Source organism: Myripristis murdjan, chromosome 12 (genome assembly GCF_902150065.1).
Source record: "Myripristis murdjan chromosome 12, fMyrMur1.1, whole genome shotgun sequence".
NCBI classification, from domain to species: domain Eukaryota; kingdom Metazoa; phylum Chordata; class Actinopteri; order Holocentriformes; family Holocentridae; genus Myripristis; species Myripristis murdjan.
In genome coordinates, this window is record NC_043991.1 from 24,058,414 (window position 1) to 24,201,620 (window position 143,207).

General features: G+C 43.5%; 2 protein-coding genes across 4 annotated transcripts; both read left to right on the top strand.

Moving 5' to 3' along the window:
- The first annotated feature begins 3,599 nt into the window (after positions 1–3,599).
- Positions 3,600–61,081, top strand: dym (dymeclin). Its single transcript, XM_030065462.1, has 17 exons — positions 3,600–3,815; positions 5,113–5,341; positions 8,035–8,087; positions 8,678–8,771; positions 10,495–10,631; positions 11,735–11,807; positions 15,514–15,639; positions 18,444–18,586; positions 26,489–26,674; positions 26,809–26,987; positions 28,797–28,922; positions 29,039–29,152; positions 29,569–29,663; positions 32,973–33,072; positions 48,941–49,123; positions 52,389–52,502; positions 59,395–61,081. Exons 2-17 carry the CDS (start codon positions 5,202–5,204, stop codon positions 59,542–59,544), a joined length of 2,013 nt encoding a protein of 670 aa, XP_029921322.1. The 5' UTR covers positions 3,600–3,815; positions 5,113–5,201; the 3' UTR covers positions 59,545–61,081.
- A 5,554-nt stretch (positions 61,082–66,635) lies between these two features.
- Positions 66,636–87,344, top strand: smad7 (SMAD family member 7). 3 transcript variants are annotated; one of them, XM_030065128.1, is made up of 4 exons: positions 66,636–68,172; positions 69,135–69,188; positions 73,672–73,743; positions 86,391–87,344. In XM_030065128.1, the coding sequence occupies exons 1-4, from the start codon at positions 67,707–67,709 to the stop codon at positions 86,927–86,929; spliced, it is 1,131 nt and encodes a 376-aa protein (XP_029920988.1). In that variant the 5' UTR covers positions 66,636–67,706; the 3' UTR covers positions 86,930–87,344. The 3 variants fall into 3 exon arrangements, with proteins under 3 accessions (XP_029920988.1, XP_029920989.1, XP_029920990.1); XM_030065129.1 differs by lacking the exons at positions 66,636–68,172; positions 69,135–69,188; positions 73,672–73,743 and adding an exon at positions 78,549–78,898 and having other exon boundaries at positions 86,391–87,342; XM_030065130.1 differs by lacking the exons at positions 66,636–68,172; positions 69,135–69,188; positions 73,672–73,743 and adding an exon at positions 78,549–78,886 and having other exon boundaries at positions 86,391–87,342.
- Positions 87,345–143,207: the final 55,863 nt, after the last annotated feature.

A 143,207-nucleotide genomic window follows, 5' to 3' on the forward strand; every position in this document is an offset into this window, starting at 1 on the left:
TCTGGTCAAAAATCTAGGGATGATTTTTTTTTTTTTTTTTTTTTTTTTTTAGCCCAATCTGTCTCTGAATTAATTTTGTGTTTAAATATTTTGGCAGTACAGAAAGCTAGGCAGTTGTCTTACTGAGCAGGTCTTTGGGAATATACGTCCTGTTCTCCAGTGTTTTTGGAACAAATAAAACCAAAAGGGAAAGTGGAGTCGGATGGTGAAGAAACAGCAGCAGCTGAAAACTCAGGAATTAGAGAAGTTATCCAAAAGGTGCAGTCTGCTTTTCTCAAGACCTTGAGACATCCTGCCTGCACCTTGTCCTGCATGTCTGCACACACACAAGAACAGGCAGCTATCCCAACTATGCTGAAATGGATTGAGCTGTCCCTTACTGCTAAAAAGAGGGCATGTGACAACACCCAAACAAGCAGGGACACATGGCAGGAAATTGAGCAAAAGACACCTTGTTTAGAAAAGGCCCTGAAAAAAGCAAATGCTGAAAAGGAGCAACATTCTGCTTGACATTAAGCTGAGATCTCACAATCTAAGTATGCCCCAGATCTTACAAGCTGTCCTTAAAGCTAAGGAAGAAGAGCTCTCCAGAAAGGAAATACTCTGGAGTAACGAGGGGAAAAAATCTATGACAATCAAGGACACGGCAACGAGGATGGAGAAGGATGTGAGAGTTGCACGAGAAATGGGAGGATGAGAGAAAGGTTTGGGTTGCAGAAAAAGAGGCTCTGGTTTCAAAGCTGTCCTCTGCTCAGAAGGAGAGGAGTGATATTGAGGAGACAATGAAAAATTGGTGCTCCTCTCAATGAAAGACACAGCGGAAGCAGAGTGCCAGACGATGAAAGAGGCTGTGGAGGAGAAAGAAAAGGAGATTTCCTCCCTCATGGACTGCCTGGGCGTGCAGAGGGAGGAGATTGAGAAGAGTCTGGCCAAGAGGGAGCAGCGTGAAAATGCATGGAGAGCCAGACAGAACATCCTGCTTTCCAAAATAACTCTGCTGGAGGAGAGTTGTCAAAAAAAGACAACATTGCTGGACGAGGAGAGGGCACCAAAAGAGTCCTCAGTGGTGGGAGGAGTGCAAAAAAAGAGCTGGTTCGAAGGAGAAAAATACCATCAAGAGCAAGAAAGAGGACGTGGCTCTTGAGGGAACAGGAGTGGGAACAGGAGAGGACCGTGCTGGAGGAGGAGCCCCAACCTCCTTTCTGCACTCTTCCTTGACCATTACCTTCCTCCCTAACCAACATCCACCCCCACTGTCCACCACACACATACTCACCTGCTCACACACACCTCTCTTTGCCTACCTCCTTGCTCTATCTCTACTATGTTCTTGTTCATGACTGATCTTGGCCCCAGCTCCATCTTGACTTCATGGCTCTGGCTCAACACCTTGTAATACTTCACATCGGCCCTGGCTCATTCTCCACTCCAGATTACATCTCAGCTCCAGTTCTCGTCTTGTTGTGTCTCTTAAAGCAGCCCTGACTCTGGACTATCTACCAAGCTGCCAACATGGACCAAGATGCCACAGTCCAAGATACTTTACCAAGGTACCATTATGGGGGAGGCAGACCCTGACTGTGCTGAAACGGACCGAGCTGTTCCTGACAGGGCCAAACTGGACCGAGCTGATGCCAAGAAGGAGGCACTGACTCCAGACTCCATTCTGTCTGTTGATGTCACTTTGTTTCTGCTTCGTCTCCATCAGCCTTCATATGAAATGGCTCAGCATCCACAATTTGTGAACAGCACAGTGACTTGACTCTGGCCTCCAGGCCACACCAGATATGACTCAATATTACAATATTAGACAATGCCTGCAAGTAAATGTCCCAAATGTCTCTATTCAGGGCAATAGCAGCAAAAATAAAAACCTCAAGTGGGCTGTCTCCATCCAGAGCGCTGGGCTGACTATATCCTACATGAAGGAAACTGTAGACTTCCCAGTCACTTTGCACAGTGCCCTGAAAACACCACTGAGCCAAACACATGCCAAAGTCATACTGTATATAGTTTGTAAATAGTTTTTAAATAGTTCAAATAAATAATAAAAATAAGAAATTCCATATAACTTGAGCACTGATGTAATTCTAACAACACAAAATAATGAAATGTAGAGATTTTGCATACTATGTAATTCTGGTTTCTGTTTTGCACTTTTCATTACTTTTCCTTCAGGCTGCTAGTTTGCATTCCTTCATGAGTGTGCAATTTGTAATTTGTATTTAATAGTGTACTGAAAGAGACTATATTCCATCTGAGGTGTAAAGTCATGTTTTTATGTTTTATGTGGCTTTTCATGGATAATTCTGGAGTAGATGTATCAAATTAAATCTTGACTTACTGTTTCAGGAATTAAATAAGGGACACATTAAAATTATATGAATGGAACTTTCTAAGAGCATTTTATAGCATTCTAATATTAGTTTAAAAAAATTCTTAATCCATGCACCGATCCCCCCTTTTTTCAGGGACTAGACAAGAATATTTCAAGGTGTTTCTTAGTGGATATTTAATTTTAAGGTGGTATTGTTGAGGATGTGGGAAAAGGTTGCCTATACATCTTGAATATGTATTACAAATATTTAAGATTAACGTTATGTTGAACACTTAAAATATCTTGCAACCAGAGTTTAATATTAACTCCTGAACCACCTGACAGAGCCTTGAAATTTATTTAAAAGTTATTTTTAACCATAATTAATGGGGAAAAAATCTCAGAGAACAGGAAGCATTGTTCTGAATTATTTCTGTTATTCATTGAGATATTTGTCTTTACATTATCATCCACTGTAGAGATAAATGAGTAAAAGTAACAGAAACTGTGTTGCACTTTATCATCCACTTGACTCATGTCATAATATTATTTTTTCCCCCAACAGATGGCGACACAGAGCTTCATTTAAAACCTGACAGTTTTGATTCTGTTATTTTGATTTTGTGGCATGCATGGTATGTGAATCTGAGTGATCCCAAGATGATTATTTTTAGGGGAAACTGATCCGAAATCAGCAACACCCCGCTGATCTTCAACTACACTGGCGTTTATTAAAAATCTGTGTAATTGAAAGGTTTTATTAATGCTGAGCCTTGACGACAATTTAGTCCTGCCATGATGAGATCTGTCCACGGTGCTGAAATTATTTTTCCTCAAGGGAGGACCCACAGGGTGCCAAAGGTGGCAGATGACGCCGTTAAAACAAACAAACAAACAAAAACCATACCACCGCAGTTTTTGGTCATCTAAAACAGTGTTGTTGCTTGTCGGACATTTACAACATCAACTCTCTGACGTCCGAGTTCAAGTGAACGCAGCATGATATGATAGATAGATAGATAGATAGATAGATAGATAGATAGATAGATAGATAGATAGATAGATAGATAGACACGCATTGACATAATGTGAGTCAAATAAGGGGCCATCTCAAGCAGAATTGTCAAGGAAAAGTTGGCAGTTAATAGAAATATACATCTTAGATCAAACATTTTGAAATTTCTCCTAAAACTGACGTCTCCTCACGTTGGATGGGATCTACACGCCACATTTCTATCTGTGACGTCATGGACGCAACACCTCTGCGTCGTCACTACGCAAGGGGTGGCGACGTGGAAAATATGGTGGACAGGAGCAGCTAGAGTAAGCTTGTAGTAAAGTTTACTGACTGAAATTGCTTACAGTTTCCAGTATTGTAGGCCACAAATTATAATTGGTTTGCAGGTTAATGTAAATCGCTGTTAAGTGTAAAAGACCTGGCAATAGTGGTAGTAGGAGCTAGGACTGCCACGGAAAAGGCGAGAAGCATTTATGACAGGTAAGCCCTAACGGTCAGCTGACTGCAAACAAACAGCTAATGTTTGCTGCCCACTGGACAGCATATTAGCTGCCAGTGAGCTGCCAAAGGCCCACTGACGTGCACATGAATTACGAGAAGTTTCATACGTTTAAAATGATGCTAAATGCTGGCAATGTTGTGAACACAGACAAAGTTCCTGGGGCTCAGACTATTTCCCGTGCTTGCTACATGAGGAGCTAACGTTATCCAACTAACTCAGTGCTGCAGTGATGCCAGGCACATTATAATTAGACATAACAAGGTCTAAGATACCCCTCATTGCAACTCAGACTATAATTTGTTTTTGCAAATGAATCCTCATTCTTGAACGGTAGCAGGGACATTAGCACTCTCAGCTAACATGTGGAGGGGCTAAAAGTTGTATGCTAAAGGAGTGTCACGTTACGTAAAAGCACGTCCTGGTTCCCAGTTTGTCATCCTGTAGTAACACATAAACGGTGTCAGTCAATAGGACCCTGTGACTAAGCGTTCAAAGAAATGCATAGGAGTCAGAGAGGGAGGGAAGGGAAAATATTTGATGTTCGCTACCTTGAAACTCCAGCTGGAGCACAGGCCCTCATGATAACTTTTATTATGCATTGAAGTGCCATTTGAGGCTGTGACTCTTAACCCAGAAATGATGTTTAATTTGAACTGTATTGATGTTTACCTCAGGTCTGTGACAGTTTGCAAAGACCTTAAAGGCGATGCTGCCTCCTGCTAAAGATACATGTTACTGATACAGGCAGATGTGAGGCAGTCAATATATCTAATTGTCTTTTTTTTTGTCCTGATCTGTAGTGACTGCATGTCATGGTAAAAAAGGGATTATTTGCCCTCCACATAATCAAATCCGATTTGCTTCCAATGAAGAGTTCTTACACAGAGAGCAAGTTAAACATTGTTCCTATGACAGTAAAGCAGGTGTTGGCGTGTGATTGTAAAAATTATTTTTAGTGGTGTGCCAAATTGCAAAGTTATATGAACTGAGAGCATCTCTGTAAAACTTAGTCTCACACCAGTAAATAACTCTTTACTGATGCTATCTCTGCCGTAGCTTTTTGTCTTGTGCTCATATTTGAGTTCGAGCATCAGTGAGGATGGAGAAGGATCACTGTCAAATGCCAATGCTCCGAGCCTCATAAATTGCATGAAGTTATATTTGAAGTTTTATTTAATGACATCAACATAATGTGACTGTTGTCTTGTTTAATGGAGCCCACTTTAATGTGCCTTGGGCCATCTGTAATTCAGTGTCGTTTTGCTGGCTTTTCAGGTTTTGGTGCATGCCTGGTTAAAAAAGCTGTGAGGAGTGGTCAGTCTGGCTGAGTGGAACCTGTTAAGCGCCCAGGGGAGTCTGTAGAGATGGGAGCTAACACCAGCCAGGTCAGTGAGCTATCGGATAACCCCAGCTTAAAGGCCCTGGTGGGGACAGAGGCCATATCGGAGAATGACCCTTTCTGGAACCAGCTCATCTCCTTCACCTTCATCAGCCCCACCAGCAGGTAAACAAACACATCACCATGCAAGTCTCTCATTAGGATGAAGCATGAGGCTGTGAATGTCAGAGTCCAAGTACAAGTTTTCTGTCACATATACAGCAGGTCTTGATACTGCCACTGTGAGCTGCTCTGCGTTGAGAGGAAACCTTTGTGTGTCCCATTAAAAACAACAGAAGTAGTCACAGAGGAAGAAAATGCAGAAAAAAATCACAGTATTAGGATTTACCAAAATATACAGCACAAGTCTGAAGCTGTGGAGGACTTTGGTATTAAAGCTCTGGGCCAAGCAAGCCACGTATCATTTGAAAGTCCCTTAAAGGAATAGTTCACATAAACATGTATCCCCCCCATGTCTGTTGGAAAGAACCGAAACCATTTCATTAAAGGGCCAAAAAGGGCAAAAAAACTACCATATAATTATTCCAAACAGCATAATCTGAGTGTTTGAAAACCAAATGATTGCACGATGGTTGAAAAAAACTGTTCACTTTATTACCCCCTCGACTTATTTTTACAGCATACCAATTTGTCACCACAGTAGCAAGCTGATGTTGCCTTTACACACTGCCAGAAATAATCATGTATTCAAGTACTTTTTAGTCAGAAATAACAAAATCGACTCTAAAGCAAAAATACCTTTTTTGTATAAAATTCTTAAAAAGCAGATCATATAGAGCTACTTTGTGCTGCAACAAAAGAGAGAAGAAACTATTGGCATCAGTTTTGAAACTGAAATTGAATCGAAATTTTATTATTTTTATTTGCTAAAAGTTGTCAGGGCATGGCATGTAAAAAACAATTCAACAAAGAGTGAGAATGTCACATGTCGCCATCTTGAAGTAAAATGTGACTTTCCCACTTCTATAGGTTCACTAGGTTCTTCAAGTGCATTCCTTCTGTAATTACAACATTCCCAAAATCATTTGAAGGCAGAATCTGCTTGTACTATAGTGACATTTGGTACAGTGCAGCAAAAGTGCAGAAAGTCTAAGAGATAATGAGCTAAATATTGGACCAAACCACAATCATTTGGCTTCATGATACTTGAATTATGCTCTTTAGAGTAATTCTAGCATTTTCTGCCCTCTTTGGATCTCTGAAGAAATCATCTCCATTCACTCATGTTGTTTTTGAGATGGCAGCTATAAAGCAGCGCTACCAGAGTTGCTGTGTTTTATTTTGACATACCATACTTAACCGCTGTTAGGGTAAGTAGGTAAGACATTTGATGTCCTTGTTAAACAGAAATGAATTGTTGAAATGTCAGATTTATCAATGACATCTGCAACAGCTCATGTCTTGTTTGCACATTTGGTATGTGAACTCTCATATAGTGATAGAGAAACAAAGTAGTTCTACCAGTTAGCAAGCAAGTGGGCTGATAAGTTCCCAACAAGCATGTGTTGTTGTGCATCCTTCAAAACATTTTTTTTTTTTCAGCTTTGGGTCGACACTCAATGTGGTGCTGTTTTCTGGGTCAGGTATATTTCAACTGGCATGAGGTTTAGAAGTCTTTACGAGGCCCAGCATCCAACATTTAATGATGTTTGCAGAGCTCACCTGACTGAGTAACAAGGCTTTATTGTCCTGCGTGGCTGAGGATGGGTAGACTAGTTCACATAAGCTCCATTGTAAGGATGACACATTCCCTCATGTTGCTGGACTGTGACTGATGTTACATGTTAGCTTAATATGGAGTGAAATTGTTAATCATTTATATAGTAAGCGTACTCTCTACCACAATATTGCTTTATTTGGTTTCCTGAAATAGTCAAGCTCAAAGTTGCCATCTTCCCCCAATTTTTAAGAACATGGCACTCCAGGACATTGCTTGACAACATTAACACGTATCTGGCTTTTATTTAAGAGTTTGTGTGGAGTTTCAGGCTGCAGTCAGAAATTGTTTTGCAATAGGAGAAGCACAACATTCTAACTGCAAGGACAAGTGCAAGGACAAAACTTTATTCATTACTAAACCACTATAAATGATTCACTCCAAAAAAAAGATGAAGAGAAAGAAAAAAAAGTCTTCCTTTAACCTGAACTACCCCAAACTCTATATCTTCTGTGCTCTTGTCCTATTCAACTCTTTGATTAAACCATAGAACTGATGAAATATTAATAGACAAAATTACCATTTCATTACATTTTTATTTCGATAGCCTAAGTAGCCTACATGTTATATTGTGCAGTCTACCTGGCACAAAACATTGACATGCTTAATAAAATCTAATTCTCTTTCAGGAAAAAAAAAAAAATAATAATTTGTAGGATGTCATAGTCTTTTTACATGTGTTATATGTCTTGTTACATATTCTGTTTTGTTGTGTATGGATCCCAGGAAGACTAGCTGCTACCTTAGTGCCAGCTAATGGCGATCCAATTAAACACTTAAGTGTCAGATGCATGTTTTATATGCTTGCTGAGTTTTTTTTTTTCTCTTTTTTCATTATCTTTAATTATTCATTTTTGCAAAGCACCATACATTTCTTTACATTCACGCACACAGGCATCATTTTATCCAGCGCTCCCTGAAGATCTGTGACAGTTAATGTTATTGCACGCTCTGAATACATTTGTTTTGTAAATATAGTGCAATGTTCCAGCGTGACAGCAGAGGACAGTGGATACAAGGAAATTCCTAACAATTTTCTCTTGTGTGTGTCTCTCACTTCCTCCTTCCCTCTGCCCTCCAGTGGAGACTCGAAGTTGCTGGAAGAAGCTGTCATCCCCCTGGCCAAGATCCTCAGTATGTTGCCTAGACTATAAATCTGAGTCATGTGTATTCTGTTCTGACGAATAGCTTGGTCAAGGTGCTTTAAAAACCCATGAAATCTGTTTTAAGTTCTGTGGTTTTCCTTTTAATGTATTTGTTATATTTTCTATATAGAATTTTTACATTCAAAATAAGTGAATCATAATGTTAGTACAAGTGACACCTATAACATATTAGTGACAGAATTTGCTTAAAATACCAAATGTTTTTCAATTTCTATAAAATGTATCCACGTTTCTCAACTCCATTTTATTACATCTTCATCTCTGAATTTCATATTTAAAGTAAGTGATTTAAAGTAAAATATCTGTAAAATGGAAAACACACAACTCTCCAAATAGAGTTAAAAATAGCACTTGGTGTTATATGATATTCGAAACAACCATACGCTTTTGATATTCACGTAATATAAGCTGCATTCAGTTTAACTTGTAAATCAAATTTGTTACAGCTTATTGGCATACCAAGCTACCAGCTACTTTAATATGGTAGCAAAGTTAGAAGTCTGTGTGGTTTGTGTAATGCTCTTGATCAGTCCTCTCCTTTTTTTTTCTTTCCTTCAGTTGAAAACAATCCCAGAACAGGGAACTTTGGCGCTCTTGTGAGAGTTTTCCTGGGAAGAACCAAAGAGCTGAAAATCTCTACAGAATGCCAGGAGTGAGTATGACAAATGACTTCCCCCAATAATAATAGACCTGATGCACGTCAATGCTGATTGCTGTGTGTGGGTTTGGGTGTGTCACATGCACCCTCACACACACCCCTGTGTGTGTGTGTGCTAGACATTGTTTGATCCCAGGCAGTTGGGGGATCCCTTTTTTTTTTAAGGAGACAAATGGTTGAGTTGTTGCAGTTTCCCATGGGAAGGCTGCTGAGGTATAATAATCAACACTGTGGCAATATTCCACACTTACTGCCAAGTCCCATCTCTGCTGCAGCTGACCCAGCCCACGTCGCCAAATGATTTGGATCGGATCGCTCTATTCTGAAATACACATCATTAGAGGGTTAGAGTTTTCTTTCCCCATTCACTCCCATCGGCTTTTCTCATATTTCACATCAGGGCCTGTTCTATACACGCATACAAATACACAGTGTAGCATAATTGGCATGTGCTGATTTGCAGTGTGTGGGCCTGATTAGACCCTGCTGTGCTGGTGTTAGTGGTTTAGAAACATTGTGGTTTAGATTAGATGTTTCCAACCATTTGTCATTCTCCTCTCTCTCTTGCCTTTCTCTTCCTCTTCCCCTGTTCTCTCCGTTGAACCTGGCCCATGTGAACTGTGTAGCGTCATTACACTGTGGTGAAGTCAACTGTATTCCCACCAGTATCTCCGTTGTTGAAGGAAAAGTTGCATAATAGTTGTGAGAAAGCTGCTGCTGAAGAGAATATTTGTGAGTGTGTTTGCTTACATGTAAACATGAGCGTTATTAACGCTTTAGCAGGGGAAAATTGTCAGGTTTAGGGACACGGTCCAAAATCAACTTTTTGGCTCATCTGCCAATGGCAGGCAAACTGAGAAAATTTACTGGCCATGAAACAGCATCATGTATTATCTGACTAAAAATAATTACCTCAAGTGATGGTCCTTAAAATTCTTTGCCAAGTTTGATGTGTTAGCTTTACATTTATTGGCACCACTCTGTAGCATTTTTTTGTATATTGGCCTGTTGACATTCTAAGCCCATCCGTGTTTATTAGCCTCACATGAAAAACAATGCATTTGGTACTTGTTGGGTGATAATTTTGGATCCTTTGAAGGGACACCTGGTTGTTGCTTACTAATGATTGGGATGTGTTGTGTATTTACTACATGTTCCCTAAATCATGTGCTTGGGAGTAGCACGTGTATAAGGCTGTGTGTTCATTCCATTTTACTTACCACTACCTATGTTGTGTAAAGCCCAAGAGCACTGCACAAGGGAAATAAAGTGTGCGCCATATGCCAGGCAGTACGGCAGACGTCGTGCAAGCCTCAGCCAGCTGTAGGCTGATGTGCTGTCCATTTAGATGAAGAAGTCGGGTAGTGCGGTGATTTTCTAACTGTATTTGGTCAGTCACTGCATGAATTTGTCTTCCCTTTGCAGTGTCAGACATCCTAAGCAGACCTGCCATCGGGAGGGTGACAACTGAATATTATTTATTAAACAGGGCCCAGGCAGGTCCATTAACTAGTGGTACATTAACTTGTTGAATGTTTTAGCCAAACTCTGTTTCCTGGGAAATTTATATAGCATATATGATACATGTGGAACCAAGATAGTCTAATTTTTAAGTTTGTAATTTTTCATAATTTCTATGCACCTCAGCTATTATACTCAATAGAAAGCCCCGTTGTGGCAGTTCAGTCACAGTCTCTGTTGTGTTTCCCGTCTGCAGTCAGCTGTTCATCTGGCAGGCCCACAACGCTCTGTTCATGATCCGCTGCCTGCTCAAGGTGTTCATCAGGGAGATGAGCGAGGAGGAGCTGCACCTACAGTTCTCCTACCAGGAGAGGGCACCAGGCACCTGTGGAGGTGAGCTGCATCAAAGATTGATAAGGAATCCAAGGGGTCTGTCACACATTCAGATTCATAAATTACTAGGGAAAAGGGTTGGTTTCAAAGGACTCAAGAAATCCTTTTGACTGAACCACAAGTAACATGACCATAGCAATCCCTACTGTCCAAGGATGAGAGTAAACCTAGGGCATTGTAGTGACCAGTTATTTATTAATTTCACATTTTGTCATGCAGAAACAATAGACCACACAGGAGTGCATTTGTAAGAAACACACAGGAGTAAACAAAATCCATTCTTGTGCAACAAGATCCATTTTGTTCTCGTGCTACAAAATAAAACAAAATGTGCTTGTATCATGGGAAAGTGTGTATGAAAGTAAATTTTGTGTTAGTCATTTATTTATTTATCTGGATCAGCTATCTCTGTGAAACTCATTTAATATAGGGCCAGCTCTGTGTTCCCTCATAAGTAAGCCCACATATGCCCTAATCTGCATATGTGTGCACTTATGAAGTACTATATAGATATAAAAAAAAAGGCTTTTTTTAATGCCTATAGAGAAGGATGTTGAAAACAACGGCAAAAGAGGAAGTAATGAATAATGATTTTTGTATCCCCCCCTGTCTTTTTTTTCCCCCACTGCCAGTACTATTTCTCAGTTGTATTTCTGCTATTGTCTTCAGCTCCCTCCTCAACCTCCCAGATACTCTGTCTCTGACACACACACATGCTTGGACAGACTAACATACACACTTACTTGTAGCTCCCTACAGGCCTTCAGGGCTGGCTTGGGTATTGGTAGGATGAAAACTGCCTTGGCTGATTTCTTAACCCTGGAAGGGGATATGGAGCTAATTAGAGGTTGCTGGAAGTGAAGAAAAGAAAGGCCGATTCCAGCTGGCTATCTTTACTCTCTGCTGTCCTCTTTCTGTACACTCTGTAGCAAGCAGGAATGGGTGGGAAGGATAGAGAGAAAGATTGATGGAGTAGGAGATGGAAGGAACAGAGAGATACTGGCGTATATATTTTATTATAATACCGGAATGTTCTTTTCTCTTTGAGTAATACACCCTTTGCTCCCCCATCCACCTAACTCCCAACTGTCTACTCTGTCTAGATACAGGGAATGAGGATCTCCTTGAGGAGTTGATGTCCAACCTTGTGCACCTGATTGTTGAAGTGCCCTTACTGTAAGTATCTCCAGTGTGTGTGTGTGTGTGTGAGAGAGAGACAATGAGTGAAACACCCCCTGTGTCTTACACACAGTGGCTGAAAAGGTCAGACATGTACTGAGACACATACACACATGGTGTAAAAAGACACTTGGCACACGAGTTATTTGTTCACAGTGCATCAGCTGGCAACACGCGGTGATTTTTAAATGTCACAATGCTAATTTTTCAACATCACTTGTGTTCCTCATTGAGCTAATCAGCATAATAATCACATTTAAATGTCAAGTAGTTATGATTTCTCTCCCCCAGTTGTTTCTCAGTCAAGTCCATTGCTTAGTTTGGGTGTCTTGTTGTTTTTCCTTCTTTTTTTCTGTTCAGAAATACTTTGTTAGTTGTTCAGAATGTTAGTTGTTCAGTATCTGAGCAGATAGTGAAAGGCCTTTTATAGTTACTTTGTTGTATGTGGCTGTCTTTGGCTCTCCTGCTCTCTTTTTTTGCACTATTGTGCTTGCTCATTCACCCCTCAGTAAGTGTCAAGAAATGTTTAAGTCCCCATGAAATGACCTCACATGACTTCTACTTGCTGTAAATCAGGGTGTCTAAGTCACATTGTCCTGCACTAGTGGATGTAAATTAAAATCTCAACCAATGAAACCTTCACAAATCTTTTAACATTCTCTGTCATCCACCTATTCCTTCAAATAAAATTGTGTTTCTCTCCCAAGCTGATATCGTATCGGGTTAGGGGTTTGGTCTGTCCTATTGCTTTGCCCTTGTGAACAATCCTTCCCTGCACTATGTCCGGCCCAAACATCCTGTTTCAACAGGAAATGCATCAGATCAAGAAAGTAGGAGTCCATGTCATTGAGAGCATTACTAGAATCTCCTTGTGTTTCACTCCCAGAGTCCTCAGACACATGCACGCTGGTGCTTGGGGCAAAGAGACAGAGAAAAAGGAGCATACTGATTCAAAAATGGTGTCAGCCACCTTTACTCTGAGAGTGCAAGGTAGTAAAGCAAGAGGTGACTTACTACAGTTACTCCAGTTACTGTAATTGAGTAGATGTTGTATACTGTATAATGTTTTTTTTAATTTAAAAAAATTTTAATTTCATTTTTTATTTTTTTATTTCTTTAACACTCTAGTTAAATATTGTGTCCAACAACATTTAAAAATCACACCCATCACAGAGTAACACTGTTATTATTTTGAATGCAGATGCCCTGCTGGGCCTGCTGGTCACGCTCAGAGAGAAGGTCATGGGGTCATCAAAATTGCCAGGTTTCATCCTTTAAGCAACACGAGTGTTGTCGCCAAATTTCATGGTGATCCACCATATAAATGTAAGGATATGGTGCTGTGGACCTAACTGCTGACCGACTGACAGACCAACACAAATATGGGCTGCTGCCCCCCAGCAGCGCAAAACAACATGAGCAGATTCTCCACAAAATCACAGAAACAGGACCAGTGTGAATTTGGCCAGTTGTTGAGCCATTTTGCAGTTAAAGGTCTGTAAGCAAAAAAGAGAAGAGAAATCGAGTTGTTTTTCGTTTGTGCAGTTTACTTTAATTTCTGATTTTTCCAGTTAAAAGATCTAGTTTGAACTTGGTGCTCTTGCTTGTTAAGAATTTCTTGGAAAAAAATCAACAGTGCTCTTTTTACTTCTGACTGAAATTTACTCTGATTACAATTTATATCAGCTAGCTTTTCACTTTTGCTTTGAGCAGGATGCACTGTAGTGCACATTGCTTCAGACTGTCTATCTCTCGGTGCTCATTCAGCTCTGAGAGCCAAGAGAAGAAATGAAGAGGGAGAGAATCCTCTTTGCAGCTCTGTTTTTCACTCCAGCTTCCTACCAAGGTCAAACTATGTTCATGGACACAGGACTGACTGGAAATATTTCCTTGACATACCATCTGCCAACATACTGTCTTTTTGTCTGTATCCCTTTCACTTTTGCTTTCTCTATTGGCTGTCATATTTGATGCTTTCCTCTGGTACTTCTCTCTGTTTATCAGTCTATTTCTTTACTTTCCCTCTGTCTCGCTCTTGCTCACCCAGTCTCTTCTGTTGTCTCTGGACATCAAACCCCGGCTCTTGTGTAAATGTGTTCAGCATTCCAACATTATTCATTGTTCAAAGCTTCAAGACTCTCCCTGTTCTCCCTCCCTCCACCACTTTGTGGCTGTCGACCCATTTCCTCCCTACGTGCTCCTGGTTTGACGCAACAGAGCTTTAGGGAAGTCTCACCATTCTTTTGGTATGCTTCCCAAAAAAATCTTTACAAATTGACATACTTGATGTGAAACCCTTGATGAAAACATTTAAGGAAACACTTTATGGCTTGATTTCACTGGAAAAATAAGGATATATCAAAATCTGCCCTCTCTTCCATTGCTTTTTTTGGGAGGTACCTGACTCTTATTGGTAATCAGATCACAGTTATTCCCTTTTTTTATCATTCTGCATATACAGTTTTCTTAAGAAGAGAAAAACAGCTAAATATTTATTTATTTATTTTTTTTTGCCATTGGCCAATATAAACAGACAAACCTGTGCTTTCAGCTCAACATAAATTATTGAATTAGTACTACTCAAGATTTAGTACCGTCCTGAAGCCTGCGTCATAGTGACAAAAAGTATTGGTTTATCCCTACATTTAAGTTGCAAATATTCAACAAGAATCAAGGCAAAGCCATATAGTGTTTGTGTAATTTTGAGGTATTGTTGTTTTACAACTATATATTTTTATTTTGTATTTTAACCTGTATCCTCAAAGCTAGGTGTGTGGTTTAATGACCTGTTCTTGACTGGTGGCCCAATCACATATATTGTATTGTTGTAAAATTGGCACAAATTTGTGTTTATTTTCTCCAGTGTTCCCAATTACCTCTAGATCTAGATCTGTGACTGAGGGATTTGCTTGTTTGACAGAAATCCTTAAAGGATGAGAAACCACTGAAGCAAGGAGGCAATGAGTTGGTGTGTGTGTGTGTATAATCCAGAGTTTGTTCTCAGGTGAAGATTTTAAGACTTGAATTTGGCAAGGAATTTTCACCGCCTCTGTGTGCAGATGTGCCTTTGTCATTGTTTAGCTGTTGTTGTTTTTTTGACATTCTTTTGTGTGCACATCAGTTTTTGTGAGTAGCCGTGTGCCAGGCTGTCTTGTTGATTCTGCCTCACCAGTGCACACACCAGTGCTAACTCTGGAGATAGCATACCGTGTGTATGAAAGCGAAAGGCAAGCGCATTTATCGCATGTCACATCGCAGGTCACCCAGGTGAAACTTGAGCGTGTGTCTGTTTGTGTGACAGGAAATAGGCAACAGCTTGGTTTCTTTCCAGTGGGGAGGGAGGTGGGACACACTGCTACACTAGTGTCACTGAAACCAGAAACTACTATGTCTTGCCGTGTCGGAGCCACGGTGCCTTCTCTGCCTGTTTACACTGCAGCTGTTGGCCTGTTTTTATTTGTGACATCTACCAAATTTAGAATAATCTGCATCGCACAGTAGTACAAAAATATTATTATTTGATCGCACTATTATTTGATTATTTACTGATTATTGTGAATCATTGTGTGAACATCATCTGATTATTCCTAGATTTATGTATCAAAACCTATATGAAGTTGTATTATTAGGGATTATATATTATGATTATTAAATATTAATCATGTTAAACCTGTTTATTCCTTGTGTCTGTCTGCCCCTGTAGTGACATCACCTACAGTATCCTGTTTGAGGCAGTGACCACTCTGTTGGTGCTGTTCTCCTATCAGCTATTCCATAAAGACATCCTCCGGGACGGATTAATCTACCAGCACATCATGAAGGGACGATGGTGAGAACACACACACACATTCTCCCACATATACATACATGCACACATAGACACGCGCACACACACGCACACGTTTGGGATAAACTTCTCCATAATAGCACATCAGAAAAGGGTTAGCAAGAATGTGTGCACAAAAAAAAACATTGTCCCGTTAACTCACACATGCCCTGCCAGCTGAGTCCTTTGCAATTTGTTGGCAGCCTTTCTGAAATCAAGCTCAGATCTTTTTGCATCCTGTCCAATGCAATCTGACTCCATCTGATCCAGGCTACCGTCCCTCCACCCAGACTCAGATAGAGTTTGCAAGAATCCTCTCTCTGCCGGCAGACATCCTCGTCATGTTCCAAAGAATGTTTTCACATTGCAAGATAAATAAATCCAGTCCAGAACAACCCCAGCCAAGGCCACTCAGTCTCCACTGTGTCCTTGTAATCTTTAATAACCTTGACTTCTTAAAAAAACAATATGGGGAACTGAGCCTATTGCTCATAAAGTTAATAATAGTAAACCTTATTTGTATTGCAGTTTTCATAAGCAGTGTTCCAGACAATGCTCATTCAAAGCTGTGAATTAAACAATACGCAAAATATCTAATTGAATGCTAATAAATATAAACAATAATCATGACCCTTTGGATGACTCAAAGACCCAATGTTTCTTATACAAGATACTTTGGCAAACTTTTTGCACATTGAGATAGTTGCTTTGTCACCAAACTTATTTTGGGGTCAAAGACAACTTCAGCTTTACTAATTGTGCATTTTAACATGGCGGTTGGAGGATGAAGTTCAGCGTTTCAGATGAATCATCACTAACCCAAAGAAAGACATACAAATATTTTACATCTGCGTGAGAGGTTAAAGGGCTTTCTTAAGTGGTTTTGGCTTTTACATGACAAATTACATGTACGTGACCAGGAAAGAGATACCTGGTAGATATCATAGATAATATGATCACACCTCTCTCTCCTGCCTCCACAGGAACACCTGTATTATGCCTTTGACACGAGAAAGCAGGAAAACGACACACACACACATGCACTCACATATTAAAATGCTCTGCTATCTCCCCTGCATCTTAATCCTATAACAGCATCAGAGAATGTGTTTGCCATTCACTCTGCCACAACACAGATATTAGATGGGATTAACAGAGTGTCACAGTAGAGATGAGGGAAAGATACTGTGCATAACACTAGCTGTGCTGATCGTCACATTAGTTTTTGCTCAGAAATGATCACGCTCTCTCTCTCTCTCTCTTTGTTTTTTTTCTTTACCACAATTGCCTAACTCTGAGCAATGATTACTTCTTTTTCCTCGGATTGCCTGTTGATGAAGTTTGAGTTTCTGTAGGTGGTGCACTTCTCTGTCTCTGTTTAGCCATGGTGGTGGTTGCTGCTCATGCTAACTAACCAGTTCTTCTGTTTATTCCAAACAATCTGCTGTTGATGCTGCTAGCCTACCTCATACCGGGTGTTGAAATAACAGCAAATGTAAATGTTTTCATGAACTGTGTGTTGGATGAGTTATTATTTTTGTGTTGTCAGTCACATGATGAAGATTTCTTATAGATTAAGATTATTTAAGGTTATTTAAAGGTTTGGATTGGATACGTTAAATATGAACCTAAGCAATTAAAGGACTATACCAATGGTTTTAAATAATTCTCCCATTTACAATTTACCCATATTTTACATAAGAATCATGCGGGGGTGTTAAAGACTTCACAACACAACATCAAAATCCCTCGATTCTCAAATTTGAATTTTTGGTTGAAACACCCAACTTATATGTTCTGCTTCTACACCTGGCAAAGTTGTCACGGTTCATAGACCACAGAACTGATACTTTGTTGTGTAAAGCATATGTTTCCCCAGGGCCTGTTTTCTGGTGGAGAGACCATCTCACTCCATCCACATTCAAGCAATTTTAGTTATTAAAACACAGCAGTGCTGCTGCTTTTAGGAAAACTACTTTATTACAGTGATGGAATACTGGTGTGAAGAAAATTGGAAGTCTCGGAAAGTAAATTTTCATATCACAGTGGAATGAATGGAAACTAACGCCCGGATGGAATGCAGGAACAGTGATATTGGAGCTCTAAAATACGCCTGTCGGCTGTGGGAAAAGATTAGCAGAAAAATGAAGCATACACATTTTGTAGATATTACACTAAACATGCAAAATCACTGGTGTAGGTGTAAGTTATGGTCTGCCGCTTTATGGTGTATAGAAGTTTGTGAAGTTTTGAGTGAATGGTATTACTGCACATTAACACTCGTATTTTGTCAGGAATAAGATGTAGAGGAATTTGAAGTCATTTGCTGTATATGTTCATAAGTATATGTGCTGTTGTCTTGCAAGTCCCCATGCCAGCAGGGCCATGAAAGTCTTTATGTTGGAGCAGTAGGTAGAAATGTGCATGCCAGTGTTTTCTGTGTCTTCACGTAGCACTGGTCCGACAGAGTCCGACTGCAAGCCTGCAGCTACTCTTCACAAACCCACCTTCTCTGTGTTTATGTTCTAGCGACACAAACATTCAACTATAAACCATTGTTATTTTTCATCCAATTAGTTTGCCATTTCAGCATGGCTTCAATTGCACACCGTAATTGTAAGAATCAGGGCTACCTCTGAGCTAAAGTTTTTAGTTGTTGTGATGCTTTAAAAGTGTCATCAGGCGAAAAGACGACCAACAGATCCAAAATGCAAGTGTTAAATTCTGTATAATGATTAGCTATAACACATTAGAAGCTGTGTTTTCAAATCTCTCTCTCTCTCTCTCTCACTTTGTCTTTCTGTCAGTCTGTCATTGACCAGTCGCCTGGTGAAGACCCTGCTCTACAACTTCATCAGACAGGAAAAATGTCCACCTCCTGCTACACACATCTTTGAACCACAGGCTGAGGGAGGTGGCCTGCTTTATGGCCTGGCATCAGGAGTGGCAAGTACGAATACACACACACATGCACACAGACACACACTCACACACACAGCAACTGTTGAATCATCTGTCTGTAATATTTCTGTCTCATTACAAATTAGATTGTCTCGCAGATTACCTTTTTTCTGATCTAGAGGATATTGTTGTTTCATTCAAAGGAGTAATAACAATGTGACGGGAAGTGAAACCAGAGGATACCTTCTTTTTATTAGTATCTAAGAATTACTCATATGTTTAATGACATGAGTCATTACATTCATTGAAGGACTGGCTCAGAGGATGTACAAGAGAGTCTTTCCCTCTGACTCGCTTCCGTGAGAAGGGAAAAAAGCCAAATCCAAACAACCGGAGAAGCAGATTCAGTCTATCCCTGTAAATAGCTCAAGTAGATAAATAAGAAACTACCATTGGCCTCCAAATACAGAAAAAGACAAGGTGGTAAAGACGTCACCACCAAATTATCAGACCTCATATCTAACTCAATACTGATGTCAGTATCTTCTCTAATTCTGAATGACCTTTCTGTGCTCCAAATTCCTAAATTTTATAAATGGATAGTGTTGGCAGGTCTAACGGCTGCAAAAAAAAGTAATTGCAGGTGCGCCACACAGTCTAATGGTGAAACAGTCACATTTCTGGACGTTGTTTATCTCAAGCTTTCTGCGGCTCAAATCATCAGTGGCTATCAGCAGCTGTAATAAAAAATATTTTGTAATGAATTATCCACCTGTAGTCTGGTCTCGAATGGAAGGGTGGAAATATGCACATTGCATGTTTCAGTTTCAATAATAACATTGATCAAACAAGAAAAAGACAAGGTGACAAAACTCCTTTGTTTAATTTAGTCTTTCTGTCGCCTGGTAAAAATGTGGCCTAAGTGCACAATATGTCTGTGTCACGTATGCCAAAACTGAGCAGGAATTGCAGATGTTTTCAGTGAAACACCAGTGACTCTATCAGCAATGAAGATGAAATATCAAAACATTTGTCTCTAGTGGTGAAAATGTGCTCGATGGAAGACAATAATTATGTTAGCATCTTGATGAGTAATATCGAAACATTTGTCTCACTGATAACTTACACAAGAGATTTAATGAAAGTCACCAGCAGATATTTTGTGTCTTTTTCATGGCTTTGGGTCGAGTGCCAGTTCCAGCTTTTCTCTCTCGTTGGAGCCAAACAGTAAGAAATGTAATTAGTCAGAGAGATGAAAGTGAGAGCCGCGCTGACAACCATGCCAGCGCAGATCAAAATGATGACTCGGAACATGAACATAGAGAGGGTGTGCGTGTATGTGTGTGTGTGTCTTAGTGTGGGTATGTGCTGTTTGTGTGTGAGTGCGTGCTGCATGTTTGCTTGAGTGTGAGAATGGGAATGCTCCCATGGGTTTTCCCCGCAGATAAATGGCCTTTGTCGCTTGTTGGTGGCAGATTACTATCAGTGAGCCATCAGCATTCACCCAGCCTGTCTGTCTGTGGCCAGTGATCAGGGCTATGAGTAATGGTACCCTGTCCTGTTCTGTAATCCCCTAGAGCCTGTCTGTCTGCAGCCACCTCCCTTATACACACACATACGCACACACAGACAAAGACACACGCACTCAGAGCTCAAACACGACGCTCGTTTTCTTTCTCTGTCTCCCTCGCATACACACGCATTCACAAGGGATTGACCAGGCGCACACACTTCACTTGAATGAGTGTGCATGCATGAGTATTGTTCAGCAGTGGCAGGGCTTGCTGGTCGACCGTCTCAAGCAGAGTTTACCGCGACAATCATTGGTCTCTCGTCGCTTGGAACAAGTGTTCGTAGTTAAGTCCATAAATCCACATGTGGTGCTATCGACTAGGCTGGACACTCGTAGGACTTACTGCACATTCCTTCACTCTTATTGAGATGTCACTGGTTCTCACGTTAGTAGCTTGTGTAATCTGTATGACATGCCAACTGTAACTCATCTTGTCCACGCACACGCACACACACAAACACAGATGGCTGGATTTTCCCCAGAACGAACACAAGCCAGATGACAAAAGCAGAGCAGCGCTCGGTTTCCGTCGCCATTTTAATGTCTTGGGGATAGGATGTCTGTCCCTCTCTCTTTTGCACACACTGCCGTCTGAGTCTGAGTGAGCGTCTGCAGGGGGGATTATCACCCCGGCTGGCAACTCTGAGCCTATTGGCATGATCTCTTCTCTCCTCTCCTCTCCCCCCCTCTCGTCTCCTCTTGTCTCCTCTCTTCTCCTCTCCTCTCCTCTCCCTTGTCATCCTTGTTTTGATAGCAAAGGTGTGTGTATGTGTGGCTGTCACCCAACAATGACAAAGACAGTGATGCCCATTTTCTGCCTAAGAGAGAGAAAAAACCAAACTAGTTACCAAATTAAGGTAGATGTCTCTCTCTGTCCTCTTCTCTCTTTCTCTTGCTCTGTCTGTGTTCCTCCCTCACACACATACAGACACACAATATTAGCAGAGTTGTCCGTCTCCCTACAAGGGAGACACACATAAAGATAATCCCTTTACAGTGCTTATATCGCACATTGCTGGCATAGTAGGACTTATATGGACTGTAGTTCTCTTACAGGCGAGAAGCAGAGACCCACTGTCCACACTTAAGAATTAGCTGGCCATGGCACCACACAAACTCAATACGCACATTCATGTATGCTGGCTCCTAATGAGTGTAGCACAGTTACCAGAAAATGGCATGAGAAGAACATATTTGCTGGTTTTCACAGTGGGAAGAACAACTGGGACTTGGCTGTTAAGGTCAGGGTAGAATTTGGATTACATTTTGCGTTCCAGTTCTTGTTATGATTGTAATGGTGAGATTATAACCGAGAGTCTGTGGAATGTTCTCACAAGTGTAGAAGTACCAACGGCAGTGTGTATGTTAGTAGGGATGCTTGAGCTTTGAGCACACATTTCGATTTGTTTGAGATTATCAGAAGAGTTTGTTTATTTAATGTCTGTGCTGCGTGTTTCCCCTTGTGAATATTTGGATAATTACCACAACAGGCTCGTGCTCTGTGTGTGTGTGTGTGTGTGTGTGTGTGTGTGTGTGTGTGTGTGTGTGGTTTTGGATCTGCACATATGCATGCTTAGCCAAGACAACAGTTTGAAGCTGTTATATTTCATTTGCAGCTCTGGTAACAAGGGAGCAGCATATGTCTGTCACCATTCACATCTGCCTGCAGCCCAAATTCTCTGCCTGGCTCGAGGTGTTCGCTCACAACTTTGCCGTTAAACTTTGAGGAGAAATCCCTCCCTACCTCAGCTTCCTCTGCAAGCACTGAAACTGATGAATGTGATTCGGCAGTCCTCGGTTCACTGAGCCATACATGTCTCGTGATCCATCAACTAATTATTTTTTTGTTTGTTTGTTTGTCACCACAGTTCTTGCATTATTTATTATTTAATTTTTTTTTTTTTTTTGAAAGATGACTGTTCATAATGAAGAACATTCAATGCACTGCTTTTCTTTAGTAATTACTTCAGGCCTTGTAACTGACTGAATTGTTGGTGTATGTTTAAATTAAAAAGAACAAACTTTGAATTCTCAGTCTGTTCAGGTTTTTTTTTTCAAGACTGTGATACAAATTGGAACATGGACTAAAATCTAGGTTCTAATTTAACTATGAACATGGCTGTTAGACCCCTGCTCTACATGCTGCTCTTCCTGCCAGTTAAAATGTTTTGATGCTTAGGTGAATGCTATGAAGTGGCACAGGTAAAAAGTATCTGAAACATCTGAAATTCTTCCGTGTGTTATCCTATTCCAAGTAATGTTATCCCACTCTGGAGGGAGAGGTGAATCATTGTTTTACCTTGGTAAGCTCGGCCAACTCTTCTTGGGTATTAAACTAAGTATTTTATTCAGCATTATTTTCTGTCTGGGATTGCTGATTTATTGCCAAAACATTGCTGTTTGTCTTTTTAGAAGGTAATCGTTGTCATATGCATTTCTAATAAGTTTTTTTTTAAGGAATTTTCTTAATTCCAATTTCCTACTTCATGCTTCCTTTCTGCAATCAAGTAATCATCATCTTCAGTGTATCTACTACTCATTCAGACATCATGCAACCTCAGATCAGATAGTTTTAGCCTGTGGCTGTACCCATAATGTGAATGGTATATTTCATGGAGTGATCCCCTGTGGTATTGAGTTATTGTTTTGCATTCACAGTATGTGGTGTTGAAGCACGGTGCAGCTGCAGACACGACCCTCTGAGGTTATCACTGTCTAACCCAGCGCAGGCTGCTGAATGACTCATTATCTGATGATGCGCACAGACACGAATGTGTGTATGGACTCAACCAAATGAAAGCCACGAGAACAGTTTGCAAGGTGCTCATGTTCACACTGTACTGTATGTTTTCCCAGGAGGCCTTTGTGCTATGTGTATTCCATATATGCATTAATTGAGCTAATCTGTTTGGATATGGAGATTGACATTTCGTCAGCTATTGTTCTCTGCAGTAGTTTGTGTGTCTGTCACGATGGTGATCATTATGTAAGACTACATCAGAGCCTTCTGTCCTAGTTCCCACGCAGGATATTATGCTATAGTCCTGGCTTTGCTTATCATGAAAGGCTCATCCTTTGTTCCAGAGACTTTCATTATGACAGTGATTATTCTTGGACTCATTTTCCAAATGTTTCTAATAAACAGGAATATATTACAAAATTAGATAGATAATATGTAGATAAAATGTAAATATTGAAAGAGAGTATTTACAGATCACAGAGAAATGGAAGATGACTCTTAACATTTTAGGAATGTGAGCTTATTTGCAATGGATTACTTGACTTTCTGGGTGTAGATGTGTAACGTGTCTTGTAGTACAAAGGCGTTACTGCCCCCCCCTCCTCAGTTTGAGGCCCAGACTCTTATTTCAGGGTGCTGGCCTCTGTGTCCGCGCATGACCTCTCCTTTTCTCTTCCTCCCTTTCCCCTTCCCCTTCCTCCTCCTGTTCTCCTCCTCTTTTTCCACTGGGCGGCTGGCCAGGCCCTGAGCAGCCTAAGTAGTATAGCATTATTGGGTTTATGTGGTGGGCAGGCAGACAGGCACAGGGAACCAAGCCAGACACATAGCACCCACTAAAGTAAAGTAGCGCCGCGTATGTGTGTGTGCGCGTGCATGTGTGTGCGTGCAGGAAACGTGGCTGCCAGACTGGGCTCTCTCACACTGTTGGTCTAGCCGCTTTGGTGCCAGTGATAAGATGAGCAGGGCTCAGTCACAACAGGCCTCTTTCTCCCTGTCTCTCTCTCTGTCTCACCCTGTCTCTCTCTCTGTCTCTCTCTCAACTCTTTTCAAATGTCAAGGGTGAACCTGGAACTTTCCTTAACCTGGGACTTACCAGTACCTGGGAAGTTCAGGCTCTGCCTTTTGTTTCCTTTGCCACTGCATGGAGAACCAACTGTGGAGGGTAGGAGGTGCTCCAAGGTTAATGTTTTTGTAGTCTTACTTTGGTTTCCCCATTAATTGGTTGTGCCCTGGATGCCCAGTTCTCCCAAATGCAGTGAATTTTTTAAATACTTTTTTTCATTTCTAACCACTGATCTATAATATTTATAATAAAATCTGAGTTGAAATCCTGCTGAATACTGTAAAACTAATACTATAAAATTAAAAGCTGAATCAACATCAAAACAGACATGAAGCATCAGGATATTTAACTAACCTGTTTTAACCCCAGCTTGTTGAAAGATCAGCCGCTTTCTACAGCATTTTTCTCCCGCAAGCAGCTGGCTGCTCTCCCCTGTACTGCCTGCGGGAGAAAAGCAGTCTCCTCCGGCCGCTGCTTCTGCAGTAGCCACTGTGAGGAGACTGTTTTTCCAGACCAGTGGCGGCACTCCGACGTTACCGGTATGTTGTTTTTTAATATGTGCACATGATGCATTCAGGATGGTTACTTTATTCTCCCCAAAGACTTGTACCTGTTAGTGCAACTTGCAGTAAGCACTGTTTTGCTGTTTCTGTTTTTCGCTGGCTGCTTTGTGCTCTAGTCCTCAAGTGTTGTCAGGTCACTGTTTGGACCAATCAAGACGATAACCCTGCTAGCTCCTCGTCTTCAATGTTCCTGGTACTCGGTATCGCCTCCTGAGCAGGGACTAAATCAGGGTCCAGGAACTTAACCTGAAACCTTGTCGTTGCCAATGAAGATACTTTCAGAACCTGTGAAATAGCCTACATGGCACAGTGTGCCTCGGTAAATTTTTGCAGTTGACAAGAGTCATCTCTGCTTGAGCAGCAGAAGGGAAGAGCAGTATCGTGTACGAAATAAAGACAGAGTCATAGAGAAACTCACAAGTGCTCTTGGGTTTTTCTTGTCATTGTGGATGCACTTTGTTTTTTATTGTTTGGCTCAGACTTAAACAGTTTCTCTCCCTTCCTTACTGGACTCACTGGCACACACATGCACATACACTCACATAGAGAATTGCACTAGTTCTATACGAGTTATCAGTGATTGTAGGCAAACCAACACATAAACGATTGACAGTGGCCATCACTGCAGTGTAGAAGTCACACATTTTTGTTCTTACACTTACTTAACCAAACACAGCACAGGCACGACATTTTGGGATATAACCTCCCATTTTTCCTTAGTAGGAGGTTATTTAGATACAGTAGATATGGGCGCATTGGACTGTGTGCATGAAGTACGTGTCCCCATGTCTGGGAGTAATGTCATGTAGAAATTCTGATTTAGAAAAAGTAAACTTTACAGAATTGCGTGCATGTGTGTGTGTGTGTGTGTGTGTGTGTGTGTGTGTGTGTCATACTTGGATGGATTACAATTACCGGACCACCATACTCTTGGAGGCTGAAATGCGTTACGTTTCTGCTGTACTTAGAGAATTGCCCTACTATTTCATCTTTTGCCACTAGATGGCAGCAAAATCTACTTGACCTCTGCTTTAGCTCAGTAGTCTAGCTTGATCAGTGTTGAACTGCAGAGCCCTTAGAGCTTCTTTCTACTGGTTCCTGCCATCTGAGTGGCAAGAGATGTGGGAGCTCCAGACGTGTTCATGTACACTGGTGTTTATGCGTCTTGCACTTGTGACGACTGCACTCCTGAAAGCTTCAGAACTTTAATGGTGTGCAGAAAAATTCAGCACTTCACATCACCTAGAAAGAAAAATTAACATAACTGGAAATGGCTAGTAATTCTGGTTCCTCTTTGCACAGTCGGCACTGTAACAGTATCCACATTTTTTTTTTTTTAAATTTGAAGTATTGTGCAACCTCACACGGGAGTTTGTGTTCAGTTGTTTTTGTAGCAGGCGATTTTTACTGTGTACAGTCTGTTGCATCCATTTCTGTGTGAGGCATAGATCAATTTTAATAAAATCAATTCATTACTTTCTAAAGAGGTTGTCATCAGCACCATGCGTTCTCTTTGTATCCTATATCCTATACAGATTTCCTGACATATTTTGTACTGTATTAGAGCAGTGCAGTTCACAGGTCAGTCTTGACTCTGTCCGCTCTCATTGTGTAAGAGAAGAGAGAAGAGACAATATTATCGTATGTATTACAGCTAAACAAGATTAAGATTAAATCAATGCATTGGGAGACATTTACATAAACTGAAATTTGAAAAATTACACTCAATGAAATCACTGAAGCTGAATGAACCTTTGACTTTACTATGAATGCAATGAATATTAACCAATCTTCTGTCTAAAACTCACAACGTTGTAAGAACACTCTGCCATGACTTAATGCCCTCTTACTCAACAGAAGTCACATTTCAAAATAAAATGACATAATACTTGATAACCATGGTGTTGCGTTTGTCTGTCTGTGTTCATGTATGCATGTTTATGTGCGTATACATGTGTGCCTGTGTTTACATGTATGTTTGTCCATGTGTTTGTGTGTGTGTGTGTCTCCAGGTGGTCTGTGGACTGTCTTCACGTTAGGTGGAGCTGGCAGCAAGACAGGACTAGACCAGGAACAGAACCCCTTACCTTTGTCTAATCAGAGCCTTTTGCTACTGCTAGTCCTGGCCAATCTGACAGACGGGCCCGACTGGCCTAACCCCTACCGCCAGGCTGTTACATGTTTCAGAAACACACAAGGTAAGGTCATGCATGATACTGTATATTCTGCATTCTGCCCACAAGACAATTTGTAATAAGTATGTACTGTGCCATGATGTAATCAAATACAAATATGCTAATAATCATGATAATACTTGTTTCTACCCATGAAGACACGTCGTCGCTGCCCGTGGAGCAGCCCCACACTTTCCAGATCAACTTCAACAGTCTTTACACAGCTCTGTGTGAACAGCAGCGCTCTGACCAGGCCACACTGTTGTTGTACACCTTGCTTCACCAGAACACCAACATGAGGACGTACGTGCTCTCCAGGACTGACATGGATAATTTGGTGGGTTGGATATTATGTAAGACCATACACATGTATACACATGTTGCCTGGCACGTTGCCTGAGTCAGTGCCCTGCTTCACTAAATTTTTCCTGTTTGCATCTGATATTTTCTGTTTCTTGCGTGTTTGTTTGTTGATTTTGTTGGTTCATGCTAAAAGAGAGAGCAATGTTCAAGCCGAATTTGACTGTGATTGGGTTGCCTATTAGCATTCAGAAAATTTGGCTTTTGCACAGTATCTGGTCCTTTGTTATTCGTGTTTGTGTGCCAAAGAAATCGTCTCTGCAAGGACCAGGTGGGGTAATGCCAGTTGTTCCCAACATCAGAGTGGCACTAGCGAGGCATTTGGTGAATGATAATTGCCCCTTCGTATGTGCCAGAATGGTACCACATGAAATAAAGATGATGCTTTCATAAGGGTGGTGCATGACCACACAAATGAGATTGCTTGTCAGTATAACACAAAAAATATAACATCTCTTTGTATAACCATCCATTTAAACTTATTAGAGTCTATTATACTCAGTAGTGAGCACCATTGCTAGAGGACACAGATGTGATTTCAGATTTGAGTGTGTGGATGCAGCCAAACTACTGTATATCAGTGTAGCTTTTGTATCAGATTTGAAAAAGAAACCTGCGTCTAAAAGAGATGCAACAGAAAAGCGCTGCAAACACTGTGATTGATTATTGATTGCCTCAGTAGCTGTTCCAGAACACAGTCTTAACTGTCAAAGTGAGTCTGTTATCAGTGGGTATTCCTACTTCAGTATCACCATCAGCGATGCTAGATTTAGGCTTTCATGTTGTCACCCGGTTAATGGATCTACTTGAATTTCTGCTGCACCACCACAAAACCATGTAAAAAGCTAATACAACACATTGAGCTCCATGGCTTGCCTCGGTAGCTATCATGGTGTTCAGTGCTGGCCATGCTCCTGTTTTCACCGAAACAACATGATTCTGCGAAGTAGTCTTTGAATCATTGTTGCCATCTAATGATCACCATTACCTTTTTTTCCCTGTGTGCACCAGAATGTAACATTAAGGTTCTCAAAACAAACTCTCTTAACTGACCTCAGCCTGCAGTGTTGTAACATCTAGCTTCCCCCTTTTTTACCTGGCCTTCCATGAGAGGGTTACAAGGTGAGGCAACTATGAAAGTAAGCCTATCTTGATTCACGTACACATGCAGTGGTGTGACTACCAGATTAGGTTTTTCACCAAAGCCCATTGGCAAGACACCGAAAGTATGCTTTCCCTGAGTAAAAACTTTTTAAACCATAATTTATTCACACTGTTACCGATGCCTTTCCCACAAATTGAAGAGTCCAGTCAAAATGCCAAAACATCCACACTTTCTGATCACACCACTCCAAAAAGAGGACCCACCCGACTTGCAAAGTAACTAATGTAAAGCAGGCATTGCTAACAAGCGAAACTGGGGAATGCCAAGTGTAAATGTTGGCACATTGAGGGCTGAGGCCAAGCTTGGGTAGAGTACTCTGGTCCCCATTATTAAATAGCCTCCAGTGACTGTCTTGCTCCTCAAGGAAACGCAATGCCTAATAGTCTATTAGGCAGTCTGATATTCTCTAATAAACCTAAATATTCTGTACATTTGCATCATCAAGTGTCTAGTGTATCACTAGCCAGTGATATGTACAGACAAATACACACAGTAGTGGATCCACTCAGATGTAAGGGTTTCTTTATACGTGTTGTAACAAGGACTATTTAAATTTTATTTCTTAATCAACATGCACACAAATGCTCAGTCTTCGCTCCTCCCCACCTCCTGACCCCCTAGGTGATGCCCATCCTCGAGATCCTTTACCATGTAGAGGAGAGAAATTCTCACCATGTCTACATGGCCCTTATCATTCTTCTCATACTCACAGAGGATGATGCCTTCAATCGCTCCATCCATGAGGTGGTGAGTAGACGCACACACTTAACACACACACATTTAACATCTCCACTCTTGCCACAGCAACCCTCCATTACCTGTAATTGCTGGGATAACAGTAGGTCGCTCTTCTCCCTCTCTAGGTATTGAAGAACATCTCGTGGTACACAGAGAGATCGTTGACAGAGATCTCACTTGGCAGTCTGCTCATCCTGGTGGTCATCCGCACCATCCAATTCAACATGACCCGAACACGGGTGAGATGCACACATACACACTTCAAGCTCACACACACTGACACCCTTAGTCTACTTGTAAAGCCAACCAGCTGTGCATACCAAAATTCATCAAAAATACATGCCTTTATATGCTCAAGTGCACTTGTTGTGTTGGAATTGTGAAATTGGAGATGAAATTGAATAGTTTCTAATCAGGAAAAATAATATTGAAATAATAAAAATAGAATTGCAGTATAATAATATAATTATTGTGTGTGTGTGTGTGTGTGTGTGTGTGTGTGTGTGTGTGTGTGTGGTGTGTGTGTGTGTGTGTGTGTGTGTGTGTGTGTGTGTGTGTGTGTGTGTGTGTGTGTGTGTGTGTGTGTGTGTGTGTGTGTGTGTGTGTGTGTGTGTGTGTGTGCACGTGCGTGTGTGTCTGTACATTTCCTCTGCAGGATAAGTACCTCCACACAAACTGTCTGGCTGCACTTGCCAACATGTCAGCCCAGTTCCGCTGTCTTCACCAGTACGCTGCCCAGCGCATCATCAGGTGGGAACATAGATGTACAAATGGATAAATGTCTAGAGTGACACAGTAGGGCTACACAGTTAGGGCAAAAATTAAACTGAATAAATAAGACTGAATTAATAAATAAAAATAAGACCACTTCAGCCATGTTAAACCCTGTAATGCAGCACCACCTCTTAGTGTACACTGAATAAGAGTTTGTGCTCTGTATTGGGACTGGCTTCAGGGCTAGGAGTGACCTCAGTTGGACCGCAGTTAGGTGGGTGAGTGAGGAGGACTCTGAGAGGCAGGTCCTGGTATGCTGGGAAACAAAGAACATTGTGTCATGGGGTAGTAATAAAAATGAAATAACGTAAGATATCAGTTACCAAACATATTGCATAATTAATCCAGCAACTAATAAAGCCATCAAATAGCTTATGAACTTAAATGTGTTGACATTTTCAGGAAAGCATGACTTGAACAATTGAGCAAACACTGCATTAAGTAACTTAACATAATTAAATCATGTCAAACAATGCAGGCCTCTCAGGCTCATTGGATGTTTTGGCGACTGAATAGTTTTGTTCCTTGGGTGTGGACATTGCAGTGCATCTCTCTACCAGTTAAAATTGCCTCTATGGAGACATTTATTGTCGCGGAACAGTTCTAAATATTGCACTCCACTGATAAGTTATTTCATTTCCTCATGTTGTTAGTTTCACACACACAGAGGTTTCTTCACAGGTAAAGATAGAAGGACAATGATCATGTACTGCACTATGGCAACTTCTGCATTTTGGGTTTTATGCACATAAACTATAAAAGAAGGAAGTAGCAGCCTGAAAATGAGAAACAGCTTGCTGGTTTGTATCCCAAGAGCAGCTGTGAATATTTAAGTATGTTAAATGAATGAGTAATTCCCTTAAACTGGCCATTTCCCATAGGATTTTTAAAAAGTTGTCGTGGCCGTGTTCACACAACTTTAGTTTGTGGGCCATGTGAACACGATCAGTGTACCTCTGTAGAGACCAATATTATGTCCTGTGTGGAAGGTTTTAGCATGAGGACACAGATAACACTGGGAGGATGTCGTCCACACACACACACACACACACACAAACACGCACGTACGCTCACAAAGTACTGTGGATGCAGTACTTCCTGCTTAAATAAAGGTTAATAAATAAATAAACTCAAAAATAAACTAATAACATAGTAAAGAAAGGGTTCCTATCCTGTTGATGAACTTTCTTGCACAAGGATTGTCTTATCTCTGTCCCTCTCTCTCCTTCTGTTTCTCTGGTGTTTTGAGTCCAAGGGGAACGCCGTTTGTGAATGCGTACGTGTCCATCCTGTAGTGAAGTAACTGACTCCATGCCTGATGATGATGATGATTATGATGGTGATTATTATGGACTGGACTTGGCTAAACCGTCTGGCTTGATAAAGGGAATTTCCTGTCAGGAATTTCCAAATGTCAGCCAGTCAGTGCTGAGCCCTGCTCCTTAAAGGCCTCTTAAAGAGGATCACGGCTGCAGCCATTTATTTACTGGCAGCACGAGGTCAAAATGTCTCCACCCGACTGCTTTCCTTCCTATTTTCTATTCATCCTCAGAGTGGGAATCATTTTCAGTTTAGGAGTGTCTTACTTCAGATTAGCCTATTCCAAAGTCTGCTCACAGGGGGTAGCCACAGTAGGAGTAGTATTTTACTATCAATAGTGGCAGAAGTAGAATGGTATGGTCTTTTTGCAGTTTGTTTGGTGCTTGTAATAACTACGACATTTTTCATAATGTTTGACTTCAGTATTTTTATTTATTTAATCTTTTTTTTTTTATAAACACACACAGGACTGTAGTTTGCGGAAGACTGAAGAAATTCAATAGGGCTTCCAAAGAATTATTAACAATTAATAAACAACAATAACAATAAAAAAAAGGTTATTACCTTGATGTGGTCTGTAGTCTTCAATAAGAAGGTTTTTAGGCCTTTACAAATTCTAAGATGAACTTAAAACTCAGAATGAAACTGATTAAATGAATTTTCTGTAAAAAAAAAAATTCTTTCTGGTACAGCCTTTGTAAATTATGGATTGACAGTGAATCCCCATATGGGTCCAGGCCTGTACATTTTGGATCCACAAACCACAAGGAACGCAGTACACTTCCAGGGTTCTAGTTTTTAGGGCATGAATAACTTCATTTTGTATGAGCACCTCTTTGGGCACGGAGTGGACATAATAACCAATGATATTTTAATGATAATTAAATGAAAAGGGCATTGCAGAGGTGCATCAGTTCCAAGTTTTCCAGTCCTCATACAGCACAACTACCAAGTACTTTATCAGCTGATGTGATAACTGACCCAAGTACCAGGTAACATACATTCATGTTGCCTAGAAAATGGGCAGAATGTTCTTTTTCAGACATGGGAACATTTGAGTCATACCAAGGCAGTGTTGTAATGAATCGGGGGGGGGGGCAGCGGACTGAAGGTGCTGCTCTAACTGTCTTCTCATCGTATCAATGCCAGACACCTTAGCTTGGCACAAATGGCATTTCAATGAGATTAAAAAAAAAACACAATACTGCAAACATTGTCCTTTCCGCTGGAGAAGTGTTTTATGGCTCCAAAGTGCAGCTTGTTTATGGATGGGCATCAGGACATCTTCATCTGCCAAGCAGAGTTTGAGTACTGCAGAGGTGCAGCAGCACTGATTCTGATACCACAGATACTACTCTGATACTCCTACTGAACTGAACCTCTGGACCTTAGTGCTTAATCAACACATTGGTGTTATATGACATGTTCCAGTGTTTTGATTACCAGTTGTTTAATAGAGGATTAATAACAAGGTGTTTGATATGATTGGACTGTCTTTTGCTATCAGCTTTCACTCTGAGTTCATGTTAGAAGAAGAAATGAGGGATTATTAGCTGTACATTATTATAGGAGGGGTGTGTGTGTGTGTGTGTGTGTGTGTGTGTGTGTGTGTGTGTGTGTGTGTGTGTGTGTGTGTGTGTGTGTGTTTTCACCCCCCCTGTTATATCCAAGGTCACCTGAGCAGACCTTCTGACACTTGATGTATGTCTGGGTTCTCAAGCCATCACATGCAGCCCTATTGCACTAACCTTACCCACACACACACACACACACACACAAACACACCAAGGGTAAACTCGTGGGACCTGGGTTTAAGGCACGAAGGTCAGGCTGCCACCTGCTAAGTGAACAAAAACTCACACACAACCTATTGATCAACATGATGGCTGTGTATTTGTGTTGTCTGGTCTTTGCAGAAACCCATCGCTCATCACCTTTTCCCCTCTCTGTGTCTCTCTCCTGCAGTTTATTTGCTCTGCTATCGAAGAAGCACAACAAGGTATTGGAACAGGCAACACAGTCGCTGAGAGGCAGGCAGGGAGACAGCACAGCCCTGCCAGACTATGTGAGTAACACACACACACGTGCACACACACACACACACACTGTGTCTGTATTATTTGTATATGAAAAGGTGGCAGTTAGAGGCATGGACATATGTGAGTGTGTGGGTGAATTTCTAATAGACACACACATAAGCTGATTTGGTGTAAAAGAAAATGCAGATAAGTACACTCGGGTCCACCTGCAGAAAAAATTTGCAGTGTGGGTATTTTTTTGATGACTGCTGCCAGGCACGTGCAGGCACATTGTTTTCATTTCATTTTCATTTTTAGTTGTGTTTATTCATTTATTTATTTGTTTTGCACTGTCCACAGTGTGACTTGGGGGTGGAGCTTGAACAGTTAATGAATTGTGGCATTATCTGAATGAATCAAGCATGTTAGGGTGTTTATTTATCACCGGACTTGACAAATGAAGAAGCTGTTTTCACTGCGGCTGACATTTTAGTCTTTGTGTTTGACCCTGGTTCAGGCACCTCTGCCTTCAGGTTTATCTGTCTCGGTCTCAGTCTGGCTGTCTCATTAGGTTTGCATTGTTGTGTATTTTTCTGCATGTGTGCGCGTGCCCATATGTATGTGCATGTGGGTGGATGATGAGGAGGGAGGGGCGGGTCACACAGTAGACGGTCCCCACGGATGGCCTTAGGTGTTATTTGGCTGTTTGTGTGTGTGTGTATATTTGAATGCTCTTTCAACCGTTGAGCAAATGTCTGATGAGGTCCCTTACAGACATGTGAGCACACACACAGACAAACGGCAAGCAATCCTTATCCTTCTTTGTTTTGACGCTCCCTTCCTTCAGGGCCCATTTTAATGCACTTTAATGCATTTTACTTACACACACACATACACACAAACAAGCACACAGTCATACTCTTACATGCCTGAAATTACAAAAGAAAAACATGAAAGAGAACTATTTCTTTGCTTATTCTTACGCCATGATCGCGTCCCTTCTCTTAAAGACATTTAACAGTATGCATTTAGTGGGAATAGTAGCAAAAATACTAGTAATGATAAGAGAATTAGACATAAAATAAAATCAAAGTGCAGAACCAGCTACAGAACAGCACACCTGCAGCTTGGTAAGTATTCAGTGTCTTGCTTAAAGGACCATATCAGTAAATTTTGAATGTTCAGCATAATCTTTTCCCAAAGCAAAAAGTCATATTTTAGAACTCCAGTTCTCTTTTCCTACCTTTTATCCAGCCATTAGTCCACTGTGATATGAAAATGACCTTTCAAAGACTTCAAACTGTCTACACACCGGTATTCCATGACCGTATTAAAGTCTACATTAGTTTTCCTAAAAGCAGCAGCACTGTTGTGTTTTGATGACTGAAATTGTCCACAGGGAACATCTGCTTTACATAAGGAATTATCAGTTCTGTGGTTTATGAATGCAGACAGCATTGTTAGCCACAGACACAGAGCATTACAGAAAGTGGGTGTTTGAACCAAAAATTCAAGTGTGGAAATTCAAGGATTTTTATTATGTACTCTGAATTCTTCCTCTGTATGATCTGCAAAATGGTTTGTTGCAATGTAAAATGTGGGTGCATTGTAGTAAATGGGCCAAACTTTCAAAATCATTGGTATGGTCCTTTGAAGCCCTTTGAAGAGTCATTTCAAAGTCACCATTACAATAAGCAGCGATACACCAGTGAACACAGTCCTGACAATATTCTCTCCATAAGTGCCGGTCAGTGAAACCATTTATCCCACACTGTTGTGGTAGACCACAATGCCAAGAATTGTAAGTGACTGTGTGTGGGAGCTTTGTAGCCTCTGCAATATTTACCACTGTCAGCACGGCCTGTGAAACGTGCTACACCTACAGGTTTTGTCCTGCAAAACAGTGTAGGGAGCAGACACAGTTGTATTATGTTCCAAGAAAGTTTTCAGACGGGTCACAAGTTTTACTTTGGTCTGCAAAATGCAGCTTACTGTGTAGCCTAAACAGCAGAAAACTAGCAAATGTCACCTTTCCTGAAATCAAATCATCATGGTGTTTTGGGTCTTTGCGAGAGGAAAGGTGTTGAAACAGCAACCACCTTGGAAGTCTGTGGGTGCAAGATGGACACAAAGTGGATATTTGCAGATCAGGCAGAAGTCATTCAACAAGATCACTCCATGGGAATTATATGTTGTTTTTTCCCCTAGTAGAGTGTCTGGAACTTGATCTTGGTCAAAGACTGTTCAGGTCAAAATTCTGATGATATTTCTGTTATTCTTCAGTTTAGACTATACTAGTTCAGCTTGACATTGGTTCCCATGTCTACAATCCACAGCCACAAGTCAACTTTCTGTTGTATTTAGGCTTCTCATTGGAAGGGAACTTAATGTATGCACTGTGACCATGTAGACACTCCTTTAGAGGCATGAACTCACACAGTTATTATGAGTGCGCACACACTCATACACACACATTAATTATGTCTTGGAAGTTAGAGTCAGGGTTATACATCCACACAGAGGGTAAACATTCTGTTTTTCCCATGCCTTGGCTGTCTGGTCACTGCCAAGTGTTCGATATGGCATGTTGTGTTTTGCCACTCAGAGGGAAGGACACTTTCTAGTCTGGCCTTGTGTTTGACTGTGTTATTTATGTGACTTTGTGATTTAAAGGAGTATTCCAATGTTTGAGCAAAATATCCCTTAACCCAGACTGAGACAAGATGTTTGATATGTTTTCACCTCTGTAGGTCCAGTGGTTCAGTTCCTATGGGTAGCATTTTGTGTTAGCTTAGCACAAAGACTTGAAGTCTATGGGAGTCATTAGCCTAGCTCTGTCAAAGTGAAAAAAATAAACCTTACAGCAACTTTGAAGCTGTCTTATTTACACAATGTATCGTGTATCTCAAATTCAGGTCTTGATTTTTTTTTTTAAATAAAAAAAAGAGCCATTGTAGGAGAAGTTGGTGAAACTGTAACCACTGAACACATGTATCCCTCCACCTATCGCAGTGATCCGCGCATGGCTAAAGGTAGAGGAAGATCCAGAATAGATTAACTTGCAAACTGTCTAACTGGCTAATTTTTCCTCACTACTTGGCCATTTTTACACCCCTGGCCTTTCACACTTTTATGTCTTCTATGCCTCCTGCTTCCTTGTTTTTTTTTTTGTTTGTTTGTTTGTTTTTTTAAACTCTTATTCCTTTATCAAATTGTAAATCAAATAATGTAAATTATCTCTATGAAGTCTAGAAACTTCAAAAATCTGCCCAAAATGTTTTATTGTTTGGGAAACTGTGATATGCGGTGTTAGATAGCTCTCTGCTGCCAATATAAAGGCTACTGTGTAGCTCCTTTCCTCTTGAATCTGTTGTTTCTTGCTCTTGCCATCTCTGGCCCTCTTCTCTGGTTGCAGTAGTAGTGGATGTGGCAGTGTAATTGAAAACAGCTTCCCATGGCATTGTTCACAAGCCCTTGGCTTAACTTGGGAAGTGAGAGAGGTAAGAGGAAAACAGGCAGAGATAGGGGAGAGCAAAATGTGAGGCTGTATAGAGAAGAGGAATGGGACATAGAGTGATGGTGGGTGTTTGTGTGAGTGGCATCTGGAAACAATGTAATTTAGCAGAGTCTGGCTCTGGAGAGAGAAAGAGACAGAGAGAGACAGAGAGAGACAGACAGAGAGAGAGAGAGAGAGAGGGAGAGCTAATGTTTGTTTAATGTGGGATTGTCCTGGACATGTAATTACTCTCGTTAAGATGAAGAAAAAGAGAGACATTAAAAAGGAGTCATCAAATGCGCTCAGCTGTGGGCTAAAAATCATTGCTTTCTCCTTATGTGTCAGTGTGTCTCTCTCTGTCTGTCTATATGTCTCTCGGTCTCTCTCTCTCTCTCTCAGTCTGTCTCTCTCAGTTTGTGTCTCTGTCTGTCTTTCTCTGTTTCTTTCTCCATCTGTCTCTCCCTCTTTCCCTCTCTCTGTATGACATATAAACACACAGCTTTCCCTTCCCCCTCAACTCTGGATTAGCATGTGTGTGTGTGTGTGTGTGTGTTTGTGCTGCTGCGTCTGGTTAGTGTCAGGGAAGGAGTGAAGGGTTAGGACCTCCGGACCCCCCAGGGGACAGCCAGAGGCTCCCGGCCCAGGCGGGGCAGATCTCTGGGGGCCTCACAGGTCTGTGCGCCTGGTGGTCTGTCTGCTTTTTTTTTTTGTTACATTTTGTTGCGGCATATGAGAGATGTGCGGAGACATACAGTAGATGCCCAACAACTGTGTGCACTGTGTGTATGTTTCTGCTCACACTAACACACACAAACACACAAATATAAAGAAGACGTGTGTGTTGTGTCGTGTCATGTCGTGTGCTGTCTCTGTTTATCCTCCCAGGCAATGGTAGTGGTAGTGTTACTTCTCTGCCTCTTAGTCTGTTTACTGTTGCACATTTCTGAGAAGAGACTACAAACATACTCATGCACACACACACACACACACACACACACACACAGAGCCAGAAGCATGTTGGACCACCCCGTCTATGTGTTTATGCATGCTGGTTGAGTCACAATCTGTGATCTCTGTTTAATCACCAGACTGAATATATACATTAGCTTTGTAGCAGCATTCCCTGTATTTAGGGGCAAACCAAAGTGCATCAGTGTACCAAAAGAAATCATAATGCCTTATGTTTATCATCAGTCCATCCAGAAATTTGCCACTTTAATAGGCTACAAGAATGTTTTGTAAAATAAGATTTTCTGTTAATGCTACGTTTTTAACTAATTCCTCTATATTTATTTTATGAAACCTACCACATAGCTAAAGATCCTTTCTGTATAAGTCTGGTGAACAAAATATATATTCATGAAAATAGTACATGAAAAAAATATTGCTTTATTTTTAACCTAAGCAACGTGTTTGTGCTGAACAAGAAGTCATCGGCCCATCAGCAATGCATGAGTTCCTCGGTCCATGTGGTCGGGACAAACCACTGGAAGGAAATATTCTCGGCTCACAGGAAGTGATGCATGGAAACTGGGAAATGCATATTTTATGACCATCTTTAAAAGAAAAACACAAGGTGTCAGGTTACCTTAAAGGAAGTTACCTCAGTTACTTCAGTTACCTCTCACTACCAAAATAATGAAAATAGTATTTTGTGGTTAGTTATTAGTTTTTACAGTTGATTAATCTCTAAAGAATATGTTAACAACCGGGTAATTTTACCATTCTTTCTACCCATCTGATACCCTGCAGATTTTTCAGCAGTTTGGTTATGATTTACAGTGTCAGTTCATGAATGAAATGTACTTCATGAAAAAGGTCCGGTCAGCTGTACACCTGACAGTTTTGTTTTTCCATTTTGATGATCAAGAGCTGAAAAATCTTACCTCAGATTACATCATTCAATTTTGGCTGCTAAATTAGCATTCTTGTATATGAAAATCCCTATGGGCTTTGTTTTTTAGTCTTTTATTATTATTATTATTATTATTTTGGCTTTTTTCAACAGACAAAAAAAAAAAAAAAAAAAAAACATAAGTTGAGGATGCTAAGGACATTCAGAGTGTAATGAGGAACAGTCAACAGTAACTGGCCAATGTGCAGTTTCATGGCAATTTTCCTCCACTCTCACTTCAAATGAGCCTGTTCAGGGTTTGCTTGGTAGCATTGAAAGATTGCCACTAATGCAAATTTTAGTTTATTGGACTGTTTTCATTAGGGGCGTTCCGCAATTAAAGCATATACAGACCGCCAGCACTCATCATTCCAGTACTTGTGTCCCTATAGTCTGATTCCACCTACCATTGAGAATCAAATAATAATTTGATTCTAAGATAATTTTCAAATAATTTTCAAAATCAATCTTATTTACTTTGAGTCATCACCTCCCATACAAATTATTTATGTGTTTATTTAATTTTATTATACCTGTATTTTACCAGTAAGTCCCACTGACAATAAAAAATCTCTTTTACAAGAGAGACCTGGCCAAGGTACAAAATCACAACAAATTAAAATACAACAGAATACAGCATGGTATACAAACATTCACAATAAAACAGAAAGACAGCCGTTAAGAGAACGCACTGAAAACCTGAATCCAACTTCACTGACAAACTGAATGGGGATTTAAAAAAAAAATACCAAAGCAAAAATTATGGTCACTTGTCACCTTGGGCCAAATTCACTTCTCACTTATTCCTGGCACGTTATTGGACACATGCCCTTGTAAGCGGGATAAGCTGATGCCCCCCAGTTTTCATCACCTCTGCCAGATGATCCAAACTAAAGGTTCAAACACCCAGGCCTCAGTGCCTCTATGTAAAGTTAACTTTGTGAGCAAAATGGTTTGAAAAGGAGGTTGAACCTGGCAAATTAGTAACCTCTTATAGTAATGCCCCTCTTCATGTGGCTCATTATTCCAGGCTCTCAGTCTCTCTGTATGCCAGTCTGCCTGTATGCCACTCATTAACGTGGTGTCCTGCTGGGGGCAGAGAGCTGCATGGAGAGAAGATGATGACACATGGTCTGACTTACTTGCTGACCCCTCCTGTTGAGTGTCTGAACCTCTAAAGCAGTTGTACTGTTATTTTATTCATTTTTTGTTGTTGTTGTGTTTTTTCCCTTAACTGGGTGACCCTCTGGCTGACTCGCTACTGCCTGACAGACTTGTCTCGCTCTCTCTTTATATATCTGCTCTGTCCCCCTCTCTCCCTCTCTCTCTCTCCCCCCTCAGGCAGTAGGAGGGCTGCCCCTGCAGGCAGCAGGTGCTCTGGGGTCCTAATGGTTGTCTGCATCCAGACAGTAATTAGGGCAGCCCTGCTGTGTCCTGGTCTTTCCCTGATCAGCATGGCAAAACAGAGCACAGCTCACAGCGGATCAATTAACGCTGCCCACCTATCTGCCTAGGGCACTCTTGCAGCTGTTAGCGTCATCTTCATCATCAGCAGCATCATCATCATCACTGGCGTCATCGCTGACATCAGCGCCATTCATCCGCAACCCCCTGCTGTCAGCGAGTGCTTTCTGCTCCAGTAGGAAGTGTGCTCATTTAAAATGATCCTTACAAAGTGTCTGTTTCCCCTCCTGCACAGAGACGGTGGTGCAGCGGTTGTCCCGGGACAGTCTTTGCCAGACAGACAAGCAAACCGCATGTTGCTGTTGTTTGGGGGGCAAGCACTGTCTTTTGCCTAATTCTGTGTGTGTGTGTGTGTGTGTGTGTAAGCATGCGTGGTTGCGCGTGTGCGTGAGGCCATGGGGTAATAACGGGCTGACCTGGGCACAGCGCTCCACAAAGTGGTGTGATTATGAAATGGCCATGGTACCATAATGCAGGTCAGACAATGACCTATTTAAAACCTCCCCAAAGACCGAGCAGGCTGCTGCTACTGAGCTGGCCTGACCCTCTCTGTCTGTACTTATGCCTTTTTCGCTGCCTCTTCTCTTCTCTGCCTGGCACTCTGCCCCTCTGTTTTTTTCTTTGCCTTTTTTTCTCATTCTCTCCCTTTTGGTCTCTTTCTTAGCCTTCCCTTCATCCATGTTTATGTGTTATTTTACTAGATTATTCAATCTACCTCCCAGTTTCTCTCTTTCTCTTTTTCTTTCTCTTTGCTGTCTCTCTCTCTCTCTCTCTCCCTTGTTTTTGCCTATAATTTTTTCACTTTGAAATGGCATTATGTGTTGAAAGTGCAAAAACATATCTTGGATATAATATGAGTATTGGCATGTGTTGAAAGTTTTGGATCCTCATACCCTCAAAGAGGTTTCAAGCTTTCTGTTTAAATGTTTTATGGCTTCTCTCCCTCTCTCTCCCTCTCTCTCTCTCTGTCTCTCCCTGTCTTTCTGTCAGGCTCTGCCTCTCTCCATGCCCTTGTCTCTGTCTGTATGCCTTCTTAATGCGTCTGGTTTGCTGCCCTGCAACAGCCTACAGCAAACAGCAGGGCTAGCCAGGGAGTCACTAAGCTATTGGTTTAATGATGCCAGCTTCCGCTTGACAGAGATTTATTTGTCTCTGTCCATACACTGTCCACACAAACAAACACGCATACTTGCATGATAATATATATAAACATACAGGCAGTGCAAACATGCATGCATGATTGAACAGCTCCAGAAGGACACACAGTAGCAGTGCAGTGGCAGATGTGTAGTCTTGGCCACTGTCCTTTCCAGATGTAGGGAGACGCTGTATGTGCAAGTCTGTAATTTGCTTTGTCTCTCATTTTCTCCCAGACGGATACCAAAGGGTGTACGTACTCACACATATGACACACCTGCGTCTGCCGTGGTGAGGCATCAGCAGCAAACAGACAGATGAAAAAAGTTTGGGCTTCTGAGTGTACACACAGTCTGTCTGACTTATGGCGCACACACACAAAAACACGCACAAACACACACACACACACTTCCAAGGTTTATCTAAATGGTGAAACAAGTCAAAATGAGGCAGTATCATTGAGACTAATGATATCTTTCTGCTCTGTGGTATGTGTTTGTCTGGGTGAGGAGAAGAAATAGAGGAGTGGCGTGAATGGCTGTGATTAAATGACAGCGCAGGAAGAAGCTAGAAAATAACACATGAGTGTAGGAGAAGGACCAGACAAGGAACAGAGAGAGAGTGGGAGGAGGATAAAGGAGCAGAGGAGAAGAGAAGAGAAAGGCAGTAATCACACACACTTAACATGCCTATACACACACACACACACACATAACAGTGAGGCATTTTTTGGAGGATATATTTTTAGGGAAAACCAGTGTAGGATAACAGAGAGAGTTGGGCGTGGAAGAGAAGGAGGAGCCAACATATATAAATCCTGTCTGAGTTTCAAGCGGACAGTTAACTGTGGACCTCCGACTTAATCGCATCCACTTGACAAACATACACACAGGGCCAGGCAGACGTCTAGCTAGCCTATTTTCATGTGACCTGAATTCCCTGGTGTGGCATTTTTTCTGCTGGGCTAATCTCATTAAGCTGGAACAGAGCTGGAGAACACACAACGTCTCCCGAACTCCTACTCTGTCTCCCCCTCTCTCTCTCTCTCTCTCTCTCTCTCTCACACACACACACACTCACTCACACACACACTCTCTTTCTCTTCCTTTGTCTCCTTTTCATCACATTCACCCTCTCCATCCAGCTGGTTTTTTTCTTGCTCTGTACACTCTCTCCTCGTCTCCCGTTTTATTTCTATCTTCCTTCCTCTGCCTCCTCTCCCTCCTACTCAGTTGTCTCCTCTTTCTGTCGCTGCTCTCTGTCTAATTATGCCCTGCCAGAGCAGAGCAGGTCTAGCTAGGCAGTGGAGTCAAGCCCAGAGAGCCACCTCCACTCCCAGACACACCATCAATCCTCATTATAGCCTGTTCTCCTGCCTTCCACTTGCCTCTTCACGTCTGCCTGTTGAGGCTCCACTCCACCACACACCTTCATCCACCAGCCTGTAATTCAGCGCTGCTTATGGCAATCAATACATTATTGCATCCATGTGGCAAGTTGGTTTCTTCAATTTTTTCTTGCTTTCTCATGCAAATGCATGAGTAATGGTCACGACACCCCTGTTATGTATTTTGTAAGGATCCTCACCACTGCACATGTGTATATGTGGTGAAACTCCCTATAATCAGCAGTTATTCACAAGATTGGGACTTTTTTGAAGCAGAACACAGAATTTTGAATAAAAGCTTTGAATAAAAGATTATTCGCCCAATTTTTTGAACTACTATGCTTTGTAGTCTATTTTGTATTATTATTATTTCTTTATCTTTGGTAACTTGTAGGTAGAGGGATTGCATAAATGTCCTACATTTCACATTTATTTTCTCAATCTTGAAACTGCAGAGGACAAGAAACACGCTTTTATTGTCTTTAGATCTGACTGATCTGTGCATCTGCCTGTCAGAAACTGCTTGCGCAGTGCTTTATTCTAATTCATTTCACAGGAACTACCCTCAGCCAGAAAAACTCCTCCTCAGCTGAGAGGCTTCCTTCCCACTTCCTTGTTACAGTGTATATATTTTCACCTAACATCATAGACAAGCCTGTTCTTCCACTGTTTGCCCAAACAGGATTTTCTGAATGTGTGCATTCATTCAGCAGCATTAAACTGCATTTTTATATCAGCAATGTTGCATTCTCCAATGTTTTTGTTTTTGTTTAATCAGGTAAGACTTAGCCAAAACAAACACGTGCATCACCATATATTACATTGTTACACATAGTTTCACATTTCAGAAATTAGATTTTGATATAGTTTGGAATTGAATAAAATGTAGTGTGGCAACACATCAATTTGATAGTGGAGCAGCATAATGGAGTACCATGTTTTACCACTGACTAGCGTAATGTTCCCCCTGAATGACCACAGAACAGCAGCTCTAAGTGTAGAGGAAAAACAATAAAACACTGCACTAGACTCGTTTAGATGTTAAGGAGGAGCCGTGTTTCACTTGGGAATCCAAAGTTGTATCCAGAATTTCACACAGTAGTTTTCCTTCCTATTTTAGTTCAAAGTGGTAGAGGTTAATTAGAAAACATTGAGTTATGAAATGAAAATGAAATTGATTTTCAAATGTGTGCATTTTTTTCCTAACAAAAAATGGCTTGTAATTTGGTTGAATTTCTTGTATTTGTGGTAGCTAAATTGTAGGTAGTTTATTTTTTCAATCACAGAGACAATTTTTCATTGCTGGCAGGGTCAGCACTGAAGCACTGAAAATGTCTGGGGAATTTTTTAGTCTCTCTACTCCACGTGTGTGCGTGTGTGCCTGTGTGCGTGTGTCTCTTTGTTTTACAATACTGTGCTCACAGTGCCAGACGGTTTATTTCATTAGTACTCCATCGCCTTAAGCTAAGCTGCTTTGGATGTCTTGACTCCTGCATTCTTTTAGTCTGCATCTCTTTGTCTCGGTGCTTCGACCAGTGTCTGACCAGTGTCTGTCTTCTAGCCCTGCCAGTAGTTTTCCTACTTAACTATACAGTTCTTTTTCTAATTCCTTTGGCTATGAATTGGAGGAAATATTGAGAACGTGGGATAAGGTGCACTGAAGCAGGGCTTGAATGCCAAAGGTCATATTGCTGGACCGTTGGTGGTTTTTAAGGCCTTTGTTTTGGATGAGCTGTGGTTTTATTCACAATTCAGTATTTTTGGATTGGCTTGAAAACTAACAGTATTATCTGTTGGGAAGCTTATATATATAACAATAGAACTTGTCACTTCTCTCAGAGCTCTAACCATAGTACTCACACTAGGGGGACTCACACTATCTCTGTTGGACCATATGTTGGATTCATGCCGCTGGTTGTTTTATCTCTTTGAAGATCCTTTTCCCTGTGTCTCTGTGCAGCTCCTTTTATATCCCGCCATCCTATAGTATGCAGGACATTGTCTGTGTAGAGTTCTTCTGAACAAAAATACTCAAGAGCAATACAAACCTCATACCTGCATCACATGCTTCCCCAACAGACAAGATCTGAGTAGATTTCTTAGCACCTTGCTACTTAAATTTGTCCATCAATCAGAAGAAACTGATTTTTTTAAAACTCCTATAGCTCCCTAGTGCATTAAAATAGGGAGTTCATAATAATCACCCATGTGCTATATGAAGACGAGTATACTGACATCAAAACATTTTCTAAGTAATGCATTCCTAAGTTTAATGAATGATTTTATTACAGTAACTGGTTATGTTTAATATACCATGGTGATTTTGCAGCATCATTATGCAGCTCAAGTGCCTCTCGTTTAAATTGCAGCACTCAGGCTGGCAGCCGTAATGAAACAGGATTAGGATGCTTTTTGATTTCTTGCATGTTGGCTGATGAAAGACTTGTTTGGGGGCTCCAACAGAAACAGCTTGTCAGTGTATCAGCATCACTTTATTGTAAAGTTTCTCTCTTTCTTGATGTGTGTGTGTTTTTTTTTTTTTTGTTTGTTTTTTTTGTGTGAGCTCTTGAGTGTGTTTCATGTGAAATAATAGTGTTGGTGGAGGAAGAGGCCGAAATCCTTTGAAACTGTATTTAAAGCAGGTAATCCTGAAATTCTACATTTGAAATCAACATAAATGAAATTCAGAAAGGCACCTGCGGCGATATCCACACTAAGCGAGTTTAAAAATGCCCTTTTGGTGCGCCATTTACACTAAATTCAGTTTTCAAAAAGCTTGCCATCCACACTGAGACATCCCACACCACTAAAAGTCCCCCGCTGAGCGTGTACAAGCCTGTGCATGCTTGATGCTTGACTACAACCTAGCTCACGTGACAGTTTGTGGGTGGGAAACGTCAGCCTAGTGTGGCCAGAAAGACAAAACGGAGAAAGTAAAATTCAAATTTACCCGAACATGGCCTGAGTAATGGGTTGAAAAGTTGAGAGAGAAAGCAGCAGTCAGCATCAGAGCATGTGCCATTGTATCACCAAGATCTCGTTTCTGGAACCTCTATAAAGCTCCTAGAATAATGATCAGTGTATGATTCTCCAAATAATTTGATAGCTGTAATTTGATAATTTTGATAGTATAATGGCTGTAGAAAAATGAGACGGTTGTGGTGAAAATTTATCTAGTCTTTGTATTACTTTCCATGTGTTTAGTTTGTATGTCCCAGGTGCGGTTTGGCACAACTATGCTGGACTCAGTTAGTGTACAAAGAAAGAGACTCACTTTGAATCGCTCTACTTGTTTGTATCCAAACAAATACAAAGACAAGCCAAGACACTGTCTAGTTCCGCAGTGCCTGTCTTGTTTCTGTGGGTTAAGTTGCTACAGTTCTGAAGTAATCAGGATAAACACATTGTTAACCCGATGTACTGTCAACAAGAATAGATCTACTGTCCTGCACAGCTACACTCTGGCAGGTTAGCCGTCTCTCAGTGGTACAGTAGCCTATAGGACTGTGGTTTTATGGCTAGGCTAAAGCCTCGGTGTATTCCTCAGCCAATATTTGATTTGTTTTAGAATATCTGTTGTAATGAATTTTTCATTAGATTTAGCTCAGCTCCCATTTTGCCTAATGCTCTAGATAATTGTGTGCACACCTTTATTTTAGTTCATTTATTAAATAGTGCTTGTAAACAAAAAACATGTTTGAAGTAATTTTAAACAGAAGTTTACAAGGATACAAGGAAGTTTATTGGTCATTATACAACTGGTTGTATAATGAAATTAGAATGTGGTTCCCTCTTGATTGATTAATTGATTGTATAAAAAATAAAATTATTAAGCCTGGAGGAGTGCAGATGGTGCATTTAGTAGTCTCACAGCCTGAGGGAAGAAGCTGCTCTGTAGTCTGTTGGTACGGCAGCGGATACTTCTGTATCTTTTGCCTGATGGCAGCAGGGTGAACAGGCTGTGGCTGGGGTGGGTGTGGTCTTTTAGGATCCTTTTGGCTCTGCGCAGGCACCTCACCTCCCCGATATCACTGATGCTTGGTAGATGGGTGCCAATGATGTTTTGGGCAGTTTTAGTCACTCGTTGCAGAGTCTTCCTGTCCTGGGCCGTGCACATCCCATGCCAGTTTGTGATGTTTCCAGTCAGGATGCTTTCAATCGCTCCTTTGTAGAAGCTGACAAGAACTTGGCGTGGGAATTTTGCTTTCTTAAGTTTCCTTAAGAAATACAGCCGTTTCTGAGCTTTTTTAACCAGGGCAGAGATATGTGAAGTCCATGACAGGTTCTCTGTTATGTTGATTCCCAGGAACTTGAAACTGCTCACTTGCTCCACCTCAGCTTCATTGATGTAGACAGGGTTGTGTGTCTTTGCCTCCTTTTTTCTAAAATCAACTATCAGCTCTTTGGTTTTAAATTGTCTTTTAAATGATCATAGAGGGAAAATAGGCATGTCTATTCATGGGATGACATGTTAATAAAATATGTTTCCAATTTGGATGCGGTAATTAATTTGTTAACTGCTCAGAAAGTAAAACAAAAGAAACTGACCGGTAGTTACAGATATCATATTACCCTGGTCTTTGTTTGCCCCCCCGCATGTGTGGATTACAAAGTTTTCTAACTCTAACAAAGAATTTAACTGTGACCCACACTGAATCAGCGATTACCTCACTCCCTATCAAGCTAGTCAAACTCAAGTTTGTTTTATGGGTGCAAGCCAGCCTGTTATTCCATGTATTTAAAAGAAAATAGAGGGCCACATAAGGAAGTTGTCGCTTACTTGCCTCTTCCCTTTGTTCAGATCACTTCCTGTCCAGACTCCAGAACATTTTTATTTAGTACAACTTACAATCTGCATTCAGCTCGCCAGCCTTTCCTCTCTTTGTTTCCTCCTCTGATTAAGGCGCCTTTTAGCTTCTCATGGCAGACAATCATATTCTTGTCTATTGCTCCACTATTGCCTCATTGCTCATATATGCATTCACTTATGCAAATTGTGTATGCATACACACAGACAAATGCACACACACACACACATACATGCTTTGACCTGGTATCATAAAATTTGAATTTTTGCTCTTTTTTTTCTTTCTCAGGTTTATATCTGTTTATGCTCTGTGCTATTTTGCGTCTTGTATTTTGTGCCGTCTTTGTTTTGTTAAAACGACTTCCTAGATAAATCTAACTTGACTCAACATGTCAGCCCTTCTTCCTCCCATCTCGTTCTTACCATACAGTCACCTGCCACTAAAAACGTCTCTTTCGACCCCAGAAGGAAACATAGTGTGACAAGACCTGTCCTGTGTCTCACAAGGGCACCTCCCTGTCCCTCACCCAGATCTTGTCTGTCAGTTTACGTGCTAGAATAAACTTACACCCTTCACACACCAGCCAAACAGGTAGCACCCATTATTTTGCTCTGATCTACAGACTGCAATGGGACAATTCACACCAGGCCGTTGCAGGATTAGTGTTCCGTCTAGACGCCAGTCACACCAGACCAGCAGGTTCCTGAGTAAAGAGAGTGAATTTTGTTCAACACTGTATTTGCCACACCACTCTACAATATCAGCATTTCTTTCTCATCACTCTCAGGCCATGACTTGCATTTTGTCAACCTTTGTTATCGGATGCACCAGATCAGACCTCAGCTGTGTCCCCCTATGTATGTCCAGATTTTACAGTCCAACACGACCTGCCTCGTCAGATGGTGACTGGATAGATTCCTGTTGTGGATTTATTCCACTTTATGTGTTGATAAATTGTCCCATATGTTTCCGCACCTCGCTAAGATCAAAACTCAATGTAAGCCAGGCCAACTTGGCATGCGGTGTGGCTGATGGTATCCAAATGCAAGAAAGATCGCATCACGGAGCGTACAGACTTGACAGTTAATGCGTCCTGGTATGATCAGAGGACAAAAGTCGCATTGAAAAGACAACTGTAACCATGGGCTCGGATGACCGATGTCTCTGTTTTGCTCGCATCAACTGTTGTCGCTGATGCTGTGTACATTTTGTATTATGTGTGCTGTGTCGTTCTTGTGCCAAATCCATAAGCCAAGGAGGTGTGCTCTTGAACATGATTCGGGTGAAAACCGTTCACATCAAAGGCGATCAAAGGCCGATCAAAGTGCAAGCAGGTATTCGTGCCCAACTGAGACCAGGTCAGCAAGGCCGGTTGAGATCAAACGACTAGAGCGTTGCACAGGGCTGGTCTAACCGGGTTGTAAGCGGTGTGAAAGCGACCATAGAGGGCTGCGGAGAGGCAGTCTGGCACTAGGTGGTTGCATTTTAGTATCCTTTTTGATCATTTCTTTATTTCCTCAGTGCTTCCCTCTTTCCCTCCTTCAGTTCTTTCTTAATTCATTCATTCTTTGAATTCCCTCCTCTTTTCTGTCACTCTCTTCTCCTGTCCTTTTGTCTACCTATCAATCTCTCCATCCATCAATCTATCTGGAAGACAACAGTAAAAATGCATCAGTATAGGTGAAACCAGTATAGTCAGAAACCAATTAACCTTTCTGTTTCCCCGCAGGCCCAAGACCTGAATGTAATAGAGGAGGTGATCCGCATGATGCTAGAAATCATCAACTCCTGCCTGTGCAACTCCCTGCACCACAACCCCAACCTAGTGTATGCCCTGCTCTACAAGAGGGAGCTCTTTGAGCAGTTCAGGACGCACCCTTCCTTCCAGGACATCATGCAGAACCTGGACACGGTAAGTACATTCACTTACAGACACACAACACACACTCACACTTGAGGTGGAACAGAAAGCCAACACCGCTACTGTAAGGTGAATGCCAGGCCATTGTTTAAATTTTTCATGTACATTGTGCATGCAAGTATGCCCGCGTGTCTTTAGCAGTTGAGTAAATACGTCAGAAAGCTTAAAGAGAGGAAGTGAGCAGATCTTTTTGTTTGCATGCTACCAAAGCCTTATTGTCATTTCCAAGAAGGCTGAGATTAATCTCTGTGAGGCCAGAAGCACATTACATGACCACATGTTGTAGGACAGCCTACATCTGACGAACTACCAAGCCACTGCAGTCCCATCTTCCATCAAGACAGTGTGCACACTTCAGGATGAAACAACGCCGTGAGTTTGCACATCAAAAGACAAGTGACGAGGGACAGCACAGCCTCGAGTGAGCCTGACTTCAGACAGAGTTGACAAGACGCTGAAGTCTTGTTGGTCTGGCCTCGTAGGACTAGAGCCCGTAAGAGAGAAATCCAAATGGCTCATTAGTGTAGATGTTTGCCCATTGGTGACCAATAACACAACACATTTATACATCAACTGGCCGCAGTTTTTGCTGGCACGTGTAGACGACAAGAGGCTGGCGACGACTAGAGTTTGGGGTGCGTACACAGTTAGGTCCACTGGAATTACAAAACAAGTTGGAGGTGAGGCAGTTTCCATAGTAAAATGTGCAGTCATAACCCCTGTATATCTGCCGGTCCATTAAACAGAGTGATGATGTATCCTGCTGCAATCTGATTGGTCAGCATAATAAAGTAGCCTGTTGTGCCCTCTCACACTACAAGAGCAACAGCAAAAATTTCAGGCATGTTTGAAAATGCTCTGGACGTCCCAGACAGTCTCAGACCGTATCTTGAGAACATGATGTGACGCGCTGACCTTCTCACACTATGCCAGCAAAGATGTGCTGTTTTTACTCGGAACTTGACAATTTGTCTGGGACCATCTGGGATGCCGAAATTGGTTGTGACAACGTACAGTATGCGCCTGGTATAAGCCTAGCTCAGGGTAACATCCTAATGTTTCCAGCATACAATATACAATATATGTGCTTTTTCTTTTAAACATAATTAGGTGTTGTTGCATTGAGTCACATAAATTTGTATTTCACTTCTTGATTGTCAACCAAACATCACAGATCAAAGATTGTGCGAAGCTTCAATGCAAAGACCTGGGAGCACTTTCCCTCATGGTGTTGGTAAATTTCTAGTACTCGCTCCAAAAATACTGCATGACTTTTAACATTGCTGAAGAACAGATCAAAGTCATAACGAGAAATTTGCACTGAGTGCTGTTCTCCCTCTCTCAATGGGGAACCCCCTCAAAAAGGCAGGGAGCACAGAGATCCCAGATCTGGTACATATGTGTGCTGCATCATTAACATTATGTGCAATCGCACGGTACAACATGCTGAGTTCTGTTGGCAAAAGCAGTATTGATGAATTAATCAGTCCCTCAGTGTCAGGAGGCCTTGTGTCAAATATTAATTGAGTGTATGGTTGTCTTCGGAGGAGGAGGGGGGAGGGAGGGACAGCGAGGGAGCAAGCTGTCATTCATAGCTGTAGTCATATAAAAGGAACAGAGGAGAAAAGGAAAATAGCTGACTTCAGTGGAGCCCGTCTTCCTTTTTAGTGTGTGTGTGCGCACGTGTGTGTGGGGGGAGGGGGGAGCACATGCCTGCATACATGGCCATAGGCTTGAGTGTTATTCATAAGTACAAAGGAAGTATGCTAGGTAGCTAGAATGCGTGAGTTAAACCAGGCGATTCTCTGAAGCCATCCCTGTGCTGGCAAATCTGTGCGTGTGTGTGTGTGTGTGTGTGTGTGTGTGTGTGTGTGTGTGTGTGCGCGCGTGTATGAGCAGGAGATTCAGGATGAAGGGCTGCTTTTTTTGCCTCTCTAAATTAACCCCATATGGGAGGCCTTCAGAGTTAATGAAGAGATCAGTAGATAGACATACACACGGTTCATTCGGGCTCTAGCGTATTTGAATTCTCCAAAGCAGCTACAGCCTGTGAGCATAGAAAACATTGCCTGTGGATGTAGCTTCAGTGTTGGTTCGACAAAAAAGAGCATTAAAAAGAATCAGTAATACCTTGAGTTTTAATGATCAAATATCAAACATTTCTCCAGGGAAGAGCCTTGCACACCAGGGGGGGAAGCAAAATACAGCTTCCTTGATCTCTTGTTTGGACTTAAACCTGGAAGACATCAGCTAATTTGAGCCCTAGTTTGGTGCTCCTCTTAAGTGGGATAAAAACATACTGAAAACTGTAATACGAAATATTGAACATATGTGTTTACTGAGCTTACAGGCATACTAGCATTTTGAATTTGTGCAGCTTTCCTCCGCTCAATTCAAAGCAGAGTTCATACCTTCAACTTTCTACAGTTCTTAACAAAAATTGCCAGTCAGTTTAGGTGGACCACATGTTTGCATACCAGTGTCACCATAGCCATATGCCCCTATATATATATATATATATTGTATGATGTCATCTTGTTCTAATTTACTCCTCCGCATTACACCCGGTGTCATCATATGTGGCTGGGCTGCTGCAATCGTAATGTGACAGCTCCAAACTCCAGGATTAGAAGAGTCAAGGAACCTCTTGACAGAGCTGGCATTTGAAATTCAACTTCAGTGAGATCAAGATGACACGAGATATTGTATGTTTAGGAACAGGAAAGGATTTAATCGTGAACGTATTTTAAAAAGGATGTTGTAAAAAAAAGCAATCTCTAAATCGACTACAAATGCACTCAGAGGGATGCTATAGCTGTGCCCCATGCGGTTTTGGTGGCTATATATCGCAAACTTTGATGTCCCACCTTGTTCTTTGACTGGTCTCAGGGACAAAATCATTTGATCCTGTCCTGATTCTCAACCAAACAGTTTGATCGAAATCAGATAAAAACTGACCAAGTTATCACTGTGACATGCAAACAGAGGTGATTACAGTGCCCCCACCCACTCTACATAACGTAGGTATAGTAATAATAAGTTGGAAAATTATTAATTAACTAAAAATGATGATGCTGGTCAATTCCATCATGAATCTATTTTCAGATTTACAAAATGCTTTACCCTGTAGAAAACGTCTTTTAACCACAATGCATTTTCAGTGTAATGAAACTTGATGTTTGTGTTTTTGCTCATCTTGTGTGTGTGTGGGCCCTGTAACGTGACTGTTGGCTGTTTCCTCTCGTGCGATCCTCAGGTGATCGGCTTCTTCAGCCAGCGTCTGGAGCAGGCGGGAAGTGACCTGTCAGTCGAGAGAGTCCAGGAAGTCATCATGAAAGGAGCTCAGGCCCTGCCCAAAGACAGACTCAAGGTCAGTCACACACATGCTGGATGGATAGAACTGGAGAATATGTAGGAGAAGAAGAAGAAGAAGCAGAAGCGAAGCCAGCGGAAGAAATGGAAGTGGTGTGATATACAGTGTGTTACAATATGGCACAATATGCTGTTAGAGGCTGGGCCGTGAGGTATGGCAGACAGAGAGGTTGGGGAGGTGAAGAAAAGAGAATTGGGCAGTGGAGAGAGGGGGAGATACGGAGGAAAGGACAGTAGAGATGTGGGATAGGGCCATGGACGGGGGGCGAGAGAACGATGGGAAAAGCCATTGGGACACAAGACAAAAGGCCAAACCCCAATTCTCATTAGCGTTAATGCCCATCTTCATTCCATCTCTACTGGCCTGCTACATGTGAACATGGAATGACATTTCAAGGAGATGGGATGGGGGGCTGGGGGACACTTTGTCATGGGCACACAAGATCAGGAGGAGGGGGTGAGGAGGTAGCGGGGAGATATAAATCTGCCACTGTGCCTCGTTACCCAGCACTCCTGGCGGGTTAGCTGGCTCTCCACCTCCCCCCGCCCGTCCCAGTGCTCCCACCATTAATCAATGAGGAAATATGTATCCGGCGGTCTCTCCATACCTCTTCTCACCCGCGCAGAAGCTCTTAATTGCATGTTTTATCATGTGTTTCATGTTCTATACTTGGCGGCTGGCTGCAAGGCATTTGTCTCGCTAGCCATTGTGGAAGAGGGATGGTGCGCGGCCGCGACTCCATGTGCTCACTCTCTCCCTTCTCGCTCGCTCGCTCTCTGTCAGCACCTCGGCGCGGTAATGTAGCGATCCACTGTGCGGCATTACACACGGAGCCGCGCCGGTAACCCTGCGGTGTCCTTCAGTGAGAGTGTGATACCTGTAGCGCGCATTCCTGCACACAGCCAGCGTGTCTGTGGGTGTGTGTGCTTTGTGTGTGTGTGATGACAGTTAGTCATCCCGTCCGTCTGTGTCTTGCCGGTGGGTGACCGTTTGGATTTGTGTGTCAGCGTCCCCGCGTGTAGATGTTCAACTGCGTGTGCCGATGACTGTGCGGCCGTGCGCGTCCGCCTTTGTGTCTGTGTGAGAGTGTTTGCACGTGTCACCCGGCCACACATTTACTCTCTGCCATCTGAGCGCTCTGCTGCTCCGCGAGGCGAGGACGATTTGTGAGCAGTGTCTATTCAGGGAGCAGTTCACCGGCGGACGGCTCCATTGATAAGCTCAACAGCAGCAGTTCATCCTGCTATTCAGCTCTTAGCTTCAAATCTATAAGTTGGGTTAATGTTGTATGCAATTATCAATAAGTCAGTAATTACTCTGTGGGAAGACTTAGAAGGAGTAGTGCTCTCTTGATTAGTGTGTGTGTGTGTGTGTGTTTGTCTTGGGGCAGTTGATGTGAGTAATGTGGAAAAGGATAATATGAATCAGTAAGAGTAGGATTTCTTCATTCTGTCTTTGACATATCAACTGCATACTGTAAAACATGAGAGACAAAAGTTAAATCTCCTCAGTCCCGTCTTGGATTATGAATTGAAATCTCTCTCTCGGCTGCATTGAAATCGGTTTTAACTCCAACTGAAGCAACAGAGCCATCTCCATTGAGTCGAGGGAAACTTCCAAAGTGGCCGGTGTGGTGTAGACACAGGACGACAAAGGGCCCAACAGACTCAGAAGCATTTACACAAAGAAACAGACATGCAAATGAATCCCCCACAGATAAAAGGAGTTAACAGAAGGTGGTAAACGCCCCAGGGACAACTGTGTTCAATAGCTCGTCATTCAGCCCTCTCTCTCTCTCTCTCTCTCTCTCTCTCTCTCTCTCTCTCTCTCTCTCTCTCTCTCTCTCTCTCTCTCTCTCTCTCTCTCTCTCATTCTTTGTGTGTGTGTTGGTCCAGGGTGTGTGAGGCTGAGTGGCTCTCATGGGCAGCGCCTGTGGAATGTGCTGTTTAGCTGGGCCAGCTGAAATCACCCTCATTGAGCGGTGATAGGCCAGAGACTGCCTGGCTCCTTGGGACGGGACAGGACTTGGGAGGTGGGCGGGGGGAGGCGGGGCGGGCGTCACAGGGAGTCTAGCCAGTTGTTCCTCTGTACCTGGGCTTCCATAGATCCGGCGGGGAGCCAGTATTACTTTCTCCCACGCGGACAAAACACAGCATATGCTCGTGCTCACTCGTGGCTAACAATAGGCTCACACTGTGCACTGTTTGTTTGGCTGTGTGTGTGTGTGTGTGTGTGTGTGTGTGTGTGTGTGAAGAATTTCATTTCATTCAAAACTGACTTTACACCCATTGTCGTGTTTTCACAAAGCAATAGCTGGCATGAAAATATATCTCACTTAAGACTCTTGTATGTGGTGACATTTTCAATCATCTAATTATCTGTACTTAAGAGTGGCCATGAGTTGATGTTTTATCAGGAATAACTGCATAGCTTTTTGGAGTCTAAGCCTTCAGTGCTTGTGTGTGTGTGTGTGTGTGTGTGTGTGTGTTTTAAAAGAGTATGCTCTAATTTGCTCCCTCGCCGCATTCTTCTGTGTCTGCCTGGGGTCTGACAGCACAGCGGAGTGGAACACAGAGTTCTGAGAGAGGATATGAAGCCAGCTGGTCAGTCTGTGTTTAGGGGCGCGGGCCTGACCAGCCAGGACCCATAACTAACTGATATGAGACCGGGCCAACTGGGCCTAGATGGCTGCCAGACTGAACAAAACAGTGCAGGGGTGGGGGGAGAAGGTGCGGGATAAGCAGGGGTGTGTTGTGTTTGAGAGAGGAAGCCCCGGTGTAGACAGACAGAGAGATAATAGTGAGATTGGTGGGGGTGGGGGGGGGGGGGGTATTCAGACCATGCAGCCCCTGAGGAAGGGTATAGGGATAACTTGGAGCCTGGCTGCGAGCCAGTCCTGAGATGTTCTGATTTTTTCCCAGAAAGCTCTGGGGCCTGGAACAGGAGGCCTTTAAGGCGTCTAGTCATATCTACAGACCAGCTAAATCCCTGGGTGCACAGTGCAAAGTAGAAGGAGGAGAAAAATGCTGCCCATTGTGGGTTTTTTTTTTTTTTTTTTCTCTCATTTTATACTGAGCATTCAGTGAAGCTGTTTACATGTGCGCAGATGAATTTCCTGGCGGTCTGGATTCATAATTGCTACTCAAAGGTACTTGTCTGAGGCCTCTATTTTTGATAAAAGATGTTCATTTAAGTGTCATGCACGGCTTGGAAAGGTGACCTTGGCACTTACAAATAAGCTCTCTGTTTACTGCTAATGCTACACCGCACCAAGAGGCTTCATTATTGTTTGCTGACACCTTTCTTTGCACCAGTGATCCTACTTATGGCCATTTTATGCTTTCTGATGGCACTTAACTATGAGAAAATATATAAATCAGACTAATAAGCCAATAGACCAACTGGTGTCTTGAGGAAGTGGTTTTTTTTTTCAGTCTAGAGTTATTTTAAGCTGCTGAAACAGTTAATGCTTTGTCCATCTTGCTTCTAAGGAAATCCCAACACTGAGTGACTCATTGTCGCTGAATCACCTGGCGGGGGTGTTGTCACAGCCCCACATACCCCTCTATTGTTATTCATAATTCTTCTATTTGGTTTCACCTTCACTTCTAAATGTTGTTAGTTTTCAGTCACTTTTTGTCTCACTTGTCTGTCATCTAATGAAGACCATCATGGCTAAAACATCACATGTCATAAATACAGTTTTTGCACAGAGCAACGGCTGCGCCCCGGTCTTTTCTTCTTTTCAGTATTTTTTTGTGCAACACCTCAACTTTAGGTGTTTGAGTACAACTTAGTGTGTCCTTCCTATTTCTCACTTTTCTCCTCAGAGCTGAGCAGCTTGCCAAAGCTTGCAGGTGACAGTGGTGATGCTCATTACCAGGGCATATGCACATATACGCACAGTTGAGAACATATGTCTAAATTAACATCAGAGTGCTTGACCTTTGCAGTTGTGATATATATATATATATATATATATATATATATATATATATATATATATATATATATATATATATATATATTTTTTTTTTTTTTTTTTTTTATCTATTCAGGTAAGTGAGAAATATGCACTATTTATCTGAAGAAGTTTCCTTTTCTCTTGGACGACTATTAATGCTGAATGCTGCAATTCATAAATAATTCACAAGCATTTCATACAGAAAATAATGCAGATAAGGAAAAATACGGACAAAAATTGTAAGCTCCAATTTATTAGGGGTATTTTTCCCCTTCTCACTGCAAATTACAGGGCCGTTTTGTGAGTCTGACCTTCAGGCTTTACTTTAAAATCATTTTCAATGTTCTTTCCAGTTCTTTGTGGGACAGTTTTAATATTCAGTTGCAGTCCAGTGGGTCTCTACAGACCTGATCAACTAAAATTTGTCCCTGTTTTATGTCTCACCACCACAGCGCATGTAGTATGGGACATTATATAATTAGAGTGCCGTCTGCATGTGAATCCGTGTGTGTTTTCTTCTTTTTTTTTTTTTTAACACAATATGCACATAGATTTTGCAGTGTAATGATCATGCAGGGTTATTAATTTTATCCCCAATCAGCAATGTTATTATTAGCCATAAAAGGTGTGGAAAAAGGGTTAAATTTTCAAAAAAAAAAAAAAAACACTTCCAGAAACTGTGAACACAGTTTGACTCTGTGACACAGCATGGCACAATACTGGAAAAGGGGGCGTATCAGTGTCATGTGAGCATCGTATGAGTTGGTAAGCTTGTATACTAGACTTTGACAGATTGTGGCTTTAACACACACACACACACACACACACACACACACATACATACACACACAAATACCCGCCAGATAATACAGCCAGTGCATTGTGTCTAGCCAGCACAATAGTGGTGGTGTGTGTGGTAGCCTGGCATATGGCCTATGACCCCGCAGCCCCTCTGTCTGTGTCATTATGATACTGATAGTGTGGCTGTGGTGAATAGAGCCAGCCAGGACTCAATAGACCTGACTATGACCACCACATAAAGGCCCCCAGCGTCTGTCTTTCACCGCAGACTGATTAGCGTGTGTGCGAGCATAGACGTGCGTTGTTGACAGGGGAATATAATGAGATACCGTTGTATTATTGATGCTCCTCTTTCTCCAGCTACCTGCTGTTAGGTGGGCTGGGAGAGGCCTGGTTTGGTCACGGTGGGCTTCTTTGTACTGGAATTACAGGCTGGTCTTAACTTGGTGTAATAACTGCAGAAAAGTATTCATGTGAATTGCACCAATCACCATTTTCGTTACATGTGTTGGGGCTAACAAAATTCAAATTCAGTTCCCAGGAGGATTTTGCGCACTGGTTTTCCAAGTCGTGTCTTTCTTTCTTCTTCTCTGTCTTTATATGTTCTGCGGATCAGTCTCTTATCAACACAAGAGCCCTGCACTATAGCAATAATAACCTCTCCAGGTCTTCTGCAGTGGCTGTTGTGTCCAGTAACAAGACATGCCGCCAGTGTTAAAGAGATTCCTGAAATCACAGACAAGCTGTAGCTTTCACAGAGTGCTCCGTAGGTCATCGAGTCTAGTGGCTATTACCCAGTAATCAGTTTCAATCATTTTTTTTTAGTGCACCGAGGTCTGGAAAGTCAACAGCTTTCTATAACTGAACTATTTTCTCATTAATCTCTGGGTTGCTACTCCACAAGCCCCGAGTGACAAACTGCCTTCTGACTGCATTATCCATTGGATAGTAGCTCTCGCTATCCAGTCTCCTGCTGGGGTCAGGAGGTGACATTAACACATTAGCTAGCCCTGTAAGGGGTCAGGGGTCAGGCCACATAGTGATACCTGTCACCTGGCCCATTGTAAGCAATTTTACGCCAGACAGCTGGAATTACATCTGCCAGCTAGCTACTGTACGTGCCGAGGACTGAGTACAAAGTAGCCTGAGGGAGCTAACCAAAACACTTTAGCAGCACTTATAGCCCCTGTGCTCCTGAGCCTCCTGTTGCACCTGCGGTCACAGTAGCGCTGAGCGGTATATCAATATGTCAGTACTGTGATATGAGACAAGACATCGTAATATAATATAGCATAAGTGTTGTCTTTTCCTGGTTTATAGGCTGTGTTACAGCAAAGAGATGCAATTTCAAGAACTTAATAGTCTGCCGTAGCTGTGCTGTTAGTTGCCTCTACCTGTTTGGTCGTCACATCCACATTGCTAATGATTGCTTATAATAAACCTCTTGTGTCTAAATATCTTATGAATGCACCAATAATCAATCCCAGTTTTGTCCCAGTTTTGATATATATTGAGGTGTCTTTCAATATTTTGGGACCATCCTCTTTTCCCCAAAACTAATATCCACTCACTGCTGGACGGCACTTGATGTTTCATATTCATTGTTGGTATCCACACTGAAAAACTTGGTGTCTGTTTATCCCTCGTTTAAGGCTATTGCTTGGTTTGCAAACTACCAGAACCTCAACCATTAGTTAAGTAATCGATTAACTGCCAAATATTAAATTAATTTCCAACAATTCTGATAATCACATAATTGTTTCGAGTCATTTTTAAAACCAAAATTACTAAATTCTCTGATTCTGGCCTCTTAAATGTGATTATTTTCTGGTTTCTTTAGTCCTCTGTGACAGTAAACTAAATATCTTTGGGTTGTGGATTGTTGGTTGGGACAAAACAAGACATTTGAGGACATCATCTTGGGCTGTGGGAACTTGTAATCAACATTTTTCACCATTTTCTGACATTTTATGGGCCAAACAACTGATCTGTTAATTGTGAAATTAATCAGCAGATTAATCGATAATGAAAATAGTTGTTACCTAAAACTTTCTTGTTCATTCCCTAAACCCGTGTGCCCTAATGGTTGTCCTCGTTTCTGTCTGTGTGTTTATGTGTGAGTAGAAGTTTCCGGAGCTCAAGTTTAAGTACGTGGAGGAGGACCAGCCGGAGGACTTCTTCATCCCCTACGTCTGGTCCCTGGTGTTCAACTCTGGAGTCGGTCTCCACTGGAGCCCACAGGGCATCGAGCTCTTCAGCATGGACTCTGGCTGAAACACCACCGCTACTGACCGGGTGTCTTCTTCCATTCAGTGTAAAGATTGACTGAGTGTGTGTGTGTGTGTGTGTGTGCGCGCGCGTGTGTGCGCATTACCCTTTATATGTGCACGCTGCTTTGGAAGTGCCTCAACCTTGTACAGAATGCTTTTCTGTTTTTCTTTTTCTTTTTTGAGGGAATCCAGCACAACCGACGATCTTTCCCCCTCTTCCTCATATCATAGTAATTCTTGCATGCTTCTACACTGTGAAGCTTCGGCCATACCAGTTGGCTGTTCTCACCGCAGCAGCTGGTCATTTACACAGTAAGCCCTGTGGTGAATACCTGTTTTCAGATCAGGTGTGCTTCATCTGCCCGCGCAGAGCAACTTTACTTGACGGTCTCCACGGCACCTGCTTGTATAAGTTATATCAACACCTGTCAGACCTGTTATTTTGTGGAGCTCAAGACACTGGCGTTGAATAATCCCACATCATCATCATTATTATTATTGTTATTATTTTTTTTTCTCTCAGACAAAAAGGTCAATTAAAACGAATGCCACCTGAGTGTTACCTGGGATCTGTTGACTTTGCTGTGGTGAACGTTCTTTTACTGTTGCACTGAATGCTGAGATGGTACTATATCTTATTATTGTTCAGTACATTTCTTGAAAGAGATGGCATACATTTTATTACAGTCCTCCCTAAAGTTTTAAGTGTGGTTACCTCACAAAGCAACTTTGTGTTTATTTTGTTTTGTTTTGTTTTTTAACATATATTGCTCTCTGGGTTTGATTTGTGTTTTGTGAAACAAAGTCCAAAAAAAAAAAAAAGAGAGAGACTTTCAGTAACGATAAGATGAGGTCAAGAGGGGCATTTCTCCCCTGTCCGCCTCAGCTCCATCAGTTGATAATCCTCATTCCCTTTGTTGCAGCCACAGTTTGTTTTCCCAGGTAGTAAAGATATTCGGGGCCGAGAAGCCCACCGGTGTCGGCTGCCACCTCCAGCAACTCACTCGGAGTTACGGTTCAATTAATGCTCAATTTCAATCCTCGGCTAATATTAGCACATGATCCTCAACCCTCATCAGTTTGATTCATACGTCTTCATGTTCCTTCCGGCCCATTTAGTTGCCTTTATCCTGTGTCTTTGTCATTTCCATTTTTTTTCTGATGGTAACCAAAGGCAAGTACTTTAACTAGGGCAAGTCATTAAACCCCCATGTCCTATTGTGCGTAATCATCGTTGGCTCTTTAATTTGTCACTTTATTTGCATGTTTAACTGGAGACTCTGTATTGAATTCTGAATTATTTATTTTCATGTATGTTATTTTTTTATATTCATCCCACCACCACCACTTCACCCTCCTCAAAAAAGAAAAAAAACTTTACTGATGATCATAGTGCAATGACTATTAATACACAAAGAAATATGGTGTTACTCGACTTTGAATCTTCCTCAGCTGGGACGCTGGCTTTATATTATTACATACCATACAACAACGGCTGACATTTTTTGAATATAGAAAATAAAACTATTAAATAAAAGCAACCTAAGTGTCACATGTTCATTGAGCTGTGTAAAGCTGATTGACAAAGAACTCATTCGGGGAATTATGGACTTATAAGGGACGTGTCTTTTAACTTTTCTCATTATCCTTTACAAGGTTTTAGGTATTTTTTTGCATTTGGGCATAGATTTTACACGCAGGATGTATTTATGCATGCTCTCAGCACCTCCACTCTCTCCTTCCTGTTGTATCAGAGCCGAGGCGCAGGCCTTCCTCTCCTCTCCCAGTAACACGACCCCTCCTCTATAGGGAGGTCGTGACGTGATGCTCCGTGGACAGCTTATGGCTGCATATTTTATTTATTTAGGTTATTGGGAGCTGTTAAGATATCGACTACATGGCTTGCTAAACTGAACTCTCACTGCAGGCCGAGACAATTGCGGGGTGTCACTTTACTCAGGTAACTAGTACAGTGATGATGTATATACAGCTGGGCCTTGTTCTTCCTCTCCATGTTGGTTTCGTTTGATATATTATTTTATGGTGAATCACATGACCATGGTTGCTTATCTCAGACAGGATGCTTTCTCTTTACCTCTGTACAGGAACACCAAACAACAACAATAATAATGATAATAATTATGATTTAAAAAGCCTAAAATTCAGGTGTTATTTTATTTGCATTACAGAACATAATAAACTTCGGCACTGAGTTTGTCTCTCATGTCTTATTGTTGCCTGTTATGGTAATAGCTGGAGATGGAGCCGAAATTGAGGCATGAAACCACTTAGGGGGAAAAGTTTATGACACAATGGCACCCACTGTATTGGTGGAGCTCCCATTTCCCAAGAGAATTTCATGCCTCGCGTCTCTGTTTTATTGATTTTCATGCCTGAAATTCTCTTATTCTCAAGGACAATGTAATTGATGCAATTTGACGTAAAGAATGGCCCATTTTCAGTCGAGGGTCATTCGTAGGTTACAGTAAGATCGCATGCATGAAGAAAGTCTATCCATTGGATCAGGCTGATTCTCTCACTCTCTCTCTCTTTCTCTTTCTCACACACACACACACACACACACTCTCCCTTTCTCCCTCTTTCTCTCGCTTTTCTCCTCCCAGATCTATTATAGCAGTGCCAGATGGTTGAGGGGAGGTTTTCACAAAGTGACATGGCCCTCCTTGTTCCTGTATGGTGCAGGGTCACCTTACCAGGGGCTCCCATTTCAGGTGACAGCAGGAAGATGGATGGACCAAGGGATTCTGGGAAGGGTAGTTTATTTATTCTAAAGGCTGCTTCTTTTCCCTCAAGGTATAGGTGGGATTGCACTGGAGGCTACCGGTGTGCGGATCCATAGGTGGCCGCAACGGCAACGGCGCATCTCTTAAGTTGTGTAGAAAGTAGGGCACCAGAGACCAGTTTGCTGAAGTGGCTCTGTGCTACCTACTGGTTGCCCCTAGTGACACAGAAACTCATTAATATGACAGATTACCGTGGTAACAAGGGAAGGTCGTTAGGCTCCACTGTTTTAGGATTAGGTCACAGCAAGGGGGGGAGCAAAGCCAGTTCACGGCATACAAAGAGAGCACTGAGGGTTAGACGCAAATATTACCAATTTAAATAAAACTTACAGGCTCATAATACATGCAGTGGGTAATTTTGCCTTCTATTAGTCCTTACATCAAAGGCCTGCACAATAAACGTATGAATGAACCAAACAGCTTCAATAAAGCCAGTAGGGGAACAACAGGATTTCATTGGGAAGGTGCACAGTGCAATTATGTGCTGAGCGCAAAGGGAAAACGTCCTAAAACCGAAATCACAAAGGCAAATAAACGTGAGACAGGCATGCGGTGTGCATACTGTGAGCGTCTCCGACCCGTCACCGACCTTCTGCCGGTCAGAGGTCACAGGAAATGACCTAATTCTGGTCACCTCACCTCGGGGATTAGGCCTACTTTAAAAGTCACTTTCCTCCACCGGTGACTTTTCCCAGATACACGTTTCACGCTCGTCCCTCTGACTTTGGCGCAAATCTGCCTTGTGTTAGTTTGGCACTGAAAACCCAACAATAAACGCAACATTTTACTTAACTTTGTTTTGCAGACGTGGCTTTTCTTAAAATTTGCTGCTCAAGACTTCACAAATTAAAAACCGTTAAAGACGAGAGGCAGAGAAATTGCACACAATGTAACCCCATTTCAACCATAAGGTGAAAATTTTCCGCACCTTATTGCACATTTGTCATGTGTGCTTAATAAAAATCTTTAAATTAGTTTTCTAAAAAGAACTTTAAAACTTCACAAGTCAGAAACAGTGATCCTATGTACTTTTCTGCTTTTCGACAAGGATGATATGACCCTTATTCTTTATATGGCTCCATTATTCTCATTATCAAAGGCATACATTTAATTTTCAGTTTAATGAATGTTGTTTATGCTGCATATATTCTGCTTATTTATGCTTTAAAACATTTCTGCCATTGTGATTGTTTGGATTAATCATTTGAGTTTGAGGGGTAAAACTGTCCCGTTAGCAGCTTTAGGTGGTTTTATAATTTTGGTGGATCTAGACTGTCTACAACACCGATGTACAGTGTCATCATCAAGCAGCACGATGTGGAGCTCTGTGAACTCATGCTGCTCTAAGCTGAGCTTTTTGAACCTCAATGAGCTTCAGTTCACAGCAGACACTCCGTCTCCGGCTCAGTGGTGTCTGATGAGCGCTTCCTCGTTTTCACCTCAGGGAGAAATTGTTGATTTTACACAGCTCTTGACTCAAATGTTCAACTTACTTCACGACTTACAAATTCACTTTAAACGGAAAGAGACGCATGTGGGGAACCGGGCAAAGTGACTTGGAAACTAATCCCATTGGTGAGGCCACCAGGATTATATAATGACCTTTGACCTCCCACAGTTCACTGGAATGTCACTTGGCTTAAAGTCTACAGGGCAGGTCGACTGAGAGCTAATAATTTTATTAATCTCTCTCTCTCTCTCTCTCTCACACACACACACACACACAATTGTTAGCACAGACATTGACAGATGATTGATTTTTCAAGACAAACTGAACTGAACATCCAGCTTCTGCATTCTCACTTTTTTAAATTTTATTATTAGTTTTTTTTTCTTTAATTATACAGTGGCATTTCAAACATTGGGGCTTTGGTCTTCTCTGACACCATATCAGATGTGAAAGAGAGGGTAGAAGTCTCTTCTATCTTTTTAATTAAAGTTGTGTTATATTTATCGCCGTTATCTTAGCACCGAGGCGCTCCCTGTATGCCATCCTCATCCCGTTTGGAGCAGACTGGTTCAGACAGAATAAGCCTCTTTAATTGCATATGCATGACCCCTTGTCTAAAAGCAGTTACTCTGTCAATAAATTATAGGAAAGCCCAGAACTGCTATCTAGAATGTTAATCATCTCTCTTCCTCTTGTAATTGTTTTTACCCTGTTGCATGTTTTCTGGAATCAGCTGTGTGGGCTAGATTATAGGCTACAGGGTAGGCCCGGGCTAATAATGCTATCTTCTTTAATTAATGTGGAGGTGGGGATTTGAAATAAGTAAAGGGAAAAGTGCTGTGGCTCGATCTTTGTGATGCAAAATGTTAAAATACTTGAGCAAAACCCCTGCCGGCCCTGCATCTCTCCTCTTCATCTTTGCAGGCTAGAATGCAGACAAAAGTCTTGCAGTCAGACTGAAATGGAAAACGGCGAGATAAAATAGCCTACTTCCTGGAGTCTGGAGAATAGACACTTAGTTGCACACAATAGGAAGGGCAGGGAGAGGGGAGGGGGTCTAGGGTCTGCAGTCACTTCCACAATTCTTCTGACAGACCTTTTCCCCTGACTGATTACTTCCAGACCACCTTAAAAAGCGGCGCAGCCCGCTGCCCAAGTTGGGGTTTTTGCTTTGCGCTCTTGTGCGGCGCCAGTGGGGGATTGTGGGACAATGTGGGGCTGAGCTGCTACCTCCCTCACTCACTCACACACACACACACACACACACACGCGCACCCTCCCCCATACCCCACCCCTCACACATCCCTCACATCATCATTATCAGCCATCCATCCCTCTGCCCTGCAGCGACACTGGCTCGCTGGCAGCCACATTAACATACTGCTGCCTGCACCTCCTCCCCTGGCCTACTGTCTGTCTAGAGAGCACAATTAGGCTGCGGAGGAGCCACACGCACACACACACACACACAGCAGGCTGGGACCCTGTGTGTCTGAGGTCTGTAAGGTCTGCAGCGACAGATGTCGTCCTGCTCTGTTGTGTGGATTGAGAGAGGATGTGGATACAATTACATTATTTATACAATTAAGTATATATATATATATATATATATATATTATGCTGTTCCAATTCCCATTGTATTTCCAATCCTATTGCGAAGACTGTTAGACGTGAGAGCAGTGAGAGCAGTATTGCCCAAACAGGCGGACCAGGGCCAGATTTGAATGAAACTAACAAATAAATTTAACCTGCGTGTGCCTCAATCTCTCCTGTAAATGGATCACATCAACTCGGCGCCAGTGAACAGGGATTACTTCATCAAGAAAGTAAATGCTAACAACATGGGCAAATTCTAGGCTGCCACTGATTTATTGCCAGGCACAAATGGAAATTAATCCTCCACTGGCGCATCATTCCACTGGATACAGAAGTGTGTAAACTGTGTAATGATAGGCCACTTACACACTTAAACACACAAACACACAAACACACACACTGAACCAGTTCAGCTATTTCCAATGTGAAGCTAAATGTCCAGAGGGCGGCAGCAGTGCGCTCCCATCGTATTGGCTCAGACTGTCAGATATGCAATACAACCAGCCAAAAATAGACAGGTTGATCAATATAGCAATGACACAAAAAGTTTTATTTTGCAGGAGGGAAAAAAGCAGCTTGACTGTTTAACTGTCCACGCACTGCTGATTACCACATCACATTCGTTCCTTTATTTAGCAGCTTTATGTCTACCATCATAAGCCAGCATGAGCACAGGCCTCCTTTAATATGAATACTAAAACACTAGAGAGAGAGAGAGTGACTCGCTCTCCAATAAACAATTTTGTACAGGAGGGAAAGAGACGCTTAAATGATGAGGATTATTCTTGTTATTATCATTATGATGCAATTCTATGTATATTATTTTGTTTTACCATTCATTCAGTATTCGTAGTAATAAAGCATATTGAATTTATTTTGAAATGAATAAATTTGAGAGTTTCTCTTGTGTGCAAATGCTAGTTTCCCAACCATGCCGCCCTGTGCTCAACTTTAAACTGTCAACTTTTTTTCGGAAAATGTTAACTCTCCTGCCCCGCAGACGTTTTTCTCGTGTGTGTGTGTGTGTGTGTGTGTGTGTGTGTAAGAGAGAGAGAGAGAGAGAGAGAGAGACAGAGTATGTGTGTGTATGTGTGTGCTCGTGTGTGTGTGAGAGAGTATGTGTGTGTGAGCGTGTCAGTGCGTGCGTGCGTGCGTGCGTGTGTGTGTGTCCACGCGCGCGCTGTGGGCTCTACTTGATCTGTTGTTTGCGCAACACAATCACATTTCTTTTAAGCGACAGGGTGTCTAGACACACACGTGACCGGGCGCGTCAATGCGCACTGGAGACTGGAGACGGAGCAAGGGCACCCAAACCATCCGCCTCATTTGCAGAGCCTTTACCCCCTCAAGATCACTGCTCGGTTCGCTTTCTTCCTCACCCGGACACGGAAACTTCGCGTGAGATACGAGGTTGGATTATTTTATCCGAGGGATTGGCTACTAAAATAGGTTACAAGGCTCGCCGCGCGGACGTAACCCGAGGGTCTCTCTCTGCGCTTTCAAACGCAACTCAACTCGGGTTAGATATTCAGTCTGGATCAGACCTGGATTTGCTCCCTGGCTTTTTGGACGAGGCTCATTCCTTCCAGCATTTCCCCGAAGACCACATCCTCTGCAGACGAGTGTCATATTTAGATGATAAGGGATAAAAAATAATAATTAAAAAAAAAACACAAGCCTTGTCAGAGCCTTACTCCGTACCGTCGGATCAAGGATTTGTGGATTAATGCTCTTCAAGACACCGGGGCGAGCTTCGGTTTTCATGGAATAATAGTGATAGCGTTTAGCCTTAATTAGGCCCGTATCAAATTTCCATATAGCACCCAGACGCGTAGATGAAGAGACGTTCTGACCATGCTTATACAGTTGAAATCAGCACGAAGTGTATTTTAGTTCAGAGTAAGCTTAAACAGTTGCCTGCATGTCGCCAAGTGAATAATTGTAACGTATTTGGGCTACATGCTGCTGTGGTGTAGCGATTTTCAAGCGTCCCCGGTGCTGTCCCGCCGTTATAAATGTTTATAAGCTGCTAGGCGGGCTGTTCGAGTCTTAAATACCTTAAGGTGATGGTTACTTATCCCCTAAGGAAAAGGTGGACTGCCACATGAACCCTGACTGCTTTTCAGAGATCTAGTTTATAGGGCTAGGCAACGGAGACTGGCGTATGCTACAGATTGCCTCTGCTTATCCGGCTCCCAGTTTTTCCACCGTATTATCTCAGGCTGCTTGTCATTGCCTGGACACGGATCCCGGAATCTTCATGATTTGCGGACACCATGCTCGTTTTTTAGCCGGGGAACCCTCTTTTCGTCCCGCATGTTTAGGACCAAACGATCGGGGCTCGTCCGGCGACTCTGGAGGAGCCGTGCGCCCGCCGAGGGCGACGGGGACGCGGATAGAGGGACGCATGGCTCCGGGGGCTGCTGCATGGGCAAAACGACAAAGGTCTCCAAGTCCAACGCCGGGTCGGAGGCTGAATTGAAGGCGTTGACCCACTCGATACTGAAAAAGATCAAAGAGAAACAATTAGAGGTGCTCTTGCAGGCGGTGGAGTCCAAGGGGGGTGCCCGAAGCCCCTGCTTGCTCCTGCCTAGCAAAGTGGACGCCAAAGTGGGTCAACAGTCTTACTCCCTCCCCTTGCTGCTCTACAAAGTGTTCAGGTGGCCGGACCTCAGGCATTCCTCGGAGCTGAAGAGGCTGTCTTGCTGTGAATCTTATGGGAAAATCAACCCAGAGCTCGTTTGCTGCAATCCGCACCACATGAGCAGGCTTTGTGAACTCGGTGAGCTGGGACTATCTATCATAACAGTGATGATGATCATAATAATAACAGCTTAAAAACATCTCTGAGATTGTAAGGGGAACATTTTATGACACACTGTTAAATCTAGCGGTCAAACCATGTGCCATTGTGTGTTTTTTTTTCTTTTCTTTCAAATAATTACCAGAGCCTTATAGTTCTAATTAGCCTAATTGAAATGACATCACCTCTCCTGGCACTGTGATCTTGAGTTTCCATAAGGTCAAACTTGGCCGAAGTGGCAAAGTGTGTCAAGTAGCAATCTTCATCTTTGGGGCGGCGTGATAATGTTGTCAAGTTGTGTTGTGTTTCGCCTATCAGGCTGCATCGGGAAAGTGACAACCCAGCCGTTTCTAAATAGCATCGACAGTGCCTGCTTATGCTTATTTGCCTGTATTAGTTAGTTTTCTAGCCATGCTGATCCCTGTCGGTATTTGTTGTAATCACATTCCAAGTTTGCTGGCTTGTATTAGCTCGGGCATCTGACCCCCCCTCCCTCCGCATGCAAAAGTTGCTCAGTCCACCTAAATACGGGATGTTTTGAACTTCATCATCAGGCATTACTTTTTTTTTTTTTTTTTTTTTTTTATCATTACACAATTAATTTCCAAAGTTCAACGACTCGGGTAGACCCTTTTAGTCTTTCCACGGTGAAGTTTCCAGGCTGTGTGTGCGTGGTGTCCCGGGCCAAAAGAGGCCCGTATCTCAGTTTGTCCTAGACGCTGATAGTGGCCCTCCTGGCGCCAGGCGGCCCCCTGTTTATCTGCCTGCCAAATGAAAGGCAATAGCCGCCCGGCCGCCACACTGCCTCTCCAGCCTGAGCTGACACAAGCCCTCTCCCTAAAGAATGACAACTCTTATCATAAAGTTGAGATCTCTCCCCGTTTTTTTTTTTCCTCTCTCTCATACTCTGCCTCTTTTTCCTCTCTTTCCTCCTCACGCAGAGTCTCCTCCTCCTCCATATTCGCGTTATCCCGTGGACTTTCTTAAACCACCAGGTAAGTTGGATTTTTTTTTGTTGTTGTTGCATTCGCCCCCTGGCAAGTCTGCAAGTTGCATATTGTTGAAGTGTCTCTGTGCAAAGCTGCCTCACACAGCGGTTATATTTAAATTTGCCTGAGCTGAGCTGAGCTAGACTGCAAAACCACATCTCTTGCAAAAAAAAAAAAAAAAAAAAAAATCATGCAAATGCTTAGAGAGATTTATATGCAGGATTTCTTTTTTGCATCTGCAGTCTTGTGTTGTCTTTCCTCTCAGATATATGACATTACATACACATATAGTCTTACGCATACATGACACTAGCTCCATTACGCATTTGTGTGTGTCTGTGTCTGCCTGTGTGTCTGTGTGTGTGTGTGTGTTGGGAGGGTGTGTGTGGAGGAAACGGCTCCATGTTATGTTGTGATTTATGATAGCAGTGGAGTGGCACGCCTGGCTGGCTGGGCAGTTATAGCATGGCTGGCAGCCAGGCCAAAGCAGCACAAAGTTGAGATACCAGCTAGCTATAGACTGACTGGCAATCACCATGGGCACAGTGTCTCTCTCTCTCTCTCTCTCTCTCTCTCTGTGTGTGTGTGTGTGTGTGTGTGTGGACGGTGGTGCCTGCTTGTTTGTGTGTCAGTCTGTTCATCTATCTATTGTGAATCGCACAACAGAGCAAACAGACAGACAGCGGCGTCTCTGGAGCCAGCAAGCTTTTATCAACCGAATTGATCAACAGATTAAGGCTGAGGGCTTGGGCAGTTTCATCATCCACGTCTCTGTTTGTGTTTGTGTGTGTGTGTGTGTGTGTGTGTGCGTGCACGCGCTAGAGAGTGCAGTAGAGCATATAAACAACTCAGCTTCTCCCAGTGATCTTTCAGCCAGTTATCCCAGTGTGAAGTAATCATGATTTTTCTCGTAACTCAGACTTTAGTAATACCTGGTGGTTTTCTCCTGCACCTCTGCGAGCCTCCGCCGTGCTGTTTTGACTGTCTACTTCCCCGGTGCTGCAGAGTGCCACCGCATATTATATCATGGCCCAAGTCAGTTTTGAAGGTTGTTAGATTCTGAGATAACCAAGATAGCGTGAGGGCATCACAGAGGCAGGGGAAGAGGAGAGAGAGAGAGAGAGAGAGAGGAGGGGGGTCTTGTTGGGGAAGGCAGCCTCCTGCAGCGCTCCATTGACTGCTCGCTGGAGTTTCTCTTGCAACATATAAAGGGATGCTGCTCCCGATTGACAAAGATATGAATGGATGGATCCAAGTGCATCTCCCCTCTGCCTCGCTCGCCCATCTCTCTTCAGTCGGTGCAGGAAAGGCTCGTAGAGAAACAATGACCCGTCGCCCAGCCAGTCAGCGAGGAGAAGGAGAAAGTGGCTTTCACCGAGTGCAAACAATAGGAAGTCATTGCAGCTGCAGCTGTGGTTCTTCGAAGGTCTCCCTCTCTCTCTCACGCGCTCACTCCCTCTGCCTGTCATTGTTGCGTTCAATTCAAGTCCTGATCCCTTGATTGTATTATATTCAGCGGAAATGTGTTGCCAGAGCATCGAATGATCTAAAAAAAAAGTCCACAGGTGAATAACAGGGAGTGAATACCTCTTTCACTTGTTTGAGAGCTTCAGGATACTTGGTTCTCAGGTTGTTGCATGTGCAGCTCCCACACTCAGACCTTAACCTGTGGAGAGATAGATACTGGTTTGGCTCTGTTTGTGTAGAGCCGCTTGTTAATGTGTGAAAAGAATTTCACGTGGGGGGGGGGGGGGGGGGTGTTTAAATGACAAAGCAAAGCAAACAGCTGCATAAAGAGCACAGGTTGCACGCAGAAAAGGGAAATGATCTCAAGGCTCATAAAATCAACCAAATTGGGCGGATGGAAGTTGTCCACTCTGATCATATTTTTCTTTTTTTTTTTTTTTCTAAAGAGGTAAAGCACATTTGCCTCTCCTTCACCTGTCATGCGGTGACCATGCTCGCTTTCCTCAGCTGCAGCTGTGGCTCTTCAGAGGAGACTTTCTCTTTCTCTCTCTCTCTCTCTCTTTTGGGGAAAGACAGTGAAAGAGTACATATATTAATAGGACAGTGGAGCAGGCTGAATGACATACACACACACACACACACAGGCGCACACATACTGGCAGGACAGATGAGCTTATCATGCAGACAGGCAGGGGTCTTTCCCCAGTGCCTGGGGGAGCTGTCAATCACAGGCTCCTTCCCATTACTGGAGGCCATTATAATTTTCTGTAATATTCTCATGACATTATGTTTACTGTGTATTAGGCTTTGTTCAGTCCTGTAATGTAATGTTCGTTTCCACTCGAAATGACATTAGCAGAAGCGGCATGGTTAACTTTTTAAAAGGCAATCAAATGTTGTAAAGCAGCAGAGGAAATTTGTGTGTGTGTGTGTGAGAGAGAGAGAGAGAGAGGCGGGGGGGGGGGGTTGGTGATGATGATGATGATGGTTTTACGACTTCAATGAGCAGGAAGTGGGGTTATATGTGTCAGGGTGCCTGTCCGCTCCAGCAGCAGCGGTCAATATGAAAGCAGCCCAGACGTAAAGCGCTACCTTGTTTCAGCTCTGGGGAATATGAATCACACACTGTCTCTCTCTCTCTCGCTCTCTCTCGCACTCTCTCTCTCTCCCCGTCTCTCTGATGCCCCTCAGCCCTGTGGTCAGCTGTGAACTGTTGCCCGGGAGACCGGGGCTGACTGCTGGCAGCCAATGAAAGCGAGGAAAGGCAGGGCCATGCCCGTGCATCTCGTTACTGCGACCGCAGCAGCACGGGCCGCGTCCGGACAGGGCAGGGTGCAGGGCAGGCAGTGAAACCACACCGGGTGCTGCTTCTTTACTGTTTTCTAACTCCTGCAGCTCGGCTCGGTTAAACAGGATGCCAGTCAAAGTTTTTATTAATTTTTTTGTTTGTCTTGTCGCCCTTTGTGGACAAATTACTCTTCACTTTGCTTGGTGGTGCTTGTTACATGGCTGTCATCGATAATAACAAGACCTGAGTTGAGTCACACATCCTGTGCTTTGACAGTATAACCCAAAGGGACATGCTCAGTTTTCTCTCTAATACTGTTTTTTTTTTTTTTTTTTTTAAGAATTTTAGTCATGTGCAACCGAGTTTAACTGGCTGTAACGTCTCAGGAAGCGGCGGCGGTGGCATGCATCGCAGTTTAGATAGAGCGAAGGTGACCGGCGACGCAGACGGCGGCCGGCTGGATGGTTAGGTGCAGCGCGGCGTTGACGTGCAGCGAATGGAATGTATCATTAGCGAATACCAGGCTACCAGCGGCAGTGCTGCAGTGGCGGCCCGCTCCCAGTGGCACACAGCTCTATTCAACACTCGGTGGTTTTGTTAAAGCTCCATTCAGGCGTCATGTTGAAACTAGTCTAGATTACAAGTCTTGGTGGGAGTTTATTATTCAAACACCAAAAAAAAAAAAAAAAAAAAGAGAGCGAGAGAGAGAGACTCAAAGAGAAAGAGACTCCCCCCCCCTTGTCTGCCTGCTAGTATGCCATTAAGAAAATTTACAGTACACAGCTTTCAAGGCTGCCTTTCTGAGTCCTGTCTGCCTCATTGTTTTCGCTATGATGGATGTATCCTGCTAAACTGTGGAGTCCTATTAGTGACCCAGGCGGCTTCATGCGCAAACAAACACGCGCACGCACGTTCACACGAGCACAAATACGAGGTTGGCTCATGACTTCGGGGCAGAAAACAACTTTTCTTGGAGCAGCTTGTTGATTTCCTGGGCACGGAAGTTGTGGAGGGCTGAGTTTGGCGGCTCGAGGTTTCCCCTTTGAGGGCCACACTGAGCTGCGTAAATGTGAAGATGCGTCTTTTTCCTTGTTTTCGCCGTCGATCCAGCGGCGCCAAGACGGCGGCACTTTGCACTTTCTTGTTGCGCTGAAGTGTGGACGGTGGACTTTTGGGAAGCTGAAAATGCAAGACACAAGCAAACCAAGGATGGCTCTCTCGTTTCTCAGAAAGCTGTATCTTAAGAATTTCCCAGTTTGGGATCAATAAAGTAAATCTATCTATCTGTCTAAAGCATGGCTATCAAGTTTGGAGACCCAGAACAGAAAAAATTGCAAACCCTCGCCTCACCGACAGCGGTAAAAGAAACCCGCTCTTTCCAGATCGGCAGCCGGTCTGTGCCGGGACGGAGGGCTGACTTCCTTTTCTAGAGCAGTGGATTATGGGGGATTATCTGCGGCCTGTGTCAAGACAGGGTGTAAGAAACTCTGCTCTGTAACGTCTCCTCTCTGTGCGTGTGAGCGTGTGTGTGTGTGTGTGTGTGTGTGTGTGTGTGTGCTTGCTCGTCAGCGTCTTCATTAGGCATTGATTTCACCGGAGTGATTGACGGCCTCACAGCTGCTGCCCGGCCGTCTCTCTCTCCCTCATACGAGCGTGCGAGCACAGACACACAGTAATAAAACACGGCCCTCTCTCTCTCTCTCTCTCTCTCTCTCTCTCTCCGTTCTCCGCTAGATTCTCCAGACTCTGGACCTTCATCCAGTGACACTGGGGGAACGACCTACTCAGCCCCCGTGGGGCTTTCAGGTAAATATTCCTGCAGTTTCTTCATATTTCTCCCTTTTTTTTTTTTTTTTGACCCTTTCCTCCTAAATTGCTTCTCCCTTTCGTCGCTCTCGTTATTTTCCTCATCGGGTCTCTTTTCTCTCATTCCTTCCTTGTGCCCACTCCTTTTTCCGACACACACACACTCATTCGACTCCCCCCCTCACTTGCAGTGATGAGGCAGTGATTGTGGGGGCCCCTGCTTCCCCTCTGTAATAAAAAAGGGAGTGAAGGAGGGAGGTGTGTTTCTCCCACATCCACATAAATTCCTCCCTCCTGGCTCTTTGAACAACACTTCTCTCTTCTTCTCCTCCTCCTCCTCTTGCTCTCCTCTCTTGTTCTGTCTCCTGTGCTGTGTTATGTTGTAATGGAAGACAAACACGTTGAACTGCTGTTTGAAGACTACACTCTCTGTGTGTGTGTGTGTGTGTGTGTGCAGCATTGTGAAGAGAAACAGTGATGTGTGTAGAGCAGGAAGGCAGGCCGCCGGCTCCGCTCGGTGTGTACGAGTGTTTGTTTGGGTGTGTGTTTTTTTTTTTTTTGCGCGCACGGACGCTGTCTCTGCAGACGGGCGGACAAGGGAGAGACACAGGTTTCTTTCTTCGCTCTCTCTCTCCTCTCTCTCGAGCAGGAGGTGTTTCTGGCTTCCGCAGCTCTCTCTCTCTCTCTCTCTCTCCCATAATCCCCTCTGGCAGCGCTGCCTTCCTTACCCGGCGCCCTGTCCGCAGCCTGCAGAATAAGATGGTGTTTACGAGAGAGAGAGGGAGAGAGAGAGAGTTTTCTCTCCTCTGCCTGAGGTTGCTCTGTGCTGTTCTCTGCTTTCCTTCACCTCAGATGGTTCTCATTACTGGGCCTTTAAAGCCTGTTTTATGTCAGTTGGTGTTCGCTGCCCGTCCCCCCCCCCCCTCCTTTGTTTGGTGGGGGTGGGGAAGCCTGCCTGTGTGTGTGTGTGTGTGTGTGTGTGTGTGTCTTTTAGATGGGGGAGAAGATTGGTGCAGTGCTTTCATGAACAGAGGGGCTGAATGATCACTCTCTCTCTGTGTGTGTGTGTGTGTGTGTGTGTGTGTGTGTGTGTGTGTGGTGGGACGGGAGTCAGGGTGGGGGTGGGGGTTAAAAAGCTAGCCTCTGAGGAGCCAGCCTCAGCGCCACATGAATAAAACTCTGGCTGGCGGTCCGGCCTTCATTCAGTTCCTCGCCCCTCTGCTCATTCTCTCTCTTTCCGACTCCTCGCCCCCCCCTCCTCCTCCTCCCTCCAGCTCCCTCAATCCCTCCCTTTTAACCCTTCGCCCCTCCCACCCGCCTCCCCCTCCTGTAGACCCTCGCAGACGGACACTGAAGTCCTCCCTGTATGCATTAACTAAAGACACATTTTAGACCCAGTGCAAACTGTGAAACCCAAGACCCGCAGTCTTTACAGGAGCCCCCTCCCTCCCTCCGTCACTCCTCCCTCTCTAAGGCATATACGCCCCCCCCTCCTCCTTCCTCCCTCCTCGCCTGTTTTCCTTCCTGGCGAGGATGACAAGGCGGCGGTGGCCAGCCCTCAGTGAATGGCTCTCCTCAGTGAGCGAGGCCAAAAGGCCGGGGCAGGATGGCCGGAGCGCTCTGCCTCTGGAGCCGGGGCCCACATCTCCACGGGCCGGGCACCGGGGGAGGGCCGCTCCATCCCTCCCTTTCCTCTCTCTCTCTCTCGCGCCCCCTCTCTCCTTTCTCCCCTCCCTCCCTCGCTTCCTCGCGCGCTCCCTCCCTCTAGGGCCCTGACAAAAGAAACACGGCTCTCCCAGAGGCCCGCCGCTGACCTTCTAATTCACTCTCTCTGCCCTTTTTATGTCCTTCTCCAGACGTATTTACAGAGAGGAAGGAGGAAGAGAGAGGAGGGAGGCGGCGAGGGAAGGAGGGTGGCAAAGTCAAGGCGGCAGTGTAGTAGAATGATTCAGTGCTTGTCTTCTTTTGTGCGCCGAGTTCCCCTGTGTCTGGATTTGACTCCTTTGTTAAACGCTGCAGCTGAAGAAGTGGAGCGCTAAAGCAGCTGTAATCGAACGGCGGGGTAAATTACCCCGACAAACAGAGCAGAGATTGAGAGGGCGTCCATCCTCAGACAGAGCAGACAAGATGAGGAGAAGGATTACATCCTCCTCTCCTCTCCCATCCCCCCCCTCTCACTTTTTTATCTCTCTTGGAAAGCCCGGCCGCCCAGGCCAGTAGGAGTTAAGTGCGCTGCGACAGCAACAAGCGCAAATGCAAACTAGGCTGCCTGCCAGGCTACCAGCTCCAAAGCTCCTCTCGCTGGCTCACGTCATCGGCTTGGAACAGAGCAGAGCAGGGGAGAGCAGGAAAAAGGAGAGGGGGGCCGATGGCTGCGGGCCACGAGCTGGGTGCTGGGTGCTGGTCTTGGCCCGAGCCACGGCTTGGGCCGAGCTCAGGGGCGGGAGTGCACCCGGGGACGGGCGTCCAGGGGGTGGATATGGGGGAGCAGAGCGGGTCAGGATCCGCGAGGAGTGCGTTTGCTGTTACAAGTCTGTGGAGCCTTGAGCAAAGACTGCATTGCATCAAAAAAACTCCCATCTTAAGACGCCATTAAGTCTCATTTTAAGTCTTTTAAAATTCTTAAAATAAGTGAACAACATCTGCCAGCGGGATGAGATAATTCTGCTTGTTCCCAATGCTAATCAACTTGTTTCCAATTTTTTTTTTTTTTTTTAAATCAAGTGTCATTTTCTTAAGACCTTTTCCTGCCTTGTTATTGTATTTCTTTTTTCTCCCAGGAAAATGTCAGAAAAATTGAAACTGCACTGGAAATAAGTGGGATTATTTATACTGGCAGATGTGTGTGAGTGTGTGTGTGTGTGCGCGCAAAGGTGAGCACCAGCCAGAGTCCTGGCCCTGGGGGACAAGGTCTCTGTGTGTGTGTGTGTGTGTGTGTGTGTGTGTGTGTGTGGGTACATGTGCGCATATGCAACCTGTATTCGCAGAGGCGCGTTATAGACGTGTGTGCGTGCCAAGCTCGTATGCATGTGTAGCGGTGGTGTGTGTGTCGGTGGCATGCCTGCTGGTGCCGTCGGAGAGTGACCCCGGAGTGCCTGTGTGTAAGAAGATCCAGTAGGCCACAGTGACATGTACGCACGCACGCACACACACACACACACACACACACATACACACATACATACACACACCCATACACACACAGGCGGGTAGAATGACCTGGTGCGAGCCCTGGCACATGGCCGAGTGTCACACAGGCGCTTCCTCCTGCCGCAGGTTAAATTTAGGTCGCGTTGTATTCTTATACCGGCCGCCAGTCACCGAGCTCGACAGACAGTCGGACGGCCCATCAGTCAGTCAATTAGTCATCCTGTGAATCAGCTGGATGTGGAACTAATCAGGGGGCTGTGGCACTTTTTTAAGACGATGAGATTAAATTTAGGTTTGAAACACAACTAGCTCCGGTCCAGTTTCGGTCCAAGCCCCGGCGAGAAACAGCCAAAAAGATCCCATTTTCATTTTTGCTCTGATTCTGTTTGATGTCATTATGAAGTAGGAAGGAGATTAGGCGGAAAAAAAAAAAAAAAAAAAAAATAACAAAATAAAATCCAGCTCTTGTGGTGTCTGTTACAGCCGATATTATTTCCCGAGGAACTATTTTAGATTTTTTTTTTTTTGGAAAGCAGCTCCAGCACCTTGAAGAAACAACCCAGTGGAGGAAGCTGGGAAAACAGAGCAGCCTCAGTCTCTCTCTCTCTCTCTCTCTCTCTCTCTCTCTCTCTCTCTCTCTCTCTCTCTCTCTCTCTCGCGGCATTCCTGCCTTGTTTGGGTTAGCGGGGAGAGGAAAGGGCTGCGCAGGATGTGACCTCATGTCTTTGAGGAAAAGGCGAGCGGACAGGGAGGCAGCCGAGGCCTCCGCTCGACAGAAAACAAACAGTGGAGCCCGCCGAGCTGCACTCAAACAACGCTAATCAAAGAAAGAAAGAAAGAAAAAGAAAGAGAGAGACAAAGTGCCCGTCTCGGTAACCTGTGATCAAAATGTCTTTGTTTTTTTCGCTTCCCTTTTTTAGAGAGATAGAAATGTAATTGTGTGGCAGAAATTCTTCCCAGCCAACACTCGCTACAGTTTCCAAGAAACTCTTGAGTGGAATGTTTTCTTCACCTTTTCTTTTTAAAAAAAAAAAAAAAAAAAAAAAAAAGTATTTCAGTTTCATTTTTCCTCCCTTCAATCTTGATTTCTCTTTGGTTTCCTTGTTTTTCTTGAAGAGTTGGAGGGAGGAATGGAGAGAGAGAGACAGAGAGAGAGAGAGAGAAGATGGCGGGTTTGGGTGGAGGGAGAAATGGCCGGCAGCTCTGCTCTGTTCTCTGTAATTTGGAGGCTGTGTTAGCCAGTGAAGTGAGCGGAGCAGAGCCGGGCCGCTCCGTGCCGGGCCAGGATCTCTCATTACTCCCCACTTCCTCTCCTTGCGCGGCAGCCAAGCCGCCTCTTGGCAAGGGACTTAATTTTGGTTTTGGCCGTCCTCTGTTCCCCACCCTGTGTCATTATGCTGCACAAATCAGAAAAACAGCTCAGCGGAGACGGAGAGAGGATAGAGAAAAAAATAAAAAATAAAAAAGCTCGCCTAGCTTGCGTGTCAGTGTTTTGGGTTTTTTTTCCTGCGCGGAAGATTATTCATAGATGGTGATGCATTATGTAGTGTGGCATCAAGATAGTGCAGGCCCGGGGTGAGGGCTGCAGTTAGCCCGGCTTACCTGAGCACAGCCAGCTGATTGAAAGGTGAGGGAGAGAGAGAGAGAGTTGGAAGGAGGCCCAGAACAAGATGGACATTGTTTTGGTTCGCAATCACTCTGTGGCTGGGGATTTTGATATTACCTCAATGTATGAAGAGAGAGGGAGAGAGAGAGAGATCCCCTAGAGAGGGTTAAAGACGGAAAGGGAAATAGGGGAGATAAGTGGAGGTACATTCCTGCAAACGTGTGAGTGGCACGGCAACCAAATTCTGCGTGTGACTCCGCCCACCGAGCGGCTCATTCACGTACGGTCCGACAGCAGAATTGTGAAGGAGCGAGGAGAGAAGAAGGGATGACTCCTCGTCTTTCTACCTCCACAGCTTTTCTGTCTCGCCTTGTGCGATGTGTAGAGGTTTGTGCGTAGGTGTGTGTTAAAGTTGGTTTGTGTATAGGTGTGTGTGTGTGTGTGTGTGTGTGTCTGCCTCGTCCTTTCATCTCCGCCGCAGCCGTCTCAGTACCCACGTCTCCGTCGCACACCGCAAGCGCCGTCAACGCCGCGCGCGCACATGCACAGACACACTCACACAGGTGCATAATTATCAATAACACCTTTTTTCTTCCGAGCAGCGACACAACAAAGGCTCGCCACACACTCGACTGGCTCGGCGGGTTGTCTGTGTCTGTGCGAGGCGTCCGTGTCAGTGTGTTCCCACGGTGTCTCCGCCGTGTGGGTGGTGCCTTTTTCGGCTTGTCTGTCCATCCGTGCGTGGCTGCGGGCGCCCATTGGTGCGTGCGTGTGTGTGTGTGCGCGTGTTTAAGTCAAAGTGAACTGATGACATCATTCCTGCTCGCCTGGCACCGCATATCCAACTAGTGAGTGTTTGTTTACCCTGTCACCCTGGGAAATCTGGGTTGCAAGGGATGGGTGTATGTGTGTGTGTGTGTGTGTGTGTGTGTACAGGGTCAGCATGATGAAGTGTTGGAATAATACCGGAATAGTGAAGAGGCTTTGCAAGGGAGCAAACTGTCCTTGAGAGAGGTATTGCTACGCTGCACTAGTTTGGCGTTCTTCTAGTTGTGTGTGTGTGTGTGTGTGTGTGTGTGTGTGTGTGTGTGTGTGTGTGTGTGGCGGGGGGTGCAAGGTGCGATCCAGTTCCTATCCAGTTCATTAAGAAATGTTCCTATGCTGTATATATCGGAGCTGGGAGAATAATAATGAAAAGCTCATTTGCAAAAACAGATTTCTCCATTTGAATTTATTAAAACCCTTTTAAACTTTTTGGAATTTCATTAAAATTTACTTTATATTTATTTCTATTTTTATATGTTTATTTAGCGTGGCATAATGTTTATCCTAAATCATGCTTTGTGTGGTTACTCCAAGCAGTATCAGTGAAAAACGTGTATTCATTTTAAGAATGGCTTTTATCTGTTTTTTGCAAATGAACTCTTCAGTTGTAACGGAGAGAGATGTTACGGACGAAGGCGCGAGGAAAACAGATGTCGATTTCCCAAACTCGGCCTCGTCCTCGCCCCGCTTGGATGCCAGCGTCCCAAACCCCCTCCCGTCCCGTTGTTTCTGTTACAGATCGGTAGATAGCGAGACTCCGCCGCTCTCTCTCTCTCCCCACCTCTCACTGTGGGTTTCCTGCCGTCGTGGGCTTGTTTAGCTTTCCTGAACTAGAGGAAGGAGTTGACATCTTCCTCTTGCGTAACCCTAATTGGGCGCTTCCTCTGTCGGCTAAACCGCCCACTTTCTACGTTATCGGCTCACCAGTAAAATAAATTCGAGCCCAGTGAGTGCAGATGCGCCACAGCAGAGACCAGAGGCACGTCCAAAATACATCTGCTTGACAAAAAAAAAAAAAAAGCGTGTTAATACGAATCTATGATTGCTGTCTCCGGGGGCGTTATTTTCACTTAGTTCATAACTAAACTGCAAAATCATTTCACTTCCCTTTCTGCTTCCCACTGCCCTTACACACCTGTGATTTTCATGCTTTGGCTGCTTGAACGGTTTCAAAACCAGTCACTTTAGCCGAATAATGCATCAGGTTTCAGGCTAAAAACAAGTTTTTTTTTCTTTCTTTGCTCCTCAAAAGACATTTTGGAGCTGCACAGAGAATGAGTGGGAGAAGCGGTGTAGCCCCAGCTTCCTGTGCTTGGCTCTGTGTGTGTGTGTGTGTGTGTGTGTGTGTGTGTGTGTGTGTGTGTGTGTGTGTGTGTAAACCTATAACATTGCGCATAGATGTCAGACGAGGCAATTCCACTGTCTTTACTGCGCGGACATGATTTCAAAATGACCTTTGTCTTTTTAAAGGGTCGCCTGTCATTGACTTTCTTGGCACAGTTACCATCGAAGAAAGCCGTGTGTGTGTGTGTGTGTGTGTGTGTGTGTGTGTGCACGCTGTAAACTGCTGAACACACTCTCACAAGCCTGTTGTTGAGGACTGTAACCTGCATTAACTCAAAAATCAATGAGGCCAGCTATATCTTTGTGAAGATTGACTCGGGGAGTGAGACATGCAGGGGTTTTCATTACACAACACACACACACACACACACACACACACACACACACACGGCATGGCTGAGAGAACAAAAGGAATGCCTCTAGTGTGACCTTTGACTTTGGAATAGAGTTTCCCCGGCCTGAGAGAGGGTGTTGAGTTGGAAAATGGGGACCATGAAGAGTCCGTCGCTCTCTCTTCGCCTCATGACGTCTCCCTCCCTCAGCCTGATGAAGACAGGGTCATTACGAGTCTGGGCCAAGACACGCACACACACACACACACACACACACTCTCACACACACTCACAGTGCTTTCATGGATCAATAAGAGGCTGTTCTCAGGAGCCTTGTCACTATTTACCGCTGTTGATAGTGTTGTGCCCAGAGCTGAAAGTTGAAAAACCCAATGTGTGTGTGTGTGTGTGTGTGCACGCACATGAGGACATAAGTATGTTACTCTGTGAATGTGTCAACTTCTAAGAATAGCAGCGACCTGGTCTCTGTGTGTGTGTGTGTGTGTGTGTGTGTGTGTGTGTGTGTGTGTGTGTGTGTGTGCACGTATGTGTGTGTGTGTGTGAGAGAGTCTGTGTGTCTGGAGTCAGACAGAGGTAATGATTAACCTTTCCAGACTGTGTTTCTGGCCCTGCTGCTGCCATGAGAGAAGCACCCAGTCACTTGTCATCCCCTCCACACACCCACACACACACACACACACACCTTCTCGGCCATCCCTCCCTCTCTGTCTTTGACATAGCCTGTGGCGTCCACTTAAAGACCAGGGGCCATTAAAATGCTGGGCTCTCTACAGGGGGGCCCTGTCTGCTTTGCCCCCCTTTTTGTATGTGGACTTAAATGCTTTGTCTTGTTATAGTAGGGGAGTTTATTTGTTGGGAAAAAAAAACAGATAATTGCTGTAGTGTTTTTTTTTTTTTTTATGAAGAGGGCCCTGGTCTGCTGTTTTGGGGTAACATCCCCTTTTTCTGCCTCACCCAGACTTAGACAAGACATCCGATACCCTTCTCACCTCTGTAGGTCCAGTGGTTCGGTTCCTGTGGATAGCATGTTTGTGTTAGCTTAGCATAAAGACTTGAAGTCTATGGGAGTCGTTAGCCTAGCTCAGTCAAAGTGGAAAACTAATCCTCACAGCCCCTCCGAAGCCGTCTTATTTACACAGTGTATCATGTGGATTTGAAATACACGTCACCGTGCACGTCACAAAATGGGAGTTTGTTATTAATAGCATCATCGGGGATCATATGACGACCAGTTTAAAAAGGAATCAGGCAGCAAGCAGTTGGACCCGGTCCAGATTCGAGTGATCATGAAGGACACTCTGCTGAGCATAAATTCATGGTGACACATCCGGTCCAGTGACAATAAGCCAAGTGCCTTTCATCAGTCGAGCTATTAATTGTTGGTCCGCATTTTGCTTTGTAGCGGACATGAGGCAGAGAAAAGTAGGTCTGGTCTTGGGGGTTATGGCGCGCAACCCCCGGGCGGCGCAGACCGGGACGCGACAGACGCACACGAGGCGGCCGACGGAGAGCAGAGCCGAGCAGAAAAGGGACGGGTGACAGATGGCTTCAGGCGGCCAGCCAGCTTATCTCCGACGAGGAGAAGCCTGAGACAGACAGGCTGAAAGGCTGCTATACAGACAAGCAGGTGGGCAGGCAGACAGATATACAGACACATGATTGGATAGGCAGACAGCCAGAGAGGTAGACAGATATATGGACAGACGGCTGCACGCGCAGACAGACAGCTCTAAGTCGCGTCTGGTACACTCGGTCCCGGGACAGACGCGCTGACGGGACTCTGTCTGACACCTGAAATTAGGGCTGAGCTATAAATCGATATCATACCAGTGCTGTGACGTGACACCGTGGGATTTTGGATGTTATAATACTGTGATATGGTACAAGTGTAGCATTTTCCCGCTGTTAAAGGCTGCATTACAGGAAAGAGATGCAGTTTTCTGAACTTATTAGTCTGTTCTATTATTTATCTCTAGATAGATAGAGATAGATAGATACTTTATTCATCCCGAAGGAAATTCCCAGTTTTCCACAGATTACAAGATTAAATAAATAAAAAATAAAGAATAAGAGATGACACTCGAGATCTAAGTACAACAATGTGCAAAATACCGTGTGCATAGGTGTATACAATGTGCATAGATGTAGGTCAGTGTGCAAATTTTGAAGAAATATGCATTTTAAACAGATGATAAATAGCAGCAAGCAGCAATAGGCTTCTCTATAGTATTGTTGCAATATCGCCATAATCAAAAATATTGTGGTATTTAATTTTGTCCATATCGCACATCCCGACCTGAAGTTGCATCAGCCTGCCACATGATCAGACACACACACACACACACACAGACGCGCACACACACCCAGTGTGTTAAAAATTAAAGGTTGGTTAAATGAGCCTTGCACTTGTGACAAGGTGTGTCGACGCCGAGCCACTCACATTGGTGTGTGTGTGTGTGTGCGTGCGTGCGTGTGTGTGTGTTCAGCACCATTACTCATGAGGTGTAAGCTCATCGGCTGTCAGGACAAGCTGTGAACACACTCCTCACAAGGCTGCGCCCCGCAGATGGAGGAGTCTCTCTCCCTGTTACACATGTAGCCGTGCGGCCTGCTCGGGTGCGATCCGCTCTGCTCGTTCACCTGGAGGAGTGCGTCAGCGCCGCCGCGGTTTGAGCCGCACGGCCGACCGGCTCTGTTTGTTTTAGTTTCATTCTAACGATGCCCCTCCTTCCCCTCGCTCCCTCTCTCCCTCCCTCCTCCTCTTCTCAGATTAGCTTTCAGTCACTCTCTTATCTAACTGAGTTATTGAGGAATGGAAGGCATTCCGGCTAGCTGCTGTCACACTGCCCGCACTGTTGGCCAGACAGCCAGACAATCGCTTTACTAGCTGACAGCCAGTCCTATGCTGTTGTTTATTTCCGATCATATTTCCCCCTCTCTCTCTCTCTCTCTCTCTCTCTCTCCCTCTGTTGTTTTTCTGTCTCCCTTTGCTCTCTGTTTGCTCCTTTCTTCTTCATCCCTCTCTTCCCCTCAGCGAGCAGTTCTCACTTTCTGCAGCCTGAGAGGAGAGAGAGAGAGAGGGTAGTTGGTGTAGTCCTGAATAGCAGGGTGTTTTCAGGCTGCAATGACAGGCTCAGACAGGCAGCCACTCTAATGACCTCTGACGCCAGGCCCTGTCTCTCCCAGCAATAACAAACACACTGCGCCCCACAGGTGAGCTCCACCGCCGGGCCCTCTGTCAGCCGCTAAGAAAGTGGCGCGCATGCTAACTGATGAAGCGGGCCGCGATGCCTTATCTGTCGACTGCAGGCCTCCGTCTGCACAAAGGGCCCGGAGGAGAGCTCGGCCGGGAGCTCCCAGCTGCCCCGGAGACGCGTCGGCCCGCTGACATGAGCCCGACACACACAAGCTACACTCTCTGCCTCTTATCGCAAAGATAAATGTCTTTTTTTTTCCCTATTTAGTCCGAGGTAGATAGCTGGGTACTGAGTTTCCCCCGGCACCCCACAATGGCGGATTTACGATAAAATCCCCAAGGCTTGGCACTGACCAACTTCAAAGAACACAGCTCCTCTTGTTTTATGAGAGAGAGCTCGCAGTCTCTCTTTCTCTCTCTCTCTCTTTCTCTCTCTCCTCTCCCGGTGTTGTCTTTTCCTTCCCCTTTTTCTCCCTCTCCCTCGTCTAATGAAGGCTAATGACAGGCCACGGTGAGTCTGCTCGGGCCGGCGGAGATCCTGCTCCATTAACGTAGCAGTTTGTCTCAGACGGGACCTTCCAAATTACTGGTTACATTCACAGCCACCGCCAGATGAAAGAGGGGAGGGGAGGTGGAGGGGAGGAGGAGGGGGGGGGGGGTTCGGTTAGGAAGGATGAGGGCAACTGAAATGGCTGTGAGAGGGGCTCTGTTCATTTTTTCCCCTCACACATATTTCGCCTCTTGGAGCTCATGTTAACCCTTGAATGTGTCTTTCATTGAGGGCGTGCTGCATCTGAGTGTTTGTTTGTGTGGAGAGAGAGAGAGAGAGGCACACACACACACACACAGAGAGAGAGAGAGAGATAGAGAAGCATAAAGCATCGTCCTTTGTCGGGAGCTGTTGATGTAGTAGTCGCCGCAATTAGGTGATGACGTTTGTATAAAAGCACGGAAAAGGCTTATATAATCAGGGAGGAAGCGAAGTTGCAAAAGTAACACACTCAAAATATGTGAAAAGCATTCCTTCTCTGCCCCCCCCACCCCCCTCCACCCCTCCACCCCCTTGCTCTCTCTTTCCCTTGCGCCTGACTGGCTCCCACTTTTTTTTTTGGCCGGGAGTAGCTGGGAGCCAGATTTCTGCGGAATAGAGATATGAGGGGAGAGGGCCGGCGCAGGAGGCACCCGAAGGGGAGGGGGGGGGGGGGGGGGGGGGGGGGGGGGGGGGGGGGGCTGGAAACTGGAGCTTAGCCAATGCTACACTTCTTTTACGCTCAGGGGAAACGTTAGACCAGAGAGGCCTAGCTTGTGAACCATTCATTTGGTTTACAGCCGTCATCCTCTCTCTGCTCTCAGCTGAACGCCGTGCACTTCAGCCCTGAGAGGGAGCCGTTCCTCTGTTATACTTTGGAATTAAAGGGGGAGAAACGTGGCAGATTCGAGTGAGACTTTTTGTTTTTAGTAGCTGCTGCTTATTGGTCAGCGCTTCTTTGTTCTGATGACTTTTTTTATAGTTTGGGCTAGACACTATCGCCCTGTGTGTTTGCGTGGGCCCTCAAAGAGCTCACCATGTTCCCTGGCCTTGTCTTTGCGGCGTATTAATTAAATGATCATTTCCAATTTCCTGCAGCGGAGTGGAGCAAGCCGCTGCAGAGAGATGATCGGGACAGATTTATGGCTCTTCTTGACGTCAGAACATTGTTAGCCACGCCACTACAAAAATACAGCAGGCCAGACAGAAAGATAAGCATTTAATGCTTAGACAAACATTGCACTGCATGTGGACGCTCACTTGCCAGTGTCTCAGACTTGCTTCTCTTGTCTCGTGGCCAAGAATTCCAACACGATTTTCCTGGACGGCAAAAAATTAAGGATGACAGTTTAGTTTTGGCTTCTCGCTCAGGGCAGACTCCCAGTTTCCAAATGCTGTGCTGGGATGAGGGAAAGATTGTGGAGAGGTAGCATGTTTCTATTTCAGTCGCCCGCTGTGTGCTTTGCTTTAAAAGATTAAAAAGGAGTTTTTAGGCATTTTGTAATCGAGCGCAAGACCCAAAACACAAGAATTCAGCCACTGATTTCGTCCTCTTTTGCTTTCCTTGTCTTTTTCCTCTGTGGCCATGTGTGTGATGTCTGATCTGTAACCATCTTGCTCTCTTTCTCCCTCTGTCTCCTCCAGATTCCCTGGCTTTGCAGGAGTCGGGCGAGCGGGCCCACTGGTGCGTGGTGGCGTACTGGGAGGAGAAGACCCGCGTCGGGCGCCTCTACTCGGTCCAGGAGCCCTCCCTGGACATCTTCTATGACCTACCTCAGGGGAACGGCTTCTGCCTGGGCCAGCTCTGCTCAGACAACAAGTCCCAGCTGGTGCAGATGGTGCGGGCCAAGATCGGCTATGGCATCCAGCTGACGCGTGAGCCAGACGGGGTGTGGGTCTACAACCGCAGCTGCTACCCCATCTTCATTAAGTCGGCCACACTGGACAACCCGGACTCGCGCACGCTGCTGGTGCACAAGGTGTTCCCCGGTTTCTCCATCAAAGCGTTTGACTTTGACAAGGCCTGCAGCCTGCAGAGGCCCAACGACCACGAGTTCACGCAGCAGCCCCGCACGGGCTTCACAGTCCAGATCAGCTTCGTCAAAGGCTGGGGACAGTGCTACACCAGACAGTTCATCAGTAGCTGCCCGTGCTGGTTGGAAGTCATCTTCAACACCCGATAGCAGCAACCCTCCTCTTCTTCGCCCTCCTCATCCCCTTGTTCCCCCCCCCCCCCCGCACACACACACACACACAAACAGACTACACCCACTTCTCCTTTTTTTGTTCCCGAGGTTCAAAACGAAAAACAAAACAAAACAAAAAAGTTTTAAAGAAGAAGAAACTATAAAATTCTGACGGACTCTGTTTAATAAATAACTAAGATTTAATTAAATAAAATAAGAAGCGAAAAAAATGTATTTTATGTTATATATAAATATATTATTACTTGTAAATACGAAGACGTTTTATATGCATCATTATTTATGTATTGTGCAATGTGTTGATGAGAAAAAGAAAATAAGATGCACTTTGCTTAATATAAATGCAAAACAAAGAAATGCCAAAATAATAAAAAAAAAAATACAAATACAGATACGTTGCTTGTCCGGTGTATTTCTTATCTTTGGCGTGGAGATAATTCATATTGTGTTTTTTCTTTGTTTCTTTCCTCGCTGCTCGCAAAACAAATTATTGCATCAACATAAACTGAGCGGACGGTTCATTAGAAACCGTCTAATTTGGTGTTAGCTGAGTGTGTTGTCTGCCTCTCCATCATCACACGCAGACACAACAGCGGCTAAAAACGCTGTGAATGATAACAAATGTCATCGGTTTCCTCTCTGACAAGGTGCTGCGGACGTCACACTGAGCTTTCCTCTGAGACAATGAGCCCGACGGACAGAGCCATAACTTAACTCCTCGTCTCTTGTCCTTAAAAGCTCATTAGCCCTCGCAACATTGTCTGTTTTTTGTTGTTGTTTTTTTTTCTTTTCTTTTTCTGCCAGTTATTTTGGGCTGAGCGCTCCACTTCCTCTCTGTCATTAGCCGACTGGTGACATCACAGCCAGGAAGCAGTAATTACACAAAGATCCAGCAAAAAAAAAAAATCCACCACAGTGTCGCCGTCCCGGTGGAGCCTTCTCATTGCGACGGCGGAATTAGAAGAAAGACGAGCGAGAAAGGGAGCGATCGCACACACACAAGCGTGAACACACACCAGAAGATCAATAACGGTGTGTCACACAAATAAGCCGCGTTCAGAGTAAAGCCACATGTACGTGTGCTGGTGACTCCACATGCTGGGATTTCCCTGCCATAAGCAAGTCTGCACATGGCAATAAATAACAATAATGAAACATATTCAGATTTTTAACAATGTAGGAATTGAGGAATGGCTTTTTGTCTGTAATTGGTGCAGCTTGCCATTTACCAACACAGAATCTGTTCTAATTATGCCTTATCCCATATTCCAGTGAGAGGACTTAGCTGGTAATCTTGTCTTAGATATTTGAGGAAGCCATCGAGTAGGGTGGAAATCGTGGCCTATTTGTTGTATTTCCAGAAAAAAAAAAAAAAAAAGAGGTACTCTGCTTGTGGTAGGAACTAAACTTCCTTCCTCATTGAGGTCAAATAAAATAGACGATTTCCTTTTTCTTTCTTTTTGTTTGCCGACTCTGTGTATACGTGTATGTGTGTGTGTGTCTGTGTGTAAGTGTGTGTGTGTGTCTTTGTCTCTGTCTGTCTGGACCTCGTCCTGTTGCTGGTCAGATGGGTGTCTGCGAAGGGGATTACTACCATAAGCCTGCTTTACCCACACACTGTCTCAGAGACCTACATTCACAAGACCCACTTTCCACTCCATCCAACCCCCATCCTCCACTCTGCCCGACAACACTTTAAAAGCTTAAAATCTATTTTAAAAAATGGGGAAAAAAAAAAAAAAAAAAAGGCAGAGACGGGGTGGTTGAACCGCAACTGAAAAGGAGATTGATCCTGTCTGCATCCCTCTTCCTCCTGTCCTGTCGATGTTTGGCTCGGCTCAACCGCTATTTTAACCCAAAGCTAATCTATCCTGTTGTAATCTCTGGCTGTTGACGAAACCTTAAATGAATATTTCACTTTAATTTCCCCTCAAAATGAGTCCATGAAAAGTGAACCTCTGAATTACCAATTGTTGACCTGCCAATTTTTTTTTTTATCACCTGGATTTTTAGTCATTGCAAACAAGCCAAATCATTCCCTAAAACAAGACATGATATAATATTATTATATAATATTATAAACAGCGCACACGTATTAATGAAAAGTATGATACTCAGACTAATGACAGCAAAATGAGAACAAGCCAGTGGCATCAAGGCTGATAAATGGGACGACCTAAACCAGTGTTTGTGGTTGACCTAATGTTTCCATGAGCACACGCTCGTCAAATATTCTTTCCCTTTCGGTTTCATTAATATTTGTTTAACATGGCGTTTGTGCCTTATTGTATACTCTTTGACAGAATGAACTCAAACTATTATACCCAATTTCCCCTTGGGGATCAATAAAGTATTTGTGATTCTGATTTTACCAAAGGGATCAGCAGGTCTACGTGTGTGTGTGTGTGTGTGTGTATGTGAGAGAGAGAGAGAAAGAGAAAGAAAGAGATGGCCCTATATTCGTGCTTCCCTCAGACGGGACGGTCCTGATTCCTCCATGCATTAAAACTACTACTCTCAGCAGCACCTCTAGTGTGCTTAGTGTGCTGTTGCTGTGTGCACCCTCTGGGGAAAAGGCTGGGGTAAAGTTTCCACAACTGCTCATTTGTTTGTGATATGATGTACTTCTGTCAGGTGACCCCTTGGCCTTTTTTTTTTTTTTTTTTTACGATCATACTTAGAAAAAATCTTGGAGTTTTCAGGCAGTAGTTGCTTCACACTGCGGCTCGGACATCCACTAAGGGTTTTAACAGCTCCGCAAAATATCTTGCAGGCCTCTGGAAATGAGAAGTGCTTCATTTCACCATCCCTGAGCCGCTCGGTCGCTCTGAGGGGCAACAACACAGGTCAGCAGCACACATCATGTCCCCCGCCACGGGTGCAAGTTACAACGGGCGTAACAGTTTCCTTTCGAATTTTATTTTATTTTATTTTATTTTTTTTTTAAACTAAATCTCTACATAAAGCCACATCATCTCTCCCAGGACTCGTCAAATTTGAGCCAGCAGTGTCTGAGATCATGACACTGTTGGCTTGTCGGAGGTGCTGCGGTGGGCTCATCGGTTTTATATTCAACATGCCAGACCCAAGTGTCAAAATCCATCATTCCCCCCCTGAGTTTGGTCCAAAACCAGCCTGGAGACAGCTCAGAAATCACGCTTAATGGAAGGAGGGAACTCAGTAAATATCCCTTTTCCTGATCTTCAATTGTGGGGGACAATAATCTGAAACAACATAAACATTTTTCTCGTTTCTTTCTTGTTTGTGCTTGCGTGTGTGTGTGTGTTTAATTAATGAGGAAATCTGACAGAGGGATGGTGGTGTCTGATCACCCTCACAATGCCGTTTTCCCCGAAGCATTGTGGCCAGAATGCTATCTTTGTGTCTTTGTCGTGCAGTGTTGTAATTTGTTTTTGACATCATGATGAAATGTATCGAGTATTAGCCAGCATGTTGGCTAATCCTTTGTAGAAATGAAATCGCCATACTGTCTGTCTGTGGTAAACACACCCCGGCAATCTTTGGCAGGTCAACCTCTGTGTGTGTGTGTGTGTGTTTGTGTGTTTGTGTGTTTACAGACATAATGTGGGGGTTGGGAGGATTATCAGGGTTGTGGTCTGTAGGTGGGGTGTTATAACCCTGCTAAGGTGGGGTTAATCATGAGGCTGCTTTTCATCTATGTGTGATTTTTACATCAGGATTTACTTTATGTAATTTTTAAACAATTTGGCAACTTGATTTTCTGTTTTATCCCTTCTATTTTTATCTGGCGTGTGGTTCACCTTTAATTGTATTATTTGTGAGATCTCCAATATGTGTACACAGATCAAGGGATTGTGTGCATGTGTGTGTGTGTGTGTGTTGTGTGTCATACATTATTTGCATGCCTGTTTGTGTTTGTGTACCCACACATGTGTATGTCTGTGCATGTAATTGTGTGCATGTGTGTGTGTGTGTGTGTGTAGATGCAACACGAAGTCCTCGTCTGTGCCAGCAGACACAAAGCCAAACCCTTCATCCCGCACCCCCCTCTTCCTCTTCCCTGGAGGGAAGATAAGACACTTTAATGTCTGTCTATCTGCCTGCTCCCAGCAGGAGGGGGCTGGAGGAGGAGGAGGGGGGGGGGTTGTCTAGCTGTGTGCACAGGTCGGGTGTGTGGCTGGGGGTTGGGGGGTTTAAAGACGGGGACAGTCACTTCTGGCATTCTTATGCTTATTTAGCCCCAGCATGCCCTACAGTCACGTTTTCTCTGACCTCACTGAATCGCAGAGAAACACACAGACACACAACATACAGAAATACTCAGCTGACGCTTGTGTGCACACATGCATGCATGCACGCATACATATAATGTAAAGTGAAAAATACAGATAGACTAAATGAAATGCACGTGAGATGTCGTGTATGAGAGAATCTGTTTTTGCTCAAGTGCACCTTCTTCTTGCTGTGGCGCGGGCAATTATGTTTCATTTCATATCAGGTCAAAAATATGGACAAACGTTCTCTCAGAAGATGTGTTATTGCCTTATTGTCTTCATTGTCAGTGTCAGTGGCCAATGTGCTATGTTTTTTTTGTTGTCGTTGTTGTTTTTTAAAGCAGCCACTAAAAAATAGCTTTAGTTCAAAAATGCATTGTTGTGACAGAAAATATTTAGTTATTACATCAGCATCTGAAATGAAAAACCTCTCTTGAAGTTTTCCATCTTATAAAGGTTACAATGATGTCTTCACAGGCAGTAGGGTAATTCTCAAGCTCTGGCAGCCCAGAAACAACCGGCAATCCACCAGCTTTGGGAGTAATGCAGCAGAATTTACAAGATATCCAGCTCGTCATGTGATTATACAAAGTGGATGGCCGTCGTGATGTGGACGTATACACTTTGAAGCTCGTAGCCGTTTAAAATGTGTAACGTGTCAAAACAGACTTTGCTGCAAAAAAGACTATAATACTGATGGCAGGAGTGTTGTGACAATAAGGTTACACACAGAGATGGATAGTGAGACATGCATAAGCTTCTTCACACCGGCGGTTTCCGCTGGCTATCATGGAGTCCATCTGAGTAACATTTAAATCAAGTTACCAGAAAAAAAAAAAAAAAAAATGACAGAAAGAAAGCTAATAATATCTGTTAGTAGTATTTACTGCAGAGCAAGGCATAATTTCCCTTCCTATGAATGATATACCTCATTACATACACTTATCCGTGAATGAAGACATTGGTGGAGAAAGAGTTGACGGAGCCGGACTGTCGCTGGGCTCATCCCGTCAGGACGGACGTGCCCTGAGATGAGTCACTGCCTGAGACCACAGCATGGGACACGCCCATCTAAATGTCTTCAGATGTCCTCTCGACGAACAGTCATCTGAAGGAAATGCATGAGAGACGTTAACATGAAGGGAAGTGGCCATTGTGACTGAGAGACGTTAGAGTCTCCACCGGGGACGCATGACGAGTCCACAAACGGATCTTGCTGGAGGCGACGGCGCTGGAGCCGTCCCGTTTACACTCATCATTACATCAGTCCTTCTCAGTGAATTTCCAGTGGATCCACATCAACATATCCATTTCACACCTAACCCGTATCTTAAATCATACTTTATATTATTGCTAATGTGTAATCAATTTGCACCATGCTAAATTTGTTTGCACTTTTATGTTTTCCTTAATCTCTTTCTCCAACCGTGGAATTGGGACTGGCGTACGGGATGCCAAGTTTCTATGGTTACTGTTGAGCAGACTTGAGCAGTAAGCTAGCTGGTGTCCAAAAGTGAGAGTATTTAGTATGCCAGACACAGTCTCTCTGCTTTTGGTCATGAAGCTGCTTATTACCCCTGGCCTTGGACGGACGGCTCAGAGGGCAACAAATCACCGCTATGTAGCAGCAACATGGAACACTTCTCTCTGTTATAGGGACGGCTGCTGCTATAAATTCTGGTACGAAGGAGAGCACACTTTGGATTACCAACACACCATCAGAGACGGTGGGAGAATGTTGTTCCAGGAACTTTCAACCTCACGAGAGGTGGGACGTCTGACTGGTCAGGACTGGTCAGGACTGGTCTAAACAAACACACATTTGCAGTCTTCTATCAGTCCAGAGGTGCTCAGGGATTGCTCTGTGGTGGCTTGCGATGGGCACTATTCATCTTTCTGGGACACTGGTCACAGGTACGCTTGGTAAGTTATCCCATCTTGGCCGTCCTCACTGCTACAATTTCAAGAACTGGCCCTGGTCTTTACATTCAATCCAGTTTGTCTTTTACTTTTCTCCTCATATGTCATGGTCTCTACCAGCTCCACACTTTATAGTTAGCCATGATAAGAGAGTTGGGGTTTGCTTTCCCATTGTTTCATGATATGTTCGATGTTACAACAGAGTTACAGCAGAGGACCAGTGTCATGATGTAACGATGTATGTTTAACAGTGAAAATGTTTAACTGGGATGGTGTGTTTACAGTCTGTTTCCCTGTCGGAGAATCCCTCCCCAAAGATGTGGGTCTCACTGGGACCGGTCTCTAAATGGCTTCTTGTGCTTTCTTGTGTTTACATTCAGGCTGCGCATGCGGCTACAAGCAGATCCAAGCTCAAATTCGAGTTCTGGGTGTAAATGGCGTCAAAGCTACACTGTATTTCCATGGATTTTAGGTCCATGTTTTGTAAGCAGGTTTTAGCGTTGCGAAACAAACCTGCAGAGGGCAGCAGAGAGCATACGGCTTATATGGCTTCAGGTTTAAACCTGGATCGTACCCCTGTGGGCCATACACAGCATTCACTGTCCAATATTAAAAAAGATCAAGCCCAGTTTAACATTGCTGGCTATGTAGCATGACATCATAACCACCAAAACCATCAAAAACCTCTGTCACCCACCCTTACCTGCGTGGTGTCACTGTAGCTCGTCACCCCACCGCTTCAAATGTGCTGTTTACAAAACCAGCACACACAGGGTCATTGAGCACATATTTAATCAAAGACCGCAGATTTTAACCATGGATTTGACACAAAACAGTCCTGTGGATGGCATGATGTATTTTATTGGACTTTGGTCCCAGTGAAAAACAAGATTTCTGGCTACAGTCCGTGTAGAGGCCCTAAAAATTTCAAGTGGTGGATGGTGAGGATGAACATTTACAACACAACATGAAACCTCATACTTTATTGTCTGCTTTACCGGAAACTTCAAGGTCCAAGGTTACAAGGTTTATTTGGGGCAAAGACCATACACATGAGAGCATACAGCTTACTGAAATAGCATTTTCTACTATGTGCAAATCAAGGCAAAACCAAACCAAAATAAAACCAAAACAATGCTTAGCGGAGTCGGTGTGGCCTCGGCCTCACATGGCGCCACCACAGAAAGCCCATGTTTTACACCCAATCTCACATAAGCAGTTTCACATAGCTGCACATATACAGTATACGCATATATAATGGTGATTAGACACCCTACATCGATTTTAAACTTGATGTGCACAGTCCTAATGCATATAGTGTAATATTTAACCCACCTTAACCTGAATGTAAGTCAGTCCATACACAAGAGCCTGACTTTGGGAAACTTTTTTTTAATTCTCTCGGAGGAGTGACATTCTTTAACAGTGATTATATTATATTATACTCTAATGTGGGAAGTTGCAGCCCGTAGGTGTGTGTGTGTGTGTGTGTGTGTGTAACTGGCATACTACAGTCTACTGCATGCTCTACATGAGGCTGACTGATCCTACCTTGTTGGCAGGTTTGGGTCATTGAGGAGAGAAGGTGGTGTTGACTGTAAACCCCAGATTATGCAAACACTACAAGAAGAATTAGAAGCAAATGTATTGATCCTCTGTGTCCAATAGCAGTTACTGTTGGACGACACACAACGTCTTAACACACTGTCAGTCACGTTTAAAGCATTTGAAGATTTTCACTGTCTTTAAGTGTGTGTGAACAGCCTATTTTCAGCCAGATTTTACAAGTACACAAGTCTGAAAAAGTGTGGTGGTAGGTGACAGCGAACAGGGATTTGTAGCCGTGATAACAAATCCCCCATCTCTACTTGAGGGCAGTAACAATTTTCTGATAGTAAGTCATGTGTTTCTGCCAAAGGCAAAATATCTGCCTCAAATCACTGATGGAAGTGTGGACAGGAGGGCAACACAGTCAAAACTATCAGCCCACCAACAGCAAAGCAATAATACATTTTCTGTCTCTGGACGTAGAAGCGGGACATCGAAAGGTACAGAAATAAAGAACAGGATTAATTTTCAAAGCCATATAACCATGTTTAGAGTTTCAAAAAAGATGATTTCTAGCTGACTTCCATTTAAAAGATGAAATATAATCAGCATCTTTTATCCACAAAGAATAGTTTATAACTGATAGCAAAGTGCCACCACTCCTAGTTACTGCTGGACAATGTTTACATGTTCAGCCACGACAACGGTGAAATCCAGTTCTACACTGCAAAATTTTACAGATAAAAAACGTAATTGCATCAAGCCACCAGAACCTCAGAATGCCATGGATAGATATGCACAGAATTCACCGCTAGCGAAACTGGGTGAAAAATCCAATTTGATGCAAGAGTAGGTTATGCTCCCAGTGCAAGAAGGAGAACCTCAACTCACCTTGTCCATGTCCTATAATAACCTGGAGGACATGTTAATGTTCCTGTTCACTGTGTTTTCTCAAATGCGGTCTTGGGGTCATGGTTAGCAACAGCTGCGTGTTTGAAAACCGAGACCAAGTCAAGCTATGCAACACATACACAGGAGGTGTGTCCCTTGTCCTGTTCTGGTTTTGGGGAAGAGAATAAAAAAATACACCATTGGACTTCATAGCAAAGATACTATCTATAATGTGGATTAATCCCAAGCCAAATAAACAATTTTTATGTGGACAAAAGTGAGTAGGTCACTGAGCTCATTGTCCTTATAATAAAATTAAAGAGTAACTAAAACCCAAACCTGAATCTGTGTGAATAGTGACCTCTACTGGTGAAAATGAGAGGGCCTGGTCTTTGGTGGCCAGTGATGTCACTACCCACAGGGTACAACCGGCGGTGACATTACCTGCCACCAAAGACCAGGCACCCAACTTTTCACCAGTGGAGACAATTTAAAAAAAAAAAAAAAAAGAGTGGCTTGTGTCTTTTCATTTAAAACTAGTAAACTTAGAAGGTTAGAGGGAACTTAGGAGGTGGAAAGTCAAAAGCAGCAAGACAGTGGTTTATGTTTCTTAGAAGTATAGTAGTGGATAGAGAAAGACATATTGTTTGTCTAAGGGAAACGATTGCTGAGCTACAACTGGCTGTGTTGCGTTCAGTGGGATTTTCCAAAGGTCAATTACCAGGAATAATATTGGTGGATTGGTACATGTCCTCATTCCAGTAGCCTATTAGTTCTGTCAGAGCATCAGCAGTCATAACGCAGATCCCTGCAGACATTATGCTAATGGTCTTGGTGTAATAAATAAGACTATTCACCCACTGCATAAATCCCAATGTGCTGTATGTGAGTGGTGATTGTTCTGATAGACTCAAACCATTTGACTGATGGAAGTCCTCTGAGCATGCAGTCTTAGTGAAAGTCCATACATTATTTCTTAACAGGAAAAGTGGCCAAGTTCTTCCTTCACCACTGTGTGGCCACTGTGCTTTTAGCAGAAAAGACCATGGCCAGGGTGGAAAGGGTCACTCATAATGTTTCTTTCACGGTTTTCTCTCCTCGGCGGTGGGCAGGTCCTGAGCTGATTTCTGACGGCAGCGGATGACCTTCTTCACAAAATGTACAATCCACTGCATCCGCTGCTGCTAATACAGATTATGGGAGATGAGGTGAGGATTGACTCGGTGATGGCCGTATGGATTTGAACAGGGATGAGTTCAGGGAGGTTCAGCCAGCGTAAGAGGTAAATCTTCTGCTTGGTTTCCCCCTTCACTTAAATTCCATAACAGATATTACATGTTTAGTGTAATATCTACAAAATATACAGTGCATTCACAAAGTATTCAGACCCCCTTCACTTTTTTCACTTTTATTATGTTGCAGCCTGATGCTACAATCATTGAAATTCATTTTCTCTCATTAATCTACACTCAGTACACTATAATGACAAAGTGAAAACAGAATTGTATACATTTTTGTAAAAACTTTTGTTAAAAGGAGAAACTGAAATATCACATGGAGCTGTATTCAGACCCTTTACTCAGTACTTAGTTGAAGCAGCTTTGGCAGCGATTACAGCTTTGAGTCTTTTTGGGTATGAGGCAACAAGCTTTGCACACCTGGATTGAGGGATTTTCTGCCATTCTTCTTTGCAAATCCTCTTGAGCTCGGTCAGGCTGGATGGGGACCGTCGGTGGACAGCCATTTTCAGGTCTCTCTAGAGATGTTGGATAGGGTTCAAGTCAGGGCTCTGGAGCTTTGCCCCATCTCCACACAGGATCTCAGAGTGACCATCCGGTTCTTGGTAACCTTTCTTACTAAGGCCCTTTCTCCCACGATTGCTGAGTTTGGCCAGGCGACCAGCTTTTGGACGAGTCCTGGTTGTGCCAAACTTCTTCCATTTGAGAATTATGGAGGTCACTGTGCTCTTGGGAACCTTCAGTGCAGCAGAAATTTTTTTTTGTAGTCTTCCCCAGATCTGTGCTTTGCTACAATCGTGTCTCTGAGCTCTGCAGGTACTTCCTTTGAGCTCATGTCTTGGTTTTTGCTCTGATATGCATTGCCAGCTGTGAGGCCTTCTATAGAGATGTGTGTGCCTTTCCAAATCATGTCCAGTCAATTTAATTGACCACAGGTGGACTCTAATCAAGGTGCAGAAACATCTCAGCAACCATCAAGAGAAATGGGAGGCACCTGAGCTAAATTTCAAATGTTGTTGCAAAGGGTCTGAATACTTATGTCAATGTGATATTTCAGTTTTTTCTGTTTAATAAATTTGCAAAAATTTCTACAACTCTGTTTTCACTTTGTCATTATGGTGTACTGAGTTTAGATTAATGAGAGAAAAAAATGAATTTAAATGCTTGTAGCATCAGGCTGCAACATAACAAAAGAAAAAAGTGAAGGAGGTCTGAATACTTTCTGAATGTACTTCTGTACTTCTGCACTTCTCACTGTACTTCACTTTTCTGCATCTTTTCTCAAAGCAAATAGTTGTATTTTACATCAGACATAATTTTTCCTGTTTTATCCAGCTATTGGTTTCCATTCATTTCACTGGAAAGAGAAAATGAACTTTCAGAGACTTCAAACTTTCTTCTCACCAGTATTCCATCACTGTAATGAAATCCTCCACATTTGTTTTCCTAAAAGCAGCAGCACTGTTGTGTCTTGATGACTTGAAATCGAGCAGAGTGAAATGTCCCTTTGCCAGGAAATAGTCCCCATGGAAACGCTGTGGGTCTTCTCTCCACTGTACAATTTGGAGCCAGCCTGTTAGCCAGCCTATTAGCTCTCTAAATTTCTGTATCAGCCTGAATAAGCTCCTCCTCTGTCACGTCTGAGCCACTTAAACTTCATTCAAAGCCTTTCTGAAATTGCACATTTAGCAGATAAATATATTATCATGTAAAATTTCAGTTAAATTGTGTGAGTGGGTCGCATGTTTCAATCAGTACCGCAGCGACAGAAAAAGTTCATTCAAAGCAGCTTACACGGTAGCTGAAAATCTGCAGCTTCACTACATTTTCCAATTAAAAGTCAGCGACAAAACATTCAGACAGGGAATCAAACAGGAGCCTTGTGAGAGTGAAATATATGTCTCATTTCCATCCCCAAAAAACACATTTTTTTTTGCCTGAACTTTCATTTTTGTACAACCAAGCTGTCGTGTCTCAGCATCCTCTAGTGTCCTGCTCGACTTCATCAGCACAGTCTCCATCAGTACAATCTCAGACTGAGGTTTGATTCAGATATCTGCTTCAATGAGCAAATAAAATGATATTCAGTGTTGCTTCATCCAGTTAAAAATGTAATGCAAAAATGTAGGTAATTTTTTTTTCATCTTTTTCCATCCTCGAGGTTGATGCCTTTATTTAGGAAATCAGGGAATCCCTCTATCATTTGCAATTTTAGTTTTAGTATTACTATTATTGCAGCACAAAACTCTGAAAGCTTCATTTTTAGTTAATTTAAAGGACTGAGTGACTTTCTGAGCACTTGAGTCATATAATAACGCACAATATAATTAAAGGTCTCTCTGAAAGTTACATTAATGGTCACATTTGTGGAGCCTTGTCAGCTTTGGTAATTTGATTCGTATAATCAAGCGATCTTCTTAGAAATGAATTAATTATCAGTTTAACTTAACATGCTATCTTAGAGGCAAACTAATCTAATTATGTTGTGTCTGAAGTGAATGATTTTAACAATTTTTACACTTTAAAAATAATCTCCACCATCCCAGGGCCACATTATACCCACATATGGCAGTATGAAATACTCCCAAACATAGCATATTATACATGCAAATGACAGATTCCCCTGTCTCTCCGTTCTGAGCTCAGTCAGGCAGAAAGGATCACACTCCATCATTCTCTCATATCATTGCATGTCATCTTTTTGTATTATACCCCGAGCACCCACTGACAGATATCATATCAGACCCCATCATCACATACAGCCCCCTTCTCTCCCTGTTCCTCTCTCCCTATCTGTATATGTACATATATGGTATGCGCGTATTATTACTATGATAAATCAAGAGGCAAGTCAGTGAGTGCACAGAGCGTACCTTGTGAAATAAGATTGATAGGTGCAATATCAGCACCGGACAGGCTTGACACGACTACAGTTTTCTTTGCCTTTCTTTCTCAATTACGTTGCACAAGGAGAGCCACTCCTGGCCTAACTCTTGATTATGAGTAGTGCTCCGCTCTGTCCTGTTGGACCGCGCTCCCAAAAGGCCAGAAAAACATCCACAGAGGAACCGCGTTGATGTCACTCTTCCTGACAGAGAGTTGACTTTAATAAAGCGATGAGAGAAACATTTTCCCAGGAAGGCGACAGTATGTGGAGCTGAGGAATAGGAATAGGAGCGTATGAGCATGGGGGTCGCTGTAATACGCACAAGCCGGCATGCATGATAATTAAGTGTATGTGCTTGTGTCCGCACATTTATACACGGGCACATGGGCGATGCATACGCAAACATGCAGGCGCACGCACAAACGCCGACATTTGTGCAAACGCTAATGTTTTAAACGCGCTGGTTGGTCACTGTGAAAGAACACGACGTCCTGCTGCGATGCCGCGCAAGAGCAGTGCAAAATGTGGCCGCGCGAGCAGCTGATCCGACGTCCACTCAACCGTCCGTAATGGCATTCCTTCCAGCAGGAGGGTTGCAGAGGAGGTCGAGGGCTCAAACCGCTCTCACCGCAGCTCTCCTCGCAGTTTGGTGGCGAGGTGACAAATGCCTCCAATGTGGATTACAGCATTTTTGGCATTTTACAGCCAGGTTAGCACTACAACGGCAACACAAACGTCAGCTGCTGCCAAAGCTGCTGTCCAAGCTCTCAGGCCCTCTAAGCTGTGGGGAATGATTTTTAATGGAGAAAGAGTGGAAACCAGGGAGGGGGGGAGAAAAAAAAAAGCAATGGGGAACTGTGGCAGTGAGCAAATGTGGTAATTTGAGATGAATGTTTTGAGTTAACAGTCGGTTTGAGATTTGACTACAGATCTGTCGAGCTTGTTGGTCTCTGTGTTTATGTGTTTATCTGAGAGCATGTATTTGTGCATGCCTGCGTCTGTGTGTATGTGCGTGCATACGGGTATAAACACATCACAAGGCTCGGGTTTATGCGTGTGTGTGTGTGTGTGTAATGCTGACTGTGTATAATTCCAGTGTGGATTGGAGTAAATGAGGGCTGAGGAATGTGAGTCGAGGGTAATCATGGCCGACCTACAGGAGTAACCAGAAACCCACTGCCAGACTTCACAGGGCCGGGAATCCCTCCTTGCCGACACACACACCCCAGACAGGAGACGCTGAGGCTAGGACTTGAAAACCTCCTGCGCCGCCCGCTCATCAAGTCTATGGACTGTTGTCCAGCCTCCCACCCTCCCTCCAAAAGTCTCATGCTAGTATGCTCTTCCTTGTTTATTAGCACTGCGTTCCTGTGACTCAAAACAAACATGTTTGTAGTAATGGCAGTGGTGATTGTGAATATGCATGTAACCGGATTTCTGCAGAGTCTAACATCTAAAAATGTAAAGGGATGGTAAAACCAGTTAACCCAGTTATTTGGTGTATTTAGTGTATTTTAGTGTCATCTTTATCATCCACCAAGTCTCCACTCTTAGGTGTGAAATTAACTTTTTAATTCCTCTCCAGCAGAACTGATTGACTGAGTCTGGAGAAAACAACCAGAAGCCTCTCTTTACATGGAAAAACCTCAGATTCTAGTTCTGTGATGACAATAAAAAACATTCTAATGAAAAACTGATTTTCGTTTGCCATTCCTTTCAAACGAACCCTGCCCCCTGTGGTTCTTGCTCTGGAGCGCCGCTCGCTGCGGGTTGCGTCAGCACCGCATGAGTTTTATATCAGCTGCAGCCGCTGATCCCGGCCCAGATAACGGCTCGGTCCTCAGTTGATGAAACACAAGATGAAGAGGCACGCACATCTTTCTTGATCAGCTTCCTGTGCTGCCAGAGGTCTGTTGATCAGCCTTCCACACTCTCACCGTGGGTGGGGTGACAGATAAATTTGTCTGGGTCCCGAGGGGGCTCCGGCTGGAGGGACGGAGGGGTGGGGGGAGTGAGCACATGTCGTTTCTTCTCCTCTCCTCCTCTCTTTCAGACGGCTGGTCTCTGTGCTTCACACTATTACGACTACTACTGATTATAATACTAATAGTGTTAATAATTTATGCACATGGTTCATAGGGGTGCTAGAAATCCTTGAAAAGGCTTGAATTTTAATTTGAAAGTGCTAGGATTTTGAATAAAGTGCTTGAAACTGCTTGAAATTGTACTTGCATTAACTTTCGTGGTACACGGCTGGGTCGGTGACACATTTTGAAACTTGAAACTTTGCCGCGTTTTCCTTTTGATTTGTCTCCCGTCCGTAGAATGCTCTCACCAAACATAATCTTGGTTGTTTATAGCACAATAACATCTAATTTGGTGCGATGGAGAAGTGAAATAAACATGTTAAGTAGCTGGGGAGGCTTGAAAATACACCTTGAACACTGTTTAGTGAAGAGCTTTGCAGTTTTACATTAAAAATAAGTAAGAGGGAGATAGATGCTTTTTTTTTACATACTTTATCTTTCAGTGTCACAGACGGAGAACCTCAATAAAAAAAAACACAACACACACAGACTGGAATACAGATGTGCAAAGTTACCATTCAGGCTGACTCTACATGTGCTGTGTGAGTTCATTTTTTAAAGCTGGATATGGTGGATGGGACAGAAAATGGGCCTCTGTCTGCTGAGGCGACATGACTGATATTTCACTGAACTTTGGTCCAAGGGCAACGCTGCATTTACACAGTTTCCCTATTGGCACTATAGGAAGGCACACACACACACACACACACACACACACAAACACGGAGGCACAAACACACACATACACACGCAAATACCATGCAAAGGAAATGGGTGATCTTTATCACAGATTCTGGATCAGACCGTGACCCCGCTGTCTTCCTTCTCACAACATCCTGTCCGATCTTAGAAATGAGAGAGAGATGCAGATAAGGAGAGAGAGAGAGAGAGAGAGGAAAATGAGAGCTGGGGGATGGGGATGGGACATCATATAGCATAGGGGAGAGAGGCACACACCAAAAATGAGCAAATGCCAGAAATGTCACTGCAGAGCAATAAACAAAAAGCAGTTTATTCCAGTTTACCTCTCCACATGTTTATGCGCCATCCAGGATAAATGATGGTGTCCTCTCGTCACTGACTTCCTTTCTTCTCGTGGAACGATGTGGAACATTCACCCTGACGCGAACCCACAGCTGCCATTAGGGAGCAACATTTTAAGCGGTTTACAGCCCCGTCAGTGCAGCTCCCTGGGACAGCGGTGATGCTCACGCAGACCAGGGCAAATCATCTGTATCCAATCGGAATTTTCTGTGTAATGCCATTTTATGTTTGTCGGATACAACTGAAACACGCGTGAAGTTCATCCGGAGTTGGAGGTCCGTGTGCGTGTGTGTGTGTGTGTGCTGCTGTTTTTCGAGCCCTACACCCGTTTTTCAGGAAGCCCTTTGATCAGCATACCGATGGCGATGATAAGACTGGTGCAGCGGCGGGTTCACTTCTGTGCGTCCGGCGTTTTCACCACGCAGCATCACGAGGTCATTGTCAAATCTGTGATACCTTTGTGCAATGGCACGGTCAGCGCAAACGAGATCGCGGTCAAGATGATTAGTGTCTATCTTACACCGGTGGTATAAATAGGGCTACCTTTTCCCCCAAAATAAGATCTCACATCCTGGTGTGACCAGTCCTGTCTGGTTCGAAATGTTTTGAAGATCAAGGACGTGATAATTGATTTTAGAAGGTCACGGACGCCGAGCTGACACTGAACATGCTGCCGTGCACAGTAAATCAAATTTTGAGGCCGATACTGACATCATTCATGAGAAGGTAGAGCATCTGTTGTATTATTTACACAAAATGAGATCTTTCAGTGGGGAGCGATTTTGTTTTGTATAAATAAAAATGTTATTTAATTGGATTTATTTTGAGCGGATGCTGATTTTTTCCCCCCCTCTACCCATTGGTTCTATGTTCTAATAATGTTTTGAAACCTTGCTGCATGCCAAATTCCCCTCGTGGGACATTAAAGACTGACTTAACTCGACTTGACTTGACTTGACATTTCCCATAAACCCCGCTGCTTCCTGTCCAATGTCCCGCGAAATCTGACCCAGTGGCACGTAGCGTCGGAGGTTAGGGTGGAGGCTGGTGAAGGCTGCCAGTCTTCTCGCTGTACAGTAGCTAATGCGATTTAATGAAATTCAATTTATCACTTTCTGCTTTGGCAACGTATGGAGGCTCCCTAAGCGCCCGCTGGATTTCACCGCTAACAGATCGGCCAAAATTGCTGCCCTTTCGAGGCTCCGGGATCACATTTGATTCGTTTAATATTTCATTTACATCGAATATTGATAGGATTTCAAGGTCCCATCTCCCAAAATTGTTTCACCCTTTAAATATGTGAAATCGTGACATTCGAAGTATCCCAAGCTGAATTTATTTGCATGTGCTATGAACGTAATTGAAGAAAAAGTACACTAACCTAGTTAGCCTTTTAGATCTTTTCAGAGCTAGTCCACATCCACTTTGATGAATTACAGAAATCGGGATTAAAGGTGCACGACGCAAAATTGCAGAAGGTCGACTGACGTGAAAGACTGCTTACATCCAGCTGAGAAAAAGTTGAAACAATCAGCTAATTGGATGGTTGGATCTACATGGTACTCGGTGTCGGAGCCAGGCTGAGGCGCCTTTGGGCTCAGCTGTCACAAACATGTGGAAAAAGCATCACTGAGTCTGCCTGGTTGTCGCTGTCACTCTGACACGTGATAAATTATGAGCTTATTGTTTTGTCAGTTGGGTCCGTGCGGTCCTCACTTGAATCAGCGCTCCATTTTGCAACGTGCACCTTTAAATCCAAAGATTTCAGACGTAAACACAGGCATCAGCATTATTTTGCACTCTCATTCTTTTTTTTTTTCTGTCTGACGAGAAATCCGGGATCTATAAATATGGAGTGAGCTGTTCAAAAAGTCCTCATGAAGAATTGATAATTGATACACACACATGCACACACACTATAGTACACCCTGGGGCCTTGTTTTATGAAGATTCAGATCAAAGTATAGGGACGATCCAGACAGCGAGAAAGAAGGCGACTGAAATATGGAGAGAGAGAGAGAGAGAGAAAGGGAAGAGGGAGAGCGGTGCAGATGACAGACAGCGAGGCAGAGAGGACGAACATCCTGGGATGAGTGCAAAAGCCTTCTAAAACTTTCTGCTTTCACGCTAATTAAATCGCCGCTTCGCGCCGGCGGAGCAGAAGTGGCAGAGAAACCTCGACGATTCATCGTTTTCCCTCCCGAGCGAGCGCTGAATTGAAGCCTGGTGTCTCCCTCACCAGTGACTCAGCGGTCGGCTCGTCCTCGCAGGCTCACACTAGCAGCGCTGACAGTGTTAATAATTGCATAATGTTCCTCCGACCGGGGCTCAGGTTGTTTATAGAGACGGTTCCGGGGTGATGGATGTGATCGGGAGCAGCCCTGGAGCGAGGAGGACGTACCCACACAGGAGGGCCGGAGCCCAGAAAACCTGAGCCAAGGGAGCCTCCTCGCAGAAGAATCCTCATGAAGCAACAAGTCACCGACAGCCTGCATCATCTGTCTGACTGCGTTCCCAGGCTTCTCAAATGAAGAGCTCTGTCTCCTTCCCTGTCTCTGTTTTGCCATTCCTGTCCCTCTGTCTCTGTTTTTCTCTCTCCTTAACTTCATTTCTCTCTCTCCCCCTCTCTCTCTGGCTCCCATCACCTGCCTCTCCTCATTTCTCCGCTCTCTCTCTCTCTCTCGGTGTCTTCCTGTTGCCCTCGCGAAAGCACGAGCCAAACCCGGTGACGTACTTCCATGCCTTACTGGCTAGCTACACTGTCAAAACAAACAAACCGGCTGATAGAGAGACAGAGACCGGCAGAGAGGAGACTGAGAAATGAAACACAAAGCACAGACTGAACATTCAGATTAGATACCAGAGAGAGAACAAGGCCCGCGAGACAGATACGGCTCGGTTTAGTTGTGGGCCTGCTGTACGTTAAGATGGGAGATACACTGTGATGCACGTATGAATGGACAGTGGACAGAGATATTGTGGAGCGTAATCACATCACACTATCAGCAGAATCAATGAGCGTTTTCTCCAAAGGTTCACTATATTCAGCCCTGGGAGTGCACGCTGAAATAAAATCTCCATTTAAGGAGATATTAATCTCATATTGCATCTTAAAATCCTGCTTTTATTAAAACAAGTGAAAACATGTACCAGTGGGGTTAGATAATCCCACTTGTTTCCAGTGCTAATCAACATGATCCCAGAATATTTTTGAATCAAGTGATATTTCCCAATACTAGTGAGCTGATCTGATATATTCTGTCTTCATTCAACAAATGTTTATGCTCCTAGAAAAAAAAACAAAAAAAAAAAAAAATGTGAAACTGCATTGGTATCAAGTGGTATTATTATAAATGGTATTATAGTTTTTTTTTAAATTTATTATAGATTGTTTTCATTTGTTTTAATTAAAAAAAAAACAACATAATTTTAGACTGAATATGAGAATGAATAACTTATTAAAAGGGGCATTTGTTGCAGTGTAATGTCATTTTTATCACTAAGAATCACATGAAAAGTTGTGCTGTCTCAACCAGCGGCTTGCATGGCACTTTTGGAGAGGAGCAAATGTCAAAAATGCAGAAAATTCTTGATTTTTGCCATCAGGAAAAATTGAAAATTGTGGTGATGAAGCCATTACCCCTTTTTAATATTCACTTTAGCTGCTCTTAACCTGGATGCCAAAGGGCAGATTCATGCTTCACGTGTGCCCTGACTCGCAGAAGTCGTCCATGCACGCTGGTGTTCATGCTTCTGGTTTCTCTGATGACGACTGCATACCTCAAATCTGCAGTCCTAAAAAAAAAAAAAAAAAAAAAAAAAATGCTTGTGGTTCAGGCTCCTGTTTGTGTGTCCGGTCCTGGGGCCGTTCGTATCAGGGATGTGCACGCATAAAAATGAGGCTTAGCAAAACTCTATGCAAAGACGAGTGTGTATCAGAAGGAAACTAGATGTGAGAAGGTGCATAACTCTGCAGGTGGTGTACACAGATTTTCACGGAGAAGCTCTTTGAGACTGTAAACAGTGATGCTGGGCTCTAAATAAACCTGAACGTGAACTTGAACCGAATATATTCTGACAACGAAGAGTCACGAAGAGAGGTTACAGAAGAATAATTCCAAATGTGTGCATTTTCTGCACATTTTAAATTGGTGTATTTTGTCCAGTGTTATATAAGAATATTTCACTGATCATTATACTTAGATGATAGAAATTTGTCATAGTGGTAAAACAGACAGATAACACACAGTTAGAACAATCAAATCCCATCCCCCCCAAGAAATAACATAATTACTGTGTATGAGCTCCCAGTTGTGTAAAGGTGTGAATCATAATCAAATTGAATGGGTGTCTTTTTTCTTTTTGTTTGATACTCCTGAACTAAGGCTGCCAATTAAAATGTGTCTTTGTTCACTTGCCTACCAATATTTCTCTTTCACAATCTGTAAAATGACTCCTCGTCCTTTGTGGTCAGCCATTGTCCCCAAAATTTAACCTACATTAACATGAACTTGAACCTGGACATTTATGGAGCATTAATGGGAGTTTGTGGGACTTCCTCTGACCATTTAGGGGCAAAGATGGCCGTGGATACGATTCTTATCTCTCTGCCACTCAGTGATTCACGATGAGCAACAGGTGTGTGTGTCTTTTCACACGTCTGATGAAGAACTTCCGCCCAGAGAAACGCAGAACCGTGTGCGCGCATCTATTTGACGCGGATGCCGTGCGGATTTCGCAAATTTCAGATAGTGCACGCTCTCACGCGGGCTCCAGCGGGCCCCGCTGTTTTCGTCATTTTGACCACGTGCGTGTGTCACTGAGGGAAGCATGAACCAGCTTTACCGAGACCCGGCGGTTTCATCGACACAGAGGGCATTGTGCTTGGTGTAAAACCATCTCTAAAAGCCCACTCATGCATTCAATGAACTACTTATTTATCTGTTTTGTCAGACTGTGACGATCAGATTGACCAGTTATCGTACTCGAGGTAAATTAGTTCACACTCGACGGAGCTGATCAGACATCATCTGGTAGTGAGCAACTAGGCGCTCTTTTAGCCTGAGCTGTGTGTTTTCTCTCGGTGTTGCACATCTTTCTTTTGTTTGTGCTGTGGTGGCTGATATTGACTGCGACTGAATGGAATGCTGGAGTGAGACTTTCGCCTGTGAAGCAGTCGCTGGCTTCCATCCAACACCTGCCATCCTTCATTCAGACACGAGGGTTTTTGAGGACAGTCACAGTTGGATAGAGAAGTGTGCTGATAAGCGTTATGCATGGAAGTCCCCGTCGACACGTAGCCTGAGAACATTTTCCTCATTCCTGCATTCTGCCACTGTTGACTCCGCGTCTTCGCCTGCACTAGGAGTGATCACGGACGACAGAGAGATAGCCGTGTTTTATTGGATAACCAATTAAGATCAGTGGGTGTTCTGTATGAGGCGAAACATTAACGCAGCACATTTTTACATCAAGTTAAGTACTGTATTCGTGGGTGTCGACTCCCACGCAGTTGAGTTTTACCAAAGCACAGTTTCAGTGTGGCTTTGGTGACGAGCACAAATACAAACAGCACTTCTCTTAAAAAAAATGGAACCATTCTCTGAGTTTTAACTCTTTTAAATATCTTTAAATGCATTTTTAGCAATCATCGTTCATCGTCACACCCTTCCCATATGTACATGGGATTTTTTTTGGTTTTAATATGATGGAGGTGAGGGACAGTTAGTAGTTAAGGTACTACATGCCCATAGGCCCAATCCATCCTGGGAGGAAGATGGAGAAAATCATGCAGCCGTCACCAGGCTCCTGGGTTTTGTTAAAGCGAGCCACATCTGTTGGACGAGTTTCGCTTGTTTTAAAGCGAGCTAGCTTTTAACTGACTGTGCTCTGGGAGAGGAAAATCACGAAATTTGAAAGCCATTTTTTGTCATTTTGTAATTTTCCAGTATTATCCATATTTGGTGTTGAAGCTGTCGTAGTGACTTAAACTATGACTTTTCTCTCAGTTGGATTCCTTTGAGTAAATGTAGACCACACACACACATGACATTTTGGTATCTAAAACACTCCAAGAAATGCTTAGCCACCATCTGCTGTTTGCACCACTGTAGAGAGGATGTGACATCATCTGAAAACTACCCATAATGCCATGATCGCCACGCTCCTGATTCCTGCTGTTAACCTCTGAGTCGGGTTTGATACAGGCTAAGAAGGTGTCAGCACAACCAGTTTAACTGCACAGCATCAATCTGCTGGTCAGTAAGCACCTCAGTTTGGAACGGTGCAAACTTATATTTGTCCGGCTTCTTGCAGAAATTTTGTTTTTGTTCTTTATTGTTACCAGCAGCTGCCCACACGGAGGAAAGGTTTCATGACTACAGCTCCTGCAGGACACTGACAACATGTATGATCCGACACTTATTGAAAAAAAATTCATAACACATAACAGGCAATAATAAGTGAGTTAAAATTTAAAACAAACAAACAAAAAAAAACAACTTCTGAAGTCTCGGGGTTGGGGGATCAGGAGCTCTCCTAGATTGCTAGAGGCAAATGATCAAGAGTTTTTCTTTTAAGCATTTCACGTGAACATGACAATAAATAATAAATGCCTGGCCAACACACCGATCAACAATCTGATGAGATCAAACACGGCTGACAACCTTAACTTCACATTTCTTGTACATCATAAATCATTGAACCGCCACCTTGCTGGCTTCTTCAATCTCATATCAAAACTTGATCTGGCCCCTATACGTCTTACGCTGATCATCTCATCAAATCATGTAAAGGCAGGGTGAAGTGTGGAAACACTGAGTGAACTGGTGCTGATTGCAGAACATCACCAGTCTTTCAAGTCTTTTTTTTTTCTGCACAATATGGAAAATTGGAGTAATTTTTCCTCGCTTTTGTCTGCCCCCCGATGTGCTGTAAATGTGCTGCTGTGTGTGTAAATGTACCTTGTGGATTTTTGACTGGACTGAGTGAGTGGCACTAAATACAGGCAGAAACCTGACATGAACGCAGCCAAAATTAATTAGTTTTTGTTTTCTTTCTTCCAAATTGAAGATAAAAAACCCCAGGCCAAAACATTTTCTGCAGGTACGGTGAGCTCTGAGGAGGGCTCAGAGATTCAGCAGAACGAACGGCTGTTTTGTAAAAGTGAGGAGGACCGGCTGACCTCCGTGTTTTGAGAACATTTCCCCCCCATCATCAGGGTGTTGTTCAGCCCGAGCCTGGTTTCAGTAAAACCCCTGGATCGATGTTGTACAGTGGGAGCCTGTGTTTTTCTCCTGTGAAAATTTCCCTTAAAGATCCTCTAAAGTTGAAATTGAGCGCCGGCAGATAAATAATTAACAATCATAGCAGCGAATTCACACACATTACAGATACACTTTGTTCCCTGCGAGCTTTCTTTTTGTAAAAGTAATGGATTTACCATATCTAGGAGATGAGATGGATGAGACAGCCTGAACATGTGAGTCTAACAGCACACAGTTAATTGAGTGGGTTGCTGTGTGCCTCAGAGAAACTGTCCATCTGCGCACCGAAAATTTGATTTAAAAAAAGGATTACAAAAAATAAAGTCCTGATATTTTTGTGATTGACTGTTTTTAACGATTTCCAGTTGATGAATAATCCAGTTCGCACGACAACAAATCAACACTTTGTCACACACTTGTCTTCCCGACCCCAGCATACACTGAGGGACATGTGGGTAATGGGAAATTTAAATAATGAGAAAAGAGAGACATTTTTTAATTAATGCAGAATAGTCTGTCGCACGATTTATACTTGACTGAGGAAAACACCTTTTAATGGTGCACTATGCAAAACTGCAGAGTGAAGTGAGAACTGTGTAGACTCAACTGACAAAAAAAACCCAACAACAACAAATAAACGCATAAGTGATCACTCAATCAGCCTGATAATGAGATAATGAGAACGATGTTGACGCTTTGAGACGAAAGGGTCCCCGCTTCAGTGCAACCTCTGCAATTTTTGCACAGTGGACCACTTTCATGCAGAAAAGCTTATTATGTGCAGGAAACTCTGCCAGATAGGACCATTATTACCAAAAGTGGGAAAATCATGAGATTTCTCCTCCTTTATTCACAGTTATAGGACAGCAGAGCAACATGTGACAGGCATGTCAACCAAGCAGCCGACAACAAAGGCAACAGCTGCTCTCTAAACTGGGCACTAAACGCACAGCAGTCAGTCCATTTTCAAGATTTGGAAAATATGAAATATGTTAAATGCTTCGTCTGCTGACAGGAAGACGCCGATGTAAGTGGATGAAAGGGAATGAACTGCAGAATGAACTGAAGTAAAGGATGATTGTCTCTTCAAATGGTCTCATGGATAGACCACTGCACGTACGCTCTCCATCTAGTGGCAAGCTCAGTGCAAGCTTAAAAAAAAAAAAAATATATATATATATATATATATATATATATATATATATATATATATATATATATTAAATAATTGGCTGGTGAAAATTATTCTTGGCAGGTTGAGTATTTTACAAGCCCTCAGCACATGAACCAAACAAGTGAATTTTGGACACTAGTCAACGCTATTGTTTGCTTAATCGCATTAGACCCTTGTTGTAGGCACAGATCATATAGCTGGGCTACAGCACTGAAATAAAACGTCCTCGTCATGAAAATAAAACAATATCTCTACTCGTACATAATTCAAAGTGAGCTTTGGGTTAAATATGCGTGGTTATCTCTGTGTTTGAAAACTGCACCTCGCCAACTGGTTTGAGGAGAAGCAGTGAGGAACCAGTGAGGTTTCCAGTCCTCTGCCTCAGGTCTCACAGACGTGCTGCTTATGAACCGTAGTCATCCCGTCTCAAACTGACTTCCATCCTGTGCACCAGGTGAATGTAATTAACTGCAATTAGCTACCTGGTAGGACAGAAAAGCAGCAGTATTAGCATTGAGTTTTCTGTGTGTCTATGTAATGGGACAACCAGCTAGTGCTCATAATGGGGACATAAAGAATTATGTAAATATGTAAAAAGGTCAAAATTGATACCAAATGCATGGAAATGTTTTGCCAGTGATTTTACTTGGTGACTTCTAGTATTGGCCATCGCATTGATAATGCTTTTCCATTACACAGTATATAGGCTCTACTCGCCTGGGCGAAAATCTTACCAAGATTATTTGTCTTATTTCAAGTCAAAAATGTCTTATTTCTAGTCAAAATATCTCATTACACTTAAAATAAAACATGATCACCTCAGAAGTAACTTGTTTTTAGACAATTTTCATTTGTTTCAAGTGAAAATTTACTTGAAACAAGTGAAAATGTGCTTGTTTCATTGGCAAAATTTGCCAGTGGAAAAAGTGAAAATTCACTTGAAATAAGTGAAAATTAGCTAGGAACAAGAAACAAATTTTGTGTGTTTTATTATTATTATTATTATTATTATTATTATTTAATTAACAAGACCAACTTGAAATGACTGTGTTACATGAACAATATTTGTATTACTAAGAGATTCACTAATTTTTTTTTTTTTTTTTTTTTTTTTAACGGATAGATAATCAACTATGACACATGTTTTGCGAGTCTCGCTTTGGTATTTTCTGGTTGACAGCAGCGAACCGGCAGGGCTTCGCTTTTCTTTTTCTCTTTGACCGATCAGTGATCTACAGTGTTTTACGACACATTTTAGTTTCTGCACAGCTCACTTGGAACCTTAATGGTGGTGGTTAAAAAAAAAATGGTACCAGATACTACCCCAAATTTTTGCCTCATGGAAAACCAAAAATAGCAGGTAGAGCCGATACAATGTAATGGAAAGGCGTTATTACTGTGAGCCGTGGTCTTGGGGCTCCGACACACCAAGCCATGTTTGGTCCATGACCAACGACTGGTGTAGTTTTCATGCTGTGTTCTGCACCAACCACACCCACCAGTCCTCATCAGCGGCTGACAGGCTGATTCAGTTGAAACGCTGAGTGAGAGAGGTTTCTAACTGGCTGTTTACCCCGGGGCGAAACATGGCATGTTAATCACCAAAACTACTTGGTTAAGGTTAGGTTTCACCATCATGGTTAAGGTTAGGGAAAGGCAGGGGCGCCGCCGGGAATTTTGGGCCCCATGAAAAAAAAATACATATATATTTACTCGATGATGGTTTAATAATTTTATATTAGCTTTTGCGTATTTTTTGGGGCCCCTGTCAGGCAAGGGCCCTTGGAATTGTCCTAACATTTCCCCCATATACCGCGCCCCTGGGAAAAGGTCATGGTTAACATTGATAAAAGCTAATGAACGTTAACCAAAAACAAACACGGCTCTCGCTTCACATGGGACTCAAACTCTGGTCTGCAGAAGCAAAGTCGTGTGTATTGCACCATTCATCACCCCACCTACCTCCGAACGTCACAAAATACTACGTCACAGAAGTTGAAAATGTGACATTTCAGTGTATCGTTGGTTTGCAGGAACATAAAATTCATACATTTTTTTTTCTCCTGGCGACTGGGCTGACAATTATGTGTGCAGGTGTGAGCGAGTGGGCAAGGGGACGCAGACAGAGAAACACAGAGCCCTGTGTAGATAAAAGCTATTTGTGGCCGAGGCAGACGCAGTGAGCTAGCGGGAGCATACGGCGGTGCAGCTGCTTACGAACAAACTCCAAGTGATGTCTCAAGCATCAGCACACAAAGCATGAAAACTTAAACAGCACAGGCAGACACGGCAGGATTAGAAAGTGGTGCTGAGGAGACGACACTGCACCTACTAGATCACTCCCTGCCACTCAGCGCACACACACACACACACACACACACACACACACACATGCAAATCCTGTTCATTTAACAGAATCCCCTTTGTTAGCAGATGAATTTATTTGTGGATCTGGGGTCTCTCTCGTCCGCGTGAGGCTTTATCAAGGCAGGTAGCTACTTTGATTTCCATGATCAAGACGGGGAGTCGGCGTAAGAGGAGGATGAAGGGAAGAAGAGAGAACGAGGACGGCTGAGGAAGGATACAAGGATGTGTCGATACCCCCGAGCTGGGAAAAAAAAAAAAAAAAAACAAAAAAAAACGAGAGTGAAAATGGGGGAAATCACAGTCCCTGCACTCTCATCCCCCCCGCCTACGCACGCTGTCATGCACAAACACACAAACACAACACCCTTGGGGACTGTGATGTACAGCAGGAGAAGTTATTACAGTGATAAGAGCACACACACACACACACACGCACAGAAACACACACACACAAATACACAAAGTTTGTTTGAGCACTGCAGTCCCATCAGATATGAATTCAAAAAGACACGCAACAACCACCACCAGAGCAGAAACACGCCTCATTTGTGTGTGTGTTCTGCTGCAACCAGCTCAATACCCACCGGAGGGAGGCTCACTATTGATTACCATGATTGACTTTATTGGATCACCTGATCGTGGTCCAATAAAGGACTGCTGGCAATCTTCTTCCTATGTAAAGAACGCCATTTTAAAGCTGTAAATGTTAGCTTCCATTTGAAAACTTGCCATGCCGAGGAGTAAAAAGTAGCACATTTTTGAGTTAGCACTGTTTATTAAAAAAAAAAAAAAAAAAAAAACATGCGAGATGGCACAAGGCTTATTTTCCGTCCCAAAAATCTTCCAAATCTTCCGTAATGGTGACACTTCAAAAAAAATGCACGGCTAAAAATAAGATTCAGGAAGGAATCTGAATTTCAAATTTGAGAATTCATTTCAGATTGAACTTTCCAGGTCTGATCTGAGCTGAAGCCAGCGCCGGAATATGCAGAGACTCAACCAAAATGGATACGAGAGACGGGGGATACAGCTCTGGTGTTGCTAGGCAACAGCATGCCTCAAAGTCCGTGGAATTTAAACAGTGGAAGGGATCCAATTTTCCTGGGGACTGATTTCAGCGTTGCGCCTATCTTAGAGCTGCCTCAGACGGAAGAGGGGAAGCCAGCATGAACGGTGGTGTGTGTGTGAGTGTGTGTGTGTGTGTGTGTGTGTGTGTGTGTGTGTAGGTAGGCCTATGTTGTGTGTTGTTGTATGTGAGGGAAAGAAAATCCCACCACAAGCTTAAAATGTGAGGGGGAGGAGGCCAGAAGAGCAGCAAGACTGTGTGTGTGTGTGTGTGTGTGTGTGTGTGTGTGTGTGGTAATAGAGCAGTGCAGAGTCTAGTGGTCTCGTTGCCAGTTTGACACTCTGCATCTCCAATTAGTTTATAAGTGACTCTGGCGCAGTCTCTTCTGGTGCAAGAAGTATAACAGTTACAGCTCCGTTGTAGTAAACAGCCAGCGTGGACACACACGGCGTCTCCCTGCCTCTCCAGCCGCTTAAGCCTCATAAAGTGTGTGCATGTTGATTATAGTGGCGGCGGACAAACGGGGGATGCAGTTGCATTCATTTTGCATCATGCTGGGTGCATCTGGCGCTCGCATAGAATGTTCCCTCCGCCCTCGAGTGCCGCTCCGTAACGCCCTCTGTGTCCCCCCCCCCCCCCCCCCCCCCCCCTTCAAAGAGCAGGCTTGACAAACATTCACGACCCAGCGCACCTTCTGAAAGCACGCGTCGCAAAGGTGACCTGTCCATGCAGTAGAGTCACGTTAACGACACGGCGTCCTTCCAGCTGAGCCGCGGATGAGAGACGCCGGACCGCTTCGTGTGGCGCGCTGAACTCTTAATGAACCGGTGTACCGCGAGTGGAGCTGAAAAGCACATCCAGTTCAACAACATTGATTCCATTCAGGCACCCAGTCAATTAGCCAGTCAGTCAGTCAGTCAGTCAGTCAGTCAGCAGGCCAGCCAGGCATTCAGCTGGTCTGCCCTTTTTTTTTTTTTGGAGCATTTCAGATGTGTGTTTGGGTGTGAGTGAGCATTAGGGATGAGATTTGAAGAAGATTACCAAGGACCAGAGAGCCGCTGCCTTGGGGCTTCATGTGCTCTTCAGCCGAGCTGCTGCATTAGTGTAGGGGAGATGTGGTGTGTGTCAACCTCTCTCTCTCTCTCTCTCTCTCTCTCTCTCCCTCTCTCTCTCTCTCTGTCTCATTCTGTCATTCCCTAAGTGGTTCAGACATTGAAAAACATGACTGCAGGGGCCTGCAGTGATATCTAGGTCTCCTCTCCTCTCCTCTCCTCTCCTCTCCTCGAACAGATAACATTTAACCATTTGCAGTACAACTCTTCTCAGAGTCACACACTTCACCCTTGACTGTACGTCTGTGACAAAGCCAGATTTGAGCCTCAGCCGTTCACACCCCGGAGTCTCTGAGCATGGCCGTCGACTGTCCCGCGCCCCGTCTCCCGTTTCCTTTGAGTTTTGGAGGAACGGGCCGGGCATCGCGGGCACAGACGAGTGCATCTGGCCTAATTATTCCCGCCGCTAATACCGTCATCCTCGTCAGGGAGAGTACAGTATGTTACAGCAGAGGAGCTTTGTGCCCCCGGGGAGGGGGTGAGTCTGAGGTGAGCGGGGCACTGCAGTTCAGAGGCCTTTGATTCCCCGGTGAGTCGTCTGAATGGAAGCACGACCGGATGTTTGTCATCGCCGCTGTCGTCACTGCTGTTTTGTGGACGTGTGTGAGGGGATATGGAGAGGCTACCATGGTCTCTTTTTTTTTTTTTTTTTTTTTTGTGTGTGTGTGTGTGTGTGTTGACCTTGATTTGGGCTTTGTGCTACTCCAATGTGTGTGTGAGTGTGTGTGTGTGGGCTACCTATGGAGCATGCTCCTATTGGGCGATGGCGAAAAGGTGCCAACAACCCGCAGGCCAGTTAAATACAGCAGACACCAGGCGGGTACATGGAAAGTTACAGAGTGTTCATAGCACTATATATCTGTATATGTGTGTGTGTGTGTGTGTGTGTGTGTGTGGAAAGGACACGCACCGGTGTGTATTGCAGTTGCATCTGTAAATAAATAATGGAATGATAAATATTTTAAAAATGTATGATGTGTTCCTCATACATAATGTGGAACCCACTGAAATAAATAAAGAAATAAATAAATAAAAATACGTTTGCGGGATTAGGACTCTCGTAGAAACACACATGGAAATCAGGTGGAAAACCAACATGAAATCCAGTACAGCAGCAGCTCTGCCAGCTAACCCAGTGCTGAACCCTGAGTGTGACAGTGAGTGTGAGAGACAGGGAGGAGAGAGACGAGAGGAGGAGGTGTGGGAGAAAGACAGACAGAGAGAGAGAGAGAGAGGGAGAGAGAGAGAGAGAGAGAAAATGCCCGGTGAGAAATGAAGTGAAATGTGTGTGTGTGCGCGCGTGTATGTGTGTGTGTTCATGTCACCTCCTCTCTCTGCATCACAACTTGTGAGGGCGACAGCCTGTGAGAGAACAGGAAGCAGAGGAGACTGTGGAGGTGTGAGAGTTCGTGTATGTGTGTGTGCGTGTGTGTGTGTGTGGGTGTGTGTGTGTGTGTGTATGTGTGAGGGCAAACGAAGTGGGGGCATTCTATCAACTGGCTGGGCAGACTGGCACTCAGTTCTATTATTAGGAAGCATATCTTGCATCTCCAAAAGTCTTTTTCAGGAATGTAAAATAAATAAATAGATAAATAAATAAAAGCCTGTGAGTCAAATTAGCTATGCTGATGGAATTATTTAATTTTAGAGTTATGATGCAAACTGAGCCCATAAAGATAGATGGATTTTTTTTTTTTTTAATTATCTCTCAGCCTCAAATGTAGCTGTAAAATGAGTCTGATCATTTACATGAGGTGTTTAAAGTGCTTTAATGCAGCAGTAGAAATACAGGGTGACACAAAAAAAAACGGGAACTTTTTAACAATCCAATAAAACCAAGAGTGATGGAAGAAAAATATTTTATTCATAGTAATTGAAACTTTAAAACATGCCATTTAAGAAACAATGATGGAATATTCATTTTTTAAAAATTGTGCTGCCACTTGCCAATACGCACTTCAAAGATTCCCGTTTTTTTTGGGTCACCCTGTATTTCCTGATATCTGTTTCCAATAGAAGTACAATGGTTTGACAAAACTATTTATTACTATAAGTAAAGGTGGACTATGAGCCAGTCAGACAATGAGAACCACATTGACTCAACCATCAAAATGCTTGTTGAGTCCTCACCTAAATCAGCCCTCAGCAATTGTACATTTGAAGGTAATTGGTATTCCCATTTTCAAGAGTACATTGAAAAATTAAATATACATTTTAAAGGTGATAGTTCTTCAGGCATTTTTTAAAACAATGTCCGACATAACAGGGCATGCCTCAGCAGTTTCATTAATGTCTGTCCCTTGTTTGGGACAAATGTCCTTTGTCCGTCAAAAAGTTCCAGGGCCATCGTTCCTGTGTTTTGCTCTTGGAGGATAGTTGCAGGAGCAACCCTAATATCTTGTGTGTTTGTGTTTCCGCCGCACCCCGAGAACAGCAAACTTAATGCAAATGAGGAGAAGGTGTCATTCTGCGCCTGACCGACACAAAACTGTAAACACGGAAAATGTTGAAGCTGTTGTTCATGATTGCTTACCACTGTCCCGCTGTGATATAGCATTTGGTTTCAACAGGCGCTGCAGGGTTGAAAATGAAACTGAGGATGCTGGAAAAGCAAGAGCTGAAAAGAGGAAACTGCTTTTATGTAAAGTAAAAGATCGACTGGGACATGATGCGCGGTCACAAACACAGATGAATCGTCTGTTTTTCTCTCCGTTACGTGCTAAATATGACCCCTGGACAGTCCTTTTAAAAATTTGGGGCTGCTTGCTCCTGTTTGGAAAAACAGCTGGGATGATACTTTTCAACAGCTTTTCACCAGGAATGTTCAACACTGAAACTCCACCCTGATGGTCCCCAAGAGCTTGGAGTTGTAGGGATCGTTTTGGTATCGAGGAACTCCACCCCGGGGGCAAAAAGAGGGACTTTTTTCTGATGTAAACAGCGATAAAGGTTCCTGGTTCCTCAAAAGTGTTCCTGTATTGTGGTCCTGTGGTGGGGACGGGGTAAAAACCAGTGTCCATCGTGCCTGGTTGTCAAGGACTATTCTTCATCAGGACCGGCCAGGATGCCCTGTGACTAGACTGATCTGGATTAGCCGTGTATACAGTTATTAATGAACCATCACTCTTTGAGGAAATGGTGCCTTTATTGTGGTTTGACTAATCAAATTATGATTAGCGACTCCATGAAGCAGCTGCTGGTTCCATACCAAGACCCAACGGCTCCTCAGTGGTTTTCACTGTGACAAAAAATCAATACAAATAAATAAATACATAAATGATAAAAAAAAAAACCCTCCTTTCACAGTTGAGTCATGTCTCCACACTGCTTTCTCTACAAAAGAGAACCTGTATGAAAGAAACAGAAGGCTGCTTGAGGTAGTGAACATGTGATATATGCTCCAAAGCGTGTTTAGAACACCTGAAGGCTTCAGCTATGATAATGAACCAAAAAAGGTCTATGGTAATGTACAGAGCTCTTTTTGTTAAGAATGCAGGACAAAAACAATAGAAGACTTTCATACAAAAAGCATATGTAATCAAAAGGAAATCCTTATCAAAAGAAAACCTAAATATTTGATTCTCTTTCTCTATAGCACTCACCCAATACAGCATATGTGAACAGCATAGAACATGTCATACGCTCAACCAAAGTTTCATTTCCGTAATTATTCAACTTGAACTGAACTTTTCCAGTTTCCCACAACTTCCCAGTTTTTTCCATAAAATCTATACTGTTTTGCAGCAACCGCAAACTCTGTGTCTTTGTGGTAACTTCTAAAGGCCAGACATCCAGAAAACAGAAGAAAGCCATGAACGCGAGTGAGACGCATTATCTTTCATGTATCGGAAGTTTTTATGTCCTCCTGGAAAATGTTACGGTTGCAAAACTGATATGTTGAGGGCAAAAGGTAATCTATTCTCATGAGCATGCAGACAAATACCGGTGGTGTGATCGTAGCCTCTAAGGACACACAACACACTCTAATCAGCAAAATAAGTGTCAAAATAGTCAACAGTCTCATAGAGGGTAACCCAAACAATGCTGTTAACTTGTTTGATTCACATTGTTTTACATACTAATCTAAACCTGTAAAACCACTGCCTCTTCTTAACATCAGATCTCCTCATTTTTGGTTAATTATTTTATTTCTGTGCAACATCTTGATTTTTTTTATTTTTTATTTTTTTTATTTTAAGGCACACTTTTTTTTTTTTTTTTTTTTTAAAAGTCATTTCTTCTGTTTTTTTTTTTTTTTTTTTTTAAATTTATAATTCAATTCTTCTCTTGAGAATTGAGCTACTGCAACTGACCAATTTTCCCCCTCAGAGATCAATTAAGTATTTCTGATTCTGACTGTGATTCAGATATACACATATGACTTTGTTTAGGATTTCTTTGGTCCTGGAATTTGGGGAAATACACATAATTAGTGCAAAAGGAAGTGCACCTCATCTTCAGTTTCATTGGTAACACTTTACAATAAGAGTACAACAATTAACATCAGTTAATGCCGTAATAAACATTAAGTAACAGGTAATAAACATTAAGTAACAGTTAACTAACCGTTAACTAATGTGTCTAAAAATCTGTTCATGCTAAGGTATTCATTTGTATGTTATTTAAGCGTTATTGTAGATATTATTAACATTAGTAAATGCCATAATAATCATTAACTAACAGTTAATTAACCATTACGGCATTAACTAACGTTAACTAACGTTAATTGCTGTACTCTTATTGTAAACTGTTACCATTTCATTTTATGTGCACTGACTCACTGCCATGAATTTTTATGACAACCCTTTTGAAGAGCCTTTTCATGCTCTCCAATTTGATATTTTGTCAAGTATTTTCCTTTTATAATTTGTAACTGTAGTTAGTCACGATGTTTGTCCTGTCCAGAGACTTGTGGCAATTACATTTTTGGTTTTAGGAATCCTCTTTCCACTGGAACTCTTTTCTTTTGTGCAGCAGCTGCAACAAGACGAAGCAAAAATACAACAAACAACGGTGGCATTAACAGTCTCCCATCTCTCGACTTTTTGACAGTTTTTAAACTTGGACTGTGGTAAAGCCATTTTTACTGGTGTTTGCTTTTATTGTTAAGGGAATAAAATGCTGACTTTGACCCTCTGTTGCTTCCTCGGTGGTGTTGGGGCGGACTGTTCTCCGTCCCAGACTTTGACAAACACATCTGATGAGAACTGCACCGGCCTGCTGCAGCTCCTTTCAGGCTGTCTCTCTTCACCACAGCCAAACAGGCACTTTGAGCTTCAGACATCGTCACGAAATGCCCTTTTGAAAACGGGAAACTCACCACTTAGGGTGATATTTACTCATCCTTTGCACTGTTGCAAACCGATTCTTGGTATTAAAAAGTGACTATACCGGCACAAGTGGTATTTAGCACCTGTAAAAAGACCAGAGGTGTTTTGGCTACTAATCTTTGCTTCTGTCTCACTGCATTTAGCACAAAATAGAGGAGATAATCAAAATGTATAAATAAAAATATTCTGATTCATCAAAGGTGATAGTAAATACCCACTCAGTGATTGTCTTAGTGCAACATTTACTACGTTTACATGCACACAAGAAACCCGATTATCATGTGTAACAAGGTAAATGCAAGAAATCTATTCAGTCAAAATGGCCTCTTTACACAGGATAGAGGCAGTCGGGTTTCACTCTCAACATCCCCCAGACTCTGCTGACAGCCAAGCCGATCTCATCCGTCTGCTAACACATGCACTGCATTTTTAAATTATTATTATTCTAAGACGTGTATTTCAAATCCACATGATGCATGCATGTGTAAATAAGACAGCTTCAGAGTTGCTGTAAGGTTTATTTTTTCACTTTGACAGAGCTAGGCTAATGACTCCCATCGACTTCAAGTGTTTATGCTAAGCTAACACAAAATGCTAGCCATAGGAACCAAACCACTGGATGTACAGGGGTGAAAATGGTATCAAACATCTTGTCTCAGTCTGGGTAAATCTGAAAAAGGGGCATTTTGCCCAAATCATTTGAACTATAAACTGATTTAAAAAAAAGTACAACAAATTAACTTTTTATTGTATTATTTATTTACGTTTTTTTTTGGTGAACATATATGCGTTTTTGCACATTTGTGATTTTGTTTTTGTATATCTCAACAGTGGAATAGTAGTTTAAAGGTAGAATCCGTCATAAAACAGTGTGTGGTGCACAGGGATCTCTGTTTCTGCATTCACAACCAGACTCCAACCAGCAGACAGGATACTGAGCACAGCTGGCAGCCAAGTGTTTATGTTTATGTGTGTGTGTGTGTGTGTGTGTGTGTGTGTGTGTGTGCACATGCCGGCTGCATCTAAAGTAGCCCCAGTTGTACACTCATGGCACCATGATTCAATTATATAGAGCCAGTGCTTTGCCTGAATATTAATCTGGGGGCCCAAACTTAATTTGTCTGGCGATGGGGGACACAAGCCCATCTGGCTATATGGTAAATGTGTGTGTGTGTGTGTGTGTGTGTGTGTGTGTTTTATGAGAGGGTGCCTCTCCATTGTGTGACACACAGGGATCTGTCACCCTGGTCTGAGTTTGCATGAGGCAGGCAATCAATGGTGGGTCTGAACACACACACACACACACACACACACACACACACACACACACACACACACACACACACACACAGAAACACATGCGTTCTCCCCACAGACACTTCCCAAAGACAGGAGGGGAGACAAGGGAGGGAGAGAATGTGAGTAATTGGGGAAATAAGCCGCTGAGTGAGATTTTCACATGCAAAGCGTGAAACAGTAGTGACGAGCTGCTGCAAGTATATGGATCCTGAAAACTAGGGCTGGGTATCAAATCTAGTTTACCGCTTGTTGCTCGTGTGCATCTGGGTGAGAAAGTATGCCTCAGAGAGAGAGAGAGAGAGCGAGCGAGGCTGTGTTAGCCCTGCCCTAAACCCACAGCGTGTCCACTGGCGAGCTGAAAATGGTTGCAAGTGGACCAAAGTAAGTGACCTCGCTGCTGGGACTCCTAGATCTTGGGAAGGATGTCACATGTGCTTCCTCCGAGACGCGTTCTCACGCTAGGCCCTGGTGACCGTGACAGGCTGGAGGTTGTAGGGAGAGGAGAGGGAGGTAGGGCCCGCTTTTATTTTAAATATTCAAAATAAATGACATTATTGAAATGGACAAGTTTAGACTTTTTTGCAACTAAAATTACAGAGAGAGTAAAATACCACAAACATGGTCCTGCTGGTTACCAGTACCAAATTCCTGCTATCCCAGCACCGGTATCGGTTCAAATGTGAACAACCCTGCTGTCTACAGTATCACCTGTGTGTGAAGATAGACTTCTTTAAACTCTCCTCACATATAGAAAAAGCTTCAAACTTCAAAAAATGTGCATCTTAACAAATCTTAACAAGTCTTAAAATGTTGTTTTCCTTAAAACAAGAAGCATAAGTCTTTAAATCTACATTGTTTTTTTTTAAAACAGTGTAAGAAAATCTGCCAGTGGGATGAGATAATCCTACTTCTTTCATCACTAATGAACTTGCGTCTTGAATTCTCTAGAATCATGAGTCAGTTTCTTGGAACTAGTGCCGCAATCTGCCTTTTTCAGCATATTTATGCTTTAAAAAAAAAAAAAAAAAAACTGAAGCAAAAACTGCACTGGAAACAATGAAATGATCAAATCTCTCTGGTGGATTTATTCAGCGCGACTGAAAGGCAAACTTGATTTCCAAACGGACAACAACACAATGCTCGGCAGGCTTGGCCGCCGCAGCCGTGAAGCCGTCCAGGCGCTGACTGAACGCCTCCGACCCGCCGGGGTCAAGCGGCAGAGCCCCGTCCTTGTCACAAGGCCCGCGGTCCTCTGGGAGGGAAGCTGTGCTCCGGGGCACGAACGCAACCTCTCCTTGACCCCTCCGTGTGCTTGTGACCTTCCTCTGACGTGTAAGGTCAGCCTTTGTGCGAGCGCCGAGGTCAAAGGCAGCGATGGAGAGGAAAGGGAAGAGAGGAGGCGAGCGGAGGGAGGGAGTGGGGGAGGAGGAGGAGACAGAGGAGAGCAGCAGGACAAAGACAGCAGAGAGAGAGAGAGAGAGAGAGAGAATGCAGGAGGTGTGTTGTGGTTTTGGTGTGAGGTTCAAGTGTGTGTGTTTGTGTGTGTGTGTGAGAAGGTGTGTGTTGTGGGAGGGGCTGGGGGGTAGATGGAGCTAACAGCTCATCCAGTGCGTCTCTCACCTTCTGCTTCACAGTTATTTACCACCGCAGCTTCACTCGTCAACAGGAAGGCTGCGGGGCAGACGAGGGGTGATAATGCGAAGGAACACACACTCACACACACTCTCTCACACACACACACACTAACGCACGCAAGCTTATAGGTTTTCATGGCTTCTTTCACATCTGGCGTGTGCTGTGGTTTTGTGTGTGTGAGACAGCGAGTTTTTGTGGGTGTGTGTGAGACTGAATGACAGTATTTATCAATCGCCTGGTGTTTCGCAGGTGGATGACGCGTCTGACAACAGGATGTGTCATTTTAACCCTTTGGCGCATAGTGGTCACTACAGTGGACAGCTGTTTAAAAGTCAATTTCTCCTAAATGCAATAGTTTCTATGGTAGAATTGCATATCAGCTGTTAGAATGCTCTCTGCTGCTCCCCTCCATTGAGGTTTATGCAGAGACTGTCAGTTCTTGTTGCTGGAAACATATTAATACTAGTATGATGACATGGTAATACCAGTCCTGCATCCTTAAAGAAGTATGGAGGCTCACAAAAGTGTTCATGCCCTAAGAAGAGTGAAAACACATCAAAAGGTTAACACATCTGTGTGTCGGACAGCAAACATTTATGTTTCTTCTCAAGCCGACACATGCTGAAAACAGCATGTTGTGGTGGAATGTAAAGTTATTAACAGATGTTGTGTTGAAAAGTAACAAACTTTTCACTGCCACTTAGGGATGGGCGATACCACACTTTTAGGATTCGATGTGATATCAATACTTTTTCTTGCATTTTCATCAATACCGATACCGATACTGATCATTTCTTCTTGGCAATTTTTTTCATTCAAAATATTATTACATTTAAGACAAATCACATGACAAATACAGACCATTTATACCATATTTATTATGGTCAATGCATAATAAAACTAAAATTAAAATAAATAACATAAATATGAATGAAATCAATTAAATATGAACAAAAAATTGCACATTTTCACTGTTGTTGTTGTTTTCTTGCACTTTTCTTGTCAAAAAAAGAAAAAAAAGACCGATCTGCCATTATTTTCTGTGTGTTCCTCCGGCTCCCGCATTCGAGCCACTCTCGCTGGCTGTGCTGTCGGGACGTCCCGGGACACGGGCCAGCTCAGTGAAGTAAGCTATCTAAAACAGCTGAAAGTTATGCATGCACCCCCAATTCTTATTTGTTAGTATTGATATTTGTTAAAGGAAATTAATGCCAAATGAGTAGCATGTGAGTATTGATATATCGATACCACAGAATCGATACGCCCATTCCTACTGCCACTGTCCGGTCACTCTGTATGTGACAAATAAAACCCTGGAGAAGACACACAGATGTTAACTAGTTCACTCGAGGATGATTTTTAGGCCACCGCCACACTACGCTGGGTGAATTTGAAAATGGCGTTTTGGTGCTCCGTGCTCCCTTACACCACACTAACACTTCCAGGCTGTTTACCAAAACCCTCAAAGTGTCCTATCGAGCGCACACACAGATCTGTGCAGCTTCTGCCTTTCGTAACTCACAGCTCTTCTCGGAAAATGAATCAGGTGCCGATGTGCAGCTCTGGATCTCATTACCGCCCCACTTCAGCGTTTTCACAAAGGTCCGCTTTCCCCCGTTCACACTGCAACGCCACACCAGTGCTGTGGGAGAGCATTCTAAAAAATCTCACTTTTGTGGACAGAAAGGCCAAAACTGATAAAAAACGATGTATTTTTATTTAGTTATTTATCGTGCTTTGTGCGGGCATGGCCTTTGTCTTCCTCCCCCTTCCTCTGTGTCAAATGGACAAATTCTCCCTCACTTAAATATAACGTTGCACCCTTCAACGTTCCTAAATTCAATCTTCCCTCCTCTCTCGTCTCCGTCTCGCTCCTGTTTTTCCCTTAACCTCGTAACTACGTGAAACCCAACCCCCAAAAAGCAGCGTCTCTAAACTCATCAACAACTTGCTACATAAGCAGATACCCCCCATTAGTCTGAGTTTTGTTCTTCGAAAAGTCTCGCACGACGGCCTCAGCCCCAATTAGATGTGCTTACACTCCATCCTGGCTCCCCGTGATTGCATTTGGACGTATCCGATACTCTTAACAAAAGCATAATTCACTCTAATTCACCTAAAAAGCATTTTCGTGATTAGCGGAGAAATAAATCAAAGTCTTTATCATTTTCATCAGGCTGGAGAGACGTATGATGCAGATTTGATTATCCAATTCTAAACTGAAAAAGTCAGACGTGGTACATTTACACATTGCCATTATCCTCTCCCATGCCGTGCTAGGCGTAAGCTTGATTTGTAAATTGAAATTAATCTTAATGATGCATTTAAAGAAAGAGGAAAAAAGTAAGTGCTGGATTTCCTCGCCTCCACATCTGGCGTTCGAGTGTCTGGCTTTTCGAATCGAGGTCACACCTTTGTCATCCTACCATAAAAAAAAAAGGCTACACACACTTCAAACACACCTTTTCTTGTGTTAATGAACTTGCAGTAGTCGATGTGTGTGTGGATGTGGGCTGATCAGCCAAGTCCTGAGCTCTGTAATAACAAAGTGCAGAGCGGGTTTCTACACCTGTATGTTAATTCTGACACTTTGGTGTTTCTCTTGGCTCGGAGCTCAGCGCTAAGACAAACTCGGGTTTAATTACTGGCCGGGCAATCACTCCCCGCGCACATTAGACTCAACTGTAGGTACACACAGGAGGGAAAGGTGGATTAAAACACCACATGGATTCAAGTAAACAGCTCCTTCTCCATCTGTCTCTCCCGATTTCTCCCTCTCTGACTCACGGAGCCCGGGAGTTGTTAAAATAATTTACTTATCTGACCTGGCTGTGTCTGCTGCTCGCTCTGTTTCTCATTCTGTTTGCTTGTCTTCAATCTGTTCCCCTTCCCTTGCCTCTCCCTCCATCACCCTCCTCTCCTAGTCCCGTCATTTTATGAAAAAACCTAGGACAAATTGCAAGAGAAAAAAAAAAACTCAGCTGATTTTGGATCCTCAGTTTGTCCTGAGTGAGGAAAAAAAAAACGTCCCAAGAAATCCTATTGGTGAAAGGTTTTGAAAATCACCTATTTATGACCACATATTACCAAAAAACACTGTTTTTAAACACACAGAGGAAAGGGGTTCAAAATTTTACTTTCAGATATCACTATAAAAATTCACAAGATGATTACACACACAAAGACAAGAAAAAACGTCAATTACAAGTTTTTGTAATCCTACTTCTTTCATCACTAATGAACTTACGTCTTTAATTCTCTAGAATCATGAGTCAGTTTCTTGGAACTAGTGCAGCAATCTGCCTTTTTCAGCATATTTATGCTTTAAAAAAAAATTCTGTTTACACATGCATATCACACATTATCTGATTATGCATTAATAAGGAATAGAAGGAATAAATGCCAGAAGAGACATTTAAACAGTGAATTAAAAGGTTACTGTATATATAGTAACCTTTTAATTCACTGTTATATAGTAACCTTTTAATTCAAGGTTAGGTGATTTTCAAAACTTTCCACCAATGGGATTCCTTGGGACTTTTTTCCCCTCACTCAGGACAAACTGAGGATACAAAATCAGTTGAGTTTGCTTCTCTTGCAATTTGTCCTAGGTTGACCCCAATTTTGGCCTAAAATTACTGGACTATCCTCTGAACTTTACCGCCCCCCTCCGCCCCCTCAACCCCCCACCAAAGTCCTCCATAGGCCTTAGATGTTGCCGTTCAGAAACACACACACACACACACACACACACACGACGACTGCTTTATTAATATTTCAGATCAATCGGATCAACCATTAGAAGAAGACAAAACACATGCCGGAGGAGATGCGAGCCATAATGGTTCCACAGTGACAAATCAATACCTTAATCAATCTGTCTGGGGGAAGCATGAATGATGAATAATCTGGGCCAATAATATCCCGATGCAACCAGCAGAGCATGACTCTATCAACAACGCAGAAATACAGAAATCAATCAAATGAATCTGGATGTCTAAAGCGTTTGTCGATGGATCCGATCGCACTCAGGATGTTCCGTGTGCTTTTCGCTTATGATGTTTCTTTTTTTTTTTTTTTTTTTCCCCCCCACATCTTTTTATTTTCACAAAGTGCACAACGGCCAGCAGCAGCTTATGAGGTTTTGAAGTTGAAATTGATTTCATGATACCAGCGCCTGCCACGGCGTGATTGAGCGCCAACAGTGTGCTTTTTCCAAACACTCACAACCTAATTAGTTCATTCTGTGTGCGGCGCTGTCGCAACCCCGTCGCTGTAGTGGATTTTAAAGTGAACACTTGATGTTGCCGTTTTGTGAAGAAACAAACTTGAGAGTTGGCAGAGTTTCGAGAGCGAAAAAAAAAGAAAACAAAGCACTCAGGCTGTGAATACTGCTGCAAAACAAACCCTACGCCTGACACCGCCGCACCATAAAATAACAGAGGGTGTGTCTGAGAATGTGTGAAAAAGTGAGAACCAAGCTGATCACCTTGTGTGAAACAGGAAGTGTGGTGTTACCACGACAACAGACCACGAAACAGCTTCCACTCCTGAGGGGAGATAGCAGCGCCGATGCAGAACACTTAATGCTGAATGTCAATGCACACACACACACACACACACACACACACACGCGCATTGTATATACATGTCATTGTGCTCTCATAAAATTCTGTTAAATAACACAAACTCTTGTGTTGTGGACATAAGTTATGTGAAGATGATGTTCCTCCACCACAAAAGTGCATAAACCAGATACACAGATATTCTTTGTCACAGGAAAAGCTTTGCTATTCGTTAAGGCTCAAGGATAAAGGTAAAAAAATGCAGTAACTCAGACACAATATTTTGTGAGTTCTTCCCACCTTACATGCATCAGTGTTTTCATGATGTCAGAGCAATGGGGATGCACCGCAGGAACGAAGACTGTGCATCAGTAACACTGAGGAACTGTCCCTGTGTATTGTTTTTTTTTTTTCTTTTTCTTTTTTGTTATGGAAAAAAGGTTAATCTCACCAACAAAAATAAGAAGATGAATGTATATGCAATAAAATGCATTCTTGCCTGTGATGATTTTGTATGTAGAAACTGAGCGGTAACACTTTACAATAAGAGTACAACAATTAACGTTAGTCAATGCCGTAATAAACATTAAGTAACAGTTAACTAACCGTTAACTAATGTGTCTAAGAATCATGTACTAATGCTGTTCATGCTAAGGTATTAATTTATATGTTATTTAAGGGTTATTGTAGATATTATTAACATTAGTAAATGCCATAATAATCATTAACTAACAGTTAATTAACCATTACGGCATTACCTAACGTTAACTAATGTTAATTGTTGTACTCTTATTGTAAAGTGTTACGGACTGAGCTGGTCTGGCACACCCAGCGGCTGGCTGGTTCAGTGTCTTACCAACTGTTTTTCTCAGTTGTCTCCCCTGCTATGTTTTTCCCATTTCTCCTGCAGGATGTTACTGAGTGCCTTTGTCTCTCTACCAAAGTCCTTCAACTGCCTCTCCCTCGACAGCCACTGCCCAGAAGCCAAGGGGGGTTTTGGGTAATAGTGTCAAATCAGACTCATGGTTAGAAAGTTACACAGTAGTGCTTTAAGTTTAGGCATTAGCTAGGACAACAGTTTGGTTAGGGTTAGAGAAAGACTTTGGTCTGGGTTAAAGGAGCAGTGATTTTGAATGTTTTGCCCAATCACTATAAGTTACCCACGTTTTATCTAAAGGTTTCACAACATACACTATATTACCAAAAGTATTCGCTCACCCATTCAAATGATCAGAATCAGGTGTCCTAATCACTTGGCCTGGCCACAGGTGTATAAAATCAAGCACTCAGGCATGCAGACTGTGAAACAAGACATTTGTGAAAGAATGGGCCGCTCTCAGGAGCTCAGTGAATTCCAGCGTGGAACTGTCATAGGATGCCACCTGTGCAACAAATCCAGTCGTGAAATTTCCTCGCTCCTAAATATTCCACAGTCAACTGTCAGCTCTATTATAACAAAATGGAAGCGTTTGGGAACAACAGCAACTCAGCCACGAAGTGGTAGGCCACGTAAAGTGACGGAGAGGGGTCAGCGGATGCTGAAGCGCATAGTGCAAAGAGGTCGCCGACTTTCTGCACAGTCAATTGCTACAGAGCTACAAACTTCATGTGACCTTCAGATTAGCCCAAGTACAGTACGCAGAGAGCTTCATGGAATGGGTTTCCATGGCCGAGCAGCTGCAGCCAAGCCACACATCACCAAGTGCAATGCAAAGCGTCGGATGCAATGGTGTAAAGCACGCCGCCACTGGCCTCTAGAGCAGTGGAGACGCGTTCTCTGGAGTGATGAATCACGCTTTTCCATCTGGCAATCTGATGGACGAGTCTGGGTTTGGAGGTTGCCAGGAGAACGGTACATTTCAGACTGCATTGTGCCGACTGTGAAATTTGGTGGAGGAGGAATTATGGTGTGGGGTTGTTTTTCAGGAGCTGGGCTTGGCCCCTTAGTTCCAGTGAAAGGAACTTTGAATGCTTCAGGATACCAAAACATTTTGGACAATTCCATGCTCCCAACCTTGTGGGAACAGTTTGGAGCGGGCCCCTTCCTCTTCCAACATGACTGTGCACCAGTGCACAAAGCAAGGTCCATAAAGACATGGATGACAGAGTCTGGTGTGGATGAACTTGACTGGCCTGCACAGAGTCCTGACCTGAACCCGATAGAACACCTTTGGGATGAATTAGAGCGGAGACTGAGAGCCAGGCCTTCTCGACCAACATCAGTGTGTGACCTCACCAATGCGCTTTTGGAAGAATGGTCAAAAATTCCTATAAACACTCTCCTCAACCTTGTGGACAGTCTTCCCAGAAGAGTTGAAGCTGTAATAGCTGCAAAAGGTGGACCGACATCATATTGAACTCTATGGGTTAGGAATGGGATGGCACTTCAGTTCATAGTATTAGTAAAGGCAGGTGAGCGAATACTTTTGGTAATATAGTGTATAATCAAAATCACTTGATTTTTTTGGGGGAGTTGAAACACCCACCTTATAATGTTCTGCTATTGTGGCTAATAAAATCACCACGATTCACAAACCACAGAACTGATAATTCATTGTGTAAAGCAAACATTTCCTGGGGACTATTTTCCAGTGGGGAGACCGTTTCACTCCGCCCAATTTCAAGTCATCAAAACACAACAGTGCTGCTGCTTTTAGGAAAACTAATGTGGACAACTTTATTACCATGATGGAACACTGGTATGAAGAAAGTCATTTTCATATCACAGTGGAATGAAAGCAAATCAGCTGGATAAAGGGAGGGAAAATGAATAAGTATAAAGATTTTGTAGATATTATACTAAAATACAAAATCACTGGTATGGTCCTTTCAATAAGAACAACATTAGAATGTGACTTCCTGATATGAGCTGGGAATTTAATCTGGATGGTGGAAGATGAAGGCACATCTTGGTGGCCACCCATCACCCCAACATTCACACCCTTCCCCTCCTCCCTCTGTCTTCATTTAGCCCTTTATGCTTGGAGCACGAGACGCTGCGCTCATTTCACAAAATTTCAGTGGATCGGGCTGATCCATGCTTATCTGCATGGGTGTTTGCGTGAATGTGCTTGTATGTTTAGCGGGACAAAGCTCGTGCCTTGAGTGGTGAAGCCCTCTTCCTAGGAGCGTGGTGTTGCTGTCTTGCCACCGAATAATGTCACCATTGTAACGCCCGGAGCCGTCAACCTCGGCGTCGGCCCCGCTGTCTCCAAGAGAGGCCTCCCGGTCGCCTGAATGGCACGATGAATAGTCCTTTGTTGGCAGGCCTCGTGTCTGAAGTGCAGCCATGGAGCCTCTGACACACACACACACACACACACACACACACACACACACACAGATACACAGCCATAACATCTTCTCATTGGATACTTCTGCGAGGGTACAGGCCAGGCTGAGAAACAGATAAGACCCTAGCCAGAAACACATAGAAAGGTTAAGTGAAGCACTTGACAGAGCACACACATGCATGCACACACACACACACACACACACACACACACACACGTACATACAGAGACTGGGGAGTCTGATAATGATGACTTTAAAGAGGTGGGAGATGCCCCAGCCCACATGACTTAATTATCATATATATTGTATTGGCATTTCACTCATGGTTCAATGTCAAAAAAGGTTCCATATTTAATGAAATACGTGGCTGTTAAACATAGTGCACCAGGCCATATAGCTCATGTATCATACCTGATCTCATTAAGCGTGTTATGATTTTCATAAAGGAGCAGTGATACACATTATTACCTTCGGGACTAATATAGACATTGTGCTGTAATGGAAATTCTCTGCTTCACTAAAAATCTCATTTTTAGCAGTGATGTCGAGCTGGATTTGTACTTAGCTGAGAATAAAATGAGGACTTATCCTTGTTGAAAATACGTTTTTTTTTTTGTTTTTTTTTTTAACTTGATTATATGAAAATTAAATTTGGGAAACAACAGCTTCTATAACTATACCCATCGACCCTGTGTTTACAATGACATGATGAACGCCTGTATGCTCCAACTTGCACCCGGTCAGTCTTCATCCTCATCTTCTCCCTCAGTGCCTGCGGGCAGGATCTCTGCAGATACACACACCACCACACACTTCTAGTGGTGATGATAGAGAGGGATTATTTTTGTATGAGTCTATACATTTTTTTTTTTTTTTAAAGGAAAATCCTACTCATTCTGCCTATATAATGTGTGTTTACTGGTCTAAAAAGGGCCTGCATGTAGCCCAAACCTGGTATACATGAGAGCTAAGGGACAGATGCAATGTTCAAAAAATATCTAGTGCTCTGTGGGAAGGAAGGAAAGAGAGAGAGAAAGAAAGAAAGATACAAACAAACTGGCTGTGTGTGCATGTGCACTGTGGGTATCTTGGCTCTGTAGGCAGTAATTGTTTTGCATGGCAACACAATAGAGCATTCACCATCAGAGAGAAAAAAAAAGGCAGAGAACTGACGCCGAGCTTACTACCCCCTGGACCGGCTGAGGTTTGGGCACCCGAGGGAGAGAGAGAGGGAGAGAGGGAGAGACAGTAAGACGCAGAGCGGGTAAAAGACTAGCAGGCGACCCACTGACCACCCAGTGACATCACACAGCAGCGGCCCCTCTCTGTGTTCGCATGCAAGCGGCTGCGGAGATCCTCCCCTGTAAGCAAGCGAGCGATGGCCAAGCCTCAGCCCACCAGGCTCCAGGAACAGTGTGCAGCGAGTGTGTGTGTGTGTGTGTGTGTGTGTGTGGGAGGACGCGAGATGGAGTCAGCCAGCTTTGGACGGCCGGCGTTGTCTGGGTTTCCCAAAAGGCATCTTGGCTGTTTTTGTCATGATAACTCACAGTGGGACACGGTGGAGAGGATCCGAGTGTCAGGAGGCCTTTTGGGAAACACGGAGATGGGCCTATAAGTGAAGAAGGGGGAAAAAACAAAAAACAAAAGCATGCCTGAATGTTTTGGTTCAAGATAGAAATGAACAACGGGGGGTGGATGAGAAGAGAGAGAGAGAGAGAGAGAGAGAGAGAGAGAGAGAGCAGCAGACTCACAGCAGACACACAGCTGCTCTGCTGCTGCACCAGTGTGGTTACTAGGAGACTAGAGACCATGATTCACAACACACTACATATGTAAGGACGCCTACAATACCTAATATGTGTGTATGTGTGTGTGTTGCCGGTAGATACAACATGTATCTGCATGTGGGTATTTCATTATTTTTCATACGCGGTGAGAAGAAATGAAGGGAAACAGATAGATAGAGAGAAATAGACAGAGAAAGAGAGAGAGAGAGAGAGAGAAAGATGAAGGAAACAAAATAAGAAAACATGCTGTTATTTCCTTCCCACACTCTCTTTCCCTTCCTCTAGCTCTTCTCATAAAAGATAAAAGACTCCAGAATAATTAACCTACAGGAGTGAGAACAGACAGAAGTAATGAACAAATTCTGAATAATTCACATGCTTGTTTGTTGTTTTTTTTGTGCACTTTTTCTTTTGTCGGTGCGCTTCAAAGCTCAGCGGGTAAAAGCAGCAAGAAAAAACAGTAAATTGACACACAACAATAACCTTGGCTCTATAAATTACCAGAGGTTTCAATTCAGTATAATCACGCTGCTGATTCTCACGCTGGCCTTGAGCCACAGCGCATTCATTAACGGCTCGTGTGTGGCGGGATATTGCGATCGTGCCTCGCCGTGTCTCCGGCTGCCTGTGCAGATCAGTCAGGGCTTTAAAAGAGAGACGGGGTTGAGATGGCGGGGTAACGCCCGGGAGCCCTCCGCTTCCTTCAGGGACCGCGCGGCGCACAGGAGCTGATTAACTGTACAAGCTGCCACTGCCAGCTCGCAGGAGGAAGCCTGTCTGAACCTGTAATGATTGCCTCTGAGTGTGTGTGTGTGTGTGTGTGTGTGTGTGTGTGTTACATAGAGGTCACAGAGACAGGCGACTAAGGGCAGATTAGTCGAGTTATAAAAGCCAAACAGCGATGACCACAGCGTGTGAACGTAGCCCAAGGATTCGGCCTTTGTTACATGTTAATACACACATAACACACAAACACAACACAACCAGTGGAGATGACAGCGGGGTCATGTGACCCTTTGTCCACAATTTAACGCCAACAGTCACTCAGACCAGGATGGGGTGCAGTGTGTAATGTGTTCTAGTGTGTGGGCTGCTTGTGTGCGTGTGTGTGTATATATATAAATATAGTTCATTATCTCTCCAAATTGGGTTAGGACAAAACCAAAGAGACTCGCAGAAAGCAGAAGAGGTGAAAACGACCGATTTGATGATTTAACTCCCACTGGATGATCACTCATAAAAAAAAAACAAAGACACGCAATGCATCATTTGTGCAGACGGAGATGGAGAGTGCAGCGATACATGAAAGTTGCAGGCGGATGACACTCGGCAACCAACATCGCCGTGACTCACGCATCACACAGATTGGCCCAGCAAACACACACACCACTGTAACAAGGCTGGGGGAGCACAGACACTGCCTGGCCCACCTCTGCTTTGGTTGTTTTTGTGTGCTTTTTATTTATCCGGTCACATATTAACACATTTGTGTGAGAAGGCTTTTCCACTCCGTCTATCTACCATCAATCCATCCAGCGTCGTATCTGGGTCACGGCGCGGGCACAGACGCTCCCCTGTCCTTTCCCCTAAATACCTCCTGTGGCTCCTCCAACCAGAGATACCTGCACTCCTCCGCTTGGGCCACTTGCTCAGTCTTGAATGAACAAGCCTCGAGGAAGACAAACACAGCTTCACACTCAGGGATGCTGACAAACTGCTCCGGTGCACATCTGAAAATCACATCTTGCCCGTGTAGCAAAGGGGCATGGTGGAGCAGAGCCGGGCACCGTGGAAAGTGGACTTGGGAGCTTTGGCAGGTCGATCTGGTGGCGGTCCAGGATCCTGCTGGTGGACAGCGGAGGTGCGGGGGGGCTGTCAAAGCTTTCAGACCCAGCTGGCACAGGGAGCGCCTTACTCAGCAGAGTAAGCAGCAAGACCAGAAAGCTGCAGCTACTTGTGCTGCAGGAGCCAAAGCCTGTTTCAAAAGTTCAGAGAGCCTAAGAAGATTGACTGTCATTCAGGGGGGAGGAGGGCGGGACAGGGGAGGGCTGGGACTTGCTGAGGTGGACAGCTGAGCTACAGCGGTGCACGTGCAAGCTTCTGCCCAAAATGCATTGTTGTTCACCGTAAAATGAAGAAACAGAACGCTGCTGGGCACTGCTTTTTTCCCCCCCTGTGATATAAAAGTTGTATCTTTGCAAATGATGTGCTTTGGGCCTCTTCAGCGTACTGTGATGGGGTGGAGACGCATGTAGTCCAGTAATTTTAGGCCAAAATTGGGGTCAACCTAGGACAAATTGCAAGAGAAGCAAACTCAACTGATTTTGTGTCCTCAGTTTGTCCTGAGTGAGGAAAAAAAGTCCCAAGGAATCCTATTGGTGGAAAGTTTTGAAAATCACCTATTTATGACCACATATTACCAAAAAACACTGTTTTTAACACACAGGGGAAAGGGGTTCAAAATTTGACTTTCAGATATCACTATAAAAAATTCACAAGTTGATTACACACACAAAGACAAGAAAAAAAGTCAATTACAAGTTCTTTGAATTATTCTGTTTACACATGCATATCACACATTATCTGATTTGATATGCGCTAATAAGGAATATAAGGAATAAATGCCAGAAGAGACATTTAAACAGTGAATTAAAAGGTTACTATATAAATAGTAACCTTTTAATTCACTGTTATATAGTAACCTTTTAATTCAAGGTATTCAAAGAGAAGCTAAGTTTTTTCATAAAATGACTGGACTGATGTCCACACATGCAGCTCTGTGGCTATTTCTAAACATCCTAGCTGCAAATTACACAGTAACTGGGACTGAATTGTAAATTAGACATTTTGGCCTTAATTAGTTCAATCTCATTTTTTTTTTTTTTTTTTTTTATACCTGGGACAATTCAGATAAACTATGCACAGCTATATCTATATCTTAGTGTCTACCAGCTGGAGACAACTATATTTCTATCTATCCGTGGTGTGCTGTCTTAAGCCGTCTTTACAGAGCTGATCCATCTAAAAAATGCAATAGCAGAGCTGGGGGAATTAATAATTATCTATTTCCACAAGTATTCTTTATCCATATTTTATTCAGCATGATCATCTTCACGCTGTGGGGGGGAGATCTGTGGGAACCTGTATCTCCTGCAATATGAACCGCTGTCTTTTGGATGATTATTTGGTGATATTGTTTTAAAAAGCAGGCTAGTTGTAATACAAGATTTCACATGAAACAACCTCTCTACTGACCTCGCTTTGGTTATTTTGCTTTTGTAGTTGATTATTTGTGAAAGTTTCCCACTGGTAGCCCGACGTCCACGTGCACCTTTCCATGGATAGATGATGGAGCACTTGTTGTGGTGCAGACGTTTACCGTGGTATTTACACACACACACAGGCATTTCTCCAGCTTTACTTTCCACAGGACAGATCCTGGATCAGGTCTGGCTTTTCTCCTGCGTTTTCTCCCACATCGTGCATCGGGGTCAGAACCAGAATATCTTCAACCTCGCTTTTCTCCGGCTTGACATCTTGGAACAGAAATAACGCCGTATAAATATTTGGTGTAAAGATGGCTTTACCCGTGTGCGTCTACGAGCCCGATGGTGCATGCTGTGTGGGAGTTACGAAGCAATCAGATGATTCTTCGGTGGTAACATAGAGGCACACACACACACACACACACACATACTCTCCACACTAGGAATGGGGTGCAAGATGAGGAGTCTGATGGAACAGTTTTGATAGACAAGGTATATTGAGTTTGTACATGTGTGCTTTGAGCATCTGTGTGTGTGTGTGTGTGTGTGTGTGTGTGTGTGTAATCAGTTCCAGAGGTGGCTGGGGGAGAGTCAGCATGTCCACAGACAAGGCGGTACCTTGTACAAGGGTCCACATGGCTCACCGGCCCGGTGCTGAGCTCTTTCATGTGTGTGTTTACACACGTTCTGGGAACACGCCTTGCACAGCGTGCCGCCTCGCAAATCAAAGGAGTGCTGGCACGCACGGGGAGCGGGCCGCTAACAGTGTGTGAGGAGTGTTTGGGACCGTGCGTCTGCGTTGAGGCAGCTTGAGGAAGAAGACAAGGCAAAAACTCACACCCACACGCGCGCTGGGATTCCACAAAGCTCGTCGTTTATTAGCACACATGGACCTTCCAGTGACTATTTCAATACACATGCATGGACACAGCACATGACCTAAACGTGACTCTTGACATAAGAAGCAAAAGGAAGTAGGAGCCCAGAAATATGCATCCAGCCATGATACGATGATTTGAGGTGACAAGCTTAGGTGTTTTATTGAGAGTTTCATATTCATCATATATCATCTTTCTCACAGGTGAGAGTTGCACATGTGCAGCTCTGATGGGGCAGGAGGAGACAAATACGACGAATACAGGGCACCATGTGATGACGTTGCTTCTCTGGTACACGTCTTAAAGGTACATTTCGTATTTTCGGCTGTTACAGGAGGAGAGAGAATGCATTTCCCCTCTGTGTTTTAATTGTTTTGTTTTTTTTTTGCTTTTCAACCTCATTTTCTCTGCTTGTCGTCCTCTCTGTCTTTCTATGTTTCGCTCTCACCGCAGAACTTCCAGACTATCTGTCACAGAAGTTCAGGTTGCCTAGCAACAGGGTCGCGCTTGTCGCAGCGGGTTGCCATAATGACAGTCGCTAGGCGGGAGATCCAGCCTAGCAACAAAGACATCAGGTGTTACTTCCTGCTGCTCGTCTGCGGACACTTCCATCGGTTTCCAACAGCTCCAGCATGTGTGTGTGTGTGTGTGTGTGTGTGTGTGTATGCGTGAGCGTGTGTGTGTGTATGTGTGCGAGTATGTGTGTGTTCACTTCTGCTCCGATGAGCAGCAGAAGCTCTGCTGACGCTACCCATGTCCCTTTCCCTGTCTCTAATTATGACTGTGTGTTTGTGTGTGTGTATGAGTGTGTGTGTGTGTGTGTTGATTTCTGCTTCAGTGAACGGTCACCGAGTGCAGCTCGCAGCGGAAGCTGTGCCCACGGCGGCCTGTCAGGCACAAAGAAAGACACACTTCTGGGTGGCTGGTCTGGTCAGGCTAGCAAATGACACACACACACACACACACACACACACACACACACACACCATGCACCTCACCTCCATATCCTCCAACATTACAACCCAAGTTTGGCTGAGCTGAGCCCCTAACCATGAATCCTTCCATAATGCTGCATTCAACATTTTCACTGGACAGTGTGGAGGCTCCTGGGTTTGTCAAGTTCCACGTAAAAAAAAAAAAAAATCAAATTGCTTTCATCTGCTGTGGACCTGGTGAACAGGAAGAATGACAGGAAGCTTTCACCAGTGCAGCCATTTTACAAAAACAACAATAACATAAAGCAGTGCATTTGGGGAATGCACAGAGAGATCAAACCTGATTCTCACTCAGGTATTTTGTCTGCATGTGAAACTGGTTCCTGACTGTCCGCCTCCTCTTCTTCTCCCCGTCCAGTTTCCTCTCTCCACGCTCTCTGTGTTTTCCCCTCCGCCTCACCTTCCTTCTCCTCTCCTCTCCCCGCGCGAAGATCCGTCTGTTGACATTGGCAGCGTGCGTGTTGCTGCTGGCAGCGGCACAGTGAGAATCCTGCAGCACACTTCTCAGCCAGGCCACCGCTAGGGCATGCGAGTTCTTCAACAACAAAGACATCATGTTCTTCGCTTAGAGATGAATTGTTCATGTCAATGGTGTTTACAAAACTCAAGTGTGACAGGATGTTCAACCCACATTTCTGCTGCAAAAGTAATGCGACATCAGCCGTAGTCGCGCTGCGGTTGTGTGTCCACCGAGTTGGAATGACTCGCCGTGTTCCCCACAAAATAGTGCATTCTCAATGTGAAAAGTGATCGCTTTTGGGCCAGGAAGGCAACAGTGAGTCAGCGTTCTCGGCTGTAGAAACCAATCATTTGTTAATTTCCTGACTCAGCAAGTCCATCACCAGAGAGGCCGCTGGGACAGTTCATTCAGGAAGTCGGCAGGTCGTGACACCATTTCCTGCACTGCCACGCCAGGAAGCGGGAAAACGGTTTTCCAGCTTCCTCTCTGCTCGAAATCAGGTTTGACTTTCCCCTCAAAAACCTCAATTTGAAAACACTTTGGAAAAGGCGGTGTGTATCGGCTCAGGCGCCCTTCTTAAAGGCTGCACTGAATGATTTATCACGGTAAACATGAAGCCTCAGTTTGGTTTTGTTAAAAGTTTCTGTTTCATCATTTTTTAATTGTGCCCCTAAGTTGACTGTTGTCTTATCGTGGACGTGTCACATCACGCTCTGCTGACTCTGAGTCACACTTTACAGACCATTTTGCAAATCATGTGGAGGTACGAAAGATCTCATAACATATAATCAAAATCCCTCCATTTTCAATTTTTTTTTTTTTTTAATGATGTTTTGCTTCTGTGGCCAACAAACAAAGTCGTCACCATTCATAAACCACAGAAATGATAATTGCCTTTGTGAAGCAAACGTTTGCCGGGGACTATTTTCAGAGACTGTCTCACTCCGCCCAAAAACACAACAGTGCTGCTGCTTTTAGGAAAACTAATGTGCACAACTTTATTATGGTTATGAAATACTGGTATGAACTGCCTTGGGACCCTTTGTATGTATAATATACACATATTTTGTTTTTGTGTCTTCCATTTACTTTATTTTATTATTTAAGTGAGCTGACAAAAGCTTAGTATTGTAAGAAGGAGAGGCAAAATAAGCTAAGGCTTCAGCCTATACCTTTTCAGTCAGTGTTTATTAGTATACTGTATATCATATATTTGTTTTGGTTTTCCAGTAGTGAAAGGAAATGAAATATTATTTATTGTTTAAAAATGTGTGCATAAGATATTGTCTATTTTTATGTGTATTTGATTTCTGCAACAAACAAACAATAAAAATAAGTGAAAATTCACTTGAAACAAGTGAAAATTTGCTTGTTTCATTGGCAAAGTTTGCCAGTGGAAAAAGTGAAAATTCACTTGAAATAAGTGAAAATTAGCTAGAAACGAGAAACAAATTTTGCCAATGAAACAAGCAAATTTTTACTTGTTTCAAGCAAATTTTCACTTTCAACAAGAGACAACTGTCTAAAAACAAGTTACTTCTGAGGTGATCATGTCTTATTTTAAGTGTAATGAGATATTTTGACTAGGAATAAGACATTTTTGACTTGAAATAAGACAAATAATCTTGGTAAGATTTTGAGTTTTTGCAGTGTAGTGGAATGAATGGAAACTAATGGCTGGATAAAACATAGGAAAAATGACATCAGAGGTCTAAAACATGGCGGCTTGCTTTGGGAAAAGTATAAAGAGTGTGTAGACATTACACTAAACATGCAAAATCACTGGCATGGTCCTTCACCATCAAACAAACAAGTAAACACTAAAGAACTGAACTGCATCCATGCAAAATAAGTGGAGGAAAAGCAAACTAGACACAGTACAGAGGCAATAGCAACAGCTCCTTTGATTTGAAACTAACCCTTCAGAGATAATATTTGATAAATTTAGCTCAGATGCAGGGTAGATGTACGTGAGGCACCAGAATAAATATACTATAGACACATACCCTAGTTAAATGTTCAAATCCAAATATAGTGGAGATGCAATCTTTTTTTTTTTTTTTTTTCGGGAAAAGTAAACTACAGTGCGCTTGCTGCCGAGATGGAGGGGTCAAGAGGGCAAGCTAAAACCACTTCATAGCCCACAGTTATTGATTTCTCCCACAGCGATGCATGCCGTAGAGGAACATCCGGGGAAGCTTCTCTCCGGTTCGACTCCGCTCCGTCTTACACAATATCTGTCCGTTTTTACCTCTCAGACAAAATGGAATAGTAGCAGCACTCTCCTCTGACTGGCATCAAACACGGAACGACGCATCTGCCGTTCAGACGGGCGGCACGGACCGCAGAACGGTGGAGAAACCAAGATGTGCACGTAGTCAGACATCTTACGAAATCACACACACACACACACACACACAGGTAAATATAGACAAGCACAGTTTGCTCACACTCACACTGTTGCATCTTCACAGATTACTGGTGCATTAACAAGGCTTGTCTAGTATTACAGTATGTAGCCCGTGTGCGTGTGAGTTTGTGTGTGTGTGTGTGTGTGTGTGTGTGTGTGTGTGTGTGTGTGTGTGCAATTATCTTTGTAAGATCGTTCTCCCTCCCCCGTCTGTGGTTTGTCATCAAGGCCAGCTGAGCCAGAGCCTGCTTTTGTCTGGCTCATACAATGGGCAGCACTGGTGTGATAGGTCACTCTGCACACACACACACACACACACACACACACACATCATTCATTTCTGCCAGCAGAAAACACAATGCAGCTCGAGCCATGATATGTGCTCTCAAAGACTATCTGCGATGATTATGTGTCTACCCCCTATTATTAGTATGATTATTGATGGATTTAATTTAACAGTCCACAGTAAAAATGGCCTCATTTCATATCTTATGACCCCCCACCCCCCCCTCCTCTCTCTTTCTCTCACTGACTCAGTCCCCTCTGGTTGGCCTGTATCAATGAGCCTTTTCTCTCATTCGCTCTTAACTTTCCCCTCATTGTGTCAATTTGGATTCAGATAGTCGGCCGCGCTGTTGTAATGTGATGTCATTCGAACTTGGTGAAACAGACGAGCCTACCAGTTTACTGTCCCAAGGCTCACACACACGCGTGTTCGACTGTCTGTTTTCCCTGCACAAAAAAGCTAAATTAACTGTGATGCTAATTCTCAGCCGGCGTGGCTCTCTGGCTCTCCTCAGCCATTCACATTTGGTTTTCAACAGGCTCCCAGATGTTGCTACTTTGAGATTCGGCCCATTTCTGTGTTTAGCCTATCTACCTGCACAGGATTTCATCACTTCAGCACCCGTATCCTTATCTCCTAGTGTGTTTATTCTGCTTTCTCGCATACATCCATTTTCTGATCTTGCTCTGTCCCTCCTCAAATCTTTATTCCTTTTACTCCTTTTACTTCTATTAGTTTAACACCGCTGACGCTTATACAAAACCACTGTCGTAACTCCATCTCTGCACACGTAACAATCGGTGAAAATGAAAAGACAAAGGCGCTCTTGATGTCTCTCTTGATGTGTTGAAGTGTTTTTCGCTCATGTCTCCTGTGCACACGTGAAATATGCGCACACGTGCACGGGGTTTGATTGATGTGGACGGATGCTGAAGGACGTCCTAGGTTGCCGGGGATGAGGCTCAAAAGCCCCGGCCTCAACGGGGGAGACAACCCCGGCACCGAGGGGCCCCGCTGGGATGCCCACAGCCGGGGAGCCCCAGGCATGTGTCAGGGCCAACCAAAGACAAATCGCTGGCCAAGGACATCCTATAGCAGCCACGCATACACATATACATTATGTGTATATCTATATATGTGTAAGAGTACAGTCCTAATGAGTGTATGATCTTTAAAATGTGTGACCATGTTAAAATG

What these genes read in the sequence shown, in the direction of transcription:
- smad7 (XM_030065128.1), top strand. Translation starts at nt 67,707, where the DNA reads ATGTTTAGGACCAAACGATCGGGGCTCGTCCGGCGACTCTGGAGGAGC. An exon ending in GGACTTTCTTAAACCACCAG is followed by an intron (nt 69,189 to 73,671) that starts GTAAGTTGGATT and finishes GTTCTCCGCTAG; the next exon opens with ATTCTCCAGACTCTGGACCT. An exon ending in AGCCCCCGTGGGGCTTTCAG is followed by an intron (nt 73,744 to 86,390) that starts GTAAATATTCCT and finishes TGTCTCCTCCAG; the next exon opens with ATTCCCTGGCTTTGCAGGAG.
- dym (XM_030065462.1), top strand. Translation starts at nt 5,202, where the DNA reads ATGGGAGCTAACACCAGCCAGGTCAGTGAGCTATCGGATAACCCCAGC. An exon ending in CCTGGCATCAGGAGTGGCAA is followed by an intron (nt 18,587 to 26,488) that starts GTACGAATACAC and finishes GTGTGTCTCCAG; the next exon opens with GTGGTCTGTGGACTGTCTTC. An exon ending in TGCCCAAAGACAGACTCAAG is followed by an intron (nt 52,503 to 59,394) that starts GTCAGTCACACA and finishes ATGTGTGAGTAG; the next exon opens with AAGTTTCCGGAGCTCAAGTT.